The sequence below is a fragment of the Pelobates fuscus genome, chromosome 9 (assembly GCF_036172605.1).
Source record: "Pelobates fuscus isolate aPelFus1 chromosome 9, aPelFus1.pri, whole genome shotgun sequence".
In the NCBI taxonomy this organism is placed as follows: domain Eukaryota; kingdom Metazoa; phylum Chordata; class Amphibia; order Anura; family Pelobatidae; genus Pelobates; species Pelobates fuscus.
This window is the reverse complement of record NC_086325.1, coordinates 43,902,676-44,023,589: the sequence shown is the minus strand read 5'-3', so window position 1 is coordinate 44,023,589 and position 120,914 is coordinate 43,902,676. Positions and strand designations below refer to the sequence as shown.

The following is a 120,914-nucleotide window of genomic DNA, read 5'->3' as shown; positions in this document are numbered from 1 at the left end:
ACTTCCTTTCCTTTGGCAAAATGGGTCAAAAGAAGGACTTGACAGGCTCAGAAAAGTCAAAAATAGTGAGATATCTTGCAGAGGGATGCAGCACTCTTAAAATTGCAAAGCTTCTGAAGCGTGATCATCGAACAATCAAGCGTTTCATTCAAAATAGTTAACAGGGTCGCAAGAAGCGTGTGGAGAAACCAAGGCGCAAAATAACTGCCCATGAACTGAGAAAAGTCAAGCGTGCAGCTGCCAGGATGCCACTTGCCACCAGTTTGGCCATATTTCAGAGCTGCAACATCACTGGAGTGCCCAAAAGCACAAGGTGTGCAATACTCAGAGACATGGCCAAGGTAAGAAAGGCTGAAAGACGACCACCACTGAACAAGACACACAAGCTTAAATGTCAAGACTGGGCCAAGAAATATCTCAAGACTGATTTTTCTAAGGTTTTATGGACTGATGAAATGAGAGTGAGTCTTGATGGGCCAGATGGATGGATTGGTAAAGGGCAGAGAGCTCCAGTCCGACTCAGATGCCAGCAAGGTGGAGGTGGAGTACTGGTTTGGGCTGGAATCATCAAAGATGAGCTTATGGGGCCTTTTCGGGTTGAGGATGGAGTCAAGCTCAACTCCCAGTCCTACTGCCAGTTTCTGGAAGACACCTTCTTCAAGCAGTGGTACAGGAAGAAGTCTGCATCCTTCAAGAAAACATGATTTTCATGCAGGACAATGCTCCATCACACGCGTCCAAGTACTCCACAGCGTGGCTGGCAAGAAAGGGTATAAAAGAAGAAAATCTAATGACATGGCCTCCTTGTTCACCTGATCTGAACCCCATTGAGAACCTGTGGTCCATCATCAAATGTGAGATTTACAAGGAGGGAAAACAGTACACCTCTCTGAACAGTGTCTGGGAGGCTGTGGTTGCTGCTGCACTCAATGTTGATGGTGAACAGATCAAAACACTGACAGAATCCATGGATGGCAGGCTTTTGAGTGTCCTTGCAAAGAAAGGTGGCTATATTGGTCACTGATTTGTTTTTGTTATGTTTTTGAATGTCAGAAATGTATATTTGTGAATGTTGAGATGTTATATTGGTTTCACTGGTAAAAATAAATAATTGAAATGGGTATATATTTGTTTTTTGTTAAGTTGCCTAATAATTATGCACAGTAATAGTCACCTGCACACACAGATATCCCCCTAAAATAGCTATAACTAAAAACAAACTAAAAACTACTTCCAAAAATATTCAGCTTTGATATTAATGAGTTTTTTGGGTTCATTGAAAACATGGTTGTTGTTCAATAATAAAATTAATCCTCAAAAATACAACTTGCCTAATAATTCTGCACTCCCTGTATATTAATAACAAAATACAGTTAGAATGAAATTACATATGCATATATAATTTATATTAAATTTTGTTTCAATATTTTATTTATTTTATTATTTTATTTATTATTTTAATTATACGTATTTATATATAATATATATATATGTACATCTATTATACATATATTATATATACATATTATATATATGTAACGTCAATACTTATATTAATATTAAAATACACTTTGTATGACGTTACATATATATAATATGTATATATATATATATATATATTATATATATTATATATATTTAATTTATTTTTACACTTGTTTAATATTTTTTTTTTTTTACTTTCCCACCAGCAGGGGGGCTGTCTGATATTTCAGACAGTCCCCCTGCTGGCAGATCCATAGCCAGCTATAGGGGGCCATGTGATCGCTCTTTGAGAGCGATCACATGGCCCCCGGGGGACTCATTTGCGGAGGGGGGCTGCCTGGGCTCTCAGGCAGCCCCCCAGAAGAGGATCGCGGCGGAGGTGAGTACACCTCACCTCCTGGGGCTGCAAGCCGTTACGACGTACCATGCCGTCGCAACGGCTTTAAAGCCCATTTAATGCGGGACGGCATGGTATGTCGTAACGGCGTTAAGGGGTTAATTACTAGTTAAAAATATATATATATATATTCTTTCAAAAAAATCCCTGATGTGTTTCTTAACTAACCAAAATGGGGCCAGTGGCGCAATGGATAACGCGTCTGACTACGGATCAGAAGATTGTAGGTTCGACTCCTACCTGGCTCGCTGTTTTTTTTTTTTTTTTTTTGGTGTGTGTTTTTTTTACAGTTTAAAAAAAAATATATATACAAATCATTTTTGAAACTTGGAAACTTTACAATGGTTTGCCATTGGTGCACAGCTTCCTGTAGCAGCACATGAACGTTTGTGCATAAAATAAATCAATATAGTAAGCCTGGAATGACAGGCTATAATGAAGGCCACCAGAGGTGGACTTACAACTTGTACCATGACCACTTCAAAACACTGTGGTCAGGAAACAAGCAAAATAGCTATAGATAATCTATTTTGTTTATCTCCATACTAGGACTTGGTCACAAAATAATTTTTATTTAGTGGCGTCCATCCTTTAAACATCCTTCATGATTTAGAACAAACTCCACCTTTGAAGCACATTTACAACGAAGAGTAAAAACTAAAAAAAAAAAGAGATAGGAATTTAAATTCAATGACAGCTGATGGGATAGGCTTACCTCAGTCTGAATGTGTAATTTATAATGCATAATCCAGAAATCATCCAGTGATACATTCATGTAACCACCAAGAACATATTTAGAATTTTTTTCCAATGCTGCATCACATAAAAACATCTCAGGCCACTGGGTGTGTATCTGTCCGTATTTCACGTTGCAGTCTGGAATTTATATTCTTGTTCGGCCAAGACTGGTGTTTTTATGATAACCTTTGAAAAACAAATTATGGCTCCTTTGAGATAGATTAGCTGGATTTGATAAATAATAGAACAGACAGACAGACAGACAGTCAGACTGAGGCCAGAGTACCTTTGTTATCAATAAACTGCAATCTTTAAGTTTGGATTCCAATATTGTTGAATGGGTGAGGCAGTGGCTGAGTGACAGGCAACAGAGGGTTGTGTAGTCAATGGAGAATATTCGAAGCTTGGGCTTGTCACCAGTGGGGTACCTCAGGGATCTGTACTTGGACCCATTCTCTTTAATATTTTTATCAGTGATATTGCAGAAGGTCGTGATGGTAAGGTATGTCTTTTTGCTGATGATACCAAGATATGTAACAGGGTTGATGTTCCAGGAGGGATAAGCCAAATGGCTAATGATTTAGGTAAACTAGAAAACTGGCAACTGACATTTAATGTGGATAAGTGCAAGATAATGCATCTTGGACGTAAAAACCCAAGGGCAGAGTACAGAATATTTGATAGAGTCCTAACCTCAACATCTGAGGAAAGGGATTTAGGGGTGATTATTTCTGATGACTTAAAGGTAGGCAGACAATGTAATAGAGCAGCAGGAAATGCTAGTAGAATGCTTGGTTGTATAGGGAGAGGTATTAGCAGTAGAAAGAGGGAAGTGCTCATGCCATTGTACAGAACACTGGTGAGACCTCACTTGGAGTATTGTACGCAATACTGGAGACCGTATCTCCAGAAGGATATTGATACCTTAGAGAGAGTTCAGAGAAGGGCTACTAAACTGGTTCATGGATTGCAGGATAAAACTTACCAGGAAAGGTTAAAGGATCTTAACATGTATAGCTTGGAGGAAAGACGAGACAGGGGGGTTATGATAGAAACATTTAAATACATAAAGGGAATCAACACAGTAAAGGAAGAGACTATATTTAAAAGAAGAAAAACTACCACAAGAGGACATAGTCTTAAATTAGAGGGACAAAGGTTTAAAAATAATATCAGGAAGTATTACTTTACTGAGAGGGTAGTGGATGCATGGAACAGCCTTCCAGCTGAAGTGGTAGAGGTTAACCCCTTAAGGACAGAGCTTCAGAAGCTTGTCTTTCACTTAATGACAACGGCATTTTTTGCATTTTTTGCTATTTGCGTTCAACTGCAATTTGCATTTTACTAATTTATTGCACCGACACATATTATATACAGTTTTTAAAGGACAGAAAGGGCTTTAATTTGATGTAACACATGTATATATAAATGCTTATTTATTATAAAAAAAAATACAGAAATATGCAAAAAAATGAATTTTTGTGTTTTTTTTTACAGTTTTTGCAATAATAATGTGTACATAATTAGTGCAGGTTAAGGAAAGTAATTAAAAATAAATTCATTTAGTTGTTCTGAATTACAGAATATATAATGTGTCTGGGATTTTCAGTTTTTTTTGGTAGTTACAGGTCACAAAGCACAAGGAGTAAAATAAACTTTTTATGTGGAGCGATTTTAGAATTTGGTATGTTTGTCTTGTAAGCCTAATAGCCATAAAAGAAAACAAAATTGCCACACAAAAGTATATATTTATATAAAGTAGACACCACAGGCTATTTACCTAAGGTTGTTTTGACACTTTCTACGTAGCCATTTTACCGCCAACCTCTGCTAAATATTGGAGTAAAATTGTGTTTTTTGGGGGTTTTCGCACACAAACTTATAACAAAGAACTTCTCATGTGTATTTTGTAAATTTGGTGTGTGCTATTCCTGTACAAAGTTTTATTATGGGGGGCGGGGCCTGACAGCGGAACGGAGCGGACGCATGTAACTGCTGCTCCCGCATCTAACTTTGCCTAAAGCCGAATCCTGCTGAACAGAGGCGGTGACCCATTGTATAGAGGCTGTCGAGCGATAGAGCATACCGAGCCCTGCGAGATGATACCACACAAGTGGCCTTCTGCTCCGGTACCAACCTACACGATATTGCGGCCTACAAGCATGACGGCAGCGGGGGAGACGGCCGGTCTCCCGCGGCCTAAACAAACAGCGCTGCAAAGCTCGAGCCACCGTTCCCCCCCCTATGGACCGGCGGGGGTTATCCCGGTCCCCACCAGTCAGACACACATGCCTGCACAACCAGCGACCGCCCACTCAAGCCTGAGAGCCGGCGGCTCCAGGCCTAACCGCATGGAGAGAGAAACGCAACTCACAAGGCCTGCACTCGCACAATATCAATATACAAACCTGGACCTGATATTTGAACAGTTCTGGGTCAAACTGGAACGACTATTCACAAGTCCCTCCTCGGCTCACGGCGACTCAACACGGGGAGCGGGCAAGCAGTTGAATGGGCCTGTCCCGGGCAACACGCGCTCTCCTACCTTCACGGGGCGTGCTGAATGCCCACCCAGGCTGAGGGTCACAAGGAGAGTACCTCCACAGCATCGACCACACCGCCGGAGGCCTGACCGTCGCTGGCGACGGCAGAACACCAAGGCTCTCCGTGACGCCCATTTAGGGAAAAACTCGGCCTCCACGAGTACCCGAGTTTGTGGCACCTGGATGCAGACCCCACACAAGGCCTGGGACCAGGGGGAGGCCTTGCCAATTTGGCAGCCCGCAGGAAATCTACACACCTTGCAAGCATCAGCTCCCTCAGAGCCACGAAGAGGAATAGGCTGAAGAAGCGGTCCGTGAACAGCACCCAAGCCAGGGAGTGAACATAACACCCAGACTGGCACCCAAGGGGTAACGCTGCAGACTCAACCTTCAGAAGTAGACATGAATAGAGACCCTTAATGGACTGATATTGGCAATGCATAAGCCCGACTCAACCCCCCCCCAAAACGGAACATGTGTGCCCTACGGTGGCGATAAGCCTGACATTTAACTATACAGTAAATCTATGTCTGTTTTTTATTTATTTATTTATTTATTTATTTATTTATTTTTTTTTCGTGCTTATATTCATGTATATACTATGAGTATAACTTTATATTATTATTTAACTTTAATCTTCTCTTTTTTTTTTTTTTTTTACTTATTTTATTTTACATAACTTAAGCCGACATTGAGTTTTCCATGCCTGCACCACTATAATAAGGCTGTATCCTAATGTAAGCGTTTGCCGTAGCACCTACTACCACTGCACAGATGCAAGATAAGCTTGTCTATTATAAAATGCTCGGCTCCTTACTCAATCACATATAACTCAACTCATACTTTGTATATACTCTCCCTGGTAGAGCTTTGCTTTGTCTTGATTAACACGACTGCTTTTGTTTAGCTCTAACAGATCAGCCTTAGCTCATGACACTCAGCCTATACGTTCCTGTATAACTGCTTATGTTGATAAGATAGCACCTGTCATATAGTACCTACTGTTAACCTGTTAAATTGCGTTCCTGTTTACCGACTCACAAAAATATAAAAATGAGGCAATACCATTATGGAAATGTACTTCATACTGTTTTCGCTGTACTAATCCAATTTGATGATTACCTACACATTTCCCTTTTTTCTATTCTGTATCCCTCACAAATGCCTCAATAAAAGAAAGATTTACAAAGTTTTATTATGTGTTCAGTTACTTCTGCTGAGTACAACGGTACCCCCATTGTATGTCTTTGGCACTATTTCGTGAAGCTACAGTGCCATATAGGAGACCTGTCCTTTTCAGTATTCACAGTAGAATTTTGAGAGACGGATTTAATGAGCCTATGCTTCCATTTGGGGTATTATAGTAGTTTGACTGTTCAAAAAAACCCCACAAAGGCCTACCATTTGTAAAAGTAGACACTCCAGGGTATCTCGTAAGGTGCATATTGTGCCTTAACATGCCCCCATTTTTTTACCATTACATGCCAAAGTATGTGGTAAAAAATAATTTTGTGCATATTTTACATACGGATTGCATTTTTGCTGGGCATTTTGTATATTTCATGTGTGCCACTAAGTTCAAACCCCCCAAATTATGCTCAGCTAAGTCTTCTGAGTAAAAGGACACCCCCATTGTATGTCTATGGCACTATTTCGTGAAGCTACAGTGCCATACAGGAGACCTGTCCTTTTCAGTATTCACAGTAGAATTTTGAGAGACGGATTTAATGAGCCTATGCTTCCATTTGGGGTATTATAACAGTTTTACTGTTCAAAACACCCCACAAAGGCCTACCATTTGTAAAAGAAGACACTCCAGGGTATCTCATAAGGTGCATATTGTGCCTTAACATGCCCCCATTTTTTTACCATTACATGCCAAAGTATGTGGTAAAAAATAATTTTGTGCATTTTTTACATACGGATTGCATTTTTGCTGGGCATTTTGTATATTTCATGTGTGCCACTAAGTTCAAACCCCCCAAATTATGCTCAGCTAAGTCTTCTGAGTAAAAGGACACCCCCATTGTATGTCTATGGCACTATTTCGTGAAGCTACAGTGCCATACAGGAGACCTGTCCTTTTCAGTATTCACAGTAGAATTTTGAGAGACGGATTTAATGAGCCTATGCTTCCATTTGGGGTATTATAACAGTTTTACTGTTCAAAACACCCCACAAAGGCCTACCATTTGTAAAAGAAGACACTCCAGGGTATCTCATAAGGTGCATATTGTGCCTTAAAATGCCCCCATTTTTTTACCATTACATGCCAAAGTATGTGGTAAAAAATAATTTTGTGCATTTTTTACATACGGATTGCATTTTTGCTGGGCATTTTGTATATTTCATGTGTGCCACTAAGTTCAAACCCCCCAAATTATGCTCAGCTAAGTCTTCTGAGTAAAAGGACACCCCCATTGTATGTCTATGGCACTATTTTGTGAAGCTACAGTGCCATATAGGAGACCAAGCTATATCAGTTTTGACCGAACTTTGAATTTTGACGCCGGGCCTATGTGCAATTTCCAAGCATCTTTGCAGGTTTTAAATTCAAACTACCCCACAAAGGCCTACCATTTCTTAAAGTAGACACCCCAGGGTATTTCAAAAGGCATATTTTGAACCTTAGCGTGGGATCATTTTTCCGCTAGCTTGTACCAGGTGTAGTGGTAATAAGCGTTTTTTCTGCCTTTTTGACACACAAAGTGAGTTTGCACAGTATATTTTGCAAACCTTATGTGTACTACCACTGTATAATACTTCATATGTTGCTCAGCTATGTCTGCTGAGTACAAAAATACCCCCGTATGTACCTTTGCCAGGTATATGTGGACATCGGAGGGGCACATTTGGGACAGAGCCATTCCATTTTTTTTCAAATTTTGAATTTTTACGCTGTGCCCATGTCCCATTTTAGAGTATTTTACCAGGCTATATAATCCAAATACCCCATAAAGCCATACCATTTCTTTTTTTTTTTTATGATTCTTTATTTTGCAATGACAGACATAAATGAATAGTGCAGTTACGTGGCTTGCGCAGAAGCCCAAGTGTGGTATTAAAGAATTGCATAACAAGCCGTTTACATCAATTGTTTAGGCTATCGGTCTGTCATCGTTTTTCAATACAGTACAGTACAGTAAAAAGATCAACACTTAGAAACATATATAACAAAATACGTAACTTTGAATCAAATGACATGGTTGTCGTTTGGTAGCCTTGGTTTTAGTGTGTCGAACCTATAGGCCGGGTCACCGGTAAGCTCGGCCTACAATCAAGGAAATGGGGTAGCGGAAAACTAGGTGTAGAGAGGGGGGGGGGGGGGGGGATGGTCCTGGATGTTGCCTGTGGCCATTCAGTCGTCAATATAGTTATCCCATGGTTCCCATATCTTCGTGAATGTCGTCGTGTTGCCCCTCACTTGGGCCGTTAGTTTGTCCATGAGATGGCACTCTTTGATTTTGTTGAGCACTGTGGATAATGGGGGGGGAGTAGGCTGCAGCCATGTGTGGGCTAGAGCCTTTCTGGCAGCTAAGGCTATCTTGTTGAGTAGTTGTTGTTCTGATCTGGGTAAGTCGTCAAGGGGTCTGGCCAGGAGGAAGGTCCAAGGGTTTAGGCCTATCGGTCTGTGTAGGATCCCTGATGCAAGCTGCTGGACATTTTTCCAGAATATATTGATTGTGGGACAGAACCACCACATGTGTGCATAAGTCCCTTTTTCTCCGCAGTTACGCCAACAGAGATCTGTGGGTGTTCTTTTCATATGATAAAGTTGGACCGGAGTAATGTACCACCTCATCATTGTCTTATATGCCTGTTCTTGCATCGTTACGCAGATAGAGGTTTTGGAATTGGCTTCCCAAATATCCTGCCAGTCTATACCCTCTAGGGTTTCTCCCAAGTCTGTTTCCCATTTCTCCGTATAATGTAGGGTCCCCCATTCCCGTGTGGTGGAACAGAGGTGGGAGTACAATAGGGTGATTAGGCCTCTCTGATAACGTTCTGTGAGGCAGATGCGCTCAAAGAAGGTTGGGTTGGCTTTGGCGGCTGCTTTCACTGTCGCTTGGGCCGCGTAATGCTTAAGTTGTAGGTATCTAAAGAAGTCGGCTGGCTTTAGGGTTGCTTTGGTTTGTAGGTCGGGGAAGGTGATTATCGTGTCTCCAGTATAAAGTTGGAAGACCCTCTGGAGTCCGGCATTCTCTAGGCCTTTAAAGTCCCAGGGTCTCATGCCTGGCGTGAATGCCTTATTACGGTATAATGGGGTGAGGGGGGAGGACGTGGTGGTGAGTCTGTGTTTGATGGCATAGGTGTCCCATAACTGGATCGAGTTAGTAATAGCTGGGCACACTGTTCTCGGGAGTGCTCTGTGCTCCCTTGGTGTCCAGATATAGAATTGTGGGAGATCCGATTTCATTAGAGCTGATTCGAGATCTACCCAACGTCTAGTCTCTGGGGGGGTGTGCCATAGGGCAATTTGTGCCATTTGTGCGGCTATATAATAAAAGTGTAGGTGGGGCAACCCCAGACCTCCTTGCATTCTGGGGCGATACAGTATGTTACGGGCTACCCTGTGTCTCTTGTTTTGCCATATGAATCTGTCTATTGCTCGTTGTAAGGGGATGAAGTTATGTTTCGTGATGGGGATGGGTAGAGCCTGAAAAAGGAATAAAATTCGGGGTAGAACGTTCATCTTAATTGAATGTATTCTCCCTATCCAGGATATGGGTTTGTCCGCCCAGGTCTCCATGTCCGAGATGAGTTTTGCTATCATGGGAGTATAATTCAGGCTATGGAGTGTGGATATGTCTGCTGGTAATTTTATGCCCAGATAGGTAAGGTGTGTTGGCGTAACACGTATGTGGTAGTCTGATGTGATTCCGAGTATGTCTGTCTGCGTGAGATTAATTGGGAGTGCGCTAGATTTGTCTACATTGACTTTGTATCCCGAGATCGTCCCATATTCAACCAGGAGTGGTAGTAGGGCCCGTAGCGTGTGGGTGGGCTCAGTGATGGTCAGCAGGATGTCGTCTGCATATCCCGAAACCAGGTACTCCTGGTTGTCTACCGTGACCCCTTTGATTTGTGGATGTTCCCGAATGGCTTGGAGAAGTGGTTCGAGTGTCAGTACAAAGAGTAGAGGGGACAGGGGGCATCCCTGTCGGGTGCCGTTGGTAATTGTGAAGGACGGGCAGGCCGTCCCCGTAATCTTTATTTGCGCTGAAACGGAGGTGTATAAAGCGCGAATGGCTGTTATGTATGTATGGGGCATGCCTAGGTGTTCCAATAGGGTAAACATGTAGGGCCACTTCACACGGTCGAAGGCTTTCTCCGCGTCGAGAGAAAGCGCTAAGGATGGTGTTTTTGTGTCGGCTAGTATCCCTATCAAGTCAATGTTGCGTCTCGTGTTCTCAAACAACTGGCGTCCGGGTATGAACCCCACTTGGTCTGCGTGGATTAGACTTGTCAAGTATGGGTTCAATCGGCTCGCTAAGATCTTGGCGAAAATTTTGCTATCATGGTTTATGAGTGAGATAGGTCGGTATGCTTCTGGCTGTGTGTGGTCCTTGCCCGGTTTCGGCAGGAGGATAATGTTTGCCCTAGTCATGTCTCTATCTGGCGGAGTTCCCGTCATTAGGTCCCTGAACAAGGATTCTAGATGTGGGACGAGGGTTTCCCTGAAGGTCTTATAATAGCTGCCCTCAAAACCGTCAGGGCCGGGGGCTTTGTTGCTTTTAAGAGAGGAGATGGCTGAGTCTATTTCCTCTTTCGTGATCGGTGCTGCTAGTTCTGTTATGGCTGCATTGTGTAGTTTTGGTAAATTTAGGCTGGTGAGGAAGTCAGCTATTTTCTGGTTCTCTGTTGCGTTGGCTACGTCGTCTTGTGGGGAGTGGTTGTATAGTGTTGTGTAGAAGGTTGTGAAAGTACTGGCTATGTCGGCCGGGGAGGTTTTCATGGTACCGTCAGGGGCTCTTATCTTGGTGATATGTGGGTGATGTGGTCTGGGGCGTAGTGTGCGGGCCAATAGGGTGTCCATTTTATTGGACTTGTCATAATACGTTCTTCTTGTCCATGTGAGTGCTCTGGCTGTGTCGTCTATGAGTAGTTGCCTAATCGTAATGCGGGTGTTCTGGAGAATGTGAAGTGTTTGGGGAGTTGGGTCGGTTTTGTGACGTTGCTCCGCCGTGCGGAGGGCGTCTAGCAGTTGTGTGAGTTTCTGGTTTTTTTTTTTTTTTTTTTATGGGTAGCTATTTTGATGAGGGAGCCTCAGATTACTGCCTTGTGGGCTGCCCACACTGTGGTCATTGGGATGTCTGGAGATATGTTTTCTGTAAAGTATGAGGTCAGTTGTTTCTGTATGTCCTCCACTACTAACGGGTCCTTAAGGAGGGATGTGTTCAATCTCCATGTCCATGGGGTAGGGCATTGGAGGCCGGTAAGGTAGATTGCGATGTCGGCGTGGTCGGACCATGCGATGGAACCGATGTCTGTTTTTTGCGTTTTCGTGTAGCCTGTATGGTTGGTCAAGAACATGTCTATGCGTGAGTATGTGTCGTGGGGTGGTGAGTAATATGTGTAGTCCTTATCTGAGGGGTGTTGGGCCCTCCAAGCATCTATGAGGCCTGTTTTACGAATAAAATGGTGTAGTTGTTTGTCCTGAGTGCCCATGCCGTGGGATCTAAGTAGTCCTGGGCGTGAACTTCTATCGATAGCTGGAGCGGGTGCCGCATTTAAGTCTCCCCCCAGGAGGATTATCCCGGTGGGGAGGGCGAGGACCATATCTGACATATGGTTCCAGAATTGAGGTGTGTGTGTATTGGGGGCGTAAACATTGATTAAGTGGATGGGTTGCGAGTGGATCCGTCCGGTTGCTAAGACGTATCTACCGTCTGGGTCTGGTGTCACTTTTGTTATGTGTATCGGGCATCGTTTGTGTGTGAGTATCGCTACTCCGTTATGTTTGCGAAAGGAGCGAGCCTCGGCCGTCAAGCGGTATGAGGAGTCACGGAGGGAGACCTGGGCGGACCGAGGTAGGTGTGTCTCCTGGAGGAATACAATGTCTGGGTTCAGCCTACGGAGTTCCCTATACAATGTTCTTCGTTTGCGGGGGGCGTTAAGGCCTTTGACATTAAGCGAGGATATTTTAAGGGCCATGGTCATGGGGGTTCGGTGTGTGCTCTTGGACCCGGTGGGTGTTCGGGTGGTATTGGCGTCTCCTTGTGGGTTGAGTGGCGTATGTGTGGAGAGGGTGGTGGGTTGCGCTCCCACCTCTGTTCCATTGGGAGCTGTGTTGGGACTAGGAATGTGATTGTGTCAGTTGCGCCTCTAGTTTCGTCCAGGACCGGTGTGGACAATGGGCGGGGGGGGTGATTAGGTGGATGAAGAAGAGTAGGGGGTATAGAGGGAAGAGGAAGGAGAAGGTACGGTAGAGCCGTACTTGTCTGGTCTTATACCGTGCCAGACGGTGGGGGGGTGCATGAACCCTCGTCTCCGTGACGGCTAATCCAGTCAGGAAGTGATGGGTCATGAACCTGATAGCCGGTGTGGCCCCCTAATACCATAAAACGTTTGCCTATTATATCTTAAGTGTGTCATATGGTTTTTGATAAACCTAGCAGATTGTTCGGCTCCTCCGTCCCTGGTTCTTAGGTGCTAAATGGTTGCAATGTGGAGGTGGGACTGGGAGCTCTGGTGAGTTTTGGGGGGGGGGGGGTATATGGGGAGGGGAGGAGGTGAAAACCTTTATGGGTGAGTCCCATAGTGTCGTCTCTTACGTGTCGAGACGGCTCTCCCAGCAATGAGCACAATAGCGCCGGGGATTACTCAAGTTACATTTCGCTCTTATTTTTGTTGTTTTATGTTTGTTTGTTTTTTTTGTTTTGTTTTTTTTCTTCATTTTTAGATAGAAATGAGGGGATGAATGGAAGAGGGCCCCATCGCCTGAATACGTGGTTGGACCGGTCGGCGGACAGGAGCCCGGGGGGGGGGGGGGGGGGGAGGGAGGAGGGAGGGGGGGAGGGAGGGGGAGGGGGGGGGGGGGGACAAGGACAGGCCCGTGGCAGCTGCATAAAACATTACATGATAAAACAGTACACATCATATTATGACAGAGCAGGAACATGTCTACTTCACACTCTCTTCCCCGTACGTTACACTGCTTTCCTTGGGTTGGCTTTGTGTCCCGGGAGTCGTGTGCTCTGTAACCTGCCCCAGCCCCCCACGCCCCCCCCACCCACCCACCACCCACCACCCCACCCCGCCACCCCCCCAAGTGGCCCCCGCCACCGGTCCCCACGCAAGTATAGCATGTGTGTGCGGTGGGGTGATGTCTAGTATGATGTGTTACGCTTACAGTGGTGTGTGTAACCTGGCTAGTTAACTCAATACATCCCACCGGTGTTATCAGTATACATTACACTTCCATGCGATGTCTGGATTTTGACAGCCGGTACCAGAGTCTCTTTTTGGTATCAAGTTGGCGGCAATAGTCCATAGAAAGTCTCACAGTACACAGTACCAAATAATTGGGGCTGTCGCCGCGACAGGTGTCGAAGCCATACCATTTCTTAAAGAAGACATCCCAGGGTATTTCAAAAGGCATATTTTGAACCTTAGCGTGGGATCATTTTTCCGCTAGCTTGTACCAGGTGTAGTGGTAATAAGCGTTTTTTTCTGCCTTTTTGACACACAAAGTGAGTTTGCACAGTATATTTTGCAAACCTTATGTGTACTACAACTGTATAATACTTCATATGTTGCTCAGCTATGTCTGCTGAGTACAAAAATACCCCCGTATGTACCTTTGCCAGGTATATGTGGACATCGGAGGGGCACATTTGGGACAGAGCCATTCCATTTTTTTTCAAATTTTGAATTTTTACGCTGTGCCCATGTCCCATTTTAGAGTATTTTACCAGGCTATATAAACCAAATACCCCATAAAGCCATACCATTTCTTAAAGAAGACATCCCAGGGTATTTCAAAAGGCATATTTTGAACCTTAGCGTGGGATCATTTTTCCGCTAGCTTGTACCAGGTGTAGTGGTAATGAGCGTTATTAAATGTATTTTTTTACTTTTTAAAACTTTTTTTTTTTTTTAAACTATTTTTTAAACTTTTGTTTTGATTATTCATTTTTTTAAAGTTTCCTAAACTTTCGTAAAACTTTTTTTTACAGATTTAACATTTTTCTAAGCTTTTTTTTTTACGTTAACCCCTAACTAGCAGTAAGCAGCACTAACAGTAAATTCCCCATTTTCCCATAACTCCCACCCACCCCAGCTAGCAAAATATTTAATTATACAATATTTAAATTAGTTAATTAAATAAATTTAACTCCAGAGGGTTAAAAAATAAATAAAAGTTAATCGTCAGGGGTTAAAAAAAAAATTAGAACAGTATAATACTGTGATCTGTATTTTGATCACTGTAGGCAGTGATCGACTGGCAGGGAAGGGGTTAATTTTTATTTGGACTGGGTAAAGGGTTTATTTTTTTAAATTTTTTACTTAAATGTTATTAAAACTTTTTTTTAACTTAATTTTTTAACTTTTTAAAGCGTATTTTTAAACTTTTTTTAACGTTAACCCCTAGTTAGCGTAATACTAAATCCCCCAATTCCCCACTAACTTCCACCCTCCCCAGCTAGCTAAATTTATAATTTTAAAATATTTAAATTAATTAATAAAATAAATTGAACCCCTGAGGGTTAAAAAAAAAAAGAATTAACCCTCAGGGGTTAAAAAAAAAATCAGATCTTAGTAAAATGTAATCCCTGCCAATTGATCACTGTAGTCAGTGATCAATTGGCAGGGAAGGGGTTAATTTTTTATTAAAATGGGTAAAGGGGGGTGGGATTTTAATTTTACTATATTTTCTTTCCACCAGGGGGCAGGATCACTGAAGATCCGTCTCCCTGCACTTCACACAGAACCAGGAAGTGCAGGGAGGCGGAGGTGAGTATACACAGCACATGTGCCCGCTCTGGCATGCTGTCAGAACGGGCACATGTACTCTGACAGCCCGATCCGGTGCTCCCGGTCTGCCTCTAATGCAGAGGCAGACCGGAGCACCATTAACCCCGCGATCGCCGCGATTGCGGCGATCTGGGGTTAATTTTAACGGGTGACGGACGAGGTCCGTCACTCGTCATTAACGCATTCCCCTGAGTGACGGACCTCGTCCGTCACTCGTCGTTAAGGGGTTAACTCAGTAAAGGAGTTTAAGCATGCGTGGGATAGGCATAAGGCTATCCTAACTATAAGATAAGGCCAGAGACTAATGAAAGTATTTAGAAAATTGGGCAGACTAGATGGGCCGAATGGTTCTTATCTGCCGTCACATTCTATGTTTCTATGTTTGTTAAACCTTTTGGGTTTCACACATCAAAACTGAAAAGCTTGACACTGATAAAGTAATATTAAATATTTCAGTCAAAGCAAATCTGTTAGAAATTGGGTGAAAAGTAAAGTTTTTAAGTGCCGACAGAGAAGTGCAATTAAACTAAAATGTAAGCATGGACCCGAAATATGTTCAACGGTCCCTCAGAGGTTCAGGTCACCTGTACAGAATTTTTAACTGATGATATTGTCTTTACATGCACTGACACTGAGTAATGAGGGTGCTTTTCACTGTCCTGGTAGGCAAGCCAAAGTTGGGTTTCAGTGAAGCTTATGGTTAGGATTGGGGGAGGGGGTGCCCTGCATGATGAGCTATTAGCAAAATTAGGGTTAAAGAAAAAATTCAAGCACCATAACCAGGGTGTGTAAAAAGAACAAAATATAGCAGCGTCCCTGGGTGGGCTTGAACCACCAACCTTTCGGTTAACAGCCGAACGCGCTAACCGATTGCGCCACAGAGACACTTGTGAAGATATATTTCAATGCTACATCATCCGTATGTAGAAACAAAAAGTAAACTATGTTAAAGGGACACTATAGTCACCTGAACAACTTTAGCTTAATTAAGCAGTTTTGGTGTATAGAACATGCCCCTGCAGCCTCACTGCTCAATCCTAGTCACACCTCCTTGCATGTGACTTGCACAGCCTTCCATAAACACTTCCTGTAAAGAGAGCCCTATTTAGGCTTTCTTTATTGCAAGTTCTGTTTAATTAAGATTTTCTTATCCCCTGCTATGCTAGACCCTGCAAGAGCATCCTGTATGTGATTAAAGTTCAATTTAGAGGTTGAGATACAATTATTTAAGGTAAATTACATCTGTTTGAAAGTGAAACCAATTATTTTTTTTTTCATGCAGGCTCTGTCAATCATTGCCAGGGGAGGTGTGGCTAGGGCTGCATAAACAGAAACAAAGTGATTTAACTCCTAAATGACAGTGAATTGAGCAGTGAAATTGCAGGGGAATGATCTATACACTAAAACTGCTTTATTTAGCTAAAGTAATTTAGGTGACTATAGTGTTCCTTTAAAGTTCAGCTCATTGTTTTATGGTCACCTGCTAGTTAAAGCACAGACCCCTACCTTGACTGCATCCGCCTGCCTGGTGCTTGTCGAGTTCCTGCAGAGTAAAGTTCAGGTTACTGTTATGTTTAGGGTTAGGGGTGCACTGCAACACCAAGGGATTTAGGAATTAAAGAGACAGTCCAAGAACCATGATAATTGTAGCACAGTGTGTAAATTGTTCTATATATGATTTAGCATGTGTTTCTAAGACTTTAAAGCAGTGGTTCCCTACCCTCAAGTGCCACATAACAGCCCAGGATTTGGGGATTTTCCTGTTCTGTCTGGGAACCCCTGCCTTAGAGCAGTGGTTTACAAACCAGTCCTCATGTCATGCCTACCAGTCCAGGTTTTAGGGATTACCCAGTTGTGTAAAAACACCTTGGATGCAACTAAGTTATCCCCAAGTCCTGGATTGGTGGCATGTCTTGAGGCATGGTTTGTAAACCACTGCTTTAGAGAGAGTAAATGTAGAACACGTATGTATTGTTAGGTGGCCAAACAAAAGATCAACGTCCCTGGGTGGGCTTGAACCACCAACCTTTCGGTTAACAGCCGAACGCGCTAACCGATTGCGCCACAGAGACTTGCTTAAAACACAATGAAACGCATAAAGCAAAAAGAGAAGTACCTGGTTGGTAGCTTAAAATCTATTTTTTATTTTAACATTTAGAATATTTATTTAACCATATAAATGCCAGCTACCCATCCTGCCAATCCCTTATAAAACCATTTTAGTTATAAACTGCACCTTCAAGAACTATTTCTCAGATTTTGTGAATGTTAAAAGTAGAAAAGACTTAAACCCACCTATGTACCCCCCTGCCCCCCCTTCTCCTTACCCCCACTTCTCTTTCTTCTAGGCCGAGACAACCCGTACCCCGGCCTATTATCCACCACACTAAGCTACTGAAATACTACCTCAGTTAAACCCATTGTTACTTCCTGTTATGTAAGCAACTTCTCTTCATGTTCTACGAAAAACGCTGACAGATGGCGACTACGCCACGAGTGCAAATAAGACATATTAGGTATACTGCCATTCTCTGTACAAACTGCTCACTTTTGAACCGTGCATTGGCTTTTGCACAAGCCTACATTCAGAAAATATGTTATATCCTCTGTCAACGCAAAAATAAAGAATTATAAAAAAAAAAAAAAAGTAGAAAAGAGTAGAAAGAATAAACTAGACACAATCGATGTTGGTCCTGTCTTGCATATCTGGTCAGTCACATATGCAGTAAGTGCTGTCACATGACATCTGATTTAGCTCCTTCACTAATCTATCAGACAGCACTACTAAGCTTGTTCATGTATCCCAAGTAACAATGTTACTCTCTTGTCATGGGGGTAGTATTTCTCTTTAGCCTACCGCGACTGGCGCCAGATGGTACTGAAAACTCTGGCAACAGCTGTTGTGGCAATGCTAGACTAAATGTTATTTGTCTCATCAATGCACGAACAAAAATAAAGAATAAAGAAAAAAAAAAATAGAAAAGATGAATTGGAGAAATAAATGCTAACATTTCGACTTTGATAGAATACTTTTGAATGTTACTTGGTTGAGCCGGCTACTAAACAGAGAAAAGTCTTTATAGAAATCAAAGGTTTGATATGATGAAACACTACACTTTGGCAGAAAGAAAATAGATGAAACACTACACTTTGGCAGAAAGAAAATACAACGTCCCTGGGTGGGCTTGAACCACCAACCTTTCGGTTAACAGCCGAACGCGCTAACCGATTGCGCCACAGAGACAGCTGTAGAGTCCAGTCCAAATGTTTGGATTTGCCATGAGACTGTTTATATGGTCATGTCCCAATCTCTGTATTCAGACCCATTTGTGCTAAGTTTATGGTTTCTGTCTTTGACATTAAGCAGTTAAAGTAACACTCCAATGCCAGGAAAACAAATAGTTTATGAAAACTGCAATATTTACAGTTGCAGGGTTAAGGGTAGTGGGAGTTGGCACCCAGACCACTCCAATGGGCAGAAGTAGTCTGGGTGCCTGGAGTGTCCCTTTAAGCTGCTGGAGTGAACCTGCCTCCCCTCAGTCTGTCAGAGCAACTGGTTTGCATTTACCTGAGCAGTTGTCTGAATGACAGTCCTCTTTGTAATCATGATTATGTTGTATCAGGATTATAAGGAGTTGTCTTAAATTATCAGAATGAAACAAATCCTTGAAGGGTTCTGTTTTGTGTTTTATTTTATTGGCTTGTAGTTTTTCGATTAGATTAATTAAAAAGTCTAATATTAATAAAATTATAGAAAACATTTTTTGGGGAAAAAAGTAATTTTTAGGTTTTGGTTTTAACCCCTTCAGGACGGAGTCAATAGTGCACGTTCTGATCAAAACAAAACGTAAACAAAAACTGGAATTTGCGCTATATGTCTGTTCACCCGTAGTTCCCCTCTTTCATATTATATGCACCCACACTTATTATATATCATTTTGTTCAGGAGAAACAGGGCTTTAATTTACCATTAACTATTCATATATGGAATATAATTTATTATGAATAAAATAAAAAAAACTGTGAGAAATTTATTTATTTTTTAAAAATGTGTAGTTCCGCCTCACATTTTAGCTGTAAATGTCATAATACTGTTAGGTTTTACTGCAACAAAATGCACATATTTGTAATCAGCGATGTCTCACGAGTACAACAGTACCCCCCATTAACAGGTTTTATGTTGTTTTGGAAAGTTACAGGGTCAAATATAGAACGTTCCATTTTCAAATTGAAATTTGCCAGATTAGTAATGTTACCTTTGAGACGGTGTGGTAGCCCAGGAATGAGAATTACCCCCATAATGGCATACCATTTGAAAAAGTAGACAAGCCAAGGTATTGAAAGTGGGGTATGTTTAGTCTTTGTTAGTAGCCACTTAGTCACAAACACTGGCCAAAGTTAGCGTTCATATTTTTTTTTGTGTGAAAAAAGCAAAAAACGAATATTTGGCCAGTGTTTGTGACTAAGTGGCTACTAAGAAAGACTGGACATACCCCACTTGCAATACCTCGGGTTGTCTACTTTTGCAAATGGTATGCCATCATGGGGGTAATTCTCATTCCTGGGCTACCATACGCTCTCAAAGGCAACATAACCAATCTAGCAAATTTCAATGTGAAAAAAATGAAACGCAAGCCTTATATGTGACTCTCTAACTTTCCAAAACACCATAAAACCTGTACATGGGGGGTACTGTTATTCTCGGGAGACTTCACTAAACACAAATATTAGTGTTTTAAAACAGTAAAACATATTACAACAATAATATAGTCCATAAAAGTGCCGTTTGTTTGTAAAAAATGCAAAAAACGTCACTTTTACTTAAAATATCATCGTTGTAATACAATTTACCAGTTTGAAACACTAATATTTGAGTTCAGCGAAGTCTCCCGAGTAAAACAGTACCCCCTATGTACAGGTTTTATGGTGTCGTGGAGTATTACAGGGTCAAATATAGTGCTTGCAAATTAAATTCTCTGCACTTTCTCCCTGTGTTGTCAGGCATGTCAATCAAATTTTAATTAATCAAATCACATAATTATGTTAAAAGATTATTTAAATATACATGTAGAATTTTAATATATATACATATATATGTATTTAAATTCTACGTGTATACTAATGTAATCTTTTATGTAATTATATGTATTTATCTATATATATATATTTGCGGTTATTTGTATTTTATATATAGATAGATATATATAGAATGTCATTTTAAGTGTATTTTGTTACCAATATATATATATTAATAACAAAATACAGTTAGAATGAAATTACATATGAATATATAATTTATATTAAATTTTGTTTCAATATTTTATTTATTTATTTTATTATTTTATTTATTTATTATTTTAATTATACGTATATATATATAATATATATATGTACATCTATTATATATATAATATATATACATATTATATATATGTAACATCATTCTAAGTGTATTTTAATGCTAATATATATACTTATATTAGTATTAAAATACACTTTGTATGACGTTACATATATATATATATATTATATATATAATATATATACATATTATATATATATAAAAATATTTTCAATTTATTTTTTAACATGTTTAATTTCTTTTTTTATACTTTCTTACCAGCAGGGGGACTGTCTGATATTTTAGACAGTCCCCCTGCAGGCAGATCCACAGCCAGCTATAGGGGGCCATGTGATCGCTCTTTGAGAGCGATCACATGGCCCCCGGGGGCCTCATTTGCCGTGGGAGGGCTGCCTGGGCTGTCAGGCAGCCCCCCAGAAGAGGATCGCGGCGGAGGTAAGTATAACTTACCTCCTGGGGCTCAAAGCCGTTACGGCGTTCCATGCCGCCGCAACGGCATTAAAGCCCATTATAATGGGGACGGCATGGAACGCCGTAACGGCGTTAACGGGTTAAGCCAAGGGCATCCTGAATTTTTGGTTTCAACCCAGAATTTTGTAATTGCAAAATACTAATTAGTTTCTTTAGGTAAAGTGATTCTTTACCAGACAGAGGTAGAATTTGATAGAGGGATATTTATTATGAGCAAAAAATAGTCACAGTGCATACAAAACTATAGATGACAATCAAAATTATTTACACCAACAACAGATAAAAACAAAAGAGATAAAATAACAGAAAGTCCTAATTACTCAGCTCTTCAAAGGAAACACTTCTGGTAGGATAGATGGTGACGCACTTAGAATTAAATTCTGGCCTCAAGCAAGTACCATGCACCCTTCAGTATCATTAGAGATATACCCTGTGGATTACCACGCCTCACCCAGAGGTGTATTCATTTGATAAAATAATGGGGTGGACAAGATCAAGAGGACATAAGATAAGAAAAGGTTTTAAGGATGCCAGTAACTGACTTATCACTGTCCAATTGTCTCTGCCCAGTGGAGACAATAGACCAAATTCACTGCTCAGATCAGAGTGCCATCTGCTGTTGCAACTTTGCCCACCACTAGGGGCCAGTGGCGCAATGGATAACGCGTCTGACTACGGATCAGAAGATTGTAGGTTCGACTCCTACCTGGCTCGCTTACTTTTTTGTATTTAAATTTTGTATGTATTATTTTATTATTATCGCCATTTATATAGCGCCAACAGATTCCATAGCGCTTTACAATATTATGAGAGGGGGGATTTAACTATAAACAGGACAATTATAAAAAAAAAAAATACAGGAACAATAGGTTGAAGAGAACCCTGCTCAAACGAGCTTACATTCTATAGGAGGTTGGGTGTAAAACACAATAGGACAGGGACATGTATAGTTGGATAGAAATTTTATATAATTATGTATAAGTGTAAACACATGGGGCCTGATTTTATTAAGACACGGAGGCTCCTATGATGCTGCACTCTTTCTTTATTTCCCTCAGCAGCAAATATTTTTTTTCAAACATAACCAGTACATAACATTAAAGTCTGAGAGTAGTATCTCCTTAGAAACAGGAACAGCCAATCAGGTTCCTCTCTCCAGCATGATAGGCTCTGTCAACCAATCCTATTCCATTTTCTTTGCTGCTCCCTCAGTTAAGTACACCTGGTCCCTCAGTTTCCTTAACTGTGGGATTGTTGTTGTTTTTTTATGTTACTTATTATTATTATTATTATTAGTGTTATTGTTCCCATGATTATTTTGATTATCATTGTTTATTATTAGTATTTCCTATAATAGCTTCCTATCTAGCTTTACATTTGCATATTAAATTTGTAGTAGGGCCAGTTCTTTGCCTGTTGTAACCCCATACAACCTCACACTGGCCACAAGGCCATGGCTAAACTTAAACATTCTTCAATCTCACAGATGGATACACCTGTCACAGATGGCGCGCCTAATATACCACCGCGTAAAAGAGCCTCTAGCCGGGCAAAATCGGCTATGTTATGGAAAAGGGCAAGAGCCCAACTAGATTCTGAGTCGGATCTCAGCAAGATTGAAGAGGAGACCTATATGGATCTGGTAGATCCATCAGATCCCGAATCAGATAGCCTGGACGAGGATGATGATCCCCGAGAGCATATTACGCCTCAATCTGACTCATGCGACGTCGAGCTTAAAGCCACAGACGATGCAAATAAAATCTTGGACCCCCATGGGGAACCTCTGTTCGACCCCGATGATCTACGTCATCCAAGGTCAGCGGAATGGTCCCCTTTGGTCCATGTGGCCAAATACATAGCATCAAGAGTTCGCAAGCCGTTAGATAAGGCAATGCAAAATAAGCTTCGGGCAGAATGCCCACGCCCCACTATTCCAGACTCAATTCCTGAGCAAGACAGGCTGGAAGCCTAATTAAGGCCTAGAGTTCTCCCTGCGCAAATGCCAGGATAAGATACTAGATATATTGGGCCCAGCAACCAAGATATTTGATATGGTCGAAAACAACCAAGAGTTGGATCGTACCGCCATAAGTGATTTGTTTGATTGGCAATGCCAACTCTGCGATGGCCACAGAACGGCGCAAAGCAATATTATTGAAACTAGAACCCAAGTTAGTGAACATGGCTCTGAACGAGCCAGGCGCCCAGGCCAAAGGTCTCCTGTTCGGAGACAATTTTGTCAAAGAGCTTGGCTCTTTTGTACACACTTTTACTGCCCTGGATAAGGCGCAATCGAATATGCGCAAAGTTTTCCACCCCAAAGTTTTTGGTGGGGCTGGAAGAGCAAGGAGCCGTCTGTCCGGCCGTGTTAACAGGTGTTCATTTCGACAGAACCGAGGCTCCTATACTGGACAATCTACTTTCACGGAGCACCGCAACACCCCGGCCTTCTTCCCACAATGTGGATGGCCATGGGTTGCTCGTAGACCATGAGGCACTCGTTCAAGACGACGACCTTATGGTAAGTCCTCTCACGTTTCATTCTTCCCTATGGGCAGTGGGGGGCAGACTCCTAATTATTTTCCATGCATGGTCACACATCTCATCAGATGCCTGGGTATTGAACACGATAAGAGGGTATGCCATAGAGTACCTGTCCCTGCCGGTACAATTCTCCCCACCACGGGAAATTCATTTTTCCCGACAAGACGCCTCCCTTGTTTCCAAGGACGTCTTGGAATTGGCACACAAACGAGCCATCTTAGAGATCCCTACGACTACCCCAGGCTATGAGAGCAACCTATTCTTAATTGCCAAGAAAGGAGGCGGCGTCCGCCCAGTGATCAATTTGAGACAGCTCAACACTTATGTTGCCTACAATCATTTCAAGATGGAAGGCATACACTGCCTCAGAGATCTCCTCCAACCATCGGACTGGATGGTAAAATTAGATTTGCAGGACGCCTTTCTCACAATACCGATTGCACGACACCACCAAGATTTCCTGCAATTCACAAGGAACCAAATGGAGATTCACCTGTCTCCCATTCGGACTATCCTCAGCCCCTTGGTGCTTTACTAAACTCATGAAGCCCGTAATGGCTTTACTGCGGAAGTCAAGGGGTACGTCTCATAATCTACTTGGACGACATCCTCTTCATGGGTCAGTCCGCCCAAATTACCAAGACCCATCTGGATTGGACTCAGACTCTATTGCAGAAGTTAGGCTTCCTCATCAATTGGAAGAAATCCATCCTAGTTCCCACGCAACACATAGAGTTCTTGGGTCTCATTGTGGACTCTACACTACAGACCCTACACGTACCAGCGACAAAATTAACCAACATAAAGAAGGAGGTCAGACGCACTCTGGTGACCTCACAGCTCACCCTCAAACAATTGGCGAGAGTGATAGGCCTCTTGGCAGCCTCCATACAAGCCATCTTCCCGGGCCCTCTTCATTATCGAGCGCTACAGCGCCTACAATCCTTCCATTTGAAAGACGGGGCCTCCAACACGGACATGATCACTCTAGACTCGGAAGCGAAAAACAAACTCAAATGGTGGCTCTCCCATATGGAGGCCTGGAATGGGCGCTCCATTTTCAGCACTGCACCAGACATAATAATAGAATCCGATGCGAGCTTGCACGGTTGGGGTGCGCGCTGTGGAAATATATCTACAGGTGGCAGATGGTCCGAAGTGGAATCATCACTCCACATCAATTGCCTAGAACTCCTTTGCAATCCGCAGTTTTTCACCATCTCAAGCCCGATGCTCCATCCTCCTGTAAATTGACAACATATCGGCAGTCCGTTATATAAATCACTTGGGAGGCACGAAATCGAAGGTCTTGGCGAACTTGGCACGGGATTTTTGGCAGTTTTGCCTGGTACAGGGCATTTCAGTCACAGCGGAATATATAACAGGCCTCTGCAACATCACGGCAGACTGGTACTCTCGACACCTGAGGAATCCCAGCGTCTGGCACTTGGAGCCCCGGGTCTTCCAAGACATCCAATCCCTTTGAGGCCCTTTAGATAAGGATCTGTTTGCTTCCCGTTTGAATACACAACTTCTCAGATTTTTCAGTTGGAGACCGGATCCATCAGCACTGGCAGCAGATGCCTTCACCCAAGACTGGTCCTCCGCAAGGAACTATGCCTTTCCTCCCTTTGCACTGATTCCCCGCTTCCTACTGCAACTACGGCGCCAGAAGGGAACTTTAGTGATTGTGGCGCCATTATGGCCATCCCAACCATGGTTTCCATCCCTCTTGGAGATGGCGATAGACATACCCTGCATCCTCCCACGCCTCGAATACCTGCTTCTAGACCCGGACGGATCCCCTCACCCTCTGGTTCAACTAGACCAACTATATCTCATAGTGTGGCTGATTTCAGGGGACCTTGGGCAATCGAGGGAGTTTCGGAGTCAACTCTCCATCTTCTCGAGGGCGCATGGGCACCCGGGACGAGACAGGCTTATAAGTCTTCATGGAACAGATGGCGTGATTGGTGCCTGGAACAAGGTTTGGTTCCCATATCAGCTCCTCTGACTTCAATCCTCCAATTCCTAACGTCATTATTTGAGGACGGCAAAGCCTTTTGTACAGTGAACCTATACCGATCGGCCATTTCGACTACAAACCGAGGGGTAGATGGGGTCCCGATAGGACGTCACCCGCTGATATGTAGACTTCTGCGTGGCATAAAATTTGCACGCCCCCCACTACCACGATATTTGGTACGTTTCCATCATCCTCAATTTCTTTCGACTCATGGCCAGATAATGCAGTTCTATCCCTGAAACAGCTGTCAGCAAAGCTGGTTATGCTCCTTTGCCTCATATCCTGCAAGAGGGTTTCCGATGTCAGAGCCCTGGACATTACTGCACGTTCCTACACCCCAGAAGGGGTCACGTTCAATATATCTCGAAGAACGAAGACGTCATCAAAGAAGATCTCATACTCATCATTCCCTGACAGGCCGTCCTTATGTCTGGTCAAATGCCTACAAATTTATGAACTTCGCACCTCCACCTTAAGAGATCCAGCAAAACACAAACTTTTCATCTCCTTCCAAAAACCACACCTAACAGTGTCTACTCCTACCCTAGCTCGCTGGGTTAAATGGATTATGTCCCTAGCGGGCATCGACACCTCACTATTCTCACCTCATTCGGTACGAGGAGCGATGGCCTCCAAGGCTTCATCGATTGGTTGTCGTCTTGAAGACATCTTGAAGGCGGCCAATTAGTCCTCAGAATCTACCTTTCAGGACTTCTACTTTAAACCCATTCAACACTTCGCGGGAACGGTAATCTCCCATTTTTAAACGAGCCTAATAGGAGCCTCCATGTCTTAATAAAATTCACAGATTTTACGATTACCATGACGTAAAGTCATGATTTTATTAACGTCACGGAGGCGAGTATTATCCCTCCCTCCCATCCCGAAGAAGGATGGAATATGGGTACGTTGATTTCACGGTAAGTCCTGATATTATGGAGTTTTCTCTTCATGCTATGTTTGTCATTACTTGAACTTAACCACAAGGGATGGAATAGGGATAAGTTGATTTCACGGTAAGTTCTGGTATCATGGAGTTTTTCCTCCTGTTATGTTTCTCAATACTGAAAACGTAACCACAATGGCTTAAAATAATTAAATTATATTCACAATGACCTGTGATTCATGCATACATCCAGTTTTATACTAGAATATTACCATATCTTTCCTCTTTTACAGTCTAATCTACTTCATATCGTTACGGATATTCCCTTTGTACTCGACCCCTTTTTCAGTTGGATGGTTATTGTTATTCGGGATCGCAAATAAGGAGGAATAGGATTGGTTGACAGAGCCTATTATGCTGGAGAGAGGAACCTGATTGGCTGTTCCTGTTGCTAAGGAGATACTACTCTCAGACTTTAATGTTATGTACTGGTTATGTTTGAAAAAAAAATTCTTTGCTGCTAAGGGAAATAAAGAGAGTGCAGCATAATACTCGCCTCCGTGTCGTTAATAAAATCATGACTTCACGTCATGATAATAGTAAAATCTGTGAATTCTGAAACAGCATAGGGTGATCTATACTTTTGCATCAGACAAGTATATTTATTGTCTGCACCTTACATGTTAGGTGGGGAAAGATACAAGCAATGCTTTTGAGAATCCTAGCGTATAGATTTATTTTTCTTTATATTTTAAAAAAAAGATTTTTCATTACATTTAAATACATATGTTAACACTTATACATAAATACATAATTATATAAAATTTATATCAAACTATATATACAGAATTTAGATACAAAAAAGTCAGCGAGCCAGGTAGGAGTCGAACCTACAATCTTCTGATCCGTAGTCAGACGCGTTATCCATTGCGCCACTGGCCCCTAGTGGTGGACAAAGTTGCAAGACCTGTTCCAGGCTTTGCAACAGCAGATGGCACTCTGATTTGAGCACTGTATTTGGTCTATTGTTTCCACTGGGTAGAGACAATTGGACAGTGATAAGTCTGTAAGGACTGGCATCCTTAAAACCTTTTCTTATCTTATGTCCTCTTGATCTTGTCCACCCCCATATTTTTCAAATGAATACAGTGTGTACATGGAGAATACAGAGTCCCCAGTAATGTGCAGTGTGTACTGGGAGATTACAGGGCACACTGCACATTACTGGAGGCTCTGTAATATCCCAGTACACACTGCACATTACGGTGGGCTGCGTAATATCCCACTACACACTGCACATTACTGGAGGCTCTTTAATATCCCAGTACACACTGCACATTACTGGGGCTCTGTAATATTTATTTATAAAATATTTTACCAGGAAAGATACATTGAGATTTCTCTCGTTTTCAAGTATGTCCTAGGTCCCAGTATATACTGCACATTACTGGGGGCTCTGTAATATCCCAGCACACCCTGCACATTACTGGGGGCGCTTTAATATCCCAGTACACACTGCACATTACTGGGGGCTCTGTAATATCCCAGTACACACTGCACATTACTGGGGGCTCTGTAATATCCCAGTACACACTGCACATTACTGGGGGCTCTGTAATATCCCAGTACACACTGCACATTACTGGGGGCGCTTTAACCCCTTAATGACCAAACTTCTGGAATAAAAGGGAATCATGACGTGTCACACATGTCATGTGTCCTTAAGGGGTTAATATCCCAGTACACACTGCACATTACTGGGGGCTCTGTAATATCCCAGTACACACTGCACATTACTGGGGACTCTGTAATATCCCAGTACACACTGCACATTACTGGGGACTCTGTAATATCCCAGTACACACTGCACATTACTGGGGGCTCTGTAATATCCCAGCACACACTGCACATTACTGGGGACTCTGTAATATCCCAGTACACACTGCACATTATTGGGGGCACAATGCACAGTCTCCCACTGCTCTACAAATGCATATTATGATGATATTATGATGATATTATGCATATTATGATGATATTATGATGACAGCTTTAGGTCACAGCAGGGGAGCCTTAAATTGGAGGGGCATGTAGCTTCAGTGTATAAATATGTAATGTTTTTTTTTTTCTAACTTACCATGAGGTAGCTGTTTCCTTGTCCTCCCTGTAGCCTCCAGTAGCATGCTCATTCCAGCCTAATTCCTACAAGCGCTGTGATTGGCTGCAGACTGCAATGACATCCTCCTGGTGACATCTGAGGGCTACCCCTAGTCTGCAGCACACCAAGACCTCAGTCAGGAGAGGGAGAAGCCAGCCACAAGATTGACAGGTCAGCCAGTAGTGTCAGTCATATCACAGCAGGATGAGCCGCACCTATGTTAATCCGGCCCTGACTAAGGTATAAGGATATTTTGGGCAGGTTAATTATGATGTCACTGGGCACAGTATGGTAAATGCATGTATGTGTCTGTCCATGATTTCCATAAGATATAACTCATGCTCACCAGAAGGGGGAGCTCCAAAAACCTTCTGATCTTAATGGCATGTTTGAGGAGGAGGCCTCACCAGTTATTTAAAAAGTTCTAAATGTGCAGATGAAATACAAAGTATAGCCAACCACACAGCAATCAATGAGAAACTAATGTGGCGTATGTAATTGGCCGGCTGAAAGAGATCAGCCAATCACATTGGTTTTTCAGAAGTAACATCAGGTTCTAATAAAGAATATGCTGTATTTGGCAGCATTAAACTAACAGGTTATTTGCAGGGTCAGGATAGCTAAGACATCCTGTTTAGGGCTATCGGGGTGAAAGGGATAGAATGTTTTGTTGTTCATTCTTGATTATATTCATGCTTAATTGTTTGTTTGTTTGTTTTTTACATTAAACTTCTTTTTCGTTTTCTTTTATTAATATATTTTCAAGAATACATGGACGGTTTTTTTTTTTCACCATGTATGATCACAAATTAAAGGAGACATGTAACGCCTCAAACAACTAATGCCCAACAGACAGAGCGTAAAATTCTATGTATACATTGTGCTAGCAGTTTTGTCAGCGAAGGTATAGATTAAGAGAAAAACCTATTTAAAAATAGGCTTTTATGCCAGCTGTTAGTCAATGCCGAGCCATTGATTGACAAGGGGAAACAGAAAAGACCTCCCACAGGAGGTGGAATGCGTTCCCAAGCAGGGAAAATCGGCAAAGACTGCAGAAGGAGAGGTGGAAGAGGAGTAGAGGCCAACCTGGAGGTGGATGATGCACGAAGAGTAACACCCGCAAAGCTTGAACATAGCGGCGCTAGAACGGATTAAAAGGTGAGTAAATCTCTATATTTTACATTGAATACATCATGGAGTTGCGGCGTATTCAATGTATATGGGAGCAATTTCAGGCCAGTAAATATTTTTCACAACAGGTTCACATTCATGTATTTATAGGAAATGTAGTAAGTTTTAATTTCTGAAAGGATTACTCATTCCCATGTTTATACATTTTCAGAAAGCTTCGAACCTCTAATAAACTCGAAACATTAAATGTAGTACTTTTTGTGTGTTTGTAATCTGGACTTGCCATTTTTAGCCTCTTGATATTTATTTTTATCTTTTCTTAGATCAGTCGCTGTTTGTTTTTCCACTAGTTAGCTACTTCAGTAACAGGTGCATTTTTACACTCATGCCGAATGTCTTAACCCCAGATGCAAAATAAAATGTTAATGTACTAAGAGTATAATTAGCCCTATGTGATTCATGTAAACGGAAGACAGTCAGGGTAACTGCTAATGCCTATTGAACTCATGAATGCCCGTAATTCATGTGACATTTCTACCTGATGGGGTTACTTGGTACACCATATATTGTTGGGAAATCACCAAGGATCTGCAAATCTTTTTATACCGTATATGTATACATTACACAATAATAAATAGGAATAAAATATTTGTTAAAAATGGAGGGGGGGAGGAATGAAAAAAAAACACTTTCCCCCCCTAATTTTTACATTTATTCATTTCTACACACCAAGTGCAACTAAAGAAAACTTACTAAAAATTGATTCACTAATTCATCCTGATTGGCAACATTCTCAATATGTCTAGGATTTTAATAAAAATGTTTTTAAAGTTATAAAACAAATATTGCAAGGAGTAAACTATTGTTTTAAAGCCAAAACATGGCATGTTGAGTGTGACTGTAGTCACCATCACGTGGGTTTCATACGGACACTTCTTATAGGACTACGCCTGTGTCAAAGCCACCCTATACCCATTATAGGTGCAGGGTGTGTATTGTTGTTTTATTGTTATATGTTTTGTGTGCTCTCCTGTCCTGCTGATCCTTGCTACCAAGTAGGTGGATTTGGCTGTGGAGCCTGTACTGCGCCACCTATTGGCAGCAATATGCACTACCTGAATAGAAAAGCTTGTTAATGTGCATATTCAGGTAGATTTGCATATGTTGGTTTCTGTAGGCAGGATAGATATTTAATGTTCGTTATTGTCTTCCCCACCCCTTTATTAATATATGAATGTGTTATTATGAGTGCCGGTATGTTCCTTCCCATGATTTGGCTTTATGCATTTAATTTGAGTGCGTCACCGTAAGCTTTATGTAATGATCATATGGGCTAGTCCCAAATAAAAAATAAAGCTTTGTTATTAGTTCTTATTGGAACTTTGTGTCATGTGTGGATATTTAGGGATCCCAGTAACAGAGTCTTAGGATTTGTTGGCTTGTTGCACAACCCCTCTAGCTCTTGGAAAAATAGGAGAGCTAGGCCTGAAAGCTGCAAGTGCCTCTGTAAAGGCAAGAGCAGGCAGAGGTGGATACCAGCCTGGAAGAAGAGCTGCAGTGGAATAGGCAGATGGGACAATACCTACCTGCCCAGCACAGATCACTTCATCATGGAATGTTCTGGTCACTGATACAGACCAAGTATAGACACACATTACATCGTATGATTCAGTCTGTACACCATATGATGTAATGTGTGTCTATACTTGGTGCTGGATGAGGAGCAGAATAGCTAGCTCTTTTCCCAGTAGATCATAGACATGCACAGGGTTATTTACGAAAGTGAGAATTCAAAGTGAATTTTAAAGTTAAGGCCAGAGTAGCCAAACCGAAAGCACAGATGACTTTTCGAATTTTGCTAATTTGACATTAGATTTTCAATTCACTTTGATTTCTCACTTATGTGAAAATTCTTGACATGGTTATCTACTGAGAATTTTCAGGAATTTCAAATTTAATGCTAAAATAGCTACGGTTGCCCTAATTTAAAGTGTTTTTCACATTTACTGATTAATCCTAACAGGTGCAAATTGCTCAGAAAAACATGATTTCACTTGGTATGGAAAGCTGAAAGTATCTTTACTCAGATGAAAGATTTCCGTTTTAGTGTTGCTTTAACACTATAGTAACTGTCAGTAATAAAAATGTGTATTCTTGACACTTTAGTTTGGAAACCTCCATTTAGATGGTCTGCTAAAAAGGTATAAAAAATTGCCTGTTTCCAGCACTGCGCGGGTCCGGTCTCCTTGGCTGAGAACAGCATTCTTAATGATCTCAGCCAATCGAATGCTTTCCTATAGGAAAACCAGTGGGAGGTTATCGCGCATTCGCACCAAAATGCCATCCTGCGCCATCATCTCCTCATAGAGATGCATTAACTCAATCAATGCATTTCTAGGGAGAACGTTCAGCGCCTCCATACAGAGCGTGGAGATGCTGAACGCCAGTGACTGCCACTACAGTAGTCCCTAGGCAGGAATGTAAACACTGCCTTTTTTCTGAAAAGACAGTGTTTACATTAAAATGGCTGCAGGGACAGACTATACTCACTCATTAAGTTGTAGTTGTTCTGGTGACTATAATGTGACTTTAAAGGGTGTGTGAATATCACACTTTGATATATATACACAAAGTATATATATATATATTTAATATAGAAAAATAAAGTGGAATTTTCACGTTTTACACACATTACCATGAAGCATGACAAGCTCAAATTAAGAGGCAGATTGCAATGTGTTTCCCAAATGTTATTTGGTACCATTTTATGTTTACTAAATCCCAGTGAGCACGTGGGGGCTTATTCACTAAGCAGCAAATTGCAGAGCAGAATAAAGAAATCTGCAAAATCCAGGCTAGAACATCCTTGCAGTGATTGTGACAGAGTTGGGGAATTTATATAAATTAGCTATTTTTGCCTAGCTTTTACAATTCTGTTTACAATTCAATTTACCGTAGTTCAGAATTAGTTAATAAACCCCATGAAAGAGGTTGGATGGAGTCATCAAGCAATGCTGAGACCGAAGTTACACAAACAAAGACATCTGACGCAGTACCATGGGTGTGGCCCCTTGGCCCATTCTTAACAAAACGGAGCTATGCAAATAAACCAACACACTTAAATGCATCATAGCATGCAGTTTCCCATAAGGCTTTGCTTTTTTTTATGTAACGTAAGGATATTTTTTCTTGCCAGACAGCGTACATTCTAGCATGGGAATTAACACCTGGGTTACAAAGTCTATTGTTTGTTAAAGCCTATGCCTCCTGATCAGTGTTTTCGCACTTTCCTGACACATCATGCAATGAGTTTATTGCTATGAATATAGCAACACTGACAGGGTTATTGTTGGGATTTAAAGCGAATATAAAATTCTATACCAAATATGTCAACTGTAAGCATATGCAACTTGGAGAATCTTTCAAATTGAGCTATTTTGGCCTTACATTTGAAATTCACTTCCAGGGCTATTCACTCAAGTGAGAGTTCAAAGTTAATTTCAAATTTAAAGGAACCCTATAGTGTTCGGAATACAACTGTGTATTGCTGCACAATGATGCCCTATGTCTGTCATTATTGGATTGGTCTGAAAGTCAGACAGGTAGGTGAGGGAGGGGGGACTCAAGAAACTCCCCTACCTGCTAGGTGCACCCAATAATGTAATCCGACCAAGTTTATAGTAAGTTTATTGATGTTTATTACATACTTCTCAACATTTTCCTTGCTTTATATATTTGTTTAAACGTCTTTTCTTTCTGGTTTAATAATAATAATAATAATAATAATAATAATAATTGTCAAGTGATGCATGTCCCTTTAAGTCCAGAGTAGCGAACTAACAGCATAGTTTACTTTTTCCAGTTTGTCTATTTTGACCTTAAATTTTAAATTCACTTTGAATTCTCAGTTAAGTAAATATCCCTGCTTGAGTTCAATTTGATTTGCCAACAATGCTCTTTTTAACCCCTTAAGGACCAAACTTCTGGAATAAAAGGGAATCATGACATGTCACACATGTCATGTGTCCTTAAGGGGTTAATAAATTGTTGCAAAGTTTTCAAGAAAATCTTAAGGGTTACTCTAACCAAAAAAAAAAAAAAAAAACTTTCATAAAAATTCTTTTAAAAAAAAAGCAACAACTGGTTTTGGTTAGAGGAACCCATACTGTGCTGGTCTGTCCTCCACCTCCCCTTCCCTCTACCCACTACACTGAGTTGCATTCATTGGCTGAGAACTGCCAGCTTGGAAGGGGCTGTAGTGGTTATGATGTTTGGAGTAACTATTTAATAGTGAGTGACACACAGATTTCCCGCGTGTCACATCTCCCCTTGGCCACCACCACAAAACCAGATCACCTTGTGTGGTCTTTGCCCCCCCCAAAAAAAGCAAAAGAAAAATTCTCTCTCTCAGCTACAGACCTTAAAGACATTCCAATTTTAGCAGGACAGAACCCTAAAATCTGCCTGTCCTAACTTTGTTCCCTGAAGTCCTGAGTTTGGGGACACCAGGGAACTGACCCCAGAAAGCATAGTACAATCAGATTATTAGATAGGCTCAATGGCATTACACCCAGGACATACTTGAAAACAAAAGAAATCTCAATGTATCCTTCCTGGTAAAATAATTTACAAATCAATAAATAAAGATCCTACAGAGTGCAATTAAAAAGCACTCCCTGCATGGTCCTGTGCGATTGGCAGGTAGTCTGGTGTTCATTCACGGGAAGGCTGGCCTGTCAGGCCCCAATCCAGGTGGGTCTGCCTACTTTGGACGGCGTCAGTGACGCAATCCACATGACTGGCCTGCCCCCTTTAACTCTGCCCTGCTATGCATTCAATTCTATGGTGCTGGCTTAACATTTGAAATCCACTTTGACTTCCCAATAATTCACAGTTCACAAATTAGCATTATATGTGAATAGACCACCTTCGTTGTACAGCCCTCAGTTTTGTTTTTGGCAATGGCTTTAAAGGGAAACTATAGTCACCAGAACAACTACAGCTTATTGAATTTGTTCTGGTGAGTAGAATCATTACATTCAGGCTTTTGCTGTAAACACTGTCTTTTCAGAGAAAATGCAGTGTTTACATTACAGCCTAGTGATAACTTCACTGGCCACTCCTCAGATAGCTATTAGAGATCCTTCCTGGGTCATGGCTGCCTAAAATGCATCCAAACATAAAGTGTCTCCTCCCTCTGCATGCAGACACTGAACGTTCCTCAGAGATTTATTGATTCAATTCATCTCTATGAGGAGATGCTGATTGGCCAGGGCTGTGTTTGAATCATGCTGGTTTTGCCCCTGATCTGCCTCTTTGTCAGTCTCAGACAATCCTATGGGGAAGCATGGTGATTGGATCAGGCTACCACTTCTGCTGATGTCAGCAGGCAGTGGGCAGGTCTAAAGGAAACAGAGCCAGAGCTAGCAGCTCCAGACTTGAATACAAGTAAGATTTTGGAGGCATGAGGGGACCAGGGGAGCTAGATGGTGGTTTTAACCCTATAGGGTCAGGAATACATGTTTGTGTTCCTGACCCTATAATGCTCCTTTAATGTTGATGTATTCATTTTAGAATAAAACTTCCTAATATGAAGTTTCAAAATGTTTGTAAATGTTGATTATGAAATTAAACAATGTACTTTTTACCGTAATTAAAAACACGGAATATTCATGAGATTGAAAAATACAAAAATAATACGTGTATGTAAAAATAGACTGACAGGATCTGACTGTTTCTTTATTCTCAGCTTCACGTCCACAGCAAGCCTAATCTCCCATGGTTTATTTCATAGCAGTAAATGTCATCTTATCCTGTGCAATGCTGCACATACAGAATTATTATCTACTTTATCTAAGTTCAAAGCCTTCTGCACCTGCCATTGTTGACTGGTGTTTATATTTTTCTCATCCTATTAAGTAATGATGGAATGACCAATCCTTATTTTAAAAAAGAGACATTGTACAATAAAATGGAATATAATTTGTTTTGGCTTATATTGTGTTCCTAAATTTCATTCTTTGTTGTGCAAGATAGTTGTATGTACATACCAGACATTTCTACATTCCTTAGCAGGGTTTGCCTCTGCCATTTACCTAAAATATGTAATTTGCAATTATGCTTAAATTCACACTATCCTACTATTCATCAATAAAATTTAATTTGGTTTAACCTTCTTTATGTCAATATAAAGGAGTCGAGGGGTAATCCATGGGTGCAAGCATACACTGCATATTGGAGTTACAGTCTGTAATGAATGCTGCCGCCAGGCTGATTTTTCTCTCTAGTTGGTCCTGTCACACCTTACATTGGCTTCCTGTATCCGATAGGAGTCAATTCAAAGGGCTAACCCATACCTATAAAGCATTAAACAATTCTAGACCCTCTTAAATCTCTGGACAGATCCATAGGTATGCACCTACTCGGTCTCTCAGCTCTGCCTGTGACCTTCTCCTGTCGGCTGCTCGCACCCGTATGGCCAACTCGCGCTTGCCGCGGGCAGCTCCCTTCCTATGGAATAGCCTGCCTACCACCATCAGACTCTCCCCTAGTCTTCAATCATTTAAGATGTGCCTTAAAACCCATCTCTTTAGGAACTCTTATGGCCTCCCAGAGTAACCTCTACCTTACGTACCTGTCTCTTGCTCTCTCCTAAAAGGCAGCACTCTACTCTCTTCTCCAGCTCTGCTTCACTCCCACCTTATTTGATTGTTATTTCCTGTCCTAATGTGTTTTATACCCCACCTCCTATAGACTGTAAGCTCATTTGAGCAGGGTCCTCTTCAACCTATCGTTCCTGTAAGTTTTCTTATAATTGTCCTATTTATAGTTAAATTCCCCCTCTCATAATATTTTAAAGCGCTACAGAATCTGTTGGCGCTATATAAATGGCAATAATAATAATAATAACCGTCCTGTTAATGAAAATTAAACAAATAAATTAAACAGGTACCTCACTGGTTTTAAAGCACAACGCACATGAATTCAATCATGGGACAGCACTCTGCAAACTAAGTGTGTTCCAAAATTTGGATAAGGAACGGACTCAGAACGACAGGAAAAGTATCCCAAATTCAGCACGGTCGTACCAATACCAGGACAACTTTTGTAAATCTCTGCTGTTATAAAGAACAGGAAGCTGGAAGACAAAGACAGAGTTCCTTGCACCACAGTCCATACACTGAGCATCAGTAGCTATAATTATTGAAGTAAAGATTGTCTTTCAAGGTAGCATAAACTGTTTTGCCACAGAAAAGCCATGGCAGTAATTGAAGTGTTATGAGGCAAATCTCTGAGAAGCACTGCTATATCATTTAACAAGCACCATCCTCCTTTAGTCATAGATTCAAAGAATAAACCTCAACAATTAAAAAAAAAACACTAAAGTGAGCCAGGCCACTTCATCTAAATGAAATAGCCTGGGTGCACTGGTCATGACGCGGTAACCCTTCAAGTTAAAACATTGCAGATTTAAAAAGTTAAACATTGCTGTTCCTGAAAGAGTTAAACATGCCTTTATTGGCTGTCAAACTGAAAGCTACTAGAGGCTTTCATTGTAATGGCCAACGTCGAATGTTATCAAAGCTTGGATGCATGGGCGGCACTTGTCGCACATGTCCATCAGGTCGCAGTGCTCACCTATGAGAAGCTTTGGATTGGACCATCGCCAGAAGAATCCATGCTTCCTCGATAACATCGCTAGAGGAGGAGAAGTGAGCGGTGGCGAGTGAGTCATGGTACTGGAAAAAAGGTAAGTAAAAAAAAAAAAGTATAAAAATTAATAATAATCATTTTATGGTGAATGGGGGTCACTTTTCAGGATCGTGGAGGAACCTAAACAACAACCTTATTAGAATGTTTATCAACGTCATAATTGTATGCCGAATTCGCCATTCCAACCCGATGCCCATAAAACCATGCGGCCACCGAGAGTGCAGCATCGCGCAGAACACCGGGGAACCAGGTAAGATAGACACGATCCTGGCATCACTATAGCGTTAGTACTACAGGTTTGGAATTCTAACACTTTAGTGTTCCTTTAAGAAAGAAGATGTAAGTAAGGTATGTATGCATATGAATAAAATTTTGTTATTTCTTCCAAACATTTCTTGCCTGGCAGCTGAGTAGGTATTTCGCTTTTGATGAGCAAAAGCTCCTGCTTCTCCTTCACAGAACCTCTGCATATTTACAGCTTGTTTAGTTTTTCTGTGAAAAATCCTACAAAATTGAATGGAACGCTATAGGATCAGGAACACAAACATGTATTCCTGACCCTATAGTGTTAAAACCAACATATAGCCTACCTCCAACCCCCCCAGCCTCCCTAAATATAGTAACATAATACTTGTGTTCAAGTCTGCAGCTGCCTCTGCCCCTGATCTTCCTGCTTGGTTGACATCATCAGAAGTGATTATGTGAACCAATCACAATGCTTCCCCATAGGATTGGCTGAGAATGTCAAGGAGGAGGATCAGAGACAGAGCCAGCACAAGTCAAACACAGCCCTGGCCAATCAGCATCTCCTCATAGAGATGTATTTGAGGAAAGTTCAGTGTATCCATGCAGAGGGTGGAGCAGTCCTGCAGGAATGTATGGGAACGGCGTTCCTGCACTTTTTCCAAAGCAGGAATGCCGTTCCCGCTAGTGATCCTGCAGGACCTGCCCTGCTACCTGCACACAGGAGCCATCACACGCTGTGTTCCCTCTCCAGCTCTAACTCTCGCGAGACCCGCGGCTGTCACCATGGCAACCCTCCGCACAGGCGAGTCTCGCGAGAGTTAGAGCTGGAGAGGGAACACAGCGTTTGATGGCCCCTGTGTGCAGCGGCTGCCTCCCTCCACCGGACCACCAGGCGATCTCCCCCCTCCCTGACAAGGTAAGAAGCAGGGAGGGGGGAACTATTTGAACACTGGCTGCTAGTGCTGCCATTTAGCAAACAGTCAAAAATGCATTTATTAACAATTTTTAGCTGTCAAATCCGATATGCATCTGTTAATTAGGATTGAATCTCCAAAGCCTATATTTTGAATGTAAAATATTAGCTATCTAATTCCATAATCAAAAACATGAATTGTTGGCTTCCATTAAACTTTTAAGATGCCAGCATGCAAGGTACACAATGGACACCCGTTGAATATTTTTTGTTCAACAAGTGAGAAATTCATGTGGGGCTTTTGTGCCACAAGAGGAACACAAACCTTATGTCATTTTCTCCATTAATAATGCTTAAAGGGACACTGTAGGCACCCAGACCACTTCTGCCCATTGGAGTGGTCTGGGTGCCAACTCCCACTACCCTTAACCCTGCAAGTGTAATTATTGCTGTTTTTTTTTAACTGCAATAATTACCTTGCAGGGTTAAGTCCTCCCCTAGTGGCTGTCTATTAGACAGCCACTAGAGGGAACTTCCTGCTCTATAGCACAGGTTTTCTGTGTGAGGACCTCCAGCGTCGCTCAATTCACCATTAGAAAGCATTGAAAATCGCTTTCAATGCTTTCCTATGGGGTGCGCTAATGCGCATGCGCGGCATTGCCACACATGCGCATTAGGTCTCCTCGTCCGGTGGGTGGTATCAGTCTCGCCCACCGGCCGACGTAGGCAGAAGGTGGAGCGGCGGGGGAGGAGCAGGCAGCGACGTGTGACATGTCGCTGCCTTAGGTAAGTCACTGAAGGGGTTTTCACCTCTTCAGCAACTGGGGATTGGGGGGTGGGAGGGAGAGGAATCCTGCAGTGCCAGGAAAAGGGATTGTTTTCCTGGCACTGGAGATTCCCTTTAAACCCAGAAGACACACATCATCCAGCACACACACACACACACATCATCCAGCACACGCACACATCATCCAACACACGCACACATCATCCAACACACGCACACATCATCCAACACACGCACACATCATCCAACACACGCACACATCATCCAACACACGCACACATCATCCATCACACACACACACATCATCCAGCACACACACACACACATCTTCCAGCACACACACACTGCATTCATTATACACAATCTGCACTTACTACAAACACACTACATTCACTATACACACTCTGCACTCACTACAAACACACTACATCCATTATTCATACTCTGCATTCATAACAAACACACTACATTTACTACACACACTGCACTCACTACAAACACACTACATTCATTATACACACACTGCACTCACTACAAACACACTGCATTCATTATACACACACAGCACTCACAACAAACACACTGCATTCATTATACACACTCTGCACTCACTACAAACACTACATTCATTATTCATACTCTGCATTCACTACAAACACACACACTCTGCACTTACTACAAACACACTACATTCATTATACACACTCTGCACTCACTACAAACACACTACATTCATTATTCATACTCTGCATTCACTACAAACACACTACATTCATTATACACACTCTGCACTGCACTATATGCATAGGAGTGTAATTTTTTTTTTAGGGGGGGGGGGCGGGAATCTTGGGTGAGTTCCCACACTTTTTACCCCAGGACTTGACCCCTGGGGTGGAGACACTGATTGTGCACACTGTGCACAGGCCCGTCGCTAGCCGACAGGCAAAACAAGCAACTGCTTGGAGCCCCGAGCTGGCCCGGGGCCCCAAGCAGAGCTGGCAGGGGCATGCGGTCCTGGGGGGCCCGGACTGCTCAGGTCGTCCGGGCCCCACATTCAGCGACCCGGTATGTTCCCACTGGGTCAGCCTCTTCTCCTGGGGGGCCCAGCAGCCGGTCACCTCAGGGCCCCCCAGAGGCTGGCCCTGCTGACACCCGGCGGGCGCGCGAGGGAGCACTCTCCTCTGAGTGCTTCCTCTTCAGCTCCCTCGCGCACCGTACTGATGCCGGAACCGGAAGATGACGTCATCTTCTGCCTCCGGCATCAGTATTCGGCGTGCGAGGGAGCTGAAGAGGAAGCACTCAGCCAGGGAGAGTGCTCCCTCGCGCGCCTGCCGGGTGTCAGGGACAGCCAGTTGGGGGAGGACATTTCAGTGAGTGGGGGAGAGGGAGGGAGGAAATTGGAGGGGGGAGAGGGAGAAAATTTGAGTGGGGGGGAGGGAGAAAATTTGAGTGGGGGGGAGGGAGACAATTTTAGTGAGGGGGAGAAAATTTGAGTGGGGGGGAGAGAGAAAATTTGGGTGGGGGAGGGAGAAAATTTGGGTGGGGAGGGAGAAAATTTGGGTGGGGGGAGGGAGAAAATTTGGGTGGGGGGAGGGAGAAATTTGAGTGGGTGGGGGGGCGAGGGAGAAAATTTGAGTGGGTGGGGGGGAGAGGGAGGAAATTTGAGTGGGTGGGGGGGGAGAGGGAGGAAATTTGAGTGGGTGGGGGGGGAGGGAGGAAATTTGAGTGGGTGGGGGGGAGAGGGAGGAAATTTGAGTGGGTGGGGGGGAGAGGGAGGACATTTGAGTGGGTGGGGGGGAGAGGGAGGACATTTGAGTGGGTGGGGGGGGGAGAGGGAGGAAATTTGAGTGGGTGGGGGGGAGAGGGAGGAAATTTGAGTGGGTGGGGGGGAGGGGGAGGGAATTTGAGTGGGTGGGGGGGGAGAGGGAGGAAATTTGAGTGGGTGGGGGGGCGAAGGGAGGACATTTGAGTCGGTGGGGGGGCGAGGGAGGACATTTGAGTGGGTGGGGGGAGAGAGGAAATTTGAGTGGGTGGAGGGGGAGAGGGAGGGAGGAAATTTGAGGGAGTGGGGGGGAGAGGGAGGGAGGAAATTTGAGGGAGTGGGGGGGAGAGGGAGGGAGGAAATTTGAGGGAGTGGGGGGGAGAGGGAGGGAGGAAATTTGAGGGAGTGGGGGGAGAGGGAGGGAGGAAATTTGATGGAGTGGGGGGGAGGGTGGGAGAAATTTGAGGGAGTGGGGGGGGAGGGAGGGAGGAAATTTGAGGGAGTGGGGGGGGAGGGAGGGATGAAATTTGAGGGAGTGGGGGGGAGAGGGAGGGAGGAAATTTGAGGGAGTGGGGGGGAGAGGGAGGGAGGAAATTTTTTGGGGGGAGAGGAAGAGAGGACATTTTTGGGGGGAGAGGAAGGGAGGAAATTCGAAGGGGGGGAGAGGAAGGAAATTTGAGGGAGGGGAGGGAGAGGACATTTGAGGGAGAGGAAGGAAATTTGAGGGAGGGGGAGAGGAAGGAAATTTGAGGGGCAGGGAGGAAGTAAACCTGAGGGGGGGAGGGAGGAAGAAAATTGGAGGGGGGAGAGGAAGGAAATTGGAGTGGGGAGGAAGGAAATTGGAGGGGGGAGAAGGAAGGAAATTGGAGGGGGGAGAAGGAAGGAAATGAGAGGGAGGGGGAGAAGAAGGAAATTGGAGAGGGGAGAAGGCAATGAGAGGGAGGGGGAGAAGAAGGAAATTGGAGAGGGGGGTAGAAGAAGGAAATTGACGGGGGTAGGGGGAGAGATTGACATCCATCACACACACACAATGCACCCCTTGCACACAGAAAAACACACAATGCATTACACACAGACACACACACACAAGCAATGCATCCCTTACACACAGCAACACACAATGCACCCCTTCCACACACTCAGTGCATCCCTTACAGCAGTGTTTCCCAACCCAGTCCTCAAGGCACACCTACCAGTCCAGGATTTAGGTGTGACCCAGTTGTGTCTAAGGTGTTTTTTCTTTTTTTTCTAAAAAACCCTTAGACAAAGCTGGGTAATCCTTAAATCCTGGACTGGTAGGTGTGCCTTGAGGACTGGGTTGGGAAACACTGCCTTACAGACACACACACTGCATCCCATACATACACAAACTCACCTTGCAGCCCTTACACATACAAACACAGATTCACACAATGCATTCCTTACACACATCAGGACATCCCCCCCCCTCCCCCCCCCCACACACACACACCCCTGTGAACAAACTCATTGGTGGAACATGAAGGTGGACCCTGGGACCCAGACCTTGAGCTGTGTAAATGGCCCTCAAAAAATGGAGCTGCTTCCCGTTCTCCCAGAACATTGATTTTTGTGACCACAGTTACAAACCGCCTCCAGAGAGCCTGTTCTACACCAGACCAGTGGAGCCAGACGGCAGCTGAAGCCCATCATCATCCTCATCTGGTTGTAAGTAGGCAATCTAGTATATTATTCGTGGCACTAATCTCTAATTTACCTCACATTAAAGGGACACTATAGTCCCCAAAACCACTGCAGCTTAATGTAGTGGTTCTGGTGTCTATAGCCTGTCCCTGCAGGCCTTTTATTGTAAACACGGCGGCACTGCAGCACTGTGTTAGTTAACATGGCAGATCATATGGGTGGGGCACTGTGATGTCACATGGGGGGCGGCAAACTTTACTTTTGCCTAGGGCGGCAAAAATCCTTGCACCGGCCCTGCAGACACTGCATCCCTGTGGGCGGACTCGGGGGGAGAGGAGGGGGGGGGGGGTGCAGGCGCCGGGGGGCCCAGACCTTGAGCGTGCATGTGGGGGCCTCCATGTCCGTTTTGCTTGGGGCCCCCAAATTCCTTCAAACGGCCCTGACTGTGCAGCACTGCCCCAGAAAGCGCCTCTAGCAGCCATCTAAAGAGTGGCCAGTGGAGGTATCCCTTTCTCTGAAAATACAGTGTTTACTGCAAAAATCCTGAAGAGAATGATTATACTCACCAGAACAAATACAACAAAAGCTGTAGTTGTTCTGGTGACTATAGTGTTCCTTTAGGTGAATAAATGTCCAGTTAACTGGATTTTGTGGGCATGGAAACCACACAGACATACACACAAACCCTTTCTCATTGTCAGTGAGACACACACAAATATTCACATTGTTTCACTGACACACTGCAATTCAAGTCCAGATCTTCATTACTTTATTGCGCTGGATTTGCTACATGTGTGACTGGCTGCTCACCTCTGTAATCCATTTACACATGCATGACGGATACGACATCAACAATCAAGGGGGCCTTTCACAAAATACTGTGAACACTACAAGGGATTCTATAGTGACGTCAGCTGGTGGGGGAGACCTCATGCGCATGCGCGGCAATGGACACACTCGCATTAGGATTTCTCCATAGGGAAGCATTATTCAATGCTTTCCTATAGGTAAATATCTGACGCTGGAGGTGCAGAGCGTCAGGATTTCCAGCATCAGATAATGGACCAAACGTCCGTTTCAATTCCGGAAGTAACACTCAGAGGTAATTGTTGCAGTTTCTCAGAATAGTTACCACTGTAGGATTAAGGGACATGGGACAATGCACCCAGACCACCCCAATGAAGCTGAAGTGGTCTGCGTGCCTAAAATGTCCCTTAACATTTAGCATTTATAATACAGAGACAAACAATATGTAGATAAAGTAAAGGAGTAAAAAGTATTTCATACACAGAAACAGATGCAGTGGGCTTTGCAACTAGTTAAACCGGCACTAAAGAGTTAATTTTGAACAGTTCTGTTACAGGTAAAAGGGGAATTATGGTTTATATTGATACATCTCCACTTAGCTAATACTATAAATCTTTGGAGTGACTTTCGTCAATGCTGCATGTATTTATGTCCTGAGCTGTAGATGTCTGCCGTCACAATAATTAAACAGAAAGCATACTTGGAGTGCCAATTAACGCCAGCACCTGTAAATTCATTTCTCATTGCATCTCATACCTACTAGCTTTTCATTCGTATCCAGGAGCAGAATTAGTCATTACTAAGCTATAAATACATCCATCAGCGAGCTTAATTAGATGGGCTAATAAATATTTAGAGAGCCATAAGGCCGATTACTATTGCAAAGTAACATAATGGACTAAAATGCTGCTTTAACCCTTAGAAGATTCATAACACCACCTAGCTAGTTCCGTTGCTAGTTACAAGTTAACTTAGTATTCAATTACAAAATATATTGATTGGACAGTTGAAAATATTAAAGGGACACTCTGGACACAATAACAACTTCATATCAGTTAAGTTGTTATGGTGCCTGGAGATCCTGGGCATCATCTTACCTTAAGTGGTTAAACAGTTTATGAACAGTTTAACCCCAAAGCTTCAATTTGAACGCCTAATGCCGGGATAGGCAACCTTCAGCACTCCAGATGTTGTGGACTACATCCCCTATAATGCTCTTACACCTATAATGCTGGCAAGAATCATGGGAGGTGTAGTCCAAACATCTGGAGTGCCGAATGTAGCCTATGCCTGGCCTAATGCAAGCATCCCATTGAGAAAATTGTGTGAGAATGGTAGGTACCTTTATTGAGGTGAATTGAGGTGAAGCTCTTATGGCGCCCAGAGTTCTTTAAAGGAATACTCCAAATACTACAATCTCTGCAGTGCACCATGGTGGTTTTGCAATTCTCATCTTAACTAAAGGCAAATCTGGTTAAAATTGACCATTTCAACTAATTGCTTTAAAATCAGTCAGTCATTCTCAGATGTAATTTCCAAATATAATATAGAACTTGCATATTTAAACAAAACGCTTTGACTGTTTTAATCCTGAACAAATCCAATAGAAGGCAAATTCACTAAATAAATGAGCCTGCTCTGTGCAGGCAAACCTACAGAAATCAAAATTCGCCCATTGGTAGCGCAAGTAGCTACCAGGTAAATTGATAAAATAACAATTAATTAGTAAAGTATTATGAACTTAAACAGTAGGTTTAATACATTAAAGGACCACTCCACACACACATTAAGTTCTTTACATACAAGGAGTATGCGATTTTAGCTGCAGCTTCCAACGGTGCTTATTTCTTTGAGAATTCAGCACATTTATAAACAGATTAAGAAACACCTGAGCGACTGTCAATCAGACAACAGGTCCTGGATTGTCTCTGGTTGTTTGCATTTTAACTTCTGGACATGGGTTGGTTCAAGTGTTTCATTCTTGCCTCCAGGTTCCCAATTAAAATAACATTATAAGCACCATAACAACTGCAGCACACCAGGAATGCTCTGGCACAGTCCCACATTACAATGTCGACCGTTTTGGCAGGAGAAGCCAGATGTTACCAATCAGCTGAACACTAGTCTAAGCCAATGAGCATTGTCCTGCTCAGCTCTATGCTTCACCTACTGGAGAAGGCCAAATACAGCAAGTTCAGTGCCAGCATCCAGTGGTACCCAGGTGATACATGAATAGTGCTACCCAGGAACATGTTGTATTCATATTAGCTCATAGCTATCCTGGTATGTGTAGTAAAGTTGGCAACACTATTGCATACCTCTCAACATTGGTAGGTGTGCAATAGGGATGGTTGGGTGGGCCTTCTAGGGACCATCATCAGTACAACTTGCTTCACTGGTGACATCCATAATGGACGTGCCTGCCTACAGAGTAGGACATGGCTGCCTGTGTATGGTGAATAGATATGCCAATTGGCACTATCATGCCAAAAGAGGGACTGTTGGGAACACTGGTATTTTGTATGGTGAAGAAATTAGCCAGTTGGTCACCGTACAAGGTCCCCAGGTATGGTTGTTATTAAAGGGACACAGTCATTAAGATACATATCCTTCACCCAAATGCCATTGTGATGTAATTCCAGTAAAATACAAGTTTAGCAGGCTAAGATTGCCACAAGGCATATGTATGTATATGTGTTTGTAGTATCAGTTAGTTAATAACACGTAGCTAAGATACTGTCATCACTGTACTGACCAGGTGCAGGAATGTAAGAACTGGAATTACGCGTCCCTCTCCTTTGTATCAGATGAGCCACGTGGTTAGACCGGATGGATGAGTTTAGACTCTATTTATTAAATAGGTTAAGGGTATGTGTGGGTGTAGTTAATTGTGGGAGGAGCTACAGTGCTATATAAGGAATGTACTCTATGTATTCAGTACTCAGACTTTGCTGTATTTTGGTGACGCTAGTCCCTCTGAGTCCCGATCGGTGATCCAATAAAGAATCTCTTCCTTCCTGAAGAAACCTGTGTCCATCTCTCTGTGCTTGGCTTCCGTCAGTTTCTCCGGTATCATTTGGTGCATTGGCCGGGAAGCTCATCGTTCAACGGTAGCTGAGAGGCAGAGGCGTGAGACGGTCTATCTTTGCCCACGTTCTCTACGGCTGCACCCCTGAACTTCTGCGTGGACCTCCCTTCGTCTCGGCGCCACTGGTCTGTTGTCCAGGAGATCATCGGCCTCTACGTGAGAAGTGCTGGGGTGTCCCCGTCGATGAGTGTGAACTCAGGTTCAGGAACGAGGAGGTAAGATAACTGCTGTTTTAGACGGCAGGACCCGCTAGGGGTATACCGATTGTGCGGTAGGCCCAAAGGGGTTTTTGAATCTGTATCTGCCCCCTCTGTCGGAGGGAAGGAGCGAAGGCGCACCGCTCGATCGAACGCTCTTTAGTCAGACCGTTTGATTTGGTTAGTCAGGCGGGGTCCAGGTGTAAGATAGCCCTAGCCGGACACCGGTGTCTTGTCTAGACTAGCGTTCTAGGGTGTATATTACGTTCGCTAGGTCGGAGGGACCGGGAGACTAAGCGGCGCCTGTGTAAATTCGGTTCGCTAGTTCTCATCCTATCTGGGCTAAGTGGGAAGGCGTGTAAATTTGGAACCCACTAGACTTTTGATAGTACGACTAAGAGGCGCCTGTGTAAATTCGGATCTCTAGCTCGTTGTATAGTGCGACTAAGAGGCGCCTGTGTAAATTCGGTTCTCTAGCTCGCTATATATGTGGTGATTGGGCAGTGTGGCTAACCAAAACGGGTGTATATAGTTTTAGGTAGTCCATTCAAGGTACTGGCCAATAGTTTAGTTGGGAATTGTAAATGTGTTAACGATTGTTTAGTAAAGTGTATATCTTGTTAGATAGCGCGAGCTCAGCCGTCTAGCGAGAGTGTTAATAGTGTGTTGCTGTATTATAGTGCACGGTACCATAACCCTGTATATTTACTGACATTATATAATAAGTACTAATCATTGTCGTCCATTGCATGTTTAACACCATAACCACTAATAATTGTATTGTGACCTTAACTTGTGCTTTGACCTATGCTAACCGTACTGTAACCGCTATTTGTAAAAGACGATGTTACTGGGGTGTGTTATAGACGGGTAATTCGTATATAGAGAATTATAGCGTGGGTGACTGTGTAGTTACGCCAAAGGGCATAATATTGATTATATAGTGACTGGTGTAACAGCTGTGTGTGTACGGGAATTCCCTGAGTGTTTATTGTTATTGTGTACGTTTCACTTGGTAACCGTACCACGTGGTGCTGTTGCCAGAGGAAACGGGTGTGACTGTTGAATAGTACGCGTGTATAGTATTCGTTGTCGACGACGTTCCATTGTTAAGTATGGGTGCGTCGCAGTCAACGATTCCGGATCCCTTAGGATGTATGGTTAAGAATTTTAAAAAGGGATTCAAAGTTTGTGATTTTGGGGTAAAGATGTCTCCTGTACGTTTGGTCACTTTGTGTACTAGGGAGTGGCCTACTTTGGTTGCGGCATGGCCGCCACGTGGCAGTTTGGATCCAACTCTGGTACAGCGCTTACACGTGGCTGTATCGGGTAGGCCTGAACTTTACGGCCAGTTTCCTTATATTGACTGTTGGAGACAGGCCGTAAATGACTCGCCAAAATGGCTCCAGACATGCCACGAGGAGCAGTGTCGCCTCATGGTAGCTAGGACTTGCTCGTCCACTAGGACTGGTGTTAGGCCCATTTTGGACACGCCCCCTGAGTCCGAGATCCCTTTGCCGCCCCCTTACTTTCCGTTAAGAAGAAGTGACGCAAACGCAGGAAGTCCTGCACCCCTCCCCTCATTACCCTCATCCACTTCCGCTTCCTCCTCCAGTACAGGATCCACCCCCCCTCGTACTAAATCTCCCCTTCCGGAACCAGAATCCACCCCCATTAGAAACGAATATCCTGATTTGGCGCCACTTCAGACTTCCGGTCAAGCTTCATCTAGCTCGGCCCGAAGTGTTCTATTTACGACCTTTTCCCAAAACCGACCTCCCACATCCCCATACCCTATCTCTCCCCGACCGGAACCCATGACTGACGCCTCTCTACGTAGCCCCATCCAAACCCGACAGTTGACTGGTGCCCAACAATTAAAGCACTATCAGATGCCTCTTCGTCTGAATCCCGGGTCAGCTTATATCGATGCCGCAGGTCAAATGGCACACGCTGATCCAGTCTTCGTATATGTCCCATTTACCACAACCGATCTTTTAAACTGGAAGACCCATAATTCCTCGTATACTGAGAAACCACAAGCTATGACTGATCTGTTCACCTCAATAGTACAGACGCATAATCCGACATGGGCTGATTGCCAGCAGTTACTAATGACTTTATTTAACAATGAGGAAAGGACAAGAATAAATCAAGCAGCCATTAAAGCATTAGAGGATAGAGCCCGTGCTTTGAACCAAGCCAATCCAGCAGCATGGGCCGCGACACACTATCCCAACACCGATCCCGATTGGAACGTAAATGGTGCTGATATGGTTCAACTCAGAGCCTATAGAGACGCTATAATTGCTGGCATGAAAGCCGGAGGAAAGAAAGCCATTAACATGTCGAAGACAGTTGAGGTGATCCAGAAAAGCGATGAAGCGCCCAGTGTCTTTTATGACCGATTATTGGAGGCATACCGCTTGTATACCCCCTTTAATCCGGAAGACGCAGACAATTCCCGAATGGTTAACTCCGCCTTTGTCAGCCAAGCATACGGAGATATTAAGCGCAAGCTACAAAAGTTAGAAGGGTTTGCAGGTATGTCAATCTCCCAACTAATGGAGGTAGCTAATAAGGTCTATATGAATAGGGAAACAGAAAGCAAGAAAGAGGAGGAGCGCAAGATGCGTAAAAAGGCTGATATGCTAGCGGTAGCGATCGCAGGCGTAGATAAACGGGGCCCAGATAGAGGCAATAATAGATGGAGTAGGGAGCCTTTGAGTAGGGATCAGTGTGCGTATTGCAAGGAAGAAGGGCATTGGAGGAACGAATGTCCGCAAAGAGAGCAGTACGAGAGAGACCAACCCAGGGCAGGCTACGGAAACTTTAGAGGTAGAGCGAGAGGTAGAGGAGGCCCCGGAGGGAGTAATGGTTATAGAGGGAGTAATGGGAACAGAGGAAGTGTTAGGGAAGACAGGTATATTCCAGCAGCGCAAAGGTCCCGCGATAGAGAAGGTAGGGACTTTGTAGGATTGGCTGACACTGTCATGGAGGACTATTGATACCGACCGGGCTCCATCCCCCTTGGTCGAGCGGAGCCTATGGTCGATGTATCAATAGGGGGAAAGAGGAGTGCGTTCATGATCGACACTGGTGCTGAACATTCAGTGGTGACTAATCTAGTTGCTCCTCCATCTGGAAGGACTATTACTGTGATAGGAGCAACTGGAAGAAGTGCTGAAAAACCGGTTCTTAAAAGTCGACTCTGTACATTTGGAGGCCACTTAGTAAAACACCAATTCCTTTATATGCCTGAATGTCCAGTCCAATTGCTGGGACGTGATATGCTATCAAAATTACAAGCGCAGATTACGTTCCTACCAAATGGAACAACATCCTTAAAGTTTAATGGACCTTCAGGTATTATGACTTTATCCGTACCAAAGGAAGAAGAGTGGCGACTTTATACAGTGTTGACTAGCCAAAACCCTAGGAGTGATGAGACATTGTTTAACATACCAGGAGTTTGGGCAGAGAACAACCCACCAGGACTGGCCCGCAATATTCCACCAATAAAAATTGAACTGAAACATGGGGTTTATCCAGTGAGCCTAAGACAATATCACATTCCGCAGAAGGCTAAGAAGAACATCCAATCCTATCTGGATAAGTTCATACGGTATGGTATCCTAAAATTCTGTACTTCCCCCTGGAACACCCCATTGCTGCCTGTTCAAAAGCCCGGTACAGATGAGTATCGACCTGTACAGGACTTAAGAGCAGTCAATGATGCGGTTGTTGGCATACATCCAGTTGTACCCAATCCATATAACCTGCTTGCTTTAATTCCGGGCGGGGCTACTTACTTCACAGTCTTAGATCTCAAAGATGCCTTCTTTTGCCTCCGAATTGCCGCAGAAAGCCAATGTATTTTCGCTTTCCAATGGGAGAACGCTGTAACGGGCTCAAAACGCCAAATGACTTGGACAAGACTGCCCCAAGGGTTTAAAAATTCACCTACCCTATTTGGTTCAGCCCTAAGTCAAGATCTATTGGATTTCGAGTCCATCCCAGGAGAGTGTGTATGGTTACAATATGTAGATGACTTGTTGATAGCAGCAGTTACAAAAGAAATCTGTCAGCAAGCAACGCACGATCTACTACACATTCTCTGGAAGGCAGGATACAAGGTGTCTAGAAAGAAGGCTCAGTTGTGTTTGCCAACTGTCAAGTATCTGGGATTCCATATCTCTGAAGGTCAAAGGATTATGGGGCCAGAGAGAAAAGAAGCTGTCTGCCAAATACCAATACCCAAGAATAGAAGACAAGTGCGAGAATTCTTGGGGGCAGCAGGCTTCTGTAGGATATGGATTCCCAGCTATGCGATACTAGCAAAACCTCTGTACGCAGCTATCAAAGGTACAGAGCACGACCCCTTCTTATGGACCCAAGAACAGCAAACGGCATTTGAAGATGTGAAGAAGGCTTTGATGAGTGCCCCAGCATTAGGTCTACCTGATCACACACGACCATTCTACTTATATGTACACGAGCAAAGAAGAATGGCTGTGGGAGTATTGACACAGTACTTGGGATCATGGCAAAGACCTGTTGCCTACATGTCTAAGCAACTGGATGCAGTGGCCAGCGGACTTCCACCTTGTCTAAGAGCCGTAGCTGCAGCCGCCCTGCTAGTAGCTGAAGCCGATAAACTCACTCTGGGTCAAGAACTTTATGTACGAGTCCCACATGCAGTACAGACGTTGTTGGATTACAAAGGAAATCATTGGTTTAGTAACAGCCGTATGACCAAGTATCAAGCAATGTTGTGTGAAAACCCAAGAGTGCATTTAGAGACTGTAAACACCTTAAATCCAGCTACCCTTTTGCCACAACCTACTGAAAGTCAACATGATTGTTTGGAAGTAATGGATGAAGTATTTTCAAGTAGACCAGATCTTCGTGATTTTCCCATCCAGAACCCCGATGTTCAATATTACACCGACGGCAGTAGTTATGTGAAAGAAGGGATCCGCTATGCAGGATATGCAGTGACAACAATAGACAAGGTGATAGAAGCTCGGCCACTGGCGAAAGGAACATCAGCACAAAAGGCAGAATTAATAGCACTAACACGAGCGTTACAATTGGCTGAAGGTTTAAGAGTAAATATCTATACGGACTCTAAGTATGCGTTTTTAACCACTCATGCCCACGGAGCTTTGTATAAAGAAAGAGGACTACTGAATTCAGAAGGCAAAGAAATCAAGTACGCAGCCGAAATCCTACAACTATTGGAAGCAGTGTGGGAGCCGAAAGAAGTCGGTATCATACATTGTCGAGCGCATCTGAGAGGAGATGGTGATGTAACCAAGGGAAATCGGATGGCAGATAGTGCAGCTAAGCGTGCTGCTGAATCAGGAAGACAGGAGTATGTGGGGCATATAGCTGCTCTTATACCAACTCCACTGTCCCAATGGACTCCAGTTTATACAGCTCAAGAAGAGGAGTGGTTAAAGACTGAACCGGGAAAGTATTTGGAGAACAAGTGGTATCAGCTAGAAGATGGAAGAATAGTCATACCAGCATCACTAGCGGTAGAAATTGTCCAAAATTATCACAACGGGACACATTCTGGGAGAGACAGTACTGAAGAATCTCTCAGGAAACATTTCTACATACCAAGATTGTCCAACTTGACTCAGGCCATTGTACGCAGATGTGTAACGTGTGCTAAGAATAATGCAAGACAAGGACCAGTAAAGCCACCAGGAGTCCAGTTTATGGGGGGACTCCCCATGTCCGATCTACAAATAGACTTTACAGTAATGCCTAAATCGGGTGGACATCGTTACCTGTTGGTAATTGTGTGCACCTATTCAGGCTGGGTAGAAGCATGTCCTACTCGTACAGAGAAAGCAGGAGAAGTTGTAAGATTCCTGCTACGAGAAATAATACCCCGATATGGACTACCCTGTTCTATAGGATCGGACAATGGTCCAGCTTTTGTTCATCAGTGCCTACAACAACTGACTCATATGCTTGGTATAAAGTGGAGGCTTCATACTGCATATAGACCCCAGAGTTCTGGTAAGGTAGAGAGAATGAATAGAACTATAAAGAACCAGTTGGCTAAAATGTGTCAGGAAACCCAACTTAAGTGGAACGTTCTCTTACCCATAGCTTTATTGCGAATCCGCAGTACCCCTACCAGAAGGATGGGCCTCTCTCCTTTTGAAATCATGTATGGGCGACCACCTCCCGTACTTGGTAACTTAAGGGGGGACTTGAGTCAGTTGGGAGAAGGAATTACCCGGCAGCAGGTTGTAGAGTTGGGTAAGACTATGGAGGAGGTACAGAAATGGGTACAAGATAGATTACCTGTGAATATTTATCCCCCTGTTCATAGTTATCATCCAGGAGACCAAGTGTGGATTAAAGAGTGGAATAATGTACCGTTAGGGCCCAAGTGGAGAGGTCCTTATGTTGTTCTTTTGTCTACCCCTACAGCGATAAAAGTAGCCGAAGTAACTCCGTGGATACATCACTCCAGGGTTAAGCCAGCAGCAGTTGATTCTTGGCAAGTTACAGCAGATCCAGAGAATCCCTGCAGGATCCGGTTGAAACGCACTACTCAGTCGGAGTAACGAGGAATTATTGTGGATTACAAATTTTATTGTTACAGGTGTGAGTGAGAAGGCCATAATAAAGCCTGTCCGCTTACCATCACATAGTGTATAAGCCAGGAAAGTCTCGAAGGGACACCTGTGAAGATGAGCAGAACTCCATTCCCTGCAGCCCTCACATCCTGGAAGCTGAGGTTCCATCGCACGGACGAAGACTGAGGATGACGGCGAAAGATGTGCTTTTGATTGTGTTTATTTATATGTGTTTTTATATTCAGGAAGGTAGAGGTACCGACACTCCTAGCTGTGAGGTATGCATTAAGACTACGAGAACAGGTAACCATATTTCCCAAACCCTAATTTGGCATTCACAATACGAATGTAAAGGAGAGGTATCAAGATGTAGATACCTAAATATAGACTATAGTGTGTGCCATTTAGGAGTAGGAGAACCTAAGTGCTTCAGTCCAGAGTATCAACCTCGTACAATTTGGTTGACTCTCAGGAATGGAGATCCTCAGGGGACCCTAATTAATAAGACGGTGTTAGAATCCGTATATTCTTCGGGTGTTCTGCTATTTGATGCATGTAAGGCGATATCAAGTGGTAGAAAACCGTGGAATGTATGTGGGGATCTTAGATGGGAGAGGACGTATGGGTCTAATGATAAATATATTTGTCCCAGTAGTAAAAATAAATATGTGAGTCCTAGATGCCCAAATAAAGACTATAACTTTTGTCCATATTGGTCTTGTGTGGGGTGGGCGACTTGGGGACAGACAGTAGATAAAGACATGATAGTGACTAAGTTGCCGACTAGCCCTTATTGTAAGTCTATGGAATGCAACCCAGTCCATATACTTATTAATAACCCCGACAAGTTCCTAGATAAGTATGGAAATTTATTTGGGTTTCAGATATACGGGACGGGTTTAGATCCTGGGACATTATTGTTTATAGGAATAGAGACTGATACGGTATCCTCCCAGACTCATCAAGTATACCATTCCTTTTATGAAGAGATGAGTATAGATAATAAGATCCCCCATAACGCTAAAAACCTGTTCATTGACCTAGCTGAAAGTATTGCCGGTAGTCTTAATGTTACCAACTGCTATGTGTGTGGAGGTACTAACATGGGAGACCAATGGCCTTGGGAAGCAAAGGAGGTAATGTCCGGTTCTGAGGCAGTTGACCAACTAATATCTACACAAGCCGATTATCATTTGAGTGTTAGAGGTAAATCTGAGTGGAGATTAAAGACCTCCATCATAGGTTATGTTTGCATAGCAAGGAAAGGAATAATGTATAATACTTCTGTAGGAGAATTAACTTGTCTAGGGCAAAAAGCTTATGATGATGATACTAAAAATACAACTTGGTGGTCGGCTTCAAATGTCTCAGAACCATCTAACCCGTTTGATAGATATGCCAATTTAAAGGATGTGTGGTTTGATCTATCCATCACATCTACCTGGAGAGCCCCAGCAAATTTGTACTGGATCTGTGGTAAGAAAGCCTATTCGGAGTTGCCACAGGACTGGGAAGGGGCATGTGTGTTGGGTATGCTCAAACCATCCTTCTTCTTGTTACCGATTGAAACAGGTGAGACTTTAGGTGTTAAAGTGTATGATGTGAATCATAGGAAGAAAAGGGGACCCATAGAGATAGGCGCCTGGGAAGATGATGAATGGCCTCCCCAGCGTATTATAGATTACTATGGGCCAGCCACGTGGGCAGAAGATGGTACCTTTGGTTATAGAACCCCTATTTATATGCTCAACCGTATTATAAGATTACAGGCGGTGGTTGAGATTATCACAAATGAGACATCACAAGCGCTCAATCTTCTAGCGAAGCATAATACCAGGATGAGGACAGCAGTGTACCAAAATAGATTAGCCTTGGATTACCTTTTGGCAGTAGAGGGAGGTGTATGTGGGAAGTTTAACCTGAGCAATTGCTGTCTTCAAATAGATGACGAAGGGCAAGCAATAGCTGAGCTTACTAGCCATATGGTTAAACTAGCGCATGTGCCTACTCAGGTATGGAAAGGGTACAATCCAAGTAGTTGGTTTGGTAGCTGGTATGAGTGGTTTGGAGGGCTTAAGGCAGTGGTAGGTGGAGTCCTACTGATTTTACTGTTGTGTCTACTCCTACCGTGTCTTATACCCTTAGTAGTTAGGTCTGTGCAAAGCCTGATAGGAAGTATAGCAGAGAGGAAGGCTGCTGCACAGATAATGGCGATATATAAGTATAAGGCTCTAGATCAAGGAGAACCAATGCAGGAAGATGAGTGTTAAAAGATTCACATCATAAGATAAGTCTGGTCTGGTTCATGGTAACCTGAGGTATATGCAAACCAAGGTTAAGTGATGCCTCAAGTAATTGTGAAATATCAGAGGCATCAAAGGGGGGAATGTGATGTAATTCCAGTAAAATACAAGTTTAGCAGGCTAAGATTGCCACAAGGCATATGTATGTATATGTGTTTGTAGTATCAGTTAGTTAATAACACGTAGCTAAGATACTGTCATCACTGTACTGACCAGGTGCAGGAATGTAAGAACTGGAATTACGCGTCCCGCCCTTTGTATCAGATGAGCCACGTGGTTAGACCGGATGGATGAGTTTAGACTCTATTTATTAAATAGGTTAAGGGTATGTGTGGGTGTAGTTAATTGTGGGAGGAGCTACAGTGCTATATAAGGAATGTACTCTATGTATTCAGTACTCAGACTTTGCTGTATTTTGGTGACGCTAGTCCCTCTGAGTCCCGATCGGTGATCCAATAAAGAATCTCTTCCTTCCTGAAGAAACCTGTGTCCATCTCTCTGTGCTTGGCTTCCGTCAGTTTCTCCGGTATCACCATAAGGCTACAGCAAAGGGTTAAAGACTTTGCTATGTGCGCTCCACATTAACTGGAATCAAGGCATTACAGAGCAAATCAGAAAAGATAAACTGATAGGGTTGGCATGACTGACTTGGAGATTTTTTCCCAATGTCATTATTTTTTGCCTATTTTTTTTTTTGGTTGTTGTTCAGAACTTAAATTGTTATAATGCAAAGTGTAGTGAATAACCCTGTAAGCACCAGAAACCCTTTTTTGGTTCTATAACCCCTTTTTTTTATCAGGATTGCAAAGCTTTATTCTAAGCTGCCACCATGAACAAATGATATGAGTTGCATTAAGTAAATGGCTTTCTACAGTGTAATACGTGGCATGCTCCTTTTTAAAGTTAATAGTTGTCAAGAAATTATTTAATATTACTTTGCATACAGGGGAGAGATAATACCAGATTCCCCTTGTTATTTTATCACCTGTCGTCTTTACTTTTGTTAGTCAAAGAGAATGTTTTTTTCCAAGACTCAACTTACCCAGTAACATCAACCTGTTCGTTCCTCTTCCTTGTCAGACCTGCAGAGGAGCTGCGGTCCCTTTAAGAGCTCTTTGTTAGCCTCTCCCCTCCAATCCTTACTGTTCCTGTGAAACTTTCAGATCTCTCTCTCTCTCTGTGTGCCTGTTCTGTCTCACTCTCCCTTTTCCGCTTGTGTGAACAGGATTGTGGAGATCACCTTTATTACAGCTATCACCCTGCTGTTCCAGGGTCAGGTGAGTAAGCCTTCACATAACTGCTGGGCAATACACAAATCTAGAATTAAATGGAAATAACACCCAGATCTGAAAACTGGCATATATGTCAGTCTTTAAATAAGGAGTACCTGGTGCATGTCCCCAGCCAGTATCACACATGTATCCACACTACCTACATGTAATAAGCTCACAGTTGCTTTGGAGTTCCATGTATTCCCACAGTAAATGAAACTTTGTAACCATCAGAGTGCTGGGAGGGTGTGATCCACCTGCGACATTTAAAGGATTAAATTAAAGGCTTCAGAAAAGCAGTTTAGAAACAGTTCACACTGAATTAACTATTTGTACCAAACACAGAGGTTGTCTCCTTTGTTTTACAGCTAGACTGCAAATCTCACCATGCCCTGTGACTGGCTGAGCAAGTGGGAGTTGTAGTGGTGTGTGCAACTTGCCAAATTAGAATCTGCCCCCATCTGTTATTGGAGGCAGCATATTGGTGATTTGCTAGATTTATATAGATTAGTGTGGGAGTGGGTCATTCTTAAAACAAATATCAGATTGTCGATTGTTGCTATGTTGTTTGGTTATCAGTGCCAATACACGGTTTGCCCTCTGGATCTTAGAATATGTATCAACTCAAGAATGATTTGTTTTTACAGTAAATATGGCTGGGTTTATTTTTTTAGTAGTTATGGCTACAAGTGCTGTTTGTAAACTAGTTGGCTTGGCTTCTGGTAGTTCGTTATGTGATTAAACTAATCAGCTGGAAAAAAAATTACTTTATATAATGACTTTTTCACAGCATTGATTCTTGCATTACTTTGATTAGATAATATATTGGACATTCCATTTGGCCCACATATTGCTTACAGTCTCCCTTTACAGTGGCCATACTGTACAATAGTTATCTTTGTAACTCAACCTTCAACTTGTAATGCTAAGTCATTTTATTGCATTTTCTGTCACTATATTCAGTGACCTACTTCAGGCATGTTTTGTTTTTGAAAGGAAGTGATTTTATTATAGATCTCAATGTGATGCTGTTTTTTTTTTTTTTGTTTGTTTTTTGCAAAATGTTTAAACAAAATAAATTTAAATGATGGCACTGACAAAGCTATTCACTAAACAAGTATGGTTCGTCAGAACCATGGCCAAACTGACGAATTACTTCAAGTCAGTTATATTACCTAAAATTGGAAAATCATTTTCACGGTTATTCATTTCAATGAAACATTCAAAGTGAATTTAAAATTTCTAGGTCAAAATAGCCAAACCAGAAACATTTTAAAAGTCAGCTATTCTTTCTGTTTATATACTCCTGGCTTTAAATTTGAAATTCATTTTTAATTGTCACCTTAGTCAATACAACATTGTACAGAGCTGCGGAATTTGTTGGCGCTGTATAAACAAGAATAATTTAAAACCCGGTAAGTGGATTAAATTTTTTAGGTAAAATAGTTGGGATTCCCCATATATCTCAATGCTCTACTCTCGCACATGCTCAAGAGTACGGCAGTGACATTGGCTTCTGGTGCTTCGAAGAGGAGCAGCGCTACCAAGATGGCAGCGCCTGCAAGGCACAGGTTTAGGTAAGTAATCTCCCCTTTAACTGACCTCCCCCCCCTCCCCCACACTCACCCCAGCCACCAGCGGCGATGTCACCGCTAGGGGACTTTGCAAATTCGGTGAAGTCTCAAGACGGTGATAGTGACACTTTAAGTATTTCATCTGTTGTGTAAAGAGATTGTTTTTGTTTTTTTTGGGGGGGGGTTTGGGTTGTTTTTTTGTGCGTGTGTATATGATTGTGTGTAATTTATATTCATTATTATTTTGTTCAATCTTGTTTCGCCATGATTTTTTATTTTTTTATAGGATCTCTTTCCACTGGCAACTAATTTATCTCCACTAAAACAGAATAGCATAAATGACACATTTCTTCCCCTATGTGAAATGACCTGCAAATTCTCTCGCTGATCTCCCAGTTCCTGTACACAGTACGCTTTGTGTTTGCATTTCATGTTTGAGAGGGTGTATGTGTTTTGTTTTTTTTTCCTTACATGATGTATTCTTAAACTTACATGAATTATTTTTTGACTCCACCTACTGTTCGGTACATAATATAAACACAAATTCCCTCAATGCTGATTTGATATATTGCTTTGTTTTGACCCTAAATATATTATTTTGATTTTTTTTTTTGTATATCATCTTACACTCTAATTATGCAACATGAGTAGACCGTCATAACACACACAATGCAAAGAGTGACTCTCTCTGCAGACATAAAATGCTAACAGATCACACATACATAGGATAATTTAACTCAAGAGTGAATTGTCCGGAATTTAAAGTAATCGAGCTGAAATTGTAGCTGACTTGGGTAGTATTTCTAGTTTGGCTGTTTTTTGAACTAAAATTTGTGAACTGATTTCAATTTACTTTAAGGCTATTTACAAAAGCAGAAAATGCAAGAATGGGGGTCAAGGGCTGCGCTTGAACAAAAGAAGTAAAAAGTGTATAAAAATATATATAGATAAAATAAGCAATAATAATAAAATCAAGTAAAGTTCATCCGGATGTATAGAAAAATAAATATAAATGAAATTGAAACAGTCTCACTGGTGTGTAATGATACGGTAATAATCCTCAAGTGTTGCTCCGTCCGTATGGTAGGTAGTCCATATATGTGAAAATAAAAGAGAAAAGAAAAAGCTGCCAATGGTGAAATATTGTATGTCCAGATGTGGTATATATTCAAAGGAAATGTATTTCACTCACATTTGTTGGAGCTTTAGCCAGCTCTAGGAGAAAAGACACTTAGTGGTTTGATCCCCACTATCGGATGTACTTAGATGGTTGGTCCGTCTATCCGGCTTGGGATTCCTGTAGTGTAGGCTAGGACCTACTCAGATATGCGTTGTTCTTTAATGCTGGGGAGATAGGTCCGCCTTTCCGGTATTGGATGGTAGATGTCCACGGAATATATATAAAACAGCAAATGGTGCTCTCAGTGTGAACAACAAGGTAATATATTTAAAAGAGTTATACTTACAAGAATAGAGCAGACAGGTACTGCTCTATTGCCACAGCGCTGGTGGAATTATCCCCACCTAAGGATTTCTTTTGACGGGATACACTCCGAATAAAAAATAAAAAATAGAAGGATAAAAAGTAATAATAAAACTATAGTATGATAATATAAAAAATATATAAAATATATAAAAAATGCCAGGAGTAGAAAAAGTGTATAAAATACAATAAAAATAAGTATACAATTGGTCCTAGTATAAAAGGTAACCAAAAATAACTTTTAGAGAAACTTTTGAGAAAACCCCAAAGGTGAAACGCGCAAATGGTTTTAATAAGTGTATTTTAATCAATAAAAGTAATTTTTGGTTACCTTTTATACTAGGACCAATTGTATACTTATTTTTATTGTATTTTATACACTTTTTCTACTCCTGGCATTTTTTATATTTTTTATATATTTTTTATATTATCATACTATAGTTTTATTATTACTTTTTATCCTTCTATTTTTTATTTTTTATTCGGAGTGTATCCCGTCAAAAGAAATCCTTAGGTGGGGATAATTCCACCAGCGCTGTGGCAATAGAGCAGTACCTATCTGCTCTATTCTTGTAAGTATAACTCTTTTAAATATATTACCTTGTTGTTCACACTGAGAGCACTATTTGCTGTTTTATATATATTCCGTGGACATCTACCATCCAATACCGGAAAGGCGGACCTATCTCCCCAGCATTAAAGAACAACGCATATCTGAGTAGGTCCTAGCCTACACTACAGGAATCCCAAGCCGGATAGACGGACCAACCATCTAAGTACATCCGATAGTGGGGATCAAACCACTAAGTGTCTTTTCTCCTAGAGCTGGCTAAAGCTCCAACAAATGTGAGTGAAATACATTTCCTTTGAATATATACCACATCTGGACATACAATATTTCACCATTGGCAGCTTTTTCTTTTCTCTTTTATTTTCACATATATGGACTACCTACCATACGGACGGAGCAACACTTGAGGATTATTACCGTATCATTACACACCAGTGAGACTGTTTCAATTTCATTTATATTTATTTTTCTATACATCCGGATGAACTTTACTTGATTTTATTATTATTGCTTATTTTATCTATATATATTTTTATACACTTTTTACTTCTTTTGTTCAAGCGCAGCCCTTGACCCCCATTCTTGCATTTTCTTGTTTTCAATAAAGGGTTTCCCGAGGGATCTCCCTTTTAGGGTTGCTGCTTAATTGAATTAGCGCAGACTCTTCCTCCTTTTTGTTTTATTTACAAAAGCAATCTGTTTTTTTTAGTTTAGCAAGTTTATGCTAAAACGTAAAGTTCACTTTGAATTCCCGAAAAACAAAATCACCGAAATTGGCACTGAAAGAAATGTTATGGATAGATTTAGCACACTTTAGTAATGTATTACACAGAGAACCTATAAACGCTTGCAATAAAATATTAGCATATTTTTACATGTCTCATGAAGTTTAATGAGATTTATTCTGCTGCACTGCATTCTTACTCAGACTACGAACCGGCGTGTATCACTTAGCCAATCCCTTGTCTCCCAAAACTTTTTTTGCAAGAATTAACAAGACTATAAATCTGTATGAATCTCCGTTTATTCCCACTTGTATATGAGCTATGTATCCATGAGTGTTGTGTATTAATTTTTCATTTATTCATTGGGGGGGTAAAAATAAATTTAAACTGATTTTGCAAGTGAAATGATATGTCAGTGGTTTTTATGTGCCGTTTCCAGGAACTGTAGAATACAGACCATTGTAACTGTCCGACTGCCTTAGAACCTAACATGCAAATGGAATTTATTGGTATCTGTGTGTAATGTCTTTCCTCGTTGAGTCCCGCACCGGTAGTAAACAACAACACAAAATAAATAATCTGAAAGAATGAGCCCTAGTGCAAGTACTAGTCAGAAATAATTTTGTGGGGGAAAATCTAACTTTTAAAAGGTTTATCTTGTACTTTGTTTTAACCCCGTAAGAGCAAATCATATATCACATCATCTTTTAATAGTTTTTCAAGTGATTTTGTTATTATTGGACACATATTACAGCAGATTAGAACAAAGAGGTTGTGCTTTAAGGCAATATATAGGAAAAATCATTTTTTTTAGATTGAGGATCGTAAACCGACAATAAGTACCGTAGTTTTCTTATGACCCCTGCCTATCCCTGAAGGCATTTCTTTTCTTTATTCAGACAGTTGATGCTGTTTTTCTTAAATTTAGTGATTATTTAAAAACACAATACTTGTGAACTAATGACCCATTATTAGCTCTTCACTGTGCTGCACTTCATCTCCCATGATCCTAAGCTGATGTTCTATTCTGTATCTTTTACAGAGGTATTGACTGTTTCTTTATGCTTAGCGTATGACAGTACAGGTATATCAGAACCTTAGAGCATGAACATTTCTATCTGGTATTTGCATTTTCCTTACAAAGTTTATTATTCATAATGTATAATTTATTATTTTATTTATATAGCGCCATCAGATTCCATAGCGCTGTACAATGGGTGGACTAACAGACATGTAAACGTAACCAGACAACTGAACGTACAGGAAAAAAAAGGTGGAGAGCCCTGCTCAATGAGCTTAGATTCTAGAGGGAGTGGGGCATAGTGACACAAAGGGTAAAAGTAGGGGTACGAAGTAGGTTGTTAGAAAAGTATTCACTGAATGCTTAGTAGGTAATTTTTGACAGTTGCAGGAGAGGAGCCATGGGGGTGGGGGATAAAAACCTGCTAACCATTAAATTGATATGCTTTCTTGAAGAAGTGAGTTTTCAATTAATTTTTGAAGGAGTGGAGATTGGGTGAAATTCTTACTGAGAAGGGAAGGGAGTTCCACAGAAGAGGTGCAGCCCTGGAGGAATCTTGGAGGCGAGCATCAGAGGTGGGAGTACGGACAGAGGATAGACGTAGGTCTCTGGCAGAGCGCTATAGCCTCAATGATTTATGTATCGCATGATATGGTAGTTGCAGAGAATTACAAACTTGATTTGCCAGATTTGTGGCATACCAGTGCCTACGGTAGACTGGGTCCAGTTCACAAACGTACATTCTAGTTATTGGTTTGGAGCAGGAGGAACAGCGTGTATCCAGTTAGCCTGATATGCTCAGGTTGGGAGGGAGGTGGAAATTCCCATCCTTGACCAAAATACAGGTTTTCTAGCATAGCATAATATTTGCATTGCATATCAGTGCTTGAATGGGTAGGTTTTCAGTGATGCAAATTCTAAAGCTGGCTTATTCATGTGTAGGTTTGGATTTACACCTGAAGTACGTGTAGATACTATATTATCGAGCCCTCCTACCCCCACACCCCACCCAAATATAATATCCAGTTCTCTACTGAATGCTCAATGATTTGTAGGACACTTAATGGGTTACTCTATAAGCAGCATGGCCATTTCAGTGATTTTGAAGTGGTCATGGTGCCTGAAGTCTGTCTTTACGCTGTATGCAGGGCCGGCGCGTCCATAAGGCGGCACAGGCGGCCGCCTTAGGGCGCACCGGCTCCAGGGGGCGCAAGATTTCAGTGACCGGCAGGAGGGAAGCTCTCCCTCCTGCCGGCCACCATCTCCGCCCCCAGTGCGGCAGGGCTGCGATCAGGCGCTGCGAGGGAGCTCTAACCTCTCTGCTCCCTCGCGCACTGTCTAGTGATGCCGCGGGAGCCGGAATATGACGTCATATTCCGGCTCCCGCGGCATCAGCAGACAGCCCGCGAGGGAGCAGAGCAGAGAGGTTAGAGCTCCCTCGCAGCGCCTGATCGCAGCACTGCCGCACGCCGCCCAGCAGCCCCACTGGACCCCAGGGAATGATCCACACCAGCTCTCCAGGTAGGGAGGCTCGGTGGATATTATTTATTTATTAAAATAATTTGTGAATGTATGTGATGTGTGTGTCTGTGTGTGTGTCTGTGTGAGTGTGTGTGAGTGTCTGTGTGAGTGAGTGTCTGTGTGTCTGTGAGTGAGTATGTGTCTCTGTGTGAGTGCCTGTGAGTCTGTGAGTGTGTGTGAGTGAGTGTCTGTGTGTCTGTGAGTGTGTATGTGTCTCTGAGTGTGTGAGTGAGTGTCTGTGTGAGTGAGTGTGTATGTGTCTCTGTGTGTCAGGGTACCTGAGGTCTCTACCTCTAAGGGAGGTAGAGACTTGGTGGTTTATCCGTCCAGGCGAGCTGTTTCCTCCGTTCCTCGCGGTTCATCCAGTCACTTAAACACCGGCCGCGAGGAATCCACGTCCTTTTCTAGCAGGACGCTCAATACGTGACGTCATGACGCTATCACGAGCGACCTGTCACTCAAGTGTCCGATATCCAATCGGTACTTGTCAGAGGCGTGATTACCATCCAGAGCCAGGGTATTTAAGCTTACTTCTCACTTCAGCTCATTGCCCTGTCGTGGTTCTAGCTTGTCTAGTCACTCAGTGCTCTGGTATTCTAGTTTGCTCTATTGGTTTTGACTCGGCTCGTTGTACTACCCTGCTTCTCTGTTATCCCTTGACCCGGCTTGTCTCTCGCTTATCTGTCTTCTCGTTCCCTCGACCTCGGCTTGTCTCTGACTATTCTCTATTACTCTCGGTACGTTAGTCCGGCCATTCTAAGGCCCGGTATACGTACCTTTCCTCTCTTTGTACTCTGCGTGTTGGATCCCTGTCCCGATCCTGACTTTACGACAGGGCCAATGGATCCTGCAGGTACAAACAGTCAGCTTGGTTCTTCGGATCCCAGGTTTGACGCCATGGAGCATAGGATGGATCAGATGGCTGTGGCACTACAGGCACTTTTGTCTCGTGCTAGTAATCCACCTGAGGAGACACGTACTCCTTCTATTTCTCCTGCAGTCTCGGGTCTAGAGGTAGCCACTGTAGGTGCTTCTTCCCGTATTACCCCACCAGTACGTTATGGCGGGTCACCGGAGAAGTGTCGTGGCTTTCTAAACCAGATTAGCATCCATTTCGAATTACAACCCCGCTCTTATCCTACAGATAGAGCGAAGGTTGGATTTATTATTACACTACTCATTGAAAAAGCTTTGAGATGGGCCAATCCTTTATGGGAGAATGATAATCCACTAGTCTATAATTATAATGCCTTTGTAGCTGCGTTTAGAAGAACTTTTGACCCTCCTGGTAGAAAGGTCAATGCAGCTAGATTACTGTTGCGCCTTAGACAGGACAATCGAACACTTGTGGATTATGCACTAGAGTTCAGGTCCTTGGCGGCAGAAATTAAGTGGAACGAACAGGCTTATATAGATGTGTTTCTGAATGGGTTATCAGATGTAATTCTTGACGAGGTCGCTACTAGAGAACTCCCTGAAAATTTGGAGGATTTAATTTCTTTTATATCTCGTATTGATGAACGCTTAAGAGAGAGGCAGAACACTCGAGATAGGACCCGTAGACCCTCCTTTAAACTAGCTCCTACCTTTCAAATTTCTGAGTTCGAGGACTTACGTATTCCTGAACCTATGCAGGTAGGCAGTACTCATCTCACAGAGAGAGAGAGACAGTACAGGAGAAGGGAGGGTTTATGTATGTATTGTGGAGTCAGGGGTCATTTACGCCTAAATTGTCCCAATCGTTCGGGAAACGCTCGCACCTAAGTTCCTCTAGAGGACAGGCCTTGGGTGTTTCTACTTTGTCCTCTATTCACAACTACAAAGAGCTCAGGCTTCTGTTACCCGTTTCTTTAAAGTGGGAGAAGGGAGTAGTTAAGACTATGGCACTAATCGATTCTGGAGCTGCTGAGAGCTTTATAGATCAGGGTTTTGCTGCCAAGCATGCTATTCCATCCCAGTTAAAAGAGACACCACTGGCCGTTGAGGCCATCGATGGTAGACCGTTACTTGAGCCTGTTATTTTCCATGAGACCATACCGATTAACTTAACTGTTGGCATCCTACATAGAGAAGACATATCCTTACTGCTCATTTCTTCTCCGTCTATTCCCATAGTTCTGGGGTACTCCTGGTTGAGGAGACATAACCCTATTATTAATTGGGAGTCAGGGGAGATAGTTTCGTGGGGACAGAATTGTCAAGAGAAATGCTTGCGGAAAGTCTCACCTCTCGGCTTAACCAATACATCGGCTAACTCTGACAATCCTACAGAGACACAAATTCCGTCTCAGTATCTAGATTTAAAGGCGGTATTTGACAAAAAGAAAGCCGATACCTTACCTCCACACAGGTCCTTTGATTGCAAAATTAACCTACTCCCTGGTACCATGCCGCCCAGAGGTCATGTATACCCGTTATCTACGAAAGAGAACTCAGTTCTAGAGGAGTATATTCACGAAAATTTAGACAAGGGATTCATTAGAAGGTCCTCCTCCCCTGCCGGGGCTGGATTTTTTTTTGTTAAAAAGAAGGATGGTTCTTTGAGACCTTGTATTGATTATCGAGGCCTAAATAAGATAACCATTAAAAATGCCTACCCGATCCCCTTGATTACCGAACTCTTCGATCGTTTGAAGGGCTCTACAATTTTCACCAAGTTAGACCTCAGAGGGGCATATAACTTGGTGAGAATCCAGCAGGGACATGAGTGGATGACGGCATTCAATACTCGATATGGTCACTATGAATATACTGTTATGCCTTTTGGGTTATGCAATGCACCAGCTGTATTCCAGGATCTGATAAATGAGGTTCTTAGGGAATTTCAGCAAGATTGCGTCATTGTATACCTAGATGATATACTCATTCATTCTAGTGACATTGAGATTCATCACAAGCAAGTCAGGAGGGTTTTGCACAAGCTTCTCCAGCATGGCTTGTACTGCAAGTTGGAGAAATGTAGCTTTGATCAAACCCAGGTAACCTTTCTCGGCTATGTGATCTCTGGGGAGGGATTTAAGATGGATCCGGATAAGCTCCAATCCATTCTAGAGTGGCCTTTACCCAAAGGTCTTAAAGCCGTACAGAGATTTATTGGTTTTTCTATTATAGGCGCTTTATTAAGGGCTATTCTTCCATTATCGCACCTATCACTAACATGACCAAACAGGGGGCTGATACTAAGAATTGGACTACTGAAGCTCTCCTGGCGTTCAAAACTCTCAAGGAGCTTTTCGCTTCCGCTCCAATTTTAGTTCACCCCGACACTTCTCTGCCTTTTTTACTTGAGGTAGACGCATCAGAGACTGGTTTAGGTGCTGTCCTATCTCAAAGGTTGGGTGTTGATAAACCATTACATCCATGTGGATTTTTCTCTAAAAAATTGACCGGTACTGAGAGCAGGTATGACATTGGTGACAGAGAATTACTAGCGGTTATCAAGGCTTTGAAAGAGTGGAGACATTTATTGGAAGGTACTTTACATCCTGTTACCATTCTGACAGACCACAAAAACTTGTCTTATATCGGAGAGGCCAAGCGTCTGTCCTCCAGGCAGGCTCGTTGGTCGTTGTTTCTTACCCATTTCAATTACGTCCTGACTTACAGACCTGGGTCAAAGAATTCTAAAGCCGATGCGCTATCTCGCCAATATGAGCCCTCTGCCTCAGTTGAACCACTGTTGTCCTCCATTGTACCCAAATGCAATATTATTGCTAATACCAGTCTCAAAATTCATTCTCCGCTACTTGACCAGATCTTGAAGTCACAACATCTAGCTCCCGGAAACACTCCTGAGGGAAGAAACTTTGTTCCTCCTGAACTTCAACTGGAGCTCTTACAATGCTTTCACGAAAGTAAAATAGCTGGTCATCCTGGTATTCGCAAGACATACTCTCTGATATCCAAGGATTTCTGGTGGCCTTCACTTCGAAGAGATATTGAGGAGTTCGTCGCAGCTTGTGAGACTTGTGCCAAGACTAAACTACCTCATGCATCTCCATGTGGCCTGTTACACCCCTTGGACATTCCTGAGAAACCTTGGTCCTGTTTGTCCATAGACTTTATCGTTGATTTGCCTGCTTCCAAGAGACAGACTGTTATTCTCACGGTGGTGGATAGATTTACTAAGATGGCCCATTTCGTGCCATTAACTAAACTTCCGACTTCTCCTGAATTGGCGGAGATTTTTGCGAGAGAGGTTTTTCGCCTACATGGGATTCCTTCGGAGATTGTTTCTGATAGAGGTTCTCAATTTGTCTCACGTTTCTGGAGATCCTTTTGTTCTCAAATGGGCATCAAATTGAACTTCTCCTCTGCCTATCACCCTCAGTCTAACGGAGCTGCTGAACGTACTAATCAAAAGATCGAACAGTATCTGCGTTGCTTTGTTTCCGAACACCAGGACGATTGGGTCGGTCTGATTCCTTGGGCGGAGTTCGCACACAATAACCTTGTTTGCGATTCAACTCGCTCTAGCCCTTTCTTCATGAACTATGGCTTTCATCCTTCGATTTTTCCTTCGGTTTCCTCTTCTCAGGGGATACCGTCGGTTGATGATCATGTCGCCAACCTGAAGAAATTATGGGATCAGACTCGGCAAATTCTATTACATAGTTCCTCGCTGTTCAAGAAACACGCTGACAAGCATAGAAGAGCGGCTCCTGTTTTTGTTCCTGGGGATAGGGTATGGTTGAGTACTAAGAATATTCGCCTAAAAGTTCCATCTATGAAATTTGCTCCTCGCTACATAGGTCCTTACAGGGTCCTCACTCGTATCAATCCGGTTGCGTATCGCCTTGCTCTGCCACCTGCCTTACGCATTCCTAACTCCTTTCATGTCTCCTTGTTGAAACCTCTTATTTGCAACAAATTCTCCTCTAAGGTCTCCTCACCTCGTCCTGTTCAGGTGGAGGGTCGGGAGGAGTACGAGGTCAGCTCCATCATTGACTCCAGAATTTCAAGGGGAAAATTGCAATATCTGGTCAACTGGAGGGGATATGGTCCTGAGGAGAGGAGTTGGGTACCTCAGGAGGACGTTCATGCTTCTCGCCTTCGCAGAGCATTTCACCTCCGCTTCCCATCTCGCCCCGGTTCATTCCGCCCGGTGGGCGTATCTGAGAGGGGGGGTACTGTCAGGGTACCTGAGGTCTCTACCTCTAAGGGAGGTAGAGACTTGGTGGTTTATCCGTCCAGGCGAGCTGTTTCCTCCGTTCCTCGCGGTTCATCCAGTCACTTAAACACCGGCCGCGAGGAATCCACGTCCTTTTCTAGCAGGACGCTCAATACGTGACGTCATGACGCTATCACGAGCGACCTGTCACTCAAGTGTCCGATATCCAATCGGTACTTGTCAGAGGCGTGATTACCATCCAGAGCCAGGGTATTTAAGCTTACTTCTCACTTCAGCTCATTGCCCTGTCGTGGTTCTAGCTTGTCTAGTCACTCAGTGCTCTGGTATTCTAGTTTGCTCTATTGGTTTTGACTCGGCTCGTTGTACTACCCTGCTTCTCTGTTATCCCTTGACCCGGCTTGTCTCTCGCTTATCTGTCTTCTCGTTCCCTCGACCTCGGCTTGTCTCTGACTATTCTCTATTACTCTCGGTACGTTAGTCCGGCCATTCTAAGGCCCGGTATACGTACCTTTCCTCTCTTTGTACTCTGCGTGTTGGATCCCTGTCCCGATCCTGACACTGTGTGAGTGAGTGTCTGTGTGTGAGTGAGTGTCTGTGAGTATGTGTCTCTGTGTGTGTGCGTTAGTGAGTGTATGTGTTACTGTGAGTGACTGAGTGTGTGAGTGAGTGTATGTGTGTCTGTGAGTGTGTGCGTGAGTGAGTGTATGTGTGTCTGTGAGTGTGTGCGTGAGTGAGTGTATGTGTGTCTGTGAGTGTGTGCGTGAGTGTATGTGTGTCTGTGAGTGACTGAGTGTGTGCGTGAGTGTATGTGTGTCTGTGAGTGTGTGCGTGAGTGTGTGTGTCTGTGAGTGTATGTGTGTCTGTGAGTGTGTGCGTGAGTGTATGTGTGTCTGTGAGTGACTGAGTGTGTGTGTGCGTGAGTGAGTGTGTGCGTGAGTGATTGTATGTGTCTGTGAGTGACTGTGAGTGTGTGCGTGAGTGACTGAGTGTATGTGTGTCTGTGAGTGATTGTATGAGTGTTGCATGTGAGTGTGTCAGTGTATGTGTGTGTCTGTCAGTGTGTGTTTGTGAGTGTCTGTCAAATCAGTGAGAGTATCTTTGTCATTGAGTCTGTGTGTGACTATCAGTGTGTCTGTCAATGAGTGTCAATCAGTGTGTGTGTGTGTCAGATCAGTGAGTCTCTGTGTTTGTCATTGAGTGTGTGTGACTGTCAGAAGAACACTAAGGGACAGGGAAGGGAGGGGACCAATAATGGACGGGGTGAGGGGCTGGTTAAGAGGCACATAGGTGAAGATGTTATTTTTGAATGGGGGGGGGGGGGGGGCGGAAAAATACATCTTCGCCTATGTACCCAAAAATCCTTGCACCGGCCCTGGCTGTATGTATAACAACATCTCTGCCAGATGTGCAACTCCACCTCTGACTTTATCATTGGGTTGTTATTAGCCAGCCCGGTATTAGAGTTCCTTGCTGGCTAATGACAATTCTGTGCAAAGTTCATTGCACAGAATGTCAGTCATTGGCTAAGATTGGTCAGCTGATGCGATAGCAGCAGCTTCTGGCTTCTGCAGCTCTGCACAACCCGGAGAGATGTCACCGGACCACCAGAGAGCATCAGAGCACGGTGGAGCAAGGGAAGGGGGCAAGCGGGGCCAGGGTACTCTTGGCATCATAACCACTACAGACGTGTGTGTGTGTATATGTATATGTATGTATATATATATATATATTCATATTGGTTGTCAGGGAAGGCGCCTGTAGGAACGCTGCCAATTGGAAAAACTGGTCCTCTTTATGTTTTTCACTTGATTCATGATATTTGAGACTTTTTATACTAATATGTGCAAACTAAAGCTCTCATTTTCCCTATTGTAGCAAAATTAAGGATACAAACATCCAGTAGGAAAGTCCAAATTTAAGATCCCTGTCCTCGGTCTCTGTCTGGGGACACGAGAGAACCTCCATACAGCATGATAGCATTGTGAAACATGCTTACAGCGCCACAGTGCTTTTCTGTGCATGTTCAATCTTCGTTGGAAGATTTGCATGTGCCAGGTTGACATGCCCTTTGCAGATCACTATTGATGTAAACTGAATGGCTGGCATGTCCCGCTGTGGCCATGTTTTCTACCTCTCACCTTTCTTGATGTTATACCTTCTGATGTTGTGTATAATTCATGCACATTAAATAATTGAAAATACAGGGATTTTTTAAAATTAATTATGTGGGGATAACAAGTCATAGAGATCAGGCACAGGCATAGAGTGTCTCACGGTGTGCAGTTTCTAGATGCGTCTCACGTTCCCTCCCTGAGCTATTTACTAACCTCCAAATGTCCATTAAATCAGAATGGCAAAACTGCGGCTAAAATACTTAAAAGACTTTCTGTTTATGCCATTCAGACTCATTTCACTAAAGTTTGGTATTCGATGAATAACCTTGCACAGGTGCGAATTGTGTAATCGTATATGGAGGATATTTGGAAGTTGTTACCCTAATCTCTCTTTATTGTTCCTTATATGACATCTACACAATACTAGATGGCGGAGAGAGCACTTGCTCTGTCAAAAGCATAGATATTTACGAGATCACCTCCAGCCCCCACTAGACCACCAAATATAGCAAAGCTATACTCCTCTAATTTATTGTTGGGCCCTTCTTCTTGTAGTTGTGCCCCTGCTTTCAGTCCCATCTCATTTTAAAAGGGAATAATGATATTGAAAGACACAGATCTTATTAAATAATTAAATTAACTGATGACAATTTAAAATTATGGCAGTACTTTGATGCCGGATATTTTTTTCTGAAATAATTCAATAGACCATGTCAGTCTGTTGACTGCTGATAAGATCTTGAAGTTGCCATCTGGCCTGAGGACTTCCAGCTTGTTCAACGAACTTTAAAAAACAGAAGCCATCAGATGTCTCATCTGGGGCCTAATCTTTAAAGATGTTTGCAACCTATTCCATACCATCTAAACTTTGGCTTCCCAAGATGCGGGACACAGGTGGTGGGTGTACAGAGGTCAGACCCACCCAGAAAGGCATAGAATCCATCTAAATTACTGGCTTGTCAGCTTGGAGTTAATGCACAACATAAAAATCAACACTGTCCTGCTGACTTTGGGACAGTTGGGAGGCCTATTATTACTGTGATGCCCTGCCATGCCATAAGCTTGGTTAGCCATTGTGGAAAATTAATATCACAAAGGAGGGTGCAATATTTAATAACAAATGTGATCTACATTTCTCATGATCTTCATAGGCCGTTTACTCCACCCACCAGCACCGATGTTGGGGAGTATGCCATAAGGGTAGGTAGGGCAACACCAGTTAGAATATTTTTTTTTTTTTTTTTTTAATATAATCTATTGGTGTTGTATCTGGTAATGTTATTTGTGTAGTAAAGAAAATACATTTGGGAGGTATGAATATCAGTATGGGGTGGTGGGCTTTCCTGTTGGGAACCTGTCAAGAACAGATTAGATCCTCAGCAAGATGTAGCCAGATCCTTATAAAGGTACAATAGGAGAAAAAGAAGGGCATATTACTGGACCCCCGGCTTTAACCCCAGTTTAGAAAAAGAATGTAACAGAAATATATGTACCTGTAACAGGCCAGACAAATTGAAGTAACCAAATAGTGGTTCCAAACCGAATGAGTACAAAAAATGTACCACATCTACCATTAAAGGAACACTATAGGCGCTCAGACCACTTCAGCTCAGTTTTTAAGAAACTGAAATAATTACCCCTTTGTGGGTTAACTCCTTCTAGTGGCTGTCTACCTAATTTTGGCCACCAAACTGTAGCTGGACTTCGTCACGCTATGCATGACTAGACTAGGGTAGCACTATATGGAGCTATAGCTAGGGTAGCACTAAAGAGAGCTATAGCTATACTAGGGGAGGCACTATAGGGAGCTATAGCTATACTAGGGGAAGCACTATAGAGAGCTATAGCTATACTAGGGGAAGCACTATAGAGAGCTATAGCTATACTAGGGGAAGCACTATAGAGAGCTATAGTTATACTAGGGGAGGCACTATAGGGAGCTTTAGCTATACTAGGGGAGCATTATAGAGAGCTATAGCTTTTCTAGGGGAGCACTATAGCTATACTTGGGGAGCTCTATAGAAAGCTATAGCTAGACTAGGGTAGCACTATATGGAGCTATAGCTAGACTAGGGTAGCACTATATGGAGCTATAGCTAGACTAGGGTAGCACTATATGGAGCTATAGCTAGACTAGGGTAGCACTATATGGAGCTATAGCTAGACTAGGGTAGCACTATATGGAGCTATAGCTAGACTAGGGTAGCACTATAGGGAGCTATAGCTATACTATGGGAGCACTATAGGGAGCTATAGCTTTTTCTAGGGGAGTGCTATAGGGAGCTATAGCTTTTCTAGGGGAGTGCTATAGGGAGCTATAGCTTTTCTAGGGGAGCACTATAGTTTTACCTTTTTAATAGAGAATTTGGTGGTTTGCACCATTGCATAATTTATAGTTTACTAGTGCTACTGCCATTAAACGTTCCTAGAAGAGGCTCAGCATGTGTAATAATTAGTGCAATTTCAGCAATCAAAATCTCACTCCTGGCATTAGGCATCAGATGACTTAAATTATGGGTTTGTAGCTTGTTGGCAGAAATAAACATCCACATTAACTTCCCTTTCCTGAAGCGTGAATAATCCTGTTGCTGGCATAGGTATCTCAAGTAGATAAATGCTGTCATTGGTTGGTAGAAAGTATCTGCCACGCAGGAAGCAAAATCTACAGGATACTATATTAAACAAAAACCAAACAATAATTTGAAACATGTTAACCATAGTTTAAACGCTACCTAAAAAAAAATAGCAATTTAGTAGAAAAACCACCCCCAAAAATATACATGGAATTCGTTCTGTGTATTTTTGTTTGGTTGAGGGAGAAGGTATATATGAAATATTGACTTGTAATAGCTGCAGATCTAGTATCTGCAGCTTCTGTTAAATCTTTCTACCCCAGCACAGGGGCTGTACAGTGATCTACCTTACAGCTGATTGAAAAGTCATTACAAGGAAGGTGCTCCGGGTAATTTCCTGCCTCTCGAGTTTAACTCCACAGAGTTAAACTACCAAGAAGTAGCAGGTCCAGTTGTCTGACAGCCTGGTTCATTTTTATAAAAGTGGTGATTGCGATTGAAATCTGAACTTTTGTGAAAAAGGGAGAGGGTTGGAGTGTTCCTTTAAATTCATGTTAAAAGTAAATGTTATTTCAGTGGAGGGAAAAAACACCCAAAACTGATAGGAGAAACAAGGACACAAAAAGGAGACAGTGGAATTTGTCGTAAAGAGAAAATTTGAGATATGAAATCCTTATAATCAACTATGCCTTTTTTAACCCCTTAAGGACCAAACTTCTGGAATAAAAGGGAATCATGACATGTCACATATGTCATGTGTCCTTAAGGGGTTAAGGAAGATGGTTCACTCTAAACATATGTAGTGTAATAACATTTAGATTTCAGATGATCTGGATTTGCTAAAATCCATTTCACACCAGCCCTGTGTTTTTATAGTGTTCTAACAAAGGCTGCCCATGGGTCTGTCACTTGCACAAAATAAAAACAAATTTGAACATATTTGGAGGAGCGCTTACCAATTCTACAGTGATTTTTGGAGTAAGTGTATTTTGTGTTTGAATACATAGATCCAAGTATTCTGTATTACAGGTGTTGTTTTTATAAGACAGTAGCTCATGCTGTTCCTATTATAAAGTCATGAACCTTAAGAAAGCATGTGGAATTTCCTGGTCTATTATTTATGAATTTCCAGTTTTTGAACCATTGTCAAAGTCTAACATATAATTGTATACACAACATAGTTTCTATTTCAGCATATAGCGGTCTACATTATTGTGTCAACACGTAGCCCAAATGTCCCACTGGGAATCAGAAGTGCATCGGGGTCAAAAACTAGCCATAAATTAAACCCTGGCACTGATTGAATAGTTTTATTTTGTCCTCCCGTCCAACCATTTCTCCCCTTCTTTACCCCTACTTTGACATGTGAATCGTAGCCCACATTACGCACCTTCTGGAGCCCGGTCACACAATGCTACCTATAGCCTAGAAATTATGCAAAATCAAATCAATGCTTTCGTTAATTTTTGTTTCCATTTTTCCACATTTTGGGAAATTCACACCTTTACTTTAAAAGAATTGGCCTGCATAGGCTTACTTGCCCCCTTTATCAGGGAATATGTAATCAGTCCAATTAGTACCTTAACTTAGAATCTGCTATTGTTGGAACCGGTTTGTTTACTATAAACCTACGCAGGCAGAAAGTTACTGTCAAAGACAAGAGCTTTGAATACAACACTCATTACCTGAAACATTCAGTTAACAGGCCTGCCCTGCAGCCCAAACAACACAACACACCTCTCCCATACTGCCTGGAGCGTCGAGCACTTGGTAATCACGTCCTTACCACTGTGCACTGAGCTCAATCACATTTTAATTGTGTACAGTAGTTTATTTAAGGATTACCATACCTTCCTATGCTAGGTCTCTGATGGATCTATTGCAACTTTTGTTGAAGATGGGCTGGGACTTGGCACTGGCAAATATTATCTTTTCAGAGTCTATATAAAGAGAGAGGGGAACTCATATCATTGTTATTGTGGAACTACAAGAATATGACTTCTTTTGATGGCTTTATTGATTACATTTATATAATATTTGTCTCCTATTTCTCGACTTATCATTTTAACAGTTCAAACAATACCTACCAACATTGGGAACTTAGGATAGGGGTGGAGAAGGCTAAATGGGTATGCCAGTGAAACTAATAGAGAGCAGTCCATGCACACAGTGTTCCGGAGGAGCTCGCTACATGGTCCTAGTGCCCTCAGCTCAGTGAATGTGCATCTTTAGACATTGTGCTTGATGTGGACAGATCCCTGGAATGCTGCATCAAGGGACCACAGGCTACTGCCTCCAGCAAGCACAATGTGTGTGAGAGGAGCCCGAAATCGGGACTGTTGGCCAATATGCTGGCTTGTGATGTCAATTGCAAAATGTTAAAACAAGTTATTTTAGTAGTACAATATTATAACTTGTAGTAAAGTTACAAGGTAAAATATCCTGATGACAGAAAATAGTGCTTTTTTTTTTTTCAAGTTGGATCTGTGGTCAATTACCTTGTGTTCTGCTTCTATCTTGCTTCTCTGGCTGACAACAATATTATTTCTGGAATAACATAATGATTTTGCCAATTTTGTAATGTAAATTGTTGTACGTGTTCTGCTGTGGAACATGTATTCGCTGCATTTTGGAATTCATTACTAGAAGATTAGGACGAGGCCCAAATTTTAAAACAGCCCTGAAAGAGGAAAGTACTCCATGACAATCTAAAGTTTATTTGCTAATGATGTGCAATAATAATGTGTAACAGGTATACACCCCCTGTCATGCACAAATTCACCACAAGGGGGACTTGGGGGTGGCTTTATTGATTACATTTACAGAGATATGCATCACATTTACACTAGGGATCTGCACCAAAATAAGAAATGGAAGTGAAACTTTTTTGTTTTGTTTTCAAATGCATTATCTTTGTAATGTATTCGTACATGGGGCTCATACCTGGCCATTAATGTCTCTATAAATTACAAATACACTTCCACCTCCGTTAAGTAAAATGACTTTCCTCCCCTAATTCCAGGGTGTCTGTTTTCTAACATTCCTGTGTTGTAGTTAGGCGTGCCTTTTTTATTTTTTTATTATTGTTGTTACTGTTTGCAATACTTTTTTTTTTTATTATTCTTTATTTTTGTTGTGCAGGTGAGTACAAAACATAGTCATGCGCCACAACAGCGTAGAATAATATGGAAACATAGACATGTAGAGCAGTGGCTCTGAGAACTTGCACATTTTTTTAAAGGTTATATTAGTTACATAGGTATGTCTAATGAACTAGGCAGGTCTCGTGTTAAGAAAAGTAGAAGATAATAAAACAGGATAAAGAGGAACAGACCTAGTTGGTCTGAGAGGAGTTGGACGCTCCCTAGTGGATATGTATATAAATATATAAAACTTAACTTTTAATAACACTAAGATAAAAATCCTCAAAATAAAGAAAACAAGAATATAAAATAATAACTGAGTATGGAGAGAGCGAATATTAGCTCATGATTGGGATGTGGATAAATCTTGAAGATGTCTTATAATAAGAACAGAAGGAGTCTTCAAATAATGATAAATCCCAAATAGGTGCTTAAATCGTTGCCACAGTCTACTGGTAGCTATTAAGAAAAGTTCCCATCTATAATAATAAATGGTAAATGACAGTACCTGTAAATCTCTTAATAAAGACTTGTAAGGTCTAACAGAGTAGCAAAGTGTAACAAACATTACACAACAGGAAAAAAGTGATAAGCAAACATCTTGTAAAGATACTGATAAAATAGCTACACAGTTTAAAGTAGAGAGATTATTGGTACAGATTGTATTGTATAGATGAAGATCTAGTATAGAGTTGCTGCCGCTCGTAGGAGTTAGCTAGTGCAAAGTAAAATGTATAGCTGAAAATCAATTATAGAGAGCTGCAACTAACTTTAGCAAGAAAGATATGGGTACCTGTTAAGAGAGGGGGAAGGATGTAAAGAGAGTAACCAACCTAGACCATCCCTCATACCCCAAAATAAATCCCCAAGTAAAGCACAGTTCCCACTTGCTAGAGCTTAGAGATCTAAATCTAATTCTGTCTAACTAACTGTAGAGATAACGTAGGAGCACGAGCGTCTATCTGTCCTAACTGCCTGTTGCCTAACACGTGTTTCGGCGCTGCTAAACGCGCCTTCTTCCGAGGCTATACAGGTGTCCTCTGACACCAGAGGTTTCTTTATACCACTCTTGGACCAATGAAAGGAGGGGCGTGTGTTTGAAAGTTCGCGCCTAAAGACCAAACTCTGAGCAAGCCACGCCCCCCTCTCTCTCTAACATGACGTAGGTAGGGTAGGTGGCTTGACATGCCTGTATATCTAAAGCAATTAGAATAGCCCTAGAGCTGTCTAGTATAGCTTAGTAGAATAGAGGCTACGCAATAATAGTAAATTAGGCACCTGAATAATGGGCTCTAGCAACTAAAAGTGTTCAGGCAGTGAGCGTTACTTTAGGGTGTAAGTCCATCTTTGTGCTTGCCGGCAGGAAGATGCGTTTTCTCGGTGTCCCGGCCCGGTGTAACATACTGTGGTCGGTCACCCAGGTATGCAGTGTGCTCTGGAGTCTTCAACCGATGCCTCGTTGTGGTTGTGTCGGTCCCTGCCACGGATTCCCATGTCATCGAGTGTCCGTGGGGTGAGCCTGTGGGTGTGATGGGTGTCGTTGGGGTGAGTCAGTAGGCTGTGGTACAGTCTTCATAGCAGGGGGTGCCTGTGGCTTGCAGCCCGTGTTGCGGTTTGTTGGTGCTCGTCGTTTTGCCGCCTTGTTTGGGTTGGTTGTCTGTTTGAGTCTCCGCCAATTTCTTGTGTTTTTGAGCCTCCCCAGGGGTGCTGTTAGTCGTTGCGGTTCGGGCGGTGGGTGGCATGGTACACGTGGCTTGAGGTGGGTGGTAGCGGATTCCCCTGCCTCAGCCTGTGCTCAAGTCTAAGCCAGAAGTTTGCACATATCTGGTCCAGGCCTGATAGAGGGGCTTGTTGTGCCTCATGTCCGCTCGCGGGTCTCCGCCATCTTGGGTCATTCCCACGGCCCTCTGACATGTTCCTTGCTTGTTTTTGCCCTAAGTGGGGAGGCTCCGAGTGGTGGACCGGGATGACCCCCACCGGTCCGGGGGTGGGGGGGAAATGTTGGGTACCCGTTCGTAACAATGGGCTCTCGGGCTGCTCCAGGCTGAGAGCTCGGCCGCCGCTCCCGTCCAGTGCGCACCCGGCTGCATGTTTTCGCGGGTATAGCCTGCCGTCTGTCTTCCGTTCACGGGCCGCATTACCGGTTTACCGTGTGGAGTGGGTCATTTAGGGTCAGTTTGTGCAGGTTCTTGTGATTCCAATGTGCCTATTGTAGCAGTCTTAGCTCAGATCAGGAGAGAGCTACAGCGAGGTACGTCTTCCCTCCATGACAGTCAGGCCCCACCCCAACAGCATTTTTTAACCATAGAGTTGTCAGCTGTCAAATGTAATCTGCAAATTAAGATATATTTTTTCATGGCGGGACAGTTGAGGTTCTCCTCATATTTTGTCTTCCCCAAATAGATCAGTAATTGTTCTCTAGCGAACTATATACTATGTCCCAGTATTTAATGGGTAACATTTCTGAGATCACTATAGAGGACCGAGAAAGGAGCAGTAATGCTGCCTGAAAAAGGAGCTTATTAGCCTGATGGTCACGCCAAAAAGCATCACTTTCATGAGACTAATAGTCTCCAGATGACTTGTAGTGCTCGAAGACACACACTGCAAATGCCACACACAAATACTGACCCACACATACACTGCACCCCTGACATATACAGCCGCCCTCACTCACACACTGCAACCTTCACACACACACACACTGTCCCTCACACACACACTGCACCCCTTACACATTGCACCACTCACACACACCTCTACTCATATGCCCTACTACAGCCCCATTTCCCAGCATGTTGTCAAACTGTTCTTAAACAGTTTGACTACTTACTCTGGGAGGGGGCCCCAGCACTATTGACACCATAACCACTACACTGAGCTGTAGTGGTTATTGTGTCTGGATTATTTCTTTAAATAATCTACAAGTGCCCCTCCCGAGACCAGGCTCTGGATCTGCCACTGATACCTGGATACCCCTACCACCCACCAGGTTCTGAGCCACCACTGAGCTCAAAACCTACCAAAGTTCATAATGAACAGTTGAACCAAACTTAACCAGCAGCCTATTCTATTTAAACTAACCCAGAGCCTTTTGGTCCCCTAACTTTTCTTTCTCTAGCCCCGCCGCTGTGACCAAACGGGAGCTAACACTCCTTACTCTTTTATATGGGAAGGAGGGACAAATTAGGCCAGGTAAGCAAATTAAAAGTGGCTTATCCTAAAATGGCTGCTTATTATAAAGGGCCAACCCCTTAACATTCCAACTCCCAATCCCAGGGGGCCTTCCCCCTATGTTTGCCTCCTAGCTCTGTCAGGCCCCATTCCACTAAGCTGCGCTTGCTCTATAGGGTTACAATCTCTTTTTCCCCCACCATAAAATTTTTGGTTTGTGATCGATAAATATATATTATTTATTTACATGAAACGTGTTGCCTTGTAGATTGTATGTAGACTGAAAGGAATACTGCAAGCATTATAATCACTAAAGCACGTTGTAATGGTTATGCTGCAAGGACTGACCAGGCATCCTAAACCCTTTGTCAATAGTCAAACAGTTTTGGAACATTTTGACTTCATACCTGGAGCCCACCTGGTGCATCTCAATGCCTTCACTACATCCAACAGAAACCAGTAGCTTTGTTAGCTCACCTGAGCTAAGCCATGCCATGCTATGTGGGGCTAGTTCATTTGCTAAGAGTGTCACCTGATGACTCTCAGTCTATGAGCTAAGACCTGCACCGCCAGACTTGGCTCAGACCGAGAACCTCTGGCTCTTTGTAGGCTGCAGAAGAGGTGGGGAGTGGTGCCAAACAGATTTCATGTGAGAAGTCAAATCATAATTGAAGAGTACCAGGGTTCTCATGGCACCATGATCAATACAGTGTGCTGTTGGAGTTCCAAATAACTAACATGGTCGATATTTTGAGATGGATCCTTAAATTAATAAATACATTTTCCACGTGCAGGATGTAAACTCCATAAAGATGCTACAGTGTAAAAATGCCATGTATTGCCCCTAAGCATATTAAAATGGAATGGTTCAGGTGATGCCTAGTGGTGCTAAAAGCTAACCTTATCTTTATTATTTGAAGAGGAGGTGTCACTGCTATTTTTGCACAGCTCGGTAGCTAAATAGGTTTGGTTGTGCTTTTATATCTTGTAATTCTCAGCAGTTTTATGACTGTCTGCCTTCTCAGACTCAGGCAGACATGTCAAGTAAATTAAATCAAGTCCATGAACAAGACTCCACAGGTAAATCCCAGACGGATCAATTCATTTGAACGTGGATTAAAAGGCATTTGATTTGGACGAACCACCTGATTTAAAAAAAAAATAATTAATTTAAAAAAAATGGAAAAGATAAATAAACTGTTCACAAGTCTAAAAATCAAATGAATAAGAAGATAACCTAAAAGCACAAAGCTTGCATTATACCTTAACCCATGCAGCATTGCATGCTACATACTGCATGCCTCCCAACTGTCCCGATCTCTGCAGAACAGTCCTGATTTTCAGGTCCAGTCCTGACATGGTTTCCTGGTGTCGCACTTTAGCTTTAGTAAATAACTGTTAGTTTCTGAAGCCAGCAGGGTACATTTTTAAGCAGATAAATGTTGCCACTACAAACAGTGGGCATGATTAAGGATGCCCTTGCTATACTGAAATCCCATCACTATTCGCGAAAAACAATCCAAGAAAGCCATAGGCAGGTACTAGTTTGGGCCCAGCCCTTTATTTCTTACATAAGAATGATGAATGGAACCACGTTATTCTAGGGCCATTAACCTAATCTATAGCCTGGGCCCTAGGCGGCTGCTTAATGATTAATCCTGCTCTGACTTAGGTCTGAATGGGGAAAAAAGAGCTGATCTGGGAAAATACTCCAACTCCGTCATAGTCACAGCTTGGGTATTTTTTCCTCCGTATTGCCATTCGGATTTAATTCAGGAAAATTTAGCATTTGGGGAAATACATAAGCACTAGTATTGCTGCAGCTTTAAGATGGGTTCTGTGTCAAATGAAGGCCGCTTTTATTTCAGAAAACCTTGTACTGTGTTGCTATGAATAAAATCTTATGTAAGTGTTTACTTCGGCAACGCACTGCTTACCGTAGAGGAGAGGTCACTGAACATAGTAAGCAATCTCTGGCTCCAGGTGGTGCTGATTTGCTAAGGAGCCTCCCTTTACCAACCATGCAGTTTAGGTGGAGCAGGGCTAATCCTTAATTCTAATCAGAAGCACTGTTTGGCATTAACGTTCTTCTGCCATGTCATCACTAACCTTTAAATGTTGAAGGGTTACTCTAACTCTTTATAGAACACATTTTATTTTAAATTCCGTAATAGGTAAGTAAGTAGGTCCCCCCCTCTTTAACCCCTTAAGGACCAAACTTCTGGAATAAAAAGGAATCATGACATGTCACACATGTCATGTGTCCTTAAGGGGTTAAAACCTGAAGAATAGTATTTACCTGAAATCCAGCGTTGGGCAATAACACCAGCGCCATGCTCTACTCCTCCGTCTGATGTCATCCCTGCCCTTACACGGTTAAATCAAATGCTTCTCATAGAGAAGACTTTTCAATTGCATGCATGCACTCTAGCTATGAAAAGGGAGGGAATGAGGGATTAAAATAATATTCCCTTGGAAGAGCCGGTACTCAGCGAAACGCGCGTCGGGATATTTAGAGCAGAGGGTGGCAGGGGTTGACAGGGGATGATTCTGCAGCTAGTTATTCTCCCGGATTAGCCACCTCGCTATACATTTTAACTCACTCTATCATGTTTGGATATGTAGCTATTAGTTAGTTTTGGCTAAACTACTAGCGTTAGGGGGAAGGGGACTTGATGCTACTTTGGCACTGGGTGATGGGAGTTGGGGATATGCTAACTTGATTACCATTTGGTTCTCTGGACATTTGAGACTACTTCATATATATTTTAATCTTTACTAGTTTACAGGTTTTGATCCAATACCCATAAGGCTTAGGCAGGGCCGGACTGGGGATACAAAGCAGCCCTGGGAAAAAAAGTCTATGCCAGCCCCATAAGTCATTGCGCCATATATTGTCGCATGTAATATGTAAGGCTATGTCTTGCCACCCCAGATGATTGAGTTATTATATATATATATATATATATATATATATATAATCTTTTTCTAATATAATATATTGGTCCTTTCAGAGTAAAACATTTAATTATACAGTAAGCATACTCACATGCAGACACAGACAATCTCACTGACACACACACGCTCATTGATACACAGCCTCATAGACAAACAATTTCACTAATATACATAAGCTCATTGACATAAAAATACAAGCTCACTCACTAGCAGACACACACACACATGCAAGCAAGCAAACTCACTAGTAGGCGCACACACACACACAGCTTAATGTAGTGGTTCTGGTGTCTATAGCCTGTCCCTGCAGGCTTTTGAATGTAAACACTGACTTTTCAGAGAAAAGGCAGTGTTTACATTGCTTCCTAGTGACACCTCTAGTGACAGACACTCAGACGGTCACTAAAGGCGCTTCCTGTGTCAGTGCGGATTGGCTGAGATCATCAAGCTTGATGATCTCAGTCATAGAGGCAGAGACCAGCATGACGTTGGAAAAAAAAAGTGAGTAAAACACTATTTTTACAAACACAGACACTACGACTGACACACACACACCATGACAGACATACACACACACACACACACACACCATGATACAGACACACAGTGACACAGAGACACACACACACACACACACACAGCATGACACACACAGCATGACACAGACACACACACACAGCATGACACAGACACACACACACAGCATGACACAGACACACACACAGCATGACACAGACAGACACACTCCCACTGACATACATACTTGTTGCTACCTGTGTGGGTGGGTGGGCAGACTGATAGGTGCCCCTCCCCTTCTGTGCCCTCTTTTGCCCCCTCTGTGCTTTTTAGCCCCTTCCCCTCCTGTGCCCTTATGTAGCACCCTCCCTTCCTGTGCCCTCTTTAGCCCCCTCCCGTGCCCTCTTTGGCCACCTCCCTTCCTGTGCCCTCTTTAGCACCATCCCGTGCCCTCTTTAGCCCCCCTTCCGACTTGTACCTTCTTCAGCCCCTTTGGTGCTCATCTTTTGGCCCCTCTCCCCTTCCTGTGACCTCTTAGCCCCCTCCCCTCCTGTGCCCTTTGTTACCCCCCCTCCCCTCCTGTGCCCTTTGTTACCCCCCCTCCCCTTCCTGTGACCTCTTAGCCCCCACCCCTCCTTTGCCCTTTGTTACCCCCCCTCACCTTCCTGTGACCTCTTAGCCCCCTCCCCTCCTGTGCCATTTGTTACCCCCCCTCCCCTTCCTGTGACCTCTTAGCCCCCTCCCCTCCTGTGCCCTTTGTTACCCCCCCTTCCTGTGACCTCTTAGCCCCCTCCCCTCCTGTGCCCTTTGTTACCCCCCCTTCCTGTGACCTCTTAGCCCCCTCCCCTCCTGTGCCATTTGTTACCCCCCCTCCCCTTCCTGTGACCTCTTAGCCCCCTCCCCTCCTGTGCCCTTTGTTAGCCCCCTCCCCTCCTGTGCCCTTTGTTAGCCCCCTCCCCTCCTGTGCCCTTTGTTACCCCCCACCCTCCCCTTCCTGTGACCTCTTAGCCCCCTCCCCTCCTGTGCCCTTTGTAACCCCCCCCTTCCTGTGACCTCTTAGCCCCCTCCACTCCTGTGCCATTTGTTACCCCCCACCCTCCCCTTCCTGTGACCTCTTAGCCCCCTCCCCTCCTGTGCCATTTGTTACCCCCCCTCCCCTCCTGTGCCCTTTGTTACCCCCCCTCCCCTCCTGTGCTCTTTGTTACCCCCCCTCCCCTCCTGTGCTCTTTGTTACCCCCCCTCCTGTGCTCTTTGTTACCCCCCCTCCCCTCCTGTGCTCTTTGTTACCCCCCACCCTCCCCTTCCTGTGACCTTTGTTACTTCCCCCCCCCCCCCACTCCTCCCCTCCTGTGCTCACCTTCCAGCCCAGCCAGCCTTCCTGAAGCTCTTCTGGCGGCCGCAGGGGAAGCTCTTCTGGCGGCCGCTGGGGGAGCAGCAGGCTGTTCTGTCTCTGCTCCCCCTCCCTCGCGCGCAGCTTAATGAGACCGGGGCCGGAATATGACGTCATATTCCGGTGCCGGTCTCTTTCTAGCGCGCGAGGGAGGGGGAGCAGAGACAGAACAGCCTGCTCCCCCTGCGGCCGCCAGAAGAGCTTCCCCTGCGGCCGCAAGGAGAGCTTCCCCTGCGGCCGCCATCCAATCTCTCCATGCGGCCGCAGGACATCCACATGTCTCCCCGGCCCCAGGTGCCCACGGCCCACCGGGAAATTTCCCGGTATCCCGGTGGGCCAGTCCGGCCCTGGGCTTAGGTCAGTAAGTCTCCAGACTTATCTATTTCTGACCTAGCCTTTTGCTCTCCTTCTTAGTTTTTTTTAGTTTCCACTATTTCAGACTGAGAGCTGATGTCTCAGTGTCTGGATTAAACCCTGCATCGCTCAGATCTCAGCTGGTGAGCTAGCCTGCTTGGCTCACAAGAGCTAATGGCAATTCTGGCTTAGCAGCTTCTGGCTCTCCGTCGTCAGTAGTGGAGATAAGGAGTGGCACGCAGCGGACCCCAGGACCTCCTAGCTATATTGGGCAACTATTACAGCGAGCTGTATTGGTTATGGCGCTTGTTGTGTTGCCTTTAACCCCTTAATGACCAAACTTCTGGAATAAAAGGGAATCATGACGTGTCACACACGTCATGTGTCCTTAAGGGGTTAAAGGCAGCAGATTAGTTTTAAAAGCATTTAAGCTTTGTTCTTTCTTAAAGGACCACTAAAGGCACCCAGACCACTTCAGCTCAATGAAGTGGGCTGGGTGCCATCTAGGATTAACCCTGCCTGCTGTAAACATAGCAGTTTCATAGAAACTGCTATGTTTACAAATGGGTTAATCCAGCCTCTAGTGGCTGTCTTATTGACAGCCGCTAGAGGCGCTTCCGCGCTTCTCACTGTGATTTTCACAGTGAGAAGACGCCGGCGTCCATAGGAAAGCATTGAGAATTTTTTTTCTATGAGACTGGCTGAATGCACGCGGCTCTTGCCGCACATGCGCATTCAGCCGATGACGACAGAAGGAGATGATTCCACAGCACCGAGGGAGCCCAGCGCTGGAAAAAGGTAGGAATTTAACCTCTTCCTCACCCTAGAGCTCGGCAGGAGGGGGAGGGTGAGGGGGACCCAAGGACCCTATAGAGCCAGGAAAACAAGTATGTTTTCCTGGCACTATAATGGTCCTTTAAGAATCTAGACCCTTATTTTTATTTATTTATTTTAATTGTATTTATTTTTATTTATTTTTACAAATCCTGTCTTTATTTATTTATTTATTTATTTATTTGTTCGTTCATTCATTCTGATAAGGAAGCATTTTTTAACCTTGTTTGTAATATGGAGCAAATTGCCAGCACACTGTCAGTAGGGCCTATTATCAGTTCTCTAACAGGATTATAATGAATTCTAGGAAGAACAATCAGGGCTTCGCCTCAGCATGGGACATACAGAGTAGCCATCTGTTACCATTCAGGCCTCACACAATGAGGATCATTCACCAAACACTGAATTGTAGCACACGGAATATAAAATTGCAAACTTCTGGTTAAAATGTGCTGATTTGGGAACATTTTCCAACTCTGTTATAATAACAGCATGACTTTTCTGGCCTGCATTTTTTGCAATGTGGTTTTCATTTCAGTTTAGTGTATGAAGCTCAAGGTCTCACCCACGTTTTTAAGTATTCTGATGGAGTATAATATTCCTTAAGAAATAGGTAGAATGTTGTGATATTTGTTGCTCGTAATAAATATGTATTTTTTTCTCTGAACAAAACCATGAAATGTAAAAATGGGAGAGAGAAAAAAAAAAGTCTGGAGAATGCGGGCATCGATCCCGCTACCTCTCACATGCTAAGCGAGCGCTCTACCATTTGAGCTAATTCCCCTTGATATGAAAGTTTATATGTGTGCTATTGTACGTGCTGTCAGATAGCCCCTATGGCTTCTTGTACAGTGTGAGGATGTCCAGCATTGTTTTATGGCCTTTAACCATGAAACAGCAAGAAGCGCCTCAATTGACTGTTTTACATTACAGGCTTAAGGGGGCGGGGCACTGCCCCCAGACAGCGTTATTGAGATGACATGGTCTTGGTGCTTATAGAGTCCCTTAAGTAAAGTTATGTTTAAGCATTGTCTTCCCTATAAGGTTTTGCAAGTTTTTGCTACAATGTAGTGTTATACAATGAACTAAATAAATCACTTACCGCAGTCCCATACATACTATCCAGTTCAGTAAACTGACAAAATGAACCTTTTCTACTGTGAAATTATTACTCTGAAGTCATCTCAGAACTGTAAGCAGTCAGATTGTTTCAGTCTTGAGTTAACTAAATGGGAAATTATAAAGAAGAAAATACACATTCCTGTAAAGAAAAAAAACTATTTTGATCTCTCTCAGCCAATGAGTTAAGACCTTCAAGTGCCAGGTTTAACTCCGACAGCTCTCTCTAGGCTGGGGTGGAGGCTGCAAGAGGCTCCAGGCAGACCCCAGTCAAACTGTTCTTAAATGGTTTGATTCCTTACGTTGGGGAGGGCACCATAACCACTACAGCACCCTGCTGGAGTTCCAAATAACTAATATGGCGCTTGTCTGTACTGCACTTTTGAGAAACAACTTGGTGCATGTAAAAAAAATGTAATTTCTGTGCAGATGGGGCATTATGGTGAGGAGTTTATTAGGGGGAAAGACAAATCCTATTCTGAGACCGTGTGAAATTATTGGCAATCACCATGGAAATTAATAGAATGTTCATTAAAGTGTAGCACAGTTTCCCTAGAATAACGCCTGTTTCTGTCTTGCAATTGCTTTTAACTTACCTCTGCAGCAATACTGCAATATGTAACATGCACACACCGCATAAAGGAATGCAATTCAACAAAAGCATGACCCCAAAGCAAAAATGCTTTCATTTGACACTTTATCTCCTGCAGCATATGCATGCTACATGGTACAAGGCAACGCAAAAGCATTAAGACTTGACAAACATAGACCGCTCTCTTGACCGCAGGAAAAATTTCTGCAGAGTAACGTTACCTATTTTTTCTGTAATTAAAAATCTGAAATTCAGAAAATGTAAAGGCATAAAAAAAAAAAAATCTGGAGAATGCGGGCATCGATCCCGCTACCTCTCACATGCTAAGCGAGCGCTCTACCATTTGAGCTAATTCCCCTTTAATAAATGCCTAAATGTGAGCTGTTGTGGTTGCTGGGATGATAACCATTTGTTCTATCAAACATTTGTAAGCACTTTCCATTATGTATTTTTGAGTTTTACCTTAACTTGAACACATAAGTCCCATACATACTATCCAGTTGAGTAAATGGAAGAGTTTATTGAAGTATTCCTCTGAAGTCGTCTCAGAACTGTATGTATTACGATTCTTGTAGTCTTGAGTCAAATAATCGGAAATCTAAAAAAGAAATTGCATATTGCTCTATTGCAGCGGGCACTAGGACCATGCAGTGAGTGTTTCAGCAGCACTCCCTGCATGTTCGTGCTGGCTGGGGGTTGTGACGACACCCCTTTATGAGTTGGACCCACCCATTACTCTTGTAACAGTATTTATGGCAATCACAATCACGTTATTGGTTATATAGCGCCTATGACTTTTGTACTGTGTTTTTATATACTTTGCCTTCTGCACGGAACAGAATCCTCATAAAATGTCTGCAATGCATTAGTTATTTTCTCCATTAAAACACGTACAGTTTCTGTACTTTATAATGTCAGGATTTGCTCTTTCTCCATGGTCTGAGACTCCACACCAATACACCCATGCACACGGACATTGCAGAGGCACCCATGCATTCACACACTCTAGCAATCCACTTGCACGCAGTGCCACTACACAGATAATATATATTTCTTTACAATAATGCTATGTCTGTACAAACGTGAGTTCACACTGACACAATATAAAGAAGATCCTGCTTTTATATTCACAATACACACTGAAACCACACAAAAAATGACACTGGCATTCTCGATACAAAAATATATCCCTGTACTCATCCATTGTACAATATTAAAAGTACACCCCTGCACTCACAAGTCCTTACATTATAGAATACATACATATGCCTCCCAACAGTCTGACAATGATGTTTTGGATTCCTGTCCCACTATAGTTCCTTATTGTCCCTCTTTAGTTCCCTAGTGTCCCACAATTGTCCCCAGTCAAAGTCAAATTTGAAACATGGCCTACATTTTTAAATGTAAATTTCTGTGCACAAATAATTGTATTTTTATTACATATTGTGTATATAGTGTGGTATGTAGTGCATATGTTGTACAAATGTTTGTGGTCTGATGCATGCTATCTTGGTAGGGGAGGGGGTGTGGTAAGTGGCTCAAATTTTCCTATAACCATACAAGAATCTATACATATTGCATCCTCAAAGCAAAACTGCACACTGTGTAGTAGGTGTATAGCTAAGACTCTGGATTTTCAGGATTTTGTGTCGCTAGACACAGATACACCCTTGTAAAGAGGGGTAAGAAATTACGTGTTTGATGTCCACTCTAAAGCTTATTGTACATCTCCTGGGAATAACTACTTGTTACATTGACATTTTCCATGCAAATAAGAACAAAGAACGGCTTTTCCATGTTTGTTGTACGAGCTCGTATTAACCCCTTGAGTGCCATATTACAAATCTGCAATGTAGAAGAATGTGTATATATGCGAGTGGGTTGAGGGGTATTTTGTTATTTTCCTGACATTACAATGATGATTTGCTTTTTTAAAATGCATATCCAAGCATCAAAAATTAGGAAATTTAAAATAAAAGAAATAAAAGAACTTGCCAGAATACTGTTTTCAAGGATTTTCACCAATATGTGACCTGTGGGGAATGGAAATAGAATGTCATATTAGTCTTACTGGAAAAAAATTGTTAATGTAAGAATTTGCATAAAAAAAGATAAACATACCCACCCCCTCCCCCCCCACCCCAATCTTTGCTGGACCAAATCCAGGAAGTTCATCTAGTTAATGTCGGAATGACGGCAAAGGTGGTTTTAGCCTGCAGGGCTAGATTTACATATCAGGGGCCTGTAGGCATGAAATTCGAGGGAGCACCTGGCTCCCCAACTCAAAAAAGGTAGGTAAATTAAATATAATGGATATATTAACTGGACACTGCAAGCCTAAAAACATATATTTGTTTTAATGTTTAAACAACTGCATATGTATGGATGTGCGTATTGCTGCTTGTACTGTATTGTTTGAATCTGTGAGTATAGTGAGTGTATGCAGGTGTGTAAATACATGAAGGGTTAAAGATATTGAAGAAGTGGTTATGGTAAAGGGGGGTGTAAGGTTAGAAAAGGATTAGCATGAGAGTTCGATTACATAGGATGTTTAGAGCATAGGTTCTGCACCACAAGCAGGGGGTACGCCGAAAGCTGGCTGGCTGGCCACTTAGGGCCCCCAGGAAGCAGACCGCTGTGCATTAAGACCGAGAGGGCACGTGCTTACCTAGACGGCAGGCCTACTCTAACTAAACCTGCTTTGTTCAGAAGGGGGGAGGGGGAGGTAATAATTTATGAGTGTGTGAGAGAATGTGTTGTAAAAACCAAAGAAAAGAAAAAGTTACCTGCGCTCTCTCCTTAATCCCTATGTATATTTAGACAAATGGAGGTCATTTAGCTGCTCCAATGGCCATTGGAGGGAATGCCCGCCTGCCAACGTCAAGGCAGACCCCCCTAAGCGGGTCCTAACACTAACCCTTCAGCCTGCTTCCTTGAGCTTCTGGCAAAGATATCTCTAATGAGACAGAGAGGGGTATTTTTATATATTATATACACCCCTATATACTTATTAACCCTTAATAGGGAACACATGGGATGGGCGGCAAATCAGTAAGAGTGTGTGTCCGTGAATGTGTGTCAAATCAGTGAGTGTGTGTTTCAGTGTCCTCAGTGTGTAACTATTATGTGTGTATTTTATTGTCATTTTGTGACTTTTATACCGCAGATTAATAGTTCACACACTCCTCCCTACATACACAATATTCACATTGTCATATTGGTTTTTTTTTTATTCTGTGTCATATTTATTTAAAACATATCCTTTACTACCTTTTAATCAGGCTACACATTTCATTTGTAATTTAAACTTTATTTTAGTATTTTTTTTACATTATTTTTTTTTTAGACATGCAGGGACTGTTTATGATTTCTGAGTTTAGGTTTAGAGTGGGGTCCAATATATACATAATGTAGTTTAGGATTGTTGAGTTTAGGACTACAGGTGGATTAAATTGAGTATTCATTTACATGAGCTGTTTAGTTAAACATAGGATTAAAGTTAAATGGTTCATTTTCAGGTTTAGGCTTTGAGTGTTTCAATTTGGGAATAAGTAATGTGTTTAGGTTTTTTAGAGGGGTTAAATTCGGGGTTAGGGAAAGGGGATTTTTAGGCCTTGTGGGGTTTGAATAGTTATTTACAAATTACTCACTCTCCTATGTCCTCTGTTGGCCAGTCAGATTGGCAATAGAGCTGCAGGAGAGGTTATACAGTGTGCATCACTAAGCTCTTCCCCTGCTCCTACAGCAAGTGTTTACTGTGTGAGTGTGTAGATGGGAAGTGATCTCTTCCTATTCCTGTCCAGCCTCACAGACAGAGACCCTGGAGGAGCTGGGACAGCACTGAGTTTTTTACACTTTCTATAACTGTTGCTGCAGCTCCTCTGCTAAAGGACCACAATAGTCACCCAGACCACTTCAGCTCAATGAAGTGGTCTGGGTGCCAGGTCCCCCAGGTTTTAACCCTGCAGCTGTAAATGTTTCCATTGCAGGGTTAATCCAGCCTCTGTCTTCCTGACAGCCGCTAGAGGCACTTCCCTGACGCTCAATGTGAAAATCGCATTGAGCACGCAGAACCATAGGCGTGCGCAGCCTATTGCATTAGGGTGTGCACCCTAAAGCACAAACACACGGCGCATGTGTATATATGTAATATATATTTATATATATATATATATATATATATATATATATATATACATACATACACACATATACACACACACACATACACTGCTGTGTATGTGTGTGCTGCTCGTGTGCTGTGTGAGGGTGGTTTGAGGGTGCTGGTAGTGTGCTATGTGGGTGAGGGTGTTTGTGTGTGTGTTTGTTAGGGTCCTGTTACTGTGCTGTGTGATGGTGCTGTGTGTGTGAGGGTGCTGTTTGTGTGATGTGTGCGTGTGATGGTGCCGTTTGTGTGATGTGTGTGGGTGTCGTGTATTTGTGAGGGTGCTGTTTGTGTGTGTTTGTGAGGGTGCTGTTAGTGTGCTGTGTGTGAGGGTGTTGTGTGTTTGTGAGGGTGCGGTTAGTGTACTGTGTGTGTGAGCGTGCAGGCTGTATGTTTGGAGGGATTGTGGAGGTGGGGGCAGATTAGTAAATATCCCCCCTCCCTACCTTATATAGGGAGGGGGGATCCTTGCTGCCATGTGCCATCCCTGGTGGTCCAGTGGAGAGTGAACTCTAGCCTGCGGGGCTAGAGTTAACTCTCACGAGATCTGAATGTTGCCGTGGCAATGCTCAGATCTCGTGAGAGGAACCTGGCGGAGCTGCTGTCTAGAGCTCCCCGGGTCCTCTACTGCCTCCCTCCATGTTGCTGTGGGCTGGTGAGGTAGATCTTTGATCTCCCCGCCAGCCCCTGGAGGCTTAGAGCAGAGCCGGCACTCAGATAGCGCCGACTCTGCGTGAGCCGACAGGGGAGATCCGGAGATCTCCGGTGAAGTCCTGGGGAATAAAGTGTGGGAACTCTTTTCCCACCTCCCCAAAAAAATAATATACACGTGTGTGTGCGTGTGTGTGTGTGTGTGTGTGTGTGTGTGTGTGTATATATATATATATATATATATATATATATATATATGCGTGCACACACAGACTGACACATACACAGACACACATATATACGCGTGCACACACACACATTCACAGACACCCACACACCCATACACACACACACATTCAGACACATACACTCTCAGACACACACCTACATTCACAGACACATTTACAGACACACATACATACATTCAGACACACTCACTCACATACACACAGACACACACACATTCACAGACACACTCACTCACAGACATATACACACAGACACACACACACATACATACATTCCCAGACACAATCACTCACAGAAACATACACACAGACACACACACATACATACATTCACAGACACAATCACTCACAGACACATACACAGACACACACACTCACATACATTCACAGACACAATCACTCACAGACACATACACAGACACACACACTCATACATACATTCACAGACACAATCACTCACAGACACAGACACACATATACATTCACAGACACACTCACTCACAGACACATACACACAGACACACACACACATACATACATTCACAGACACAATCACTCACAGACACATACATACAAATTATTATTTTTTAATTAAAAAAGTCCACCCAGCCTCCCTACCTGGAGTGCTGGCGTGGACTTGTCCCTGGGGTCCAGTGGGTCGGTCAAGCGCCGGTCTCCACTCAGCCGCGGTGAGAGAGCTGTGTGCTCTCTGCTCCCTCTCGCCGCGCGGGCTGTCTGTTGTAGCTGGGAGCCGGAATATGACGTCATATTCCGGCTCCCAGCATCAGCAAACAGCGCGCGGCGAGAGGAAGCAGAGAGCACACGGCTCCCTCGCCGCGGCTGAGTGGAGACCGGCGCTTGACCGACCCCAATGACAGGGGGAACATAGGGTGAGGAAGGGGGAGCTGAGTGCCTGCAGGAACAGCGTTCCTGCTCAAATAAAAGTGCAGGAACGCTGTTCCTGCAGGACTCAATACATAGGCGTGCCACGGGGATTAGGGTGTGCCCAGGCACACCCGGCACACCCCGTGCGCACGCCTATGCGCAGAACGTCCATAGGAAATCATTGAGAAATGCTTTCCTATGGGAGTTTGCAATGCGTGGCTCTGGCCGCCGCATGCGCATTCGGCTCCACTCAGGAGTTGACGTCAGAGTGGGAGGAGAAGTCACCATTGCCGAGGGAGCCCGGCGTTGGATAAAGGTAAGTAGCTGATGGGGTTTTAACCCCATCAGCCCAGCGGGAGGGGGGCCCCCTGAGGGTGGGGGGGGGGAGGGGGGGATTTAAGGATTATATAGTGTCAGGAAAACTGGTTTGTTTTCCTGACACTATAGTGGTCATTTAAGGCTGAGTGAGCTATAGAGGACACTGGCCAATGATCCTGGAACTTGTCCCAAACCACCAGCCCACTTAAGCTCAAAAAGGCACATTAGAAGTGCTGAAATCACATACCCCACTGGTCAAGCACCTAATGGGAAAATCGGTCTTGAACAGTCAAAGCAGGATTAACAATAATGCGACTCTAGGAGATTGCCAGGGGTTAGACAGGGGCCCCGAAACTATGAATTTTATTTACCCCATTAACATCCCTATGCGAGGAATAAAGGTGTGAGATCCAAGCTGGTGACCTCCCAAGGCCAGTGGAAGCTTTAATCCTGCTCTAGGGACATGCTGTATGTCTCAGAACCACTACCTTAAAGGGACAGTATAGGCAACCAGACCACTTCATCTCATTGAAGAGGTGTGGGGCCACTGTCCTGTTCCTATAACCCTTCAATGTAAAACATTGCAGTTTTAGAAACACTGCAATGTTTACATTGCAGTGTTAGGTTGCCTCTAGTGGTTGTCTCCCAGACAGCCACTAGAGGTGCTTCCTGCTGTATCACTGTGTTTAACTCCAAGAAACAACGCTGGGCGTCATCACACTGTGCATGAGGATGTCCAGAGGCTTCAAATCCCCCATAGAAAATGATTATTGAGTGCTTTTCTATGGGAAAGGCCTAATGGACTCACCGTGCAAGAACATTAGGTTCACCCTCGTTGCTGACATCGGGAGAGGAACAAACGCTCTGGAATAAGGTGAGTTTTTATAAGTGTTTTTAACCTTTTTATTGCCACAGAGGCGGGTTGCAGAGGTACACTATAGTATTAGGAATACAGATTTGTATTCCTTTAAGATGGACTGGTTTTGGTGCCTTTAATGACGCTTTACCTTTGAATATGTTGAATATGAATGATCATATGTTATTTTCATCTCCATTATTTTTATTTTTTCTAAACGTTAATGTTTTCAACATTCTCTTTTTTTTTTTTTTTCTTTTTAGAGTTTTTTTTTTTCACATGCGTGTGGCAAGTTGTGACTTTGTGAAGTGACCATGACCCAAAGCACCGAAATCGTCAACCTCTCTTTTTTGTCAGACAGTGAGAGAGACCTAATTTTGCAGGTACTTCAGAGAGATGAGGAACTCCGAAAAGCAGAAGAGAGACGAATTAGGTAAGGCTGATTTTCGTATGCCAACAGTGCTTTCATACCGTGTTTTTTTTTTTTTTTTTTAATGATTAAATGATGAGTTATTCACTTAACAAATCAAATAATTTCTGCCTGTTCTTTTTTCCTTCACATTAATGCCCTTGTTGTCTCTATAACCCTAAATTAGACCCAATTTTAAAGAGGTTTAGGTGTTTCTCATGTTCAAACATTAGAGCTCTAAAAATTGTAACTTTTTGTTTTTCCTTTCTAAAAGGCGCTTGAAGGTTGAACTTCAAGATATACGTAGAAAAGGGGCAAAAAGGGGGAGCCAGCGCTATAGTGATCGGACCTGTGGCCGCTGTCAGCAGAACGTGGCCCGAGCTGTCCCCAGGGCCAATGTTTGTCGGAGCTGCAACCACCTGGTTTGTAAAGACTGCCGAATGGATTCTGCCAGCGGAGGCTGGAAGTGCAATGTCTGCTTAAAAGAAGCGTGAGTTCTTGTGTATATAACCGTGTCCAATTGGTTTTAATCTTTGAGTGAACCTACCCGTTACGAATATTATATTTATATATAATATTGTTTTATATACTTACTAGAAGATTTTTCTCGGTCATTATTTAAAAATGGAAAAATCTATTTTTTATTTTATTTTTGTCTACATACATTTTTATATTCATTCAAGGTGTTTGTTGAATCGATCATTCGTACATGTCTCCCTGCATAGTAAGGGCTCCGTGCTTGATCATGAAACTTTACTTCCTTATCTACAATTCAGGAAGTGGCTGCTCAACAAAGTCTTTTGTCACCATGCTCTTTTCACAGTGGTAGAATAAGCTATTACCTGCTAATTGTTTGTCAGCACAAGTCTAAATAAAGTTGTCACTTCACATTGTCTCACTATACACCCAGAACATGTGGTATCTCACCCGGAATTTTGTGATACTTTATTCATGTACGGACCACATACAAGTGTTTATTTTTTTTGTAATTTTTTTTTTTTTTTTTTTTTTTTTTTTAAAGGGAACTTAAAAAGTCAACAGGAGATTGGTTTTATGACCAAAGAGTGAATCGTTTTGCAAACCGTCTCGGGAGTGATTTAGTGAGGATTTCTCTCAGACGGAAACCACCAGGTATTTGATGCTTTTGTCGTATTGCTCGAATGTCTCTAAAAATGGTGCGTGGGAAATGTGGACAGAAAGAGCTCGATCTCCTTGGTGATGATTCCTTTAAAATATAGCAAATCTGTTTAAAGGGACATTTCAAGCACCATGACCGCTACAGATTACTGCATTGTTTATGGTTTAAAACCTTGTGGGTGAGATCCTTCCATTATCAAGCATTTGACAAATACCAGGGATTCCCCTGCACCCAAAGCCTGCCTTTCTTCGCTTGGGACATCCTTTGTAGAGGGTTCACGTTACTCCTTATATATTTCTCCATTTACGTGGGCTCTGGCTATGCAATCACCATTAACCACATTAGTTAGAAGATTTCACACAAACGCCTTGTGACACAATCTTATTTGTATTGTAAAGGTTTTTAATAGTGGAATACATGTCTCTGAAGGTTTCAGTATAATAGAATGCTGACAAAAGTCATTCCGAGATACTCCTGGTGTAGATTTAGTCCAATTTGTGTCTAAATCTGTTATTTTTTTAAAATATTTTTACTTGTGATGAATTTTGCAAGCATGTTACTGGTCACAGTTTGGTGCATAAAACACATGAAACTATTGAGTGAGGAAAATGAAGCCTTGCAAACAATGTCTTCACAGTAATCTATTCTATGTTGGTAAAATAAAGTAACAAAAAGCACAACATTCTTGACTTTCCATAAACTGCTTTTTTGAAAATATGTGCAGTTATCCTGGTCCATATCTGTAACCTGGGTGGCTGATGACAAGTGCTGCTTGCAACCCAAGGCTTGCATCCCCTTCTCAGGTGTGCCTGCTGTCATGTATAATCATAATATGATTTGCGCCACTGAGATACCCTCTCTCTTCCTCCACATTGTATACACGTAAATCTGTTATTTACAGTTTAGTTATTAGACAGAATTAATGTTTTCTTTCTTTGTTTGTGTTTTTGTTTTTTGTTTTTTATATAGGCAACAAAAGAGAGACCACGGCACAAACCATCTTTGAGCATTCACAACAGGTCAATGAACCCAAAGCAAAGAAGATACCGCGGAGTCCTCAAGAGCGAAAAAAGGCTTCTGGGTGAATCTAAATTGTGTGCTTTTGGGCAAGGCCTAGGGCAAATGTACATCCAAGCAAGAAACTGCCCAAGAGAAGCCTTGCTTCCTCCACAAAATGCCGCACGCTTGCGCCAAAAGCAAAACATAATAGTCCTTCCCAACCAGACATACCTCTTTATGAACAGTATGTCCTTCCATATTTCAAATTATATATGGTTATTAATGCGGTGCACAGAGCGTTACAGAGAGTCTAAAATGGCCCTGGTGTTGCCAAAGCGCAGCTGCACATTAAAATGAATTTAATGTGGCACAGCAAGAGGTTAACTTTTTATTTATTTTTTCATTTGAAGGAACACTATAGTGTCAGGAATATAAACATGTCTTCCTGACACTATAGTGCCTGTATCGCTGTTTAAGTCTTGATGATCTCAGCAAATTTAACACCTTCCCATAGGAAAGCATTGGGAGGCTATTGCGCATGCGCCGAAAAACGCAGCGTTGCGCCAATCAGCATCTCCTCATAGAGATTTATTGAATCAGTGCACCTCCATGCAGATTGTGGAGACATGGATAACCTGTTCTGCACACTGTGCAACACTGACACAGGAAGCACCGCTAGTGGCCGTCTAAGGATCTGCCACTAGGCACAAATGTAAACACTGAAAAGGTAGCATTTACATCGTAAAGCGTGCAGGGACAGGGTATAGACACCAGAACCACTACCTTCAGCTGTAGTGGGTCTGGTGACTATAGTGTCCCTTTAATGAACAGGTGGGGTTGTGGGAACATAACCTTCTTGTTCTCTATGACAGATGCTAATAGAGGCTTTAGATGTGACTGATACAGACTGGGAGAAAGAGCAGCTATGTTTTCTTGTAAAAGAAATTTCATTATTATTTTTAGCACTATCCTAGTTTCTGATGTAATAAGTCCCTCATAAATATTTCTATTTGTGGCATTCCTTTATAAATATTACCTTGGGAACTGAAAGTACAACAATAATACCACTTTTATCAGATTTCAGTTACACAACCTTGCCAAGACAAATAATATTTAGGCCTATAAACATGTCTATGCAGTGCTGGGATTATAATAATTGCCCTTTGCATTGCCTGAAAACCAATGTTAATTTAAATAGCTTTTATATCTGAACGAAGAGTGTGGCTTTTTTTGCAACAGGTCTTGGTAAAAGTTTATGAACTGGTTCTCCCACAACATGCTGCTGAGTTATAAGCATTGGCATTTATTTAGCGACAACTTATTCCACAGTTCTTTACAATATTATAAAGGGGACTGGCAGTCAATTGAGACCGGTGCATGTAGTGGTGCTTCAGCAGGAAAAAGCCTGACACTAAGCATTTCATCCAGCAAGAACAATCCATTTTTAACAGATAAGCTGCCCTATCTATCAGGTAAATACCAGGTAATACCAACCTCAGAGCCTGATGGGCATTGGGCTGGATTCATAGAATACTACCTGATTTCATCTTCTCTGTGGACGCATGTGAGGTGAAGGAATATCCTCTTCCTTCTGTCCCTGTTTATCCCCGTCTAGAAAAGTGAGTGATTTCACAGTACCCACTGGGGTGTTGACCAAGCCTCTACTGAAAGACTTTCATGATTCTACAAGGCTACTATACTGAGGTATACGTTTCAAGATGGATGCCGCTCAGAGGCCTATTTTGCCACATGACCCTGCGATACTGCCTTTCCATGTGGATCCACTTACACTTACCAACTATCCCATTTATATGCATGTTATGTAAGCCCAACAATTTTTCAATTACTCTGTTTTATAGAATCTTTTTTTCAATATCTGATTAATACTCCACATTTAAGCTTGGCTATTAGCCAATCATGTTTATGATCTGATGTCTTATACTGAACCATGCTATTGTTGAAATGAGTAGTTCAACTACGGGACATGACCTAAACACCAGAATCACTTCATTAAGCTAAAGTTGTTTTGGTGCTTAGAGTTCAACTTCAATCGTCCTTACTCTTTCTCGTGAAAACACGTGGAAAGCAATATTTGGTGTTCCTTTCCATTCCTTTAACAAACGATCCCCATTTTCTGTTTGCTATGTAGCATGGTGACCAGTTCTCCAGATCTCAGGGACCAGAGAAGTGATACTGAATCCACAGAGCAGATGAGTCTGAATAGTTACAAAATTGACTCCAAGAAAAGTACTCCATCCACTTCAAGGTGAGTCCACCTCTTTTTTTTTTTTTTTTTTTCCAATGAGAATATTCGTTGTAAAGCAATCGCTTTCCCATGAAAAGTTTTATATCAATAACATCATGCCAAATAGAGTGCTAAGAAATTAAAAACTGATCTATTTAATTTTTTGACCCTCAGATTTAGAAATTATGAGCTGGTCAGTTTTCAGTCAGTGACTGATTTTGTAGTTTGTTTTTGGAAACTCAGCAATTTACAGTATGATATGTGAATTGTGAAATATGAGGTTTAAAAAAACTCATCTGTGTTCCAAAATTAACAGATCATGTGGTATATGTAATATTGAACTGCATTCACAATGTATAAGGTGTTTAAAAGCCAAATTGTTAAAATATTGCTTGCTTACAGGGACACACCAAGCACCATATTGTTCCATGTGGTTATTGTGCCAGGAGTGTCCTGAAGCCATCTCAGTGTAATTTTACATTTTAGAATGTTCTGATAACTTACGTAGGTACTGCCGTGTGCCCATGGCAGTCTAGCTCTAGCTAAGCAGTTTAGCTAATCTAGGCTGAGCTAAACAAGGCACACTCATTGACTGAGTGACATGAGTGTGGTCCTGAAATATCCGCTGAATAGAGTCACCATTCTAAAACTGCTTGCTAAATGACATTTACCACTCCTGGTACTAGAACGACTACAACCAGCTGTAGTGATTATGGTGCATGGGGGTGTTACTTTTAAAGGGTACATAATGCCTGAATATGAATGTAAAGTGAAAAATAGTACAATTGTAGAAGGATTCCCCTGCCAAGAATGGACACATGAGCTAGGGGCTACATTTTAATATTTAGAGTTTTTTTTTTTTTTTTTTTAATTCTTTATTTTTGCGTGCGTAAAGGTTACAAGACAGCTTACCTCGCCACAACAGCGTTTGTAAGCCGAAGCATGTCATCGTTACAGTACAGTTATGGCATTTAAACAGTGCACAATTTTTTTTATGTAAGAAAGCTTACACATATCTAGGGTCAGTATTGGATACTTATAACATCGATATTTACTGGTTTGCTCTGCGCTTTTTGATGAGGGCTATGTCTGTGACTTTAGTTCCATGCTTGTAAGAGAATTATGTGTAAAGTGGCGTGGGGTGGCGTGTGTTCGCTGTAATGGGTACCAGGGTACCGTATAGGCCGTTATGGTCTGTGTCGCTGTATTGCAAGGTACTTGCTAGGATGGTAGTACCGCTAAACATAGCGCTATGGAAGTGCTCGGCGCAAGCGTAGGCCGTGCAGGGTGGGTGTTCTAGTGTAGCATGAGACATCATAGAGATATATAAAACATAATACATAAAACAGCTTTGCTATCATTTGCAATTAAAACGAGTGTTGCGCTAACAGTATTAATGATCAAAACTTTAGATATCGCGAAGTCATGCATAGTAAAGGTGTTCTGAACACATCCAGTTAGTTAACAAGTTAACACTGCTATCTATGGTATGAGGTAACAATTAAAAACCACATGCTGGATCGATACTGGCAGAGTTTACTTGAGGTTTGTCTCAGGTCAGTCTGTGTACTGGGCCGCAGGGGAGGCGCCGAGGGAGTCAGAGTTCTTCAGCCAATACCCCTTACCAGCCATCGAGGACAGTTCATCTCATGGTCGGGTGAGGCCAGTGCCATCGGGTCTGCCGGTGGTGCTGCTGAGTGCTGGTCCCATGCGTCCCAGGGGTGTAGTTTGTGAGGCTGGTCAGTGCCTGGAGGGTTACCTCTGTGCTGAGTTGGTGTTGATTGCTTTGCTGGGTGGGAGGTTGGACGGGTGGGTCGCCGGGTCCTGCTTTGGGGCTTGAGGTCGCGGGCGTTGCTGTGCGTGGACCCCATTTCTGTTTCCCGTCTTGCTGAGCGGTGTTCCTTCCTTCTGGAGGCTGCTTGTGGGTTACAAGGTGGGTTAACCCGCAGATGGCGCCGGGTGGCCGGGCGTATCCACGCCATTACTTCCTTCATCGCTAGTATGTAGCTTTGCCTCCGGGTTTTGAACTTCGCCCGGAGGTAAGTGCTTAGCCGGGTCACAAATTCCATTGCGTGCTTAGGAGGCTGAGTGGGTAATCGCTTAGTAGTAGCTCGCTCTTGTGTTGCCATCTTGGCCAGGTTCGATTTATCTTGTTTTGTCTCTCGCTTAGGACCCTCGCCATGCGGTATCATGAGGGGAGGCAAGTTGCCGGGTCTGGAGCATCCAGAACCCAGGCTTAAGTGGGTAAATGAAGGTCGATGGGCAGTGTGTGTCATCGTGGTAGGGACTGGGATTACCCCCGCCGGTCCATAGGGGGGGGAACGGGAACTCATATTCTGCCTTGCCGTGCTTGTGGACGGCGGGAAAGCGGCCGTCTCCCCCGCCGCCGCCGCCATGCTTGTAGGCCGCAACATTAATGGACACTGACCCTCTGCCAAAATCCACGTTTGTGGTGTCAATTTGTAGGTCTCGGATTCCGCCGTCGAGTGGGTTCCTACTTGAGCCAGCTCGCGGTCTCCGCTAGTCGATAAACGGCAAGAAGTCGGATCAGCTACGGGAGCAGCAGCGACATGCGTCTGCTCCCTTCTGCGGCCAGGCCCCGCCCCAGGTTTTTGTTTTTTTAAACAAATCATATGTGACCAAGACAGTCGTACATGCTTGGAGCGCCTCCAAAAAGCATATAACTAAGCTTATCAGAGGACAAAACACGATATTTTTGACAAAAAAATCTACTTTTAATCCAGAGAACACTCTGCCAAGTATTTAATCTGAATTTTACTGGCCCCAGAGGTCAACACCGTATTTGGATTCCCCGTGGCTGTAGCTGTGGCAGGGGAGGCAGCCGATCCTCTGCCCTCGCTGTGTACTAACCTGTCTCTGAACCCTGTCCCCTCAATAAAAAAATACATTTAAAAAAAAAAAAAAACACAAAAAAACAATAGTCTGTACATTTGCTAACAATTCTGACCGTGATTAAAATGTAAAATTCTTCACAATCTTATTTACGTGCACCAGTGCAGGCATGCATTTAATATTGTACTCCAGAAACACTTACAGGGCTATGTTGTACATACCACAAATTCTACTTGTATAGTATCAACGTGTCGTGTCAGCTCCATTCCCCTTATTTATTCTATATGCATCAATACCCATAAGGAGATTATCAGCCACTGTGTTTTAGATCGCTGTTCTTTGTTTCTATTTAATGTGTACAGGAGTGCAAACTTCCATGGCTCAATGGTACCCTACCCTACCCTTTGGTAACTTATGCTCCACCTGTGTCATCTTCAATAAAGAAAAATTTTGCTTTAGGCAAGAATAAGTGTCTAGAGGCGTGGAATGTTATTCCAATCTGCAGCTGAGATGCATTCCTTGTGATTCTTCAATAGAATTTAATCGAACTGTAAAATTTGTTTCCGCTCTACCTATGTGTTTACAATAATATATATATATATTTACATGTGACTTGTATAGTTTTTAATAGGTTAGTGAATAATGGCTATATATTGCTGGGATAAAATACTACCCTTTCTCTCTGTGGCTTTACACAGATTTTGAGAAATTCCACCAATATGCTTTCCCACCTCATTTACAGAGCAATTTCCTATTTTTTGTTGGTTCATTGTTTGTTTGTAATAATTTTTTAGGAAAAATTCACTGGAAAAGCCTGGAACCCTACAGGAGCCAAAGAAAACTAGCGGGGCGAATGTAGCTACCCTGACTGTTCCGGGGCGATCCCGAGATCGTCACCAGTCTGACTCTGAAGGAGTAGGTTTCTTTATCAGTTTGTACATTCTTGGACATAAAAGATCATGTTAAAGTTTATATATGTGACAAAGAAATGCGGGTTTTGTAGACAATGTGGTTTACATTTTAATTCACAAATATGAATAAATTTGAATTTTTTTTTAATTTTTTTTTAAGTTTATATTTCCAGAAGATTCAATAGATTAGGAAGCACAATGCCATTTGACCTCTTTTTCTCTTTTGTCACTTTGGTGTGCTTTATTTTTTTGTTGTACGTCGGTGAAGCGTATGTTGAATTATTATATAAAAATGATTTTATGGTTGTTTAAAATAAAATAATATTTTTTTAGAATAAACTCTACAATAATTTTTGTACTGTTTTGTGTAACCTTCTGTACAGATTTTATCTATAGCCGTTTCTCGAGTTATTTCAGACCTCTGTGACCTGCACAGTTATTTGAAAAAGGTCTTGTGCTTTCAGAATGGGTGATGGACAAGTAGGGTGTATCATCTTGTTCAATATAGGCAGAAATTTTGAATGACCTATATACGTATATATATAAGCAATAACCACATTTGTGGAGTGTGATTTCTAGCACATTTTCCTTGGTATAATTTTTTTCTTGTTGTGTACTTAATTGTTTCACAAAATCTCTGTGTATTTTAAGGAGGTCCGTCTAGGAAACCGGAGCGCTGGATCTGCAGATGAAAGTGATGCATTATTTAAGAAGAATCCTCGCAAAGTTTTAAAACCTTCAGGTACTGTGCAAATACCCTTTCATAGCAAACTAGCCTCTGTCCTCACCAGTACATTTTTTTTTTTTTTTTTTTCATTTTTATAAAAAAAAAATTTTTTTTAGAATAATTTAAATGTCCCGAAATTATAGATGTGTTAAAGTGCTCTTGTTTTTTTATTTTCAGATTACAGTAAATCTGTGATAGATTTGCGTCCCGGAGAGGCTCCACCTGGAGAAAGCACTTTGGTAGATCGAAGCAAATCTGTACCTGGGCTTAACGTGGAAACAGTATGTGTTATGTCAGTCCATTGCAGCTATTAATCCTTATGTCATAATAAATTCAGTAGATCTGATGACCCCGTGCATGTACTAGTTTAACCCACCTAAAAGGGACGCTCAACACCAAATACACTACATCTCTATGTAGTGGATTTGTTGCTTAGATGCTGTCCTGATAGTGTAAAACATTGATTTATTTTTTTCAGAGAACACGCCTCCTAGCGTCTGTCAAAAAGACCGTCACTAGATACACTTCTCCTTAAGGCCTTCCATTTTGAAAGGCTTCACAACCAGTGTAATCACAGACATCACAATGACATAGAGTAATCTTTTAAATACCAATATTGCTGCTGTATAGAACTGTAAAATATGCTTTAAACCTGAAGTTGAAGTGATTGTTATAGTAAAAGATTGGTGTTAATATCATGTATGAGTTAATACAACTGTTGAACATCCTTTTGGATTATGACCAATACCGAAGCATGAGTTTCAAAAAGTGACAAACTTGTTTCCAGTACAAAATACCTGGCAGTTTTTAAAGTACTGAAGCTCATCGGTCCGCTTCATACATGCACATAGTCTGTAATTAAAGGGACACTATAGTCACCAGAACAACTACAGCTTAATGCAGTGGTACTAGTGTATATAGCCTGTCCCTGCAGGCTTTTCATTCTAAACCCTGCCTTTTCAGAGAAAAAGGCTGTGTTTACATTGGTGCCTAGTAACACCTTTAGTAGCAGTCACTCAGACGGGCCACTAGAGATGCTTCCTGTGTCAGTGCCGCACAGTGTGCAGCACTGGCGTTTAGCTTCTCCACACACTGCATGGAAACACTGAACGTTCCCCATAGAGACGTATTGATTTAAGTCATCTCTATAAGGGATGTTGACTGGAGCAGCATGATGTTTTGACACGCATAAGCAATAGCCTCGCAATGCTTTTCTATGGGAAAACATTGGTTAGCCTGAGATCATAAAAATTGATGATCTCAGCCACAGAGACTAGTGCAGAAGAAAATGTGAGTAAAATCACCTTTTCAGAGCGAGCTCACGGGGGCCAGAAACCTAAACAGTCAAACAGAAACTATAGTGTTAGGAATACATGTTTGTATTACTGACACTATAGTGTTTCTTTAATATGACTGGAATGGAATAATGCACTCACACTTTTAAGAGCTAGTGAGAGCTCCAAAACGTGGCAAAATATTGCACACCTGTGGATATGTGTGTGTGTTTGTAATAGATAGATGTAAAGATTGATGGATTAAAAAAAGCAAAGGTGAAGCGTGTAAGCAATGTAGAAGTAATGAAGGATGATGAAGGTTTAGTTACATATGCCTTATTCATTCATTGCTCCAAAAAGGGTGGTTTATTGGTGTAAACAGGTTAGGATTAATTTGCCATTGCAAATTCTTTTAAAACACTGAGTAATTTTGTAAGTGTGAGTGTGGCTTCACTCCCTTATATAGATCAATAAACAAATCCATTGCTGCATTACTATGCTTTTCTGTTTTATGTTTTTTTTTGTGTGTGACCTGCTATCAAGATTATTACTAATTCATTACATTTTGCATGTATTGTTAGGATGTCTTACTCTTGCACAGCTATAATTTCTTTTCTTTTTTTCTGGGGTGGAGCTTATGTCAATTCTAACTCTTCTCTTTATACCTCATGCATTACCACTTGAGCTACTTTTTTAATTTTTTTTTTAAATCCTTTTCCAGAATACATATAGCATCTGTTTTTTTTTGTTTGTTTTTTTTGTCCGCAAAAAAAGTAAATTGTTTCCCCATTATTATTAATAGAAACAGTTGAAGTGATGTCTGGTTTCTTGCAGTGAACGTTAGCCTCTTAATTTTACTAAACGTCTTAATTATCGACTGTGAGCTATACATTTTATTGTCTTTCGGTATTTGCTTAAATGTAAGGTTTGGTAAAATGGTATGAATTAATTCCCTTGCAGGAGAGGGATTGTCATTATTTTACAGAGTAATGACGTGTGTTTATATATAGTGGAAAATCATTACAGTGCTCTGACCTTGTTTGTAAACTCTTGGCAAATGTAACCGTTTGCAAAATATTGTCTTTCATGAATTAGTAAAGTTTTTTTTGTTTTTGTTTTTTTTTCTTGTTTTTTTTTTAAATTATGTTATACAAAATCTGTAGCTGCTAATTTTTCAGTACTGTAAATGAATACCACATTAATCGCATCGCTTCTAATATAACCAAATGCTACACTGTTCATTTGTGTATTCTTATGTGAAACATAGAATGTGACGGCAAATAAGAACCATTCGGCCCATCTAGTCTGCCCAATTTTCTAAATACTTTCATTAGTCCCTGGCCTTATCTTATAGTTAGGATAGCCTTATGCCTATCCCACGCATGCTTAAACTCCTTTACTGTGTTAACCTCTACCACTTCAGCTGGAAGGCTATTCCATGCATCCACTACCCTCTCAGTAAAGTAATACTTCCTGATATTATTTTTAAACCTTTGCCCCTCTGATTTAAGACTATGTCCTCTTGTTGTGGTAGTTTTTCTTCTTTTAAATATAGTCTCCTCCTTTACTGTGTTGATTCCCCCCCCCCCCCCCCGCCCCCCCGTCTCGCCTTTCCTCCAAGCTATACATGTTAAAATCCTTTAACCTTTCCTGGTAGGTTTTATCCTGCAATCCATGAACCAGTTTAGTAGCTCTTCTCTGAACTCTTTCCAGAGTATCAATATCCTTCTGGAGATATGGTCTTCAGTACTGCGTACAAAACTCCAAGTGAGGTCTTACCATTGGACATGTGTGTAATGTTTATGCTTTACTCTTGTGTTGTAAAAAAACTAAATCTTTCCTTCAATAAAAATTACCCGTTAGAAGAAAAAACAAATCTGTAGCTACTTAAAATAAATTGTGTGTTTATTTATAAACAAGACCACCAACCGAATGGGAGTCTCTCTTGTTGTTGCTTTAATTTATAAGACTCTTGGAGCAGGAAATAGGCTAATTAAATGAATATTGAAACTGTTGAGCTTTTACTGGCTCATCTTGTCCATCTCACGTAGGAAGAAGAAGATGAAGATATTGATAACCTGGTGGAAATTCATCGCATGACAACTTCTAGAAGCAGTTTACGCAGTGGGACGTCCACAGTAAGAATGCCACATGTTTTTTTTTCCAATTGTAATAGCCTTGTTGGAGTTCTAAGGTGGTGTACGGAGAAAATGAATGGATTTGAAAATTTTCAATTCGCCTATTGGAAGCCTCCGTTTCCACATCCCACCGGACCTCATTGAGGTCCATATGTCATTGTAACTAAAGTACATCGCACCATGAAGCTATTAACATTATTTTTTTTATGGACATTCTAATAAGATTGCACATGATCATATTGCAATTTGAGAGCCCAAAATCGGAAAGGAGAATAGAAAAATATTATGTTGTGTGTTTTTTGGTTCCCTCTCCCCCTTCCCTTATTTCAATTCCTGCAATTACTACTTTTACAGAGCACGTTGGGAAGCATGATGAGCATCTACAGTGAGGCTGGCGACTTTGGCAACGTGGTCATAACCGGAGAGATAATGTTCTCCCTAAAATATGATGCTAAAGTACAGATCTTCACCATTCATGTGAAAGAATGCCGGAATTTGGCCTACGGGGATGATATAAAGAGGAGGTCCAATCCGTAAGTGACAGTAATTAATCAGCTGTCCAGCTGTTGTTAGACAAAATTTCCAAGAATCCTCTGGCAAAAGGGTGGGCATCCTTGTCATAAAGTATATACAGAATTTTATATTTCTCTAAGATTAGTGTGTGAGTGGATCCTTTATCCTTTACATATATATCTGTTTGTGTATGACTATAGTTTGTATGTGTGTAGTATTCCTATACATTCAGCACAATTTATCTGTGAGATCCACGAGTATAATACAAGTTTAGAGATACTAAATATATTTGTGATCCTGGAGTGGACAGCCAAGGATATGTAGCCTTTTCACACGCATTGCATAGCAGAATTGTAAAACATGCCAATAATTCTCTGTAACATTCACTTTCCCTTGAAGCAAAAATAATGTGGATACTGATGATAAATGACAGTCATACAGTCACTTGTTCTTTGGATCTATTCCAGAAAGACACTTAATTCATTAAGCTCAAAAAGTACATGGGGGGGAAAAAAATGTGCGGTTTGTCACTCTTGTGTTAGTGGTAAATTCAACCAGATTGTCAATTTTTAAATGAAAAATATACTTGAAATTAATTTATTTTGACTAAATCAAAAACTGCATTCAGACTTCAGTGAATAACTGAAATATTTTCTAAAATATATGCTCTTGTTCCTTGATTCTTGCTGAGGCCGAAAGGCCATAACATATGTTAAAACTATATTACTATCAAGTAAGGGAGTACTATGTTTCTGCTTTACGGCTTATCTTCAGACAGTTGTTCAGGAAACATCCCTGCATAAAAGTGCTATATTGTACATGAAGACCATAATGCACTTTAAGTATGCAAGATTGAGTTACAGGACTGCTGCAATGTCTCTGGTATATTTTTTTTTTTACTCTTTTAGTTTCACGAAAATATGAAACAATAACCTAGTTATGTCTCCCTGTAGATACGTCAAGTCTTATCTTCTGCCTGACAAATCTCGCCAAGGAAAACGCAAAACCACAATTAAACGCAGCACAACAAATCCTTTGTTTGATGAAACATTGCAGGTAATCTGGGGGTTCAGACATATTTATGCCTATCCCAATGTGGTACGACAATGTGTGTTCTGTTTCTAAGGAAATGTGATGATGCATGACATTATGTAATGTATTTGCATAATAAACATGCTTTGCCCTAATCATGGAAGGTCATACGTTTCATGTTCTTCTTCCATAGTACTCCGTACCTGAATCTACTCTGCTTATGAGAACCCTGCAGCTCTCAGTCTGGCACCATGATAGATTTGGGAGAAACACATTCCTTGGGGAGGTGAACCTTCCCATGGACTGCTGGAACTTTGACGGTGTGACAGATGAATGTCTTCCTCTGCATGGAAAGGTGAGGCTCTGATTGGGCTATGTGTTTAGAACTTATACATATCTACCAATACTGGATGTGACGACTGAGGGGCAGAGGGTGCAGCAAGCAGTGACACAACGAGGGACGAGACTCCTCGGAAAAAGACAATTTCACACAGCAGCTCTGGCTATCCGTTCTCAGGGCTGCTTATAAGCAGAGTGCTGTTGACGTGCTTATAAAGGGGCTGTAGGACTTGATCTCAGGTTCCGCACTGCAACCACATCTAATACTGCTTTCTCTCTGCACTTATTGGGGACATTTCTCTGGTGTGCCCAAAAGTGAGGCATCAGGGAGCAAACCCGGCATAGTTGGGCAGAACCCCCAAATCAAGACTTTACCATAGAATCCAGGGCTCTTGTAATGTATGCCTATCCTTCAACTTGTACTCCTGAAAATAAACTCACACACTATCCTCAAACTCTGATATTTACTGTAGTTTGTAAACTCACAAACTTCGAATTAGTGGGGAAATTCAAACCAAGATGGAACTGTAACTTTTTGAAGATTAATGGAACCCTTCACCCACTGACATTTTTCGGTTTCCATATTCCCAGTGAGAACAGCTGAGAGTGGCGCCAAAGCAGCTTTTTATTTAGTTGTTTTTTGTTTGTTTTTTATCAACAGGGAAAAAAAATCATATACATTCACATAAATATCCAGTCCATTTAATATAAAGACCTGGACATACAAACAATACAGTGCCAACTCATTGAAGTCTGTAATTATACAACCTCACACATTGTACAAACGAACCACAAGCCCTACCAGACATACGAGCAGACAAAAATAGATTGAATGGTATATCTACAAAAAAAAGTTACATTAGAACTTCATGGTTGTTTTTTTTTTTTTTTTTAAAGGGGCTATATCACAAAAAATGACAGGGGGGAAAAAAACGCAACACCAAAAAACAAATCCAACCTGACTTACCAAGGGCTCTGTGCAAACTGAGCTTGCATAGTGAGAAAAGCTCTTACAAGGACTTTCCCACGCTATGCAATTTCAGTCCGAGTGCTCAGTCACACAGGTCTCGCTTATTTCTAGAATTGCATGGGAAAATTCCCATGGCAAGTCTCGAGATAAATGAGACTTGTCTGTGGGAACACTTTAATTTGATCAGAGCATTATTATTGGGGGAGTTAGCTAGGGGCTTATGGACTAGGGGAACATAACTTATATCTTTAATTGTACACCCTGCCTGCCACCAATGGATGGGGGGGGCATAAGCCCCTTATATTATTTTTTTTATTAATAAAGCCCTTACCTGCTGTCTTTAGCTGCCGTGTCACTTGTCTTTTAGTACATTGAGCAGCCACTAGCAGAAATGTTAATCTCCCTTGTACTAATGTGGGAGTCTTACTGACCCCCATAGGCTTTTATTTAATTTATGTTTTAGTGGCCAACAGGGTTAGCCATTAAAAAGGCCTATTTATCAGCCTAAGCTACTAGTTGTATGGCTGGTATTAAATATAGTCCAAAACCAGACCATTTCCACCTGATAGAATGGATTTGATGCCTACATATCTTAGCAATTCTTTTTCTCTCTTTAATTTTATTCTATCCTGTTTTATTATCCCTATCTCCTAATAGTTCTGTCTTCCATCTAGGGAAATGCAGATCCAAATTTCTCTAACGACAAAGGGGAATTGGTCGTCTCTTTGAAGTACATTCCGCCTTCAAAAGTCTCAAGTGGAAGCGAGAGGAGAAAAAGTAGGTTAACCTGTACATACAGAGCATTAATTGAAAGGGACAAGTGGCTGTAGTGAACTGAATAAAGGCATTGGCCAAAGGCATAGAAATAAAAGTAATCTAGAGAAGAAGAGAGATCCTGATGATGGACGAGTTTAAGAAGGTGCTAGTGGTAAATGAGAGTGTGAGCTACATGTAATGAAATGTTTAATTATACTGTAGTTGACCTCATATTTAATGAAGATTGTGTAGATAATACATGATGCATTAAAAATACCAAAATTCAAATAAACAAAAAAAAGTTGTTTTTTTTCTTTCAAATGATAAACTCAGGAACTTCAGTGATGCTGCAGACCACAGTATGCACAAGGAAATTATTAGATTTCAGTCAATCAGTGGTCTCCCATACCAGTATATGGGAGTACTGTGCTGAGCATCTAGGTCACTGGGGCAGGATTATAATATAATTAATTAAAAGGAATACACTTAACATTGGAAAGACGAGCATGTATTCATAAAGTTAGTGTTTGTGTGCTTCCACCCACCACACACGCTTCCAAAAGTTAAATACAGCATTTAGTTACCTTATATCCCTTGCCATGACTACCGCTCCACCCCTGGCTGACTTCATCCGTAACTAGGAAGCATCGGGGGGAGTGGGGTCTACTGTGCAGGAATTGCAATCTGAGGAAACCTAGCATTCTAGCTAAAGATGATTTTTCAAAACTTTTAATAAAATGTTGATTCATTACTGCCAGGAGTAATGAATTTGCAGCATCACACATTTATTGGGGGCGGGGAGGGGGGTTGTCAGAATGGCTTAAGTGGAAACCACTGTTCTCGGTTGCTTAAACCCAGGATTTAGTTAAAGATCCCTGAACAACTACTGGTAATGGTTTTACTGATTTGTTAAAACTTCATGTTCTTATCCTTTATTTAGAGAAGTGTGTCTGGAGCACTATTAGTTTGTTCTCATTAAAATTTCACATTATTTTCTCACCAGCTAAAGGAAGCGAGGGTGGAGAACTTCACGTCTGGATTAAGGAAGCCAAAAGTTTGACGGCTGTCAAACCAGGAGGAACATCGGACAGCTTTGTCAAGGGGTGGGTTACCATGGTTCTATTGGTAATTTCAGTATATGAATGCAAATGCCTTTTTGTACAGCTTAACTCAAAACGATGTCCACATATAATGAATTGATGGTGCCTATTTAACTTATTCGCATGGATCCACAATATTGTGCTTATTAAAGGAAACTGTAAATAACCGTATTTACTTATATAGGGATTCAAATGAATGAACCGCCCTCTCTCCTTTTTGATGCAGATACCTGCTACCCCTTCGAAATAAGAACACAAAAAGAAAGACCCCTATTGTGAAGAAAACCCTTAATCCTCATTATAATCACACTATTGTGTACAGTGGGATCAAGCCAGAGGATCTACAAAACATGTGTCTTGAGCTGAGCGTGTGGGACCGGGAGCCTCTATCTAGCAACGAGTTCTTAGGGGGAGTGAGACTGAGCAATGGCAGCGGTGAGTAAGGATTAGTAACCAGTAGACTTGTGTACAATTAAAAAAGTTTGCTTGGTCCAACCATTTTTCCAGAAAATAGAACGTTTTTTTGGGATGCCTGCATTTTGACCATATGCGACTTTGCAGAATTTTATTACTGGAAAATTGATTTGGCAATTGAATCAGTGGAACCAAAAGTGTGTGAATAATTACAAATATGAGAGATTTTTATTTTTTTATTATTATTTTATTTTTTTATTTACTGCTTTTCTATTTTTCCCTCTATTGGACACTAATCACTTTATCTGTTAATAAAAATCAACATTTAGTGACTTTCCTCTATAAATTGATCATCTATTTTTTTTTTTTTTCAAAAGATTCACAAAGTGGATTTACATATAACATTTTTTCTGTGACACACATTTTCTGAAGAGGCACATGTCCAGACACAAGTGTATACTTTACAACCCTTTGCCTAACTAAGCTTTGAAAACAACAATAACTAGAAAAGCTACAATTTCTGGGGAAATTGTGTGAAGTGTTCTTGCCTCCACCAGTAGTCTACAACTGGAGTGGGCGGAGTAACTGTTATTATTTATTTATATAGCACATTTAATTGCAACGTTGTTGCCCAAAGTGCTTCACAGTTACATTAAAACATACAGTTATAAAAACACTAGCAGGTGTACAAAAGGCCCTGTCTATGACATCACTTGCTGCTGCAGCCTGGCACAGGTCAGAGTATTTTTGCGGTTGCCATCTTTAAACGGTCCTACAGTGAAGAGCTTTATATTGTGAGAATCACAAGACCCAGACCTACATTTTGATGCATAGTATGTCTCTGAGATATTAACAATGAAGGCACAGTCGCAGTTTAGAAATTGCCCTTTAAATGTGAGCTTTGCAGAGTGGAGTTTCAATGAATGTCAATGGACGGCGTGAGTTGCAAACAAATGGTCATATTGTGAAAACTATCAGGACTATGGCTTAGCCGTGGACAATTCTCGTGGTAGCAGGGATAGCTGAACATTTTGCTATAAGATTTGTGTAGGTGGGCTTGAAAATGAGGGAGTGGTGGCAGTTTAGAAATCATGTCCTGATTTTTCAGCTTTTGCCAGCTCCCACTCTAGCTTTGAACATTTTGCCATTCATTCCTATGGGACCAATTTTGCCTCGAGAACGACGATATTCCGTGAACCATTCGGCGAAACGTTCCACAAAGTAATAGCACACCAATCGGGAACAATCCGCACGTTTTGTTATATTTTTGTCTATGTAGTCTAAAAACTGTGGGAGGAGTTAGGGTGGTAAATTTGGCTATAATAAGAATAATAATATATATGTGAGATAACATTAAGTGGTCTTGCTATGCAAGAACACTTAAATAGGTGGTGAGTCTTGAAATTTTAACCAGATTTTCTCATGAGCTTATTATGTAAAGTGTATTTCATGCTTGGCTGGAGAGTTCTGTTAATAGGCAGGTCCAGACATTTATACAAACAGTTTCTGAAAAGTAGATCTGATCTCCTGGATTAAAGGGCTATGGTCCAAACGACTATTGTAAATCATGTTTAACTAAAGGATTTGTTCTTATACCAGCTTAATTTTAAACCCATAATTTTAACGATGGGAAGGTGCATTTGATGGTTACACCCTATAATGCAGTATGACTTCTTGTGACCATAAAACCAATTATGGTTTCTTTACAGGCTTATTCAACGGACAACCTGTTGATTGGATGGATTCCACTGGAGAGGAGCTGAATCTCTGGAAGACTATGAGACAGTATCCTGGTTCCTGGGCTGAGGGCACATTGACACTTCGTCCTACTATGGCCAGAGTGAACCAGTGAGCACCTGGGACATACCCGTGGCATTGTGTTCATCAAATTTACAACAAAGGCAGACTTTTAATATTTTGCCATTGATCTACACATTTTAGATCAATGTACATTAATAATACAGTTGGGAAGAAAAACATAAATATATATTTTATGTCGTTAAACAGAAGTGTACATATTTTGTTGTTTTTGTCTGTTTATTTTTTTTAATGTGCATTATGTGCAATAAGTCACTGGTTACTATTACACTAGTTATTCATTGAGTGATAAAATCCAGAAGGCCAAAAATAATCAAGCTATCACTCAATGGGTTTATCATCTCCCCTTCACAAGTTAGACAAGGATATTTGTTTTGTGAATTTTTAATTTCCCCTCGTCATGCCTGCTGCTAATGAACACCTTGAAAAACATAAATTCTCTAGATATGGATCTTCCAGTAGAAGAACAAAATATGACGACTTTATTTATATATAAACTTACAAACCGAAGCCTATATTTTTAATTAAATCCAGATTTGCCATACCTTGATGCTTTTAACACCTAGTACAAACTAAGAACACAGCATTTCCAATACATTGATATGACCCAATTTATCATATTCTAATCTAGACCTACGTTCTATCATTCGTCCGTTTCCATTAATTGCTTTGTTGTGTTGGTTATCTCCAGCTCACACTGCGATTACCTGAATGGACCACAAAGACCTGATCAGGTTGGGCAAGATCTTGCAGTCCAGCTGATGTGCACTGCATCCTACTGATTGTCTAAGCATTAATGGAACCATAATCTACAGTAGTTGGCGTTCCAGCCTTAACCCCATTTCTGATGCTTCGTTAAACTCTTGATGGCGAGTTAATGGCAGGTTTCTTATTTAATGACAGTCCTGACTGGTAATTTGTAATAAACTTGTTATCTAGTCGAGTGACCTGGAGATGATAACCTGTTTGGACATCTATCTGGCATTGAAAATCGCATGTTTACTTAAAGGAACACTTTAGTGTTAGGAACACAAACCACTATTCCTAACATTATAGTGCTCAAGAAGCTGTTTAGGTTTCCCAGCCCCACTGTGAAAATATAGGACACATCTCTATTGACTGCCACTAGAGGTGTTACTAGGCAGCAATGTAAACACTGCCTTTTGTCTGAAAAGGCAGCGTTAACATTGAAAAGCTTGCAGGGACCGATTATAGACCATAGAACCAGTACATTACGCTGTAGTGGTTCTGGTGACTATGGTGTGCTTTAATTGTTGGGACTATCTTGTATTGCCGCGTCCCAACCCCATATGTAGGTTCCACACACAAGTCTATCCTTCTAATTTGATGATATTTTTAATGATCCACCTGCTTAGCTTTTTTTATATGCCATTTAAATTGGGTTTCATGCAGATCAAACCTTGCTCGATGTGATTTAAATAACACTTGAGAACGCCCAACCATTTATCTTCCATACTTCCTCTATACAATGTGTGTGCATGTCGATTTAACTGATGTCTTAAGATAATGTATCTGTCTATGGTAAGACAGACTAGTTTTTGATTATTCAGCTTTCAGTGAACTCTCTTTTCAAAATTGTCAAGGCTCATGGCTGGTTAAGAATAATGGTATTGGTTGAACAAAAAATGTTTTTAAGTGCTTTGGTAATCAAAGTCCTGCTTTAATAAACAATATGGAGGAATCCATAACTGTGTGATGTTCTAGATTAAATGAAAAATAAACACATGTTTTTTTAATTTGTGTTGCTGGTATGAATTGGTTCTTAATCAAAGGGGAGACATTTGCATTTTAAAGTGTTTAGCCCAAGTATAAAGGAGATTGATTTTCCAGACTTACATATTAGTGTAATTTAAACTTGTATTTAGTATCAAAACAGAATATTTTGTTCTTTTTTTGTGTAGAAGAGAGTTTGTGTGACCAATGAGTTTTATTTAGCAAACGTTGGCTTGGCAATAAAATGTCTGTTTAAGCTAAAGTAATGGAATGCGATAATTATTATAAAAGGACAGCACGATCTCTATGGTAGGGACAGAATGGGGACAAAACGTGTAACTAAGGCAGACCTGAGATGCATTACTGAAGGGGCCCAGCAATACATTAATGCCTAGGGTACCACAAGTACATGGGGCCCTAAGGATCTTTTTAAAGGAACACTCTAAGCGACACACCCACTGCAGCTTAGTGGTTAAGGAACAAAGAGACTGTGAGTGATGTCTGGTTTTTGCCGAGCTGTTTTTAAGCTGCACCTAGAGCCACAACCCAGTGGCGGATCCAGAACCTGATCTCGGGAGGGGCACTTGTAGATTATTTAAAGAAATAATCCAGGCACAATAACCACTACAGATCAGTGTAGTAGTTATGGTGCCAGTAGTGCAAGGATCCCACCCCAGAGAAAGTAGTCAAACCGTTTAAGAACAGTTTGACAACTTAGCTGGGGTCTGCTGGGATATACGGTATAGGAGCAGTGGTATGTGTGAGGGGTGAAGTGTGTGCAGTGAAGTGTGCCTGCGTGAGGGCGGCAGTGTATGTCAGGGTTGCAGTGTGTGTGGGGCATTGTGTGTATGGGGGCACTGTGTGCGATGTGTGTATGGGGCAGTGTACATGTGTATGGGGGGCAGTGTGTGTATGGGGAGCACTATATGTGTGTGGGGGGGGCAATGTGTCTATGGGTGTGCAGTGTGTGTTTGGCGCAGTGTGTGTATGGAGTGCAGTGTTTGTGGGGCAGTGTGTGTATGGGGGGGAGGGGAGGGGAGGGTAGGGAGGCTTTTTATTAATGTTTTTTTTTCCTCTGATCTCCCCTCCGGTCTGCAAAGGCACATTTTAAAGGCTGGCACTTGGACAATGTGCATTAGCCGGCAGGGGAGAATCTCAGGGGTGGGCAATTCCCCCCCCCCCGGATCCGTACTGCCACAACCAGGGGCGTACATGGAGCATTTGGTACCCGGGGTGGATCCTGTTTTTGGCACCCACCCCCCCTCCCACTTTAAAAAGTAAAAAAACACCTGCAATATTTTTAATGTTTAATTTTTTCATTTTTAGAAAGTGCTTAAATGTCACACACACAGTACAGACAGTCACACACACACACAGTCACAGGAAGGCAGTCACACACACACACACACACACACACACACAGTTGAAGGCAGTCACACACACAGTTGCAGGCAGTCACAGGCAGACAGTCAACATACACATACCCTCCTCCTCCCTCCATCTCCCTCTTCCTTTCTCCTCCTCCTGCCCTCAGGAGGAGTGGATTCAGTCCATGCTGTGTAGTTGTTGGGGAAGCAGACCTCCATCCTGCTTCCCCTCAATGTGCTGCAGAAGGTGGAGGCAGTGTTTAGCTCCGCCCCCGCGGACGATTAGCTCCACCCTGTTTATTTTAGATGCAGCGGTTTTAAAGTTCTGCGGCTGCCTGTCACTGCGCGTGTGAGCTATGCGGCTGCCATGGCAACCTGTACCTGCCGCACAGCTCACACATCCTAAGGCCACCCTGGTCGTGGCACCTGGGCGAATCGCCCCCCATCCTTACAATGAATAAAAATTTGGATGAGATGAGCATGCGATAGTCTGTGAACACTGGGCTATGGCAGTATTCTGCATTGTCAAAATTCTGCAGCCCTTTCTTTGCCTCTGAATTGCTGTTGATCTAGGGTTAACTTTCATTCAGGAAGGCAGAAAGGTCTGCAGCAATTCCTGCTATAGTGCAAAGCCATTGCATTGCATGAGCCCACAGTGTGTGCTCAGTGTCCAAATACTAGAGCAGATAATAAGAAAACAGAAACCTGATTATGACATACCGGTACCTCCCAAACGTCCCTATTTAGGACGAACCGTTCCTGTTTTGCACCTATGTCCCTCTAGCCCTCATCTATTTTAATGGCCCACTTTTTTAGAAGCTCCGTACTGTTGTGTCTGTGTGTATAACCGATCTCCACCATAATACTCGCAATACTGTGTCTTTAAACTACAATAAATGAAAGTGTTCCTCTTTTTTAAGTTTTAAATACTGGGAGATTTGTTATGATGTTGGAGGCAGACCTCAGGCAACATAGCCAGTACAATTGGAGGTATTGGTTATGGTGTTTAACCCCTTAAGGACCAAACTTCTGGAATAAAAGGGAATCCTGACATGTCGTGGTCCTTAAGCGGTTAAAGTGACACTATAGGCACCCAGACTACTTCAGCTCATTAAAGTGATCTAAGTGCAGTGTGCCTAACCCCCTTAGTCCTGCAATGTAAATCATTGCAGTTTTAGAGAAACTGCAAGAATTACATTGCAGGACCAAGACTGCCTCTAGTGGCTGTCAATCAGACGGGCGCTAGAGGCACTTCCAGGTGGCTAGGCGATTTTGGTCACCCTTACTGACATTGGACGTCCTCACGCTCTGCATGAGGACATCCAGCGTCTGTCAAATACCCATTGGGCCTATGAGGAGGGCTAAAAGTGCTCGGCACGCATGCGCTTTAGCCCCCCCATCAGAGGAGGCAGAGTGCCGGCCCAGCACTGAAGGAGATCGGCGCTGGAATCGGGTGAGTACAAAAAGGGGTTTATAATCCTTTGTATATCTTACACTATAGAATCCCTTTAACCCCTTAAGGACACATGACATGTGTGACATGTCATGATTCCCTTTTATTCCAGAAGTTTGGTCCTTAAGGGGTTAAAGTGTCTCAGACTGCAGAGACACTCCGATTATAAAGTCTGTCCTATGTATGTCTAAGAATGAGGATGACTCAGTATGTGCAAAACTTGGGTCAACAGACATACATGTCTTTGCCAGTTCAACTTAATCCTCACACCGAGGACAATCAACACATAGAGAAAGGCATGGGTTCAGACGTTTATTTAATTAGAAGAATGGGAACAAATTATCTAAGGTGGCAAAACAGACAAAAGGATATGGGCTGTACAGTGCATTTGTGTGTGTACCATAAATTTTAAATATCATTTTTGTTATGTGGGGGGGGGGGAGTGTGAGTTAAATTTTAGCAGCTGTAGAATCAGTGGCATCTCTCTAGAGATCATAAAAGTATTTTATCCCTTCTGGAAAAAGCATTAATTCTTGTGGAACAGATTGCTGTGACTTTTCTCTTTACTTTTTGGAAAAATGCACAGACAATATTTAACCAAAATGTGCCTGCCAAGGGTAAGTCATGGAAAGGTTTAGTTTAGGCTGCCCAGAATGATGTAATGAGCAGAGCACAAGCCAGACAGGGTTTTCCTGCATTCAGTCTGTAAAGAGAAACAGTAAATAGCTTTTGTAACCACTGAAAATAATCTCTATATAAGCCACAAGCAGAGAGCTGAGCCTGCACTGAGTCATTAAGAAGACATTTAAAGTAATAGTACTTAGGAGCTCTTAAATAAACCAGACTCATTGGCCAATTTCTATAAAGAAATGGAGACAGGGTTACATTAACAAAATGCGTGGTGGTGCAAGTCATTAGGTAGAAGAAAAAATGAAATAAATGCACATCAAGGAGAGCTCATAATGCAAATGGTCATAATATTAAGTCATTACTATAGTATTGTCCAATTGGGAGAAAAAAAAAAAAATCATGTTCCCTGACCGGGAATCGAACCCGGGCCGCGGCGGTGAGAGCGCCGAATCCTAACCACTAGACCACCAGGGAAACTGAGTGAAATCGAAACGGTTTTAATCTCGTACTGCACATTAACTCGCCTACATATCTAATCTATTCTTTCCATAAACCAATAAATATTGTAATGGTTTACTCTATAAATTAGTGATAGGGCTGTTTATTGTTAGCTGATTGTAAAGTCACAGTTTAGCAGAATATCCGTGTTGATATAATGATGTAGGTGCACAGCAATGTTGAAATGTGTTTTTTTTTATTATTTGAATAACAGTATTTTAGAATAAAGCTCACGGTACCAAGTATAACCCTTCGTTTGTCATAATGACTTATTTTGACTTTTTATTTTCTCTACCGTAGACAAGGTAAGTTTTGTCATATTGTCACAAAAACGGTACATGTTACCCAATGAAACCTACATACTGCTATTTAAAAGAACAGATAAGACATTTACTTGATATTATATAAACCTGCATAAATAGTGATTTAGAATAAATAGTATATAACAAACAGAGGGAAATAAAAATACATTTCTAACATTTGTCTGAAAATAAAATGTGTACAAGGAATGTGGATAAAAATGTCATCCAAAAAAAAAATTACAAATATTGTGTTCCAGTTTTGAAGATCCCACAAATGTCAGGAATTTTTTTGATTTATTTTG

The 120,914-nt window shown here is 42.2% G+C and overlaps 1 protein-coding gene and 4 non-coding genes across 6 annotated transcripts; 3 read left to right on the top strand and 2 right to left on the bottom strand.

Moving 5' to 3' along the window:
• Nucleotides 1-2,057: 2,057 nt before the first annotated feature.
• On the top strand, nucleotides 2,058-2,130 carry TRNAR-ACG (transfer RNA arginine (anticodon ACG)). Its single transcript has one exon. It is a non-coding gene; the product is annotated as a tRNA-Arg (tRNA).
• Nucleotides 2,131-21,615: 19,485 nt separating this feature from the next.
• On the top strand, nucleotides 21,616-21,688 carry TRNAR-ACG (transfer RNA arginine (anticodon ACG)). The gene has a single exon. It is a non-coding gene; the product is annotated as a tRNA-Arg (tRNA).
• Nucleotides 21,689-27,302: 5,614 nt separating this feature from the next.
• TRNAR-ACG (transfer RNA arginine (anticodon ACG)) lies at nucleotides 27,303-27,375 on the bottom strand. The gene has a single exon. It is a non-coding gene; the product is annotated as a tRNA-Arg (tRNA).
• A 29,599-nt stretch (nucleotides 27,376-56,974) lies between these two features.
• On the top strand, nucleotides 56,975-116,383 carry SYTL4 (synaptotagmin like 4). 2 transcript variants are annotated; one of them, XM_063431888.1, is made up of 17 exons: nucleotides 56,975-57,082; nucleotides 95,258-95,425; nucleotides 95,676-95,891; nucleotides 96,423-96,532; nucleotides 97,509-97,620; nucleotides 99,688-99,804; nucleotides 103,431-103,551; nucleotides 104,199-104,289; nucleotides 104,452-104,555; nucleotides 107,600-107,686; nucleotides 108,041-108,219; nucleotides 109,153-109,255; nucleotides 109,425-109,586; nucleotides 111,215-111,317; nucleotides 112,300-112,399; nucleotides 112,623-112,831; nucleotides 114,520-116,383. In XM_063431888.1, the coding sequence occupies exons 2-17, from the start codon at nucleotides 95,307-95,309 to the stop codon at nucleotides 114,660-114,662; spliced, it is 2,076 nt and encodes a 691-aa protein (XP_063287958.1). In that variant the 5' UTR covers nucleotides 56,975-57,082; nucleotides 95,258-95,306; the 3' UTR covers nucleotides 114,663-116,383. The 2 variants fall into 2 exon arrangements, with proteins under 2 accessions (XP_063287958.1, XP_063287959.1); XM_063431889.1 differs by having other exon boundaries at nucleotides 56,975-57,086.
• A 3,831-nt stretch (nucleotides 116,384-120,214) lies between these two features.
• TRNAE-CUC (transfer RNA glutamic acid (anticodon CUC)) lies at nucleotides 120,215-120,286 on the bottom strand. Its single transcript has one exon. It is a non-coding gene; the product is annotated as a tRNA-Glu (tRNA).
• Between the last annotated feature and the right edge of the window lie 628 nt (nucleotides 120,287-120,914).

What these genes read in the sequence shown, in the direction of transcription:
- SYTL4 (XM_063431888.1), top strand. Translation starts at nt 95,307, where the DNA reads ATGACCCAAAGCACCGAAATCGTCAACCTCTCTTTTTTGTCAGACAGT. An exon ending in TACGCAGTGGGACGTCCACA is followed by an intron (nt 107,687 to 108,040) that starts GTAAGAATGCCA and finishes CTACTTTTACAG; the next exon opens with AGCACGTTGGGAAGCATGAT. An exon ending in TGTTTGATGAAACATTGCAG is followed by an intron (nt 109,256 to 109,424) that starts GTAATCTGGGGG and finishes CTTCTTCCATAG; the next exon opens with TACTCCGTACCTGAATCTAC.